We start from the raw sequence: 144179 nt of genomic DNA on the forward strand, positions 1-144179 counted from the left end.
TTATGGATTTACCACCAGGATCTCACCATTCTACAAAGAAGTGATCAACAACATAAAGAGAGGGGTTCGGCAGGGTGATACCACTTCACCAAAACTCTTCAATGCCACCCTGGAGAACGTCATGTGACGACTGTAATGGGAAGGAATGGAATTGAAGATAGATGGTCAGTAACTACATCACCTCCACTTTGCTGATGACATCATTCCAATAACATCAAACATTAGCCAAGTGGCACAAATGCTGGCCAACTTTGACAGAGAGTGTGGAAAGTTCGGACTGCAGCTGAATATCATGTTCATGAGAAACGGACTAGTTCCTGACGTTCCATTTGCTCTTAACAGAACGAACATATCCGGATGCAGCAGTTATGTTTACCTCAGTCAAGAACTCAACATGACAAACAACCTGATACCTGAGCTGTGCAGGAGGAAGAGAGTGGCATGGAACCCCTTCAAGAGCATCGAGGAATTTGTTAAGAGGACAAAGCACCTCTGGCTCTGGGCACTCTTTTCGACTCCACCATTCTTCCCACATTAATATACACCTCAGAGACCTGGGTCCTATGAAAACAGAATAAGAATGCTATTCGGGTCTCCCAAAGAGGAGTTGAAAGAGCTATGCTTGAAATATCACGTTTCACCCAAGTGAGAGAAGGACTCCTGTGTTCTGACTTCCATCGATGATTGAGAATCAGGGATGCTGTCTCATTTGCCAAGGTGTGGAAAATGAGAAGTGCCGGACACATAATGCAATTCGGAGATGACCGCTGGACTAGAGCTGTTACCACTGGATTCCGTGGGACGTCAAAAGAACACCTGGCCGCTCACCTACAAGATTGTCAGACTTCTTCGTCAAGACACTGAATGAATGGTTGGAGACTCTTTGTGTTCCTGGAGCGAACAGATGCCATTGGGCTACCCTAGCATGTGACAGGGACAAATGGAGAGGTTACTGGTGCCTGCTCGAACGAATCGATGAGCAGTGGGATGACAATTGATACAAGTGACATTGAGCAAAATATGAGTGGGAGATATCAAGGAAGATAGGATCCTGAAGATTATCATGAATCAGCATGGAAATTTTTATGTGAAATATTCCCAGGTTAAGAGTCCATTTAAACATACACTGCAAAATAAGCTGGGGAATGATATCTAAATATGTGACAAAAAGAAAATGAAAGTTGGATTGATGAACTTGTGTGTGTGTGCATTTGCATGTATACAACATGCATTTCTCAAACGCTTAAGTTATTGAAAGTCTGACAAGATGAGGCATTTTGTTAAGTTTTGACCAGATGGTGCTGATTCTAATAATTTTTTGTATGGATGGATCATAGTCATTATCCAAGTAAAGAATGAACTAGTAAATGATTTTAAGTCATACAATTTCAGTTCTAAATTCTAACCTGCCAAAGGAGTTTTACTCTGAAATAGTTATTAGTATTACACTAGGAATTAAACTCATGCCTGTGCATAATAGCAAAGCAGAAAGAAAGCATCTGTGTCCATGCTCTTGACTCTATTATTGGTGGGCCAAGTGTGCTGCAGGGTATCAGGACTGCTGAAGAAGAAATCATCCAGGTTCTGACTCTTGTCTTATGTCCCCAAATAATTTCTGGAGAAGACAGAGAGTGAAGTAGAACAGTGTTATTTAGAAAAATAAGAAAGGAGAAATGAGAGAGAATGCTAGGGTATAGAAAAAAGAAAACCCAGGAAGGAGTATTCTGAGCTGCTATGGAAAGATAATTTTGGTCTGTGTATGTGTTTGTGTTTGTATGTTTTGGGCCAAAGGTTGGTTCTAGGGAGTTGTCAAAGATAAAGACTTTAGATGGGGGATTTTGTTGGTCCCCTCTCTCTTATTAGAACATCATTCTTGGACATCAGTGATTAATGTAGTGGGTTCAGTTTTCATCACAACCTGGCAGGATAACTCCTCTTCAAAGTATGTTTTTGGCTCCCCAAACATTTTTTTAGTCATTTCATGGCTTTCTGTCTCTCCTGAAACTTACTGCCAAGATTTCCCCTACTTGATTCCTATCACAGCCTTATCTGTATTAATTTGATCTAAAATTTCTTTAAAAAACATCTGAGAGTACTAGCTAATTAAATTTTAAATATCAATAGAAAATGCATTTTCCAATGTTTATTTAAGCTTCAATGTCACTATGTAGTTATCCAGTTCCAATTTAGCCTGAAATCTCTTTCATAACACTTTTATTGAAAGATTTTTATTTTGGGGTCTCAGAGATTTATTTTTAGGGTATACTGGCTCGGAAAGACGTTTCTTTTATTATGAAGGGTATATACTTTGGTAAAATCACTGTCACAGGTAGCTTGCCAGGCTTTGCTGTGTGGATGAGATACTCTCAGTAGCTTGCTGAGCTCTCTGAGATGGGTGGAGGAATCAAACTTGGGTCGGCGGGGTCGGCCGCGTTCAAGACAAATGCCTTACCCACTGTGCTATCAAATCTTAAAAAAAAAATTTAACCCTAGGTATAGATTGTACTCTGTAAGGTTAAAGCAACTGATTACATATACATGTTCATATAGTTTAAAAGATAGTCCTGGGGCAGTGGATAGGGAGAGTTCCTTGCATACACTGACGAGGTATCCCCAGCATCACTATTGATCCACTGAACACCACCAGAAGTGTACCCTGAGTGCACAACCTGGAGTAAGCCTTGAGCACTGCTGGGTCTAGTACCAAAATAATAATAATTTGGAGGTTTTGAAGGGAAGGATGGAGAGAAAGTGGGAGAGGGAGTGGAGAGTACCATGCTCAAGAGAGAACCTGGGCTTCTCCAAAGGCAGAGAAAGCATTAGACATGAAAGCATGAAAGCACACATCTCAAAAGGGAAGTTGCGGGCAAAACATGTGCTCAGGCACTGTGTGTGCTAGACCACATAAGCAGAAGCAGTACTTGGGCTCAGGCAGCATATGCGAGCCCTTCCTTTGTTCAAGGTGGCCTTTATCCAGTGTCTCCAACCTAAGCCCATGTGGGGCTTCTACCTAGGTCAAAGTTAGGGAGGTTACCAAGGGGGTTGGGAGTGGTGATGGTCTTCTTTGAAATTCTTTACCGGCCTTTTGTTTCTGCAGGAGCTTCTGTTGGAGGGGTTTGGTCCAGGCTCCTCAGGGTCTGTTACAGACTGGTACCAGAGGGCAGGGGTATTATTTCTCAGGAAATTTACTGCCATTAACTTGGGAGTGGGGCTTCGATAAGTGCCTGCCTGCCTACATCAGGTAAATAGTGGGTTGAAAATAGGCTTCTGTAACTAAAATAGTTGGACTTGAAAAACCTTCAACATGGGTGAATATAAGGGGATAGGATCTGGGTTAGGCATGAGTTTGATATTGCACAATTATAAATGTAAGTCTGATTAGAAAACATATTTTTATTAATTTCCTCTGATAAAAGGTCTAAACTTTTTAGTCATGTGAAAAAATCATCTTAATAAAACAATGTAAGTTTTCTCTACTATCATTTTTTAAATTATTAATATCTTAATGATGAATGTTTTAAAATAAATTTCAGTTGATGATTTTTCCATTACTAAAAATAAGTACTGCATTTTTCATTACTAAAAATTAGTACTGTAAATAGATGAACATATTTACTTAGTTATCTGTTGCAGACAGATAGATAGGGACCTAATAATAAGCTTTTCTAGAAACAATATACAAAGAAGGGACTGCCTGCCTCTGAAGTTGCCAGAAGGCACGAGGACCACACCATTTTGAGATGTAAATTGCTGAACTTTGGGGGGTTAAAGAAACTGTGGCAATGCCTAGAAAAAAGATAAAGAAAAAAAGAAGGTTGAATCAAAAGGTTGCATAATAATATAAAAAGACAACCAAAACCCTAAGGCTATTTCACTGTGATAACACACAGATTAACTTTTATGTGTGCAGAATATTCCAGGACCAGATAATTTAGAATAATTGTATATAATTTTCTCCCCAAAGTCATTCTTTGCTTTTTCCACTCTGGAATGCTGAGTTCTCTCTTGAATAGATATTTATCTCTCCTTTACTCTCCCCTCCACTTCCTTTAAGTAAATTTCTTTAAGGAAACTTTAACTGCACTATTTCATCACTTAATGAATGAGACCAGTTGTAGTTACTGGTTTTGGCATATCGAATACACAGCGGATAGCTTGCCAGGCTCTTCCGTGCGGGCGGAATACTCTCGGTAGCTTGCCAGTCTTTCCGAGAGGGATAGAGGCTTTTGGGGTGACTTCTAATCACCCTTGTAGGTGTTACCATATTTGAACCCTATCAAATATGGTACGACAATTCCAGAAGATGGGTATTTAGTGTCTTATGATGTGTCAAGCGGCCGCTTGCGGCCGCGCGGGTCCGGAAAGCGTCCTGGAGTGTGGCAACGGCTGGGTAGTGGAAGCACTATTTCATCTCCTCCTGAAATAATTTCTTTGAGGAATGGCAGAATACCTGGATTGCCTATGCAGAAGTTAGGACTGACTTCTTTTGTGGAGATAAATTTACATGTAACAAAGACCAAGTGAACTTTGGGCGCAGTTTGGAACAGTATACCAACATCAGGCTGGTGGGATACTAATGTCCTCTTTGCTAGTGCTTGTTGCCACTTTACCAGTCCTATTCCAGTCAGCTTTACCAGCCACCAGGACCCTTGCATCCCTTTGATGTCAGTGGGCCCCACTGGTGACTTATGTGAGGCAGGGAAGAGAGAGAGAATCACTTTCTTCCCTTCCACCTCTGCCACCCTAGGACCCGCTGGGAAGACTAGGACTGATAAAGTCTGTGATGAGCCCCTGCGCAGCATGGACCAGCTCTGCCAAAATGGCCGTTAAAGTCACACCTGACATACAATTGGTCTTCTAGGTACATGAGTTGATCCCCACCACCCAGTTTCTAGGGGAGCCATGGACTTAGGTTGGAAGAAGGATTTGCTCTTTGCAGGAAAGGAGAAGCTAGTCCCAGGACTTACCCAAGGTCTTGGGGTCCTTGTCTCACTTCACAGAAAAGAAATTCAGGAGTAGACAACCAGTGAAGTAAAACAGATTTTATTTTGAGGTTTTGAAGGAGAGACGTGAGAGAAAGTGGCAGAGGGAGAGAGAGAGTAAGGGACTCAAGAGAGATCTTGGGCTTCTCCAAAGACAGAGAAACTTTGAATGGCCTCAAAGGTGGTTTTTTATATGCATATTTTTTGGGTTGCTGTGGTTTGGAGTTTTCTGCTGGAGGTGGGGTTTTGATCAGATATCTTCACTAAGGGACACTTTGAAGTTTCTGGTAAATCTCATTCAAGTTCTTATCTTTGCTGAAGTCTGTCACCTCTGTTTGTCCAGCCTTCTCTGGGTCTGTTACTGGCACCAGGTGAGCCAGGTGAAGCCTCCATTCCTGTTTTCAGAAATGTTGGCATTTGTAACTTCAGGGCTATCAGATATTGTTACTTCTCAGGAATTTATTGCCATTGTCTTGTGAGGGGGCCTTTCCTCTCTGCCTGCCTGCCTACATCACTTTGGTCCCCACTTCACCCAAGTCACCCACAAAAATGCTACTAATTTATCTTCTAAGTTGATGGGTACATCTTAGCAAATAATACTTAGGAATGAATTTATTTGTTATTAGTTTCTTAGTATTAACATTTCTAGCACTAATATGAAGAGTTCACTGTGTGGAGAGGGAGATGGTACAGTCTTGAGCTCTTGCCTTACACAAGACTGACCCAGGTTCAATCCTTGTTTCTCCAGGGACTTCCCCAAGCCCTTGCAGGATGAGTAATCCCTGAGGACAGAGCCAGGAATAAGCCCTGACCACCACACATGTGGCCGAAACACACACACACACACATTCACACACGGGTCCTCCAAAAAATACACTATATTTTGCTGTATTTTCTTATATAGATTTAAATTTTTGATTATTTATAAATGACTTTAGCTAGTTTAATATAGCTAATAAGTTTACTTTTATGAATACAAAGTAGGAATGATTGTTCTCAAATATTCATTGCTTCTGAAATAGCTCTCTATATCTATCTTCCTCTCTCTATCTATTGTATTAGGATTAGTGGCCATATTTAGGTGTATTTTTAGCTCATGATTAATTTAATATATGATATTTCAAAGAACTGGATCAGAGGCCTGGGAGACAGTACCATGGGTAGGGCACTTGCCTGGCATTGAACTGACTCAGGTTCAATTGCTGGCATTCCATATGGTTCCCTGAGCCTGCCAGGAGTGATCCCTAAGCTACAGAGCCAGGAGTAAGTTGTGATCACTGCCAGGTGTGACCGAAAACAAACAAGGAAGACTCTAACCCCAAAAGTGCATTACCTGAAAAGTTATATTGAGAATTTTATACAAAGTTTGCAAACACCAGAAGGTCACAGACCATTGAAATACTGATAAATTTCCACACGGTAAAGGTAATTCAAATACACATGCACTCCCCTAGATGTTAGGAAATATACTAGAATCATCTCTTGCTTTAAAATTGGATTTCATATTATTTCAAGTATCACTTATCATTCTCCAAATGAAGTCAGGTAATTTTAAGCAGTATATAATGACAGTTGCTTGAACTCATATATACTTTTCTTGAAGGGGCCATTTTCAAAAGCTTCATTAACATATTTTTCTTAATGTTTTCAAGTATGATAGGTCAAAATCTAGTTTAAAAAATAACACTCCACTCCACTCCAAATTTCTAGGTGGAATATTTTTAAGCCTGAATAATAGTATACTTTCCAAGCAACATAATAATCAGAACAAAAGAACTTGAAAGTTTTTTGGCAGTAAGATTTTGTTTTCACCATTTGTTATTGATTACAAGACTATTTTCAGTTTCTAAGACTGCTTCCAGTTCTACAGAAGTACAAAAATATCACCAAACGTGATCTTGGAAAGACTATTTTATTGTTATTGCTTCCCATTTTTTACTTTTATTCTTACTATTCATTCATTGGATGGAGCGATAGCACAGTGGGTAGGACGTTTGCCTTGCCCGAGACTGACCTGGCTTCATTCCTCTGTCCCTCTTGGAGAGCCCAGCAAGCTACCGAGAGTGTCCCGCCCACACGGCAGATCCTGGCAAGCTACCCGTCGTGTATTCGACATGCCAAAACCATAACAAGTCTCACAAATATAGACATTACTGGTACCCACTTGAGCAAATCAATGAACAATGGGAGGACAGTGCTACAGTGCTATTTGTTCATTAGTTATACAAATAATAGTTTTTATTGTCTTTACACCTTTGAAAATACTTTATTAATACATAATATCACAGAAACCTATTATCCAATGGAAGGTAAGTAATGAACTATGTAGAAAAAAACATAATGGCAATGTAAATAAAAGTGCTAAAAAAATAAAACAGGCCTAGGGTTATAATTCAGAGATACCATACGCTTGATTTTTGGCACAACACACACATAAATAAATTAAAAAATTAGGCCAAATAAGGTGGTGAAGGTAATATTGTAGAATAAATATCTACACGAGGCATGTTAAAGCTTTATATAATAAAAAATATAAAGAAAATGACTAATAATTATGGGATCCTTCATTTTGGAATTTTGTGATATTGTGCATTTATTTTGTTCAACATCTTACCGTTTTACATATGTAAAATGTGAAATCAATTTAGCTAGGAAAAATAGCAATGTAATTTATTTGCTTAGCTTCAGAACTGAAATACCAATGAAATTAAATGTTTCGTGAGAGTTCTGGATTGATTCTTAGGAAAAGTAATGCCAATTTACTTATTTATTTTCTTAAACATTTACTCATTTGAAAATATAATTTTAGCTTTATCTATAACTAATTTAGATAATAGAAAGTTTTATAGAAAAATGCTATGCAAAGAGTTTTACTCATTATCCAGTTGAATTACTGTAACAGTTTCACAGCCTGCATAATTTTTATGTAAAAATTATTTTGGTTGACTTAAAAAAACAAATTGCATGAAAATCTAAATTTCAAAGACTACAATTAATAAAAGCATGCAAATAGAAGCACTGTTCTTGAAATGCCCACTGAAACTTTTTACAGTATGTTTGCAGAAAGCAGTTTATTTTTCTAATAACCAATGTTTTCCCAAATACCAATTTAAGTCCCAATAATTATAGCATTGAGCCCGTGCATTTTAACTATACATTGCTAAAATGATTCACAAAAGGAAAATAAATATTTGTGTAATAATCTTTGCATGGGCTGGAGCGATAGCATTGCAGGTAGGGCGTTTGTCTTGCACGTGGCCGGCCCTGCTGAGCGTTCGATTCCTTCGTCCCTCTCAGAGAGCCCGGCAAGCTACTGAGAGTATCTTGCCCGCACGGCAAAGCCTGGCAAGCTCCCCGTGATGTATTTGATATGCCAAACACAGTAACAAGTGTCACAATGGAGATGTTACTGTACCGGCTCGAGCAAATCGATGAACAATGGGAGTGACAGTGACAGTGACAGTGAACAAAAACAAGTGATTGCTTTCTTAACAAAAAAGAATTCTCAGCTAATAGTAAAATGAACAGGACAGTGGAGAAATAAATAAAATTGTACTTCTTATTAATGTAATGTAGAATGAAAAAGATAAAAGATAATGTTAATGTCATTATTTGAAAGCATCAGATTGGAAAGCATCTTCTCATTATTTTGGATTCACAATTACCATTTCTTGGAAAGTTAATATGCAAGTACTACAAGAGTTTTATACAAGCAACAGCTTAAAATTAAGGTGAAAATCTAAAATCTAAAAATTATTTCAATTTTCTTAAAGAATTTTGTTCCATAACATGGTATGTACATGAGACAGGGACTTTTCTGTGCAGAAATATTTCTAGAATGTTTTTAAAGACTGCCTATGTGTACAGTAGAATTGCTTATTCAAAAATGGAAATGATAAAGCCTGGCTGTGATATTCATTACAATCAGAAAAAAAGAGCAAATTTTCCACATATTAATTTAGTTCCTTATATTTTAATACCTTCTAAGAAAACAAAAATGGTAAAAAGGACAAGGCAACCAATAATATATTAAGTTGACAACCATATTCTCTTTATTTGTATTTTTAATGTATTTTTTTAGGCACTTTCATTTCCCCTTGTTGTTATGTTGCTGTACTGAGTAGTGGTCTCAAAGTGCCTGGTTGTGGTGCTCACCAGGATGTACTCTTCAGCTTGTAGAGCTTGAAAATTCCACTGTCTTTTAATTGTTATGCTTGATGAGTGGTTGGTGGGAAATGGACTCCTCTAGCTGAGGTGTTCACAAACATTTTGTGATTGTTATGTGTGCCAGGGATTGTGTGCTTTCTGAATGTAGTGCTCAAACATGTATTAATGGTGTTCCCTGAGATTTCACTTTGGTTGTGGTATTCACACATAATAGGCTGCAGTGCTATCAGGAATTGTTTGTGGTACCTGGGATCACAGACAACAAAGCAGTAAGAATAGATTCAGCAATCCTGGGGTTGAAGTTGTGACCTTCCACTTGCAAGGCTGTTACCCTGCTGCATAACTCACATTTTTGTTCAATGAAAAATTGAATTATATGTTTTATACCACCTTTAAGACAATGCAATAGATCAAAAGGTATCCTCCACTTTAAGAAGTGGTGGTCGTATTTGTTATCTCTTTGAAATCCACTTTTTTATATGACTGAATTAATTAATAAAAATAAGTGAGAATAATTTTTTAAAGGAGGAGATTTAAAAAAAAAGTTCATGGAGGGATCATGTTAATTTAGGTCTTAAGATGTGACACTGATTTGGACTAACAGAAATGAGGGAGGGCTTGATCCAGGTTATGACATCATAGTGAACAAAATACATTGAAAAGATTTAAGGGGTTATCAGAGAATAAATAGAGTAACTTGTAAATGCTCTAAAGAGGCCTGAGATAAAACTTTTAGAATTTAGGACTAGATCTTGCTCTTGAATAAGAGAACTGTATATTTTGTTCAATCTTGTTTGCCTGGTGCTTTACACACTGTTGTTTAGTGTCTCTTATCTGCCTTCTCAGCATTTATTTTTCTGTAGATCTTCAAATTTTTCATCAAGCAGGAACTGTCTACAATAGCATAAGCCTGATCCTATCTTTCTTCTGTATCAAACTGTTTTATTTTTTGTTTAAATTTTATATCAAATTGAAACCAATCACACTTAAATTATTATTCGATGTGTAGTTTCTAACTTAGAGTTTTCCAAACTACCTGTTTTAGTTACATCATTTTTTTAAGTCTCCTCCCTCATCTATCATGGAAATCATAAATTTAAGCCTTTTATGTTCCCATCTCTACGGGTTTAATAGAGTACAAATACTTCTACTATGAATACTTTAGAATTTATCTATTTTTTTATCAAGTGAAAACATATTGGTTTGTACTATATTTTTGATATTTCAGCACATATCAGATAACAAAATTTGAATACAATATTAAAAGTTTGTAAACATTTTTTAAGTCAAAAAATTTACATGATAAACTGAGCTTGAAGATTTTCCTAGCAGGAAAAAATTAAAAGTTGTTAGCTTCATTATAGTAGAACATTTAGAATTTTGGTCGACCACATAGATTAGAGTATTCTTATGATTAAAAGAAAATGAACCTTAAATGAGATCAGGGATGTGTTTGCTAATGCTACCATATTAGTAATTTACAACATGTAAAAGTGCCAAATAAGATTTCTACGAACCGAAAGATATATAATCATAATATTAATATCAATTAAAAACAAAACACTTGAATGAAATATTGCTTTCATTTAACATTTGTATTTTTATAGGTAATTAAAAATAACAAAAAAACACTTAATAAACTGTATAAAATGTAACATCTTTATTGGCATTATAAATTAAAATAAGCAAATTCCTTTGAGGTTTATCATTCAAAAAATTCCCAAAAATTATAGCTCAAGCAATCTTTCTTAAACTGAATAAGAAACTTGAAGCACATTTACTGTTAGGGTATTTGGGTATATATCCACAGGGATTATATGCCAAATACCTTCTAGCTACATGGAAGAAAACTGCTCATTTATAAAGGATGAATATTGAATTATTTTTTCTATTTCTGATAGCTTATTTTCAAATAATACTCCATCAGTATAATCTAAAAATACCCCTCTTTTTCTGTTATATTATAGTTTTATGTTGAAATGAAATAGGAGCTTGTTACAAGTCAAAATTCTGACTTTCAAATTGAATATAACCAAGGTAGCAATTGACAATATTACCATTGCCTATTCACTCAGTCAATACTGAATATTTGAAAGCACTACTTTGCTATTTTCCCAGACATTAGAGGATTTTCTTAGTGTGAAGTAAAAGAATATTAGATGGTGTGCTATTTGCTTTCACTAAAACGATGTTAAATTGGCCAAACATATCCCAATTGGGATTTTGGAATAGCTATTTCCAAAATGGTACATAATTGGATTTTAATAGTTCACCTTAATTCATTAAACTATTTGGTATCTATTAAAACGATGGGGATAAAATAGTAAATAAAACTTATTTTCTATTATAATAGCTTAAATTTGAAAGAGCATAATGGTATAAAGCAGTAAACCCAAATTAGAGTCAATTTCCTGATTTAATCAACTAAAGCATAAAATAGATTTATAATCAAACTATTAAAATTAGGACTTTTATTATGCTTTCAGTTAAAATAATGGGGTGTTGAAAGATAAGTAAAGATATAGCTTTAGAAATATCAAGAGAAAAATCAAAGTAAGCATCTTGAGAGTAAGCATGCATAGAGTTTTGTTAGATTGTAATAATGATCATTAAGATAATAGTAAAAGGAGAAAAAAATGTTTGACTCACTTTTAAGCCCCGCAATTTAAAAAGTTCTCATTCTGATTGGACAGAACACAAAACTTTCTCTTCTATTGACATAGAACCATTTTGAGTCTCCAGAAAAATGCACAGAAGAAAAGCAATATACCTTATTATTTAGGCAGGAGTGGGTTTCTCAACTGTTGTTCAGGAGGCCTGTAGACCCCTTCTAGCACTTCTAAGTAAAATTGATCAAGATCTGCTGCAAAGACCTACAGTTGTAATGCTGGTCAGGAACTGGCTCTGAGGATTTCCAGCCCCCACCCCCCCACCCCCAGAGGTACTAGAGTCCTCTATTTGATAAAATGGTGCTAGAGTGCTCTATTTGATAAAATCCTCACATTTGATAATTGAAGCAAGACCTGTGTCTTCACCCCTGTAGTCTATCTCCCTTAATACAATTTTTGTTCTTATCATAGCACTCTGATTCGGCAACTTCAGGATTCCTTTCCCATTGAAGCTGACCACTTGTCTCTACCCATATAAGTACCCCTCTTCACTTTTAGAAAATGAGTCTTGATGACTCACAAGCAATTTTGGTTCCTTCACCCCCATCATCAAATAATTGGTTTAGCCATGTTACATCATATAATTCTTGCCCATGAGATACTAAGGTAAGTTTGTTGGGAGTATGGATGCTAGGAAGTTTTCCTCAAATTTAAAGGGTTTTCATATTAAGCAATTCCTTTCTAACTCTAAACTCTGGTAAGGTAGTATTTATAATTATGAAGCTATCTATGAGGGGGACAGTTGAAAAAGAGCAATAAATTTATTCCACTATGTGGCAAGAAGTATAAAAACATGGAAATCACTAGATTTTTTTTTCTTTAAAAATTTTCTTTTATGCATTGTGTTTTACAACCCTGTTAACAGTAGGGTTTTGTGTATAAAATGTGCCTCCACCATGCTTTCCATCAGTTTCTGTTTCTCTCACAATATTCCCAACCTTCATTCTAGCCTACCCACCATGGTAAACTGGAGAACATTTCTGTTTCTGCTGCATTACATAGAATTATATCCTTACTATGTTTCTTTATGTCCCATGTATAGAGGGATCATTGTTTTTATTTCTTGACAGAATTGGTGAACTATACTGATTGCTTTATATGTCCTTCCAAATTTCTTGCTATGAAAAATAATAAGTTCCATGTGTCTTATACAAGTATAGTCTATCATGTTTGCAGTTGAAAGCATCCTAAATTATATGAAAGCAGAATGATTATAAGCATAATAATTTCTGTCAATGTCTAGGTCTCTTGTGTCTATAGTTTTTTAATTATTAGTCTTTTCTTACATTAATATTTTTGAGTGACTATGAGTTTTATATACTTGTGAAAAGCATAATTTATACAAAATATAATAAAGGTATTTGTTTTTAGAAATTATTTCATGTTATCTGTTTTACTGTTAAGTTATAACATCTGCCCTACTATAAAATTACTCAATTTTAGGGGAGATCTATTTAAATAATCCACCTCTATTCTTTATAGCTTTTTGTAATAATTTCACTTTATAAATGTCACTCAGAATTTAATAATCTACTTCTACACTTAATAAAATTTTCTGGGGAAAAAGTTTACATGTAAGAGATCTTTAGGATTTATCATATGCTTATTGTTCTTACTATAAATTAAGAGAATGAATCTAACCATATTACTGTATATTGTTAAAGTTTATTATTTAATGCATGAATTAAAAATTATAATTGCATTACTTTTATATTATAATTCCTTAATCATAAGCTGCTGCAAAATAAGTTATTTTTAAGTTCCCCTATGTATATTTAGCACTTTAAAATGAACTATATTTTAAGCATGTAACAAACACAGCAAAATCTTTGTGGAACAAGATAGGAAATCATGATGCCTCTGCAAACTTATAGATCTTCAATCTAAGCTACACAGAGACATCATCCCAAAATAAATTGAAAAAAAAAGACTACAAAGGAATAGACAGAATTGAACAATGACAAATCCTGGGCCCTAGGTTACAAAACCAAGCCTACCAAACAGTGAAGGAGAGAGGAGGGAGAGAAGAGAATAGAAATAACAAAGAACTTTGGAGGAGGATATTGGGTATTTTGATGATGTTGAGTTATAGTGAATTGTATAACAAGACCATAAATATTAACACTACTGTAAACAGTTACCCAAATTATAACAACAACAACAATAATAATTTGATCATTTTGGCTATGATATTTCTGGGGCTGGAGTTATAGCACAGCAGGTAGGGCGTTTGCCTTGCAAGCGGCCAACATGGCCGACCCGAGTCCAATTCCTCTCCCCTCTCGGAGAGCCCGGCAAGCTACCGAGAGTATCTCACCCACACAGCAAAACCTGGCAAGCTACCCGTGACATATTCTATATGCCAATCATGGTAACAATTGTCACAACAGAGTCGTTACTGGGCCCCCTCGAGCAAATCGATGAACAACTGGAGGACAGTGACAGTGACTGTGATGATATTTCTGAGAAATTAATAGTAAGCTTATACTATAAATTGCATTGCTTTGGGACTCAAAAAGATAATACAGCTGATGCCGCTCTTACCTTGTATACAGTGAACCCAAGTTCAATCCCCAGCATCCACTTGTTTACCCAAACTCACCATGAATGATCCCTGAGTGCAGAGGCAGGAGTAAGCCCTGAGCACAGCTGTGTGTACTTCCCCAAACCAAATGTAACCAGATTAATTAATTAATTGCTTAACAGCTGGTTCATGTATTTAAAAAAATTCACTACCAAAAATTCTTTAACAATTAAAAAACATCTGTAGCAGGGCCAGAAAGTTAATACAGTGCCAGGGACCAGGCCAGGGTGAATAGTCCTAACACAGGCGTACTATGAGGATTAAGAAAAATGACAGAAATATAAAAAAAAAAAAAGCAAGGGGCCAGGGAGCTAACAGACTCATGGAACTGAGAGCCCTGACTGTCCTCCAAGGACAGTATTTATTTCTTAGAACTAGTAGTCACAAAATGGTGAATGATATTCATTGGTCAGATGACTATCTCAGACTTTTATACATCCCAAAACCTTAAGTTCTAGTTATCAACATCTTTGTAAGGAGTTTTCACAGCAGGATGTTCTTCTAGGAAGGAGGCAGAGAACATAAATAAGACCCCTGCCAAGGACAGCATTTCAGAATAGCATTCCATCTTCTTACCCAGCAACTGGATTGAAAGCATCCTTCCTGTCTGTCTAGTACCAACACAGAGGGACTAAGGTTCTTGTCATTAGGGTAGCCTGACCTGTTCAATCCGTAGCATCACATATGATACCCTGAGCACCATTAGGTGTCCATCCTGAGCACAGAGAGTATAACACGTAAGGCACTTGCTTTGCTCTCATGCTTAACCCAGGCTCAATCTCTGGCACCACATAAGTTTCCTTGGGCCAGGAGTGGTCCTTGAGCATAGTCAGGAGTGAGTCCTGAACACTGCCAAGTGTGGCCCTAAATCCAAAAAAATGGAAAAAATTATTTTTCTGGTAAGTTTGGCATATTTTTCTACTGTTAATTTGTATTAAATTTTGGAGAATTTGGGTCTTAAGGTATTCAATATTTTATTTTAATTTTTTTTTACGTTTCTTCCCAACTTATAGTTTGGTGGATAATTATGATTTTATTATTTATATTCTTTTTGTAAAATATTGCATACTTCAATCTTGCCAAATGTTTTTGAAATGAGTGTTTCTACATTTTAAATAGCAAATTATTTTCAAAGACCAGCAATAAAATTTTCATAAAAGTTTTGCTATTACTGAAGAAACCACAAGAATTCCAAATCAACATTTTACTCTATTTCCTTAAAGTCAATATATTTCAGATATGTTGTAATATGGGATTTGCTCTTAGTTTGTTGAATAAACACGTAGAGAAAATGTGCTAAGCAGTGAAAAGCTGAAATAGAAAGTTTAGATCCCAACAGTGCTATCTACTCTATTAAATTAAGAGTCTTCATTTATGATTAAAGTCAACTGCACATAATTAAAATATATTTTTATTAAGGGGAGTCCATATTACAGCACCAGCATACAATGAAATTAGCAGTAAGGCGTGGAGGTAAGCCACTAATAGAGGCAGACAACTCAGACCCTGGGTTCCCAGCAAGTAACCCTTGCAAAAAAGAAAAGTGCATTTCTGCTAAGCAAGTGTCTAGAAAGCTGTCAGCTACTAAAATCTCAGTTGCTTTGCTTAATTTTGATACCTAAACTTATACCATAATTTAAAGGTGTGTTATCAGACCACCAGTGGATTTAATGTAGGCAGGGCATTTTACACAGGTAGGATTTTTTACTTCTCCTTATGTCTCATCTCTTCATAAATAAGTAATTATGTTCTTATGATATCACTCTCTCGGTAATAGTTTTTTATCTGTTCAAGATAGATCTTTCTAATTTTGGGGAATATGTAGCATAACACTGTTTTGTCCTTCCTGCATAGCCTCAGGTAGTTTAGGTTTATTGGGTTGCTCCCATCACAGTGCTCCCATTCCTCTGTGTTTATTTGTAACTTCTTACTTTGTGCTCTGTTCACTTGTAAATATTGTTTTTCTCTTCTCCCTAAGTCCTTTTCATAGTTTATTAAGAGCAATATCCTTTTTGTATGGACACAAGAAGACATGCTTTTGTAATGTGACTCTCAGTGATATTTCCCTCCTGGGCATCTGTTCTCTCACCTAAGCTTCAGCTGCCCTTTCTTCCTACCGCCCCTAAAATCAGGGTCCTGACAAGGGCCTGGATGGAACCAGGGAAAGTGGTAAGCTATGTGCTACCCCGGCATCGAGATGGGCCTGGCCATAGTGCCACAATGCTTAACTATAAGTTAAGAGTTTGATCATGGACAAAAGCGGCCATGATCCAAAAGCAATAACAAGATTTAGATCCTGCTAGGGTTAGCAAAGATTAAGCTGGCCAGAGCTCTGTAGTCAGAGTCTGTGGCAAGAAGTTCCCTACAAGTCTCAATGTTGTCTCTTACTGTGTCCATACAAAAATAGCTAGTATTGATGTGTTGATAGTTATTGGACTTCAGAAAAGAGAAAAATACCTTAAGGGGTATTTTGCCCTTGGGCAATCAGAAAGGGCTTTGGAATATCCTACCTGGTGTTACTTTTGAACTTGGTACGCCCTCAGGAAAGAGGCTCTTATCAAGAGAGAGTGATATCATTGTTATGGTGATTTAGTTACCTGACTGGGGGCAGTGTCAGCCCAGAGTGCAGGGGAGTTGGAGGTAGGAGAGCTAGAGAAAGGAGAGAGCAGGGAGGCAAGATAGACTGCGGAGAGGCTAGCAAGGGAGACAGAGAGAGAAGAAAATAGAAGAATACAAGAGCAAGCACATGAAGGAGAGCTCCCAGGCTGTGAGCTTTAGCGTGGAGAGATGAGCGGGAGAGATAGGAAGAGACGACAGGAATGAGGAGCAGGGTGAGACTAGAATGGGAGGCTCAGAGAGACTGGGGCAGGTATGTGGGGAGAATGGAATAAACTGCATCTGATCAATCAACCGGTTTGGCCCTCGTCTCCCCCACTGTCTGCCCATGGCCCGGGCAGCCCTGGCTGCGGGAGCGGCTCTGGGCCCACCATGAATGCGGATGGCCAGGGGGAGAGCCATTGGGGCCCCCCCGGCTGCCCTCAAAGAATTTTTACAGCTATACCCAGGGGTTGTCTGGGTCTGATCCCAGAACTTGGAAAGCTTCAGGAGAACTCTTTGCTTTCACAAACAAGATGTTCAGCTAAACAATTTGATATTTTTAATATTTTAAAGATTACATCTCTGAAATATTCTTGGGTTTTTGCCCTATCTTCCACTTCCTCTGTTGCCTTATAAAATGTATTCTATTGCTGTATTACAGCTCTCAGTTTACAGTAAACTGTTATTGGAGTTTGGCTGCTTCTCCCTATGCTATAATACTTAGCTCTATCTCAAAGTATCTAATTTGGTACTAAATACCTAACTTGGGACCTGAGTTACAGTAGAAAGTCATCTGATATGGTAAATTGATGAATAAATGATGTTAAACCCTAGAGAAAGAAGAATAAAAGGGGTCGATCAACTCCACAGATAAAACGTAAACCTAGGTTAGTTTCAAAACAACCATGAAGAGTTCAGTAGCTATTTCATTTGATATTTGTTTGTTTGTTTTGGGTCCATACCCATCAATATTTAGGGCTTATTCCTGACTCTGCACTCAGGGATCATTCCTGGTGGGAACTTAAGGGACCATATGTGATGCCAGGGATAGAACCCAGGTTGACTGCGTGCAAAGTAAGTGCCTTGTCAGTTGTACTATTGCTCTGGCACAGTAGCCATTGATTTTAAATAAGAAAGAACATAGTATTAAGAGTTCCTACAGGGGCCAGAGCAATAGTACAGTAGGTAGGGTGTTTGCCTTACACATGGTCGATCCGAGTTCAATCCCCGGCATCCCATATGGTCCCCCAAGCGCCACCAGGAGTAATTCCTGAGAACAGAGCCAGGAGTAACCCCTGAAAATAGTTAGGTGTGACCTAAAAAGAAAAAAATTCTTACAAAATTCTGTTTTTTTTAAAAAATTCTTAATTAGAAGCACATTTATAACTTTAAAGTAAAGAAGGCAGGGGTTGAGACAATTGAATAATGATGGCAAAGATCTGCTAAGTAGAAACATGAATTTAACTGATGTTAGAAACATCAGTCAGTTATGGTACCATTCTTCATGACTGTACATTTCATTCCATTAATACTTGACAATCAATTCATTCAACTATGTTAATGAGAGTTTAGCATGTTAACAAAATATTTTAAAATATATTCCTTGTATAATTATGTAAATACCTTTAAAAAGACTTACTCTTTTAAAATAACACAGTTTTGGTGAGTGTTAGGATATGAGATTGGTCAAAATGAGTGAAATGAGCCACATGAGCTTTTCAGTGACCTTAGATTCTCACCACAAAAAGCACAGAAATAAAAGTTCAGAAATAAAAGTACTGAAATTAAAGCTCCACATTTAAAAGTAGGATTACAAATTCTATGGATTTATTTCCAGTCACCACATGGAGGCATAATATGAGCAAGGTAGAGACAAAACTGAGCCTTCAAGGTTATCATAAGCAAGACAAAAATTAAGAAATAAAATCTATAAATAAGATAATTTTTTATTGCTTTAAGTCTTATGAAAGCAATAAACAGGTGCATGCGTTACTAAGGTACAAGAAAAGTTCATGTTGTTTCAGACTTAAGAAAGCAAAAAATAGGTGTCTATATTACTGAAGCACCAAGGAGCTACACTTGCACTAAACATATTATTCAATGGAAAATATTTTGTGGATGTTAGTGCTGCAAAGGCCTAAAGACTGGAGAGAGAATGAGCCTTGTGGAAACTGGTGAAAGAATTCTTTAGGGAGAGGTTGAGGATGCTACCCAAGGAAATAGCAAGTCCCTAAAGATATTAGCAAAATAATCTATGGAAGAAAAAAAATGGCATTCTGGATATAATCATCCCAGTTGGGTACTTGAGGTAGGAAAAAACAAAATAATACCACATATTGTTTGGCATCTCAAAGGTAATATTTTGATTTGATTATGTAATAAGAAGACATTAAAGATTTTATATGAGACTAAAATTATTGACCAACATTAAAAAAAATCTAAATTGAAGTAATATTATGTAACCACATAGAATCTCAGTTAAAATAAACTGAAAATATTTCTATGGAATAATATACAAAGTGCAATATATATATATATATATATATAGTCTAAATGTAGCAACCAGGTGATATTTAATCTTCTGTCATATACTACAAGTATTTTAGTTGGGGGCTGAAGATTAGCAGTTATTTTTCATGCCTGCACTGTCTTAATGTGTCAAAGATTTTATCAAATTTGTTCAATTAAACCCAATATTCTTCTTGACTACCAAACATCCAAGCTTTCTAATATAATACATTTGTATCTAATTTTATATACATTCTGTTTGATACATTAATAAGAATATGAACAATGTTAGCAGTCCTACTAATTTGCCCTTTCTTAAGTGTACAAAATAATGCAAAACATGTTAGGAAACAACTTTTCCTCAAACTCACTTACCTGTTTTTTGAAAATTCTCAGAAAGTACTTCCAAAGACAAATTTGAGATTTTTAAACATGTCAAGTATATGTGTTAACTCTAGAATTCATAGCACATGATAAAACCAAAAGCAAAATGTATTCAAATATGCAAAAAAGTATATGAAGTGCAAGAGCACAACATCCATATAAGAATTTTTAAAAATAGTTTTAAAATAAACTTTTTGACTTATCATTGAATTAAAAAAATTGTCTTATTCTTCCTTTCTTCTGCTTTCGCAGCCGCCCTTCTTTTCTTCTTTCTTTCCTTTTTATCTCTTCTGATATTGCTTATTCTATTACTCTTTTCTTCTTCCTCCTCCTCCTCCTCCTCTCCTTCTTTTTCTTCGTTTTAGGACCACACCCAGCTATGCTCAGGAATTATTCATGGTTCTGCACTCAGGGATCGCTCCAACTATGTGTGGTGCCAGGAATCAAACCCAGATCAAGCGAGTGCAAGGCAAATGCCCTACCCACTATGCTATCTCTCTGTCTCTGTTATTATTTCTCTTCTTTAGAAATTTCCTGCTTCCTATTTGAAACATGCATTTAGGGTGACTTTCAGAAATTTACTTAAATATGAATGCATGTCATGTAAACCAACATCGATTTATATACTTAAGAAATATTTATTTTGTGCTTATTTTATTTCAGACACTTTACTAGTCATTGGTGCTTTTACTGTGATCAAAACCAGGCAGAATATTTATGGCCACTTAAGTCAAAGAGACAAAAAAGGAGCTATTTAGTCATTGTAGTTAATCTTAAATATCATATTCATAAAATGTTTCCTAAAGCAATAGATCATGTGTGTGATTTTATAATAAAGAAAAATAGGTGCAATCATGGGATTTAAGTGGGAGAAATAGAGTAAGATGTTTAGGGTGGGATTTGATTAAATGAAGCACAATGGAGAAAGTACAACAATTATTGTACAATAACTTAGGTCTCTGCTACTGAAGGAAATAAGTGGGCAGTTAGGAGGAGAGATTGCAAAGAAGAAAGAAGCTACATTTTAGAATAAAAGTATTCTACCTGTAGATTAGAGATACTGATAGTAGTATACTTTCTGTGTTTTAATTCTGGAGTAGATAAATCAATTGCTTGGGCTCCTTTAAGTTTCTTACTGATGCTCTGATTATACTCCATCATTCAGAAATCACCAAATATCCACATATCTTCTTATATGAGATTGGAATTTTCTCTCTTATTGTCTCTGCTAGAACTGAAGAAAGGGCAAAAGCAGTTTCCATTTGGCATTATAATCCCCTAATATTTGATAGTTCTACCTAAGGCAACTAGAAGAATTCAAAGATTATTTTATGTGATTTGTTTTGTTTTTGCAGAAGTTAAGGTGGAGAACCACATAATTAAATTTTCATCTTGAAAAGATTATTGCCTGAAGTGAAGCAGAATGCAGGACTCCAGAGAAATAGTGACAGCTTTCTTCCTTTAAAAGAGAGATGCTAGGCACCTCTCTTAAGATGATTTTATTGGAAAATGAAATAGCCTAAGAAATTTTTATATGCAAAATTATTCACAATTTAATGTTGGATTAAAATGAGAATTGGAAGGGTCTCTGGGAAATGGTAATTCAGTATTAACAAAATTTCAGCAAAGAAAAACAAGAGTGATAAAAATAAATGACAAAATTAGGGCCAAAGAGAGTATATCAGAGCAATTGCCTTACACACAGTCAACTAGGGTTTATTCTCCTGCACCACATATGGTCCCCCAAACACTTCCAGCGATGATCTCTGAATACAGAGCTAGGAGTAAGTCCCTGAGCATAGGGAGAGGTGTGGCCTCTGCCAAAAGACAAAATCAAAACAACATTTGGATACAAGGGATGAGCATAATAACAAAGAGATATTGTGGACTAGGACTTCTACAAAGTGTGTCATGTTAATACTGATGAGATTTCTAGAATAATGCAGAAAGAATAAATCATATAGATTCTAATATGAAGCATATAGATCAAAAGTGTATAATTTAGTGCCAGAAAATTAGTTTAATAGAGCACATGCTTTGTACGGTAAGTCCCTGAGTTCATTTAGCTCTGTTGGATCCTAGTATGGCTAGTAAAGTAAGTAAAGTAAAGGCCCTCCCGTTGATCATCGATTTGCTCGAGCGGGCCCAGTAATGTCTCCATTGGAGACTTTGTTGTTACTGTGTCTGGCATATCGAATACGTCATGGGGAGCTTGCCAGGCTCTGCTGTGCGGGCGAGATACTCTCGGTAGCTTGCCGGCTCTCGAGAGAGTTTGCCTTGCACGCAGCCAACATGGCTGACCTGAGAATGCTTGATACCAAGACTCAAATGACATTTCCTTTTTGGTTCTCTATAGAAAGAATATTTTATAATTCTTCTAATAAAATACTTTCCAAACCTCTGCAATTACCACCTCAGCAAGAAACACACTCAATTCAATTCAAGGGTAGAATTTTGAATTCTCTGAAAGTATAAATTATTTGTAATGTTTCCTGAATAAGCATATATTCTCCCAGTAAAATATTAAGGTAGAGTGGGTGGGGGTGATAGCCCTGACAACATAATGGGGCATAATTCATCTATGCAATTACAGGGTTCCCCAGACAGTTGAGTGGGCTGTAACACCAGTTGTTTATAGAAGTGGAGATGTATGCACTGAGAAAGAGAACAAGAGCTGAATCTAGGCAGAAGTATGTCCTACCACTGCTTGGAAAGTTAGTGAGATAATATTCTGGGCTGGAGAAAATATTATTTGGTGAGAAGCTCCCAAAGTAGTGCTCAGAAGGCTCAGAGGCCCCTCCTAGCAATTCTTGCTCAACTGGGACTGCTGTTCATTTAGAGGGCCTACAGATGTAGTGCTGCTCAGGCCCTGCAGTGCTGGTGTTAGGGAATTACCCAAGTCATACTGCGGTGCTGCGGTAGTAGAGTGTGAGCCTCCTAGGCTGCACTTAACAGTGTTCAGGAGGTCATGTGGTAACCAGAATAAAAAAAACAGTCGCCTACATTCTAGGGCTGGAGCGATAGCACAGCGGGTAGGGCGTCCGCCTTACAAGCGGCCAACATGGCCGACCCGAGTTCGATTCCTCCGCCCCTCTCGGAGAGCCCGGCAAGCTACCGAGAGTATTCGATATGCCAGACACAGTAACAACAAAGTCTCCAATGGAGACGTTACTGGGCCCGCTCGAGCAAATCGACGATCAACGGGAGGGCCTTTACTTTACTTTACTTTACTTACATTCTAGGATGTGTCTTAACTCCTGTACACTCCAGCCCTGTAGAAAAAAAAAGATACATATATATATTCACATATATATATCATATATATATATATATATACATATCACTTGTATCACTTGTCATCCCATTGCTCATTGATTTGCTCAAGCGGGCACCAGTAACGTCTCCATTCTTCCTGCCATGTGCTAGTGTAGCCCAACGGCATCTGCTCGCTCCAGGAACACAAAGAGCCTCAACCCATTTTGACAAAGAAGTCTTACCATCTTGTAGGTGGGCAGCCAGGTGTTCTTTTGATGTCCCGTGGGATCCAGTTGGTAACAGATCTAGTCCAGCTGTTGTCTACAAATCACATTATGTGTCCAGCCCATCTGATTTTTGACACCTTGGCAAACAAGAGAGCATCCCTGATTCTCAATCATAGACTGAGGTCAGAACTCCGGATTCCTTCTCTCACTTGACAGTAGCAAAAAGGAGCCTCATATGTGTGTGTGTGTGTGTGTATTTATATGCGTATATATAGGAAGGAAGGAAGGAAGGAAGGAGGGAGGGAGGGAGGGAGGGAGGGAGGGAGGGAGGGAGGGAGGAAGGAAGGAAGGAAGGAAGGAAGGAAGGAAGGAAGGAAGGAAGGAAGGAAGGAAGGAAGGAAGGAAGAAAAAGGAGTCCCCGAGGTTTTGTATATGGTAAAAATATCACTGCACTGTAGCACTCTCCTCCTGTTGTTCATCCATTTGTTCGAGCAGGCCCTCTCTTCAGATTGTATGGTGAAAATAAAGTTAAATAAGTAAGCCAAGGTTTAGGGATAAAAGTAAAAAAAGGCACTCTTCATGGACAGCAGGTGAAGAATGGCCAGAACCTCCTTAAAAAAGGAAACGGCTCTTGGGGTAATAAGCAAAATTTAGTGGAACTTTGTACCCCCTTTCTTTCCTTTTTTTTCCTGAAACTTAGTTGGACTCCCTAAGATAATAAAATCACAAACTGTTTGGTGCTTGAAGGCCATATTCCAATGATATATTCCTGGGAGCAAGCACATTATTCCTATACTCTTTCAACTTTGATTGGCCTAATACAAAATTTTACAAATGCTTCTGTGTTGGTAAGACTCCTGATAAACCTAGTGTGTTCAAGGCCACCTTGACCTATAGCCGACTTTCTCCTCATCAACATATGAAAGGTCACACCCCTGGTGAGGCTTCTTGGCTATTTCCTATACATACAACATAAGTTTATGTATGTTCTTCAAGTGCATGTACTCACTGTTGTCCCTGGAAGATACATATACATTTCCCTAATGAAATAGACATAGACTGCAGTGTCAGTCTAACTAGTCGGCATTAAGTCTGATTCCCTCTTCCTCTTCTAAGCTGACTCTAAGAATTATGTGGGCAAACTTCCCATTTTACAAACTGTTTTCTTGCCAATAAATCCCTTCTCAATCCATCTGTTCTTGTAATTTGGGGATGTCCAAAGCAATATTTTGAAAGTTTGAATTCATAGATAAAGGTGAGTCTTGAAGTATTTGAAAAATAAAATCTGAAATTTTTGTAAGAAAAATGAGAAATCACACAATTTGACACACCAGATACTTCTACTAACAACTTCATCAGTGAAATAGGCTTGTTTGGGCATCAAAATTAAGCAAAGCGCCTGGGATTTTAGCAGCTGACAACTTTCTAGATTCTCGCTCAGCAGAAATGCACTTTTCTTCTCTGCAAGTGTTGGGAAACCCTGGGTCTGAGTTGTCTGCCTCTATTAGTTTAAACATGACAAATATCCATTGTGCTGTGAGTTAATGTATTAACTTGTATCAATTCAAATTTCATATTCTATGGAAAAGAGGACAGAACATAATACAGTTTTTCTCATCCTGGAGGAGAAAATTTGGGTGAATGCATAATCTCTTTCTATAATATATATTACTTCTCTTTGGACTAAGTTAGAGTACTATCAGTGCCCCTCAGTCCATCCTTCATTCAGCAACTTTTAAAATAGGTTGTCCTCAGTTATTTTCATTATTTATCTCTTTTTACTTCATCAAACTTCTAAGAAGGAATTTCCAGTCTGATAGAATCTATCATCTTTAGGAACTATTGTCTGTCAAAGTGTGAATGAAGTGTTTTTTAGAAGACACAAGGAAAGCTGCATGTATTTTTAAAACCTGGTGACAAAAGTAAGAAAAGAAATTGACTAAAAATAAATTTAATTATTTGGAAAGAAAACAGACCCCATCATACATTTATCATGACAATAAGATGTTTAACTAGGAAAATGTTTCTTCCTAGCAATACAACCCTGACAGGAGTAGATGTGATCCAGAGAGATCTCAAAACATATTTTAAAACAACTGTTTTCTTTACAAATATGATAAAATCAGGAAGAAAGGATTTGGAGGAGAACTACTTTTAGTGGATGATGATTGTAATGTGCTCTAGCAAAGGAAGTTTGATCAAAATGGGAATTTAGAAACTTAGTTCTGTTAAGTTGGTAAAGATGAAAAACTTGGATTGATAAGAGATTGGTGGTTTTCATGGGAAGGGGGGCGTTCCTGTCCGTCCTTCACGCCCTACCGAGGTCACCAGTTGCCCCCGAGCTGCTCTCCAGCACGGCCACAGCCCCAGAAGCACAAGGACTTAATGCAGAACCCGGCAGCTTGGAGCAGAAAAGTGAAAGGACTATGCGTTAATCCAGGCCATCATGTCTGCCCGGAGGGGAAAGGGTGTTGCTCCCTTCCGCCCTCCTCCCTCTGGAAAGAAAGATGGCGGCCACACAGGAGCCTTGTAGACAGCAGGTATGAGCCGGGGGTGTGGGGGCGACTAAAACCTCATGGGAAGGGGGGCGTTCTGGTCCGTCCTTCATGCCCTACCGAGGTCACCATTTGTCCCCCATGAGCGGCTCTCCAGCACAGCCATGGCCCCAGAAGCACAAGGACTTAATGCAGAACCCGGCAGCTTGGAGCAGAAAAGTGAAAGGACTATGCGTTAATCCAGGCCATCATGTCTGTCCGGAGGGGAAAGGGTGTTGCCCAATTCGCCCTTTCCTCCCTGGAAAGAAAGATGGCAGTCGCATGGGAGCCTTGTGGACAGCAGGTATGAGCCGGGGGTGTCGGGGTGACTAAAACCTCATGGGAAGGGGGGCGTTTTGGTCCGCCCTTCACGCCCTACCGAGGCCACCATTTGCCCCCCACAAGCGGCTCTCCAGCACAGCCACGACTCCAGAGCACAGAAACCAATTTCTTAACTATCTGACTTTCAGTAGAAATACTTCCAGGGTCAATAAGTAAAATAGCAGAAATCCAAAACCAACATTTAATTCTTGAACCCAGCTGTAGAAAGCAAATCACTTCACAATGCTTTTTCAGCATGTCTGATTTGGGGGGGGGGTAAACTCTAAATAATAATGGTGAATCTTTTAATGAAACAATGAATCTAATCAAAGCAGATAGAGTGTTAACTAGAATTCATCTGCCCCACAGGGACTGGGAGGGGTTGGGGGTGGGGTCTTATTGGGGTTCTTCATGGTAAAAAATAAGTATTGGTAAAGGGAAATGTGTTTGATATTTGCATGACTGAGACCTAAACCTGAAAGCTTTGTAACTTTTCCCACAGTGATTCAATAAATAAATAAATTTAAAAAAATTTTAAAAAATAAAAAAAAAGAGATTGGTGGTTAAATAGAGACATGGAAAAAAAAGTAAAATAACAGTAGTTTCTGGTGAACGGATGGGTGTTGGAAAATTTTGGAAAATTTTAAGATGCTGGAAAATATCTTATTAAAATGGATATGGGTCAAGGAATTTCTTAGATATCTTATTTAACCGAATTACTCAAAATGTTGATTATGAGTAAATTAGTTGTTTACAATAGACAAGAAAGAAGTTAGAAGTTTCAACGAATATATCCCTTTAATTGGATTCTGAGAACAATTTGTTTTTCTGTTTGTTTGGGGGGCCAAAACAGGCAATGCTCCGGGGTTACTTCAGGCTTTGGGGGCCATGAGGTGCTAAAGATAAATCGTGGAATCTTCTGTATTGTAAAGTATGTGCTCCAGCCCTTTGAGCCATCTCCCTGGTCTCAGATTCTGAGAACTTTTAAAAACCTTTTTCTTTTTTCAGCTTTAAAACTCAGTTTTATGGTTTACTAATTCACCTGAATAATAGATGACTATGGAACCTGGAGGAACATAGAGTTACTTGAAAATACTCAAGAGACTTTTTTATTGTCTATCTTTGTGGAAGAAGAAATTTGGGTTTTATAAGCTGTTTTATAATGAGAAGGAAATGATTCTCATAAAAGAAAAAGAAGTGATCATTTGTAAGCTTGAAATGAAACATGTAGAAAGCTTACCTTTTATAATGAAAATGTAATCCTAAAATTGACAGTTGATAGATTTTACAAATACCTCAGTGTATAGAAATCCATCAGGAAAATGACAAAATGATAAAAGAGAGTGTTGCACAGGAATATTAGTGAAGATTGAAACGTGTGCTAAAAAAGTCATCCTACTGCTGAGAACATCATTAGAGCTATTAACCAACCAGTATGCAATGCCAAACCCACATACTTATAGTGATTGATTAGAAAGTAACTGAATTTATACTTTGAGCACTGGGCCAAAAGAACAGAAAAAATATAAACTTTCTACAAAGTAACAAGTTCCTTTTTTATGAAGAAACTTTGTGCACATTTAATGCAAGAGAAAAGTGAAATAATCTTCTCCCCCCAAAGCCACTGAGATTTATGATAAATATGAAACAAAGTAAGAAATAGAAATAGGGACCACTGGTAGTAGGGGAGGGATGTGAGCACTTATTACATCTCATTAGTTTCATTATAATATCTAAAATTAATTGAGCACTTTCCACTTGTCATCATGCAAATCTCTGTATATACATTCATCATCACAATTCCACAAAGTGTAATTGGCTTGCTCATTTTACAAATAAGGAATCAAAGGCAAAGAGCAGATAATTAACTTTCCCAGTGGCAGATGGTCAGTAAATGGCAGAACATGAACGTGACACCAGTCTAATTGCAAGGACAGATGTTTTTCACCACTCTATAACAATGGGCTTGATCATTACCCATACATAATAAAACCTTATACATGAGTATAAAACATACATTATTGGTATTTTTTCATATTGAGGTTCTTGTATCACATCCTCCCAAAGGATACAGAAAAAACAGTGCATTTTAGATAGAACAAATTCATTGGAAATTGTTAAATTCTTTAAAGAGTTAAGGAATGAAGAATAAGGTAAATAAAGGGGAAGTTGGAGAAATCTTTAGTTAAGCTAAATAGCTCAAGTTCAAGTTTTGTTTTAAATCTACTTGAATACCAACCTTGTCACCAAAAAGTTGTGATCTAATTTGTCATGTAAGTAAAATATGCTTAGAACAATATCTGACAAAGAGTAAAATGACTAGAAAAAGCACTTTTATAAAAAAGCACTTAAGATAAAGTGCTTAGAAAAATACCTGACAAATAGTAAACAAGTAAGACAACCATCATAATTAAAAACAATAAAAGAGTGGCTATTTTATTTTTCCATGTTAATCACTCAGATGTGAAAAAGGAGTTTCATTGATAAAACAAAGGCAATATTTAAAAATTATATAAAATATATAATTTTAAATTTATATATTTTAATTCATACATTCATTAAATTTTTTGTTTAATTTGGGAGCCACATCTAGTGGTGGTCTGGGGCTACTCCAGATTCCATGTTTATTGGCTCTTCCTTGCAGTGTTCAGGCATATATGATACTTGGAATTGGACACAGGACTTCTACCTACAAAGCAGTGCTCAGTCAGTACTTTGAGCTTTCTCTAGCCCTCACTGAACCTTTATAACTATGCTTCTCTTAACATAAAAATTAAACATAGTGTAGGGAAGAGCTGTAGACTATTAGTATGTTACTATTCTGTATAAAACCCAGTATCAATTTATTAGGCTTTACTTTTTTCCTATCAGGAAATAAGATTTTTATACCAGATAATAAGGTAAAGGTAAAGGTAAAGGCCCTCCCGTTGATCGTCGATTTGCTCAAGCGGGCCCAGTAACGTCTCCATTGGAGACTTTATTGTTACTGTGTCTGGCATATCGAATACTCTCGGTAGCTTGCCAGGCTCTCCGAGAGGGGCGGAGGAATCGAACTTGGGTCGGCCATGTTGGCCGCTTGTAAGGCGAACGCCCTACCGCTGTGCTATCGCTCCAGCTAATAATGACAATTAATATTTTCAATCCCAATATTCCAGTACTGTTTAGTTCCCTGAGAACCACTGGGAATGAGCACAAGTTAGGAGTGCTCCTGAGAACTGCCTAGTATTGTTCCTCAAAGATATATTTAACACTTAGTGAATGCATATTCACAACAGAAGCAATTAGAACTTACCCAATTATTCTGCAAATTTTCTACAATACATATTTTAATAAACAGACTTGATTGCTACTTAACAATCCTAAGCCTTATCTTAATGCTGCATATTTTATTTTAAAAATATTTAAATTGCAGGGGCTAGAGTGATAGCACAGTGGGTAGGGCGTTTGCCTTGCATGCACGGCTGACCTGGGTTCGATTCCCAGCATCCCATATGGTCCCCTGAGCACTGCCAGGAGTAATTCCTGAAAGCATGAACCAGGAGTAACCCCTGTGCATCATCGCTGAGTGTGACCCCCCAAAAGCAAAATATACATATAATATATATACATATATATATTGCAGAGTTGACAAAAACCAATATTTAGTACACCAATTACAAGAGCATAAATTTTACCTTGCTTAAATACTTTTGTTTTATGTTTGCTAAAATAAGTATTTAAAATTTTATAAAGAATTAACTTGAAAATTGTATATAAAAATGCCTTATTTAAGAACTAGCCTCTAGCAAATATTTCAATGTTTTCCTTCAGGACTTTATCATTTAGTTCTATTAGTGTAATAAACAGATTAAAGTTCACATATAAACCATTATATAAAATCCTAGGCTTCTGCTGTATTAAATTATTCTTAATAACCGCTGTTGCTCTCTCTTGTGCCTGTAATTTGTGGACTGTATTTTATATTTTCACATCCTTGAAACATGAAGTGCTTCAATTAAGTTCATGCATAATGTGAGTTTATGTCTGATGCTAATGCTGACCTAAATGTTTGTGAGTGATTATGACTTGAAGTTTCTGCAAATAATGGGAATGTACAAACAGCATAGATTTCAAAGCATTAAGACTCATCGCATCAACATTGAACTATTCAGTTCATAATCATAAATATACAACTTTAATTTTTCCTTGCCTAAGCAGAATAGTAAAATATCAGTGACAAAGGTTATAATATTTTATTTGGCAGTTTTTTCTGTTCTATCACAAAAATACCAAAGGCCATAATGTTATGTATTTCTATGAAATGTCCCAATATTGTTTGGTCAAAAAATGTATTTAGGGGATTAAGAATTAATGAATTCTGAAGTGCCGCTCACCATTAACCAAAGTTTTCCTACAATTTCTTAGTTCTTGACTTAGGTAAGCATAAAGGCTATACACTATTTCAGTGAATTTCAAATATGTTTGTTCAATTTAGAATTAAATGGAATAAACAATATATTTATGCTTATTAAGTTATAATAACCAATTCTTGACATTAATCAATGACCAAATAGAGTGTTTTAATTCCTCTTTTATTATATTAATTTAATGAGTAAGAGTCAAATTTTGGTCAAGAGAGAGCATTCAAAGAGCTGGAGCACATATTTTGTATGAAAAGATATAGATTTGATTCCAGGCATCACAGCTTCTCCCAGAACAGCCAGGACCAACACCTGAGGAACGAAATGGGAGTAATCCCACATTCCATCAGGAATGGCACCCAAACTATACACATACACAAATCAAATTTTGAATAAGTTTACTGATTTTAGAACAAATAGGCCCCTGATTCATAAAACAGAGAACTATGTATATTTATTATAACAAATACCTTCTTTCAAAATAAAAAATAACTGAGCCTATATAAATAACCTGTAGTTCTATTTATTACAATTGTATTCTTCTCATGACACACAATCAATGTGGACAATCTATTCTGTGAAATTACATTTAAATAATACGAATGTCCTAACCATGGTATGAAGACATTAATTCGCATCTTCTCTTATACTCTTCTTGTGATTTGGTTATTGTATAGATCTTAGTTCCCTTGAAAATAAGTTACAAATAAGAGCAGTTAATTTTATAGGGTTTGACTTCTATCCAGAAGAGGGCAAATTATATATATTTGGGGGAGTGTGGAGAATAGGGCCATACTCAGGGATGCTCATGGCTATCTACTGACTCTGTGCTCAGAAGTTATTCTTAGTGGAGCTCAAGGACCCATATGTGGTGCCAGGGACTGAACCCAGGTTAACTGCATGCCAGGTAAGTGCCTCACCTATTGTACTATTATTCTGGCCCTAAATTATATAAACTTTTAAAAACAAAATAGGTTTATCACTGGTTTTCAACACTGTGGAAATTTAACAATTTCACATCTTGATATAGGATGTGTTATCTCAGGGTGTGAAACTATATAAACCACACTGATCTCACCACAAAAAATTCTACTGCCATTTACCACTATCAAATATACCTATTCTATCTAATTTTTACAGAAGAACCTTTCCCCCTTCTCTTCCCATCTAGTGACAACCATTGTATTCGGAGTTTAAAGTTTACTTATAATCCACATATACATGGGCCTATTCAGTATTTATTAAACTGCATGCTTAGATTTTAATATGAGGAAGAATAAAACACTGTGAGAGATACTCACCTCTGTATGTTCACTGTAGCATTGCTCACAATAACCAAGACTTGGATATAATCTAAATGAACAATCACGATCACGATCACGACCATCCTATTGTTCGTCGATTGCCTCAAGCAGGGCCCAGTAACGTCTCCTTCGTCCTAGCCCTGAGATTTTTTAAAAAGTGCCATATTCAAGGCTCTTTCAGGGTTAGGAGAATAAGACCCATCATTGTTACTGGTATTTGGCATATTGGGTACGCCACAGGGAGTTTGCCAGACTCTGCCGTGTGGGCAGGTTACATTTGGTAGCCTGCCATTTTGTCCAGAGTAAGAATGAGATAATAAGGTGTCGCGGCCACACGCTTCCAGGAGCTGGGTTTTATAATCTCTGGGTCTTGGCCATTGATGTGATTATACGGCGCCAGGGGGCCGGTTGATGGGTGTGACCCCTGCCTACTGGAATTTGGAGGATCTGGGTGGAGGATGCTCAGATGTTCACCTAAATGAACACTGACAAAAATCTTGATAGAGAAACTGGGGTATGTGTGCTCAGTGGGATGCTCAGTTATTTAAAAAGGCAAGTTTATTTATTTTGCAATGACCAAAGTAGAACTTGAGATATGATGCTAAGTAAAATAATCCAGAAAGCACAAATATTTGTTATTCTAGGCTAAATGGATTTGATGTGGAAAAACCACAAGACTTGGCTTTTTTGCCATATCCACCTAATTTCCTATACATTTACTTATTCCAATTCCTCTTTGCAGACCCATTAAGGGATGGAAATACAATTTGTATTCTGCAAAGTTCCATAACAGGATAGACAACTCTAATAGGAGCAATTTGGCAAATAAACTTCAAATACCCTAAATTCTGTGCCTCAAGTGTGGCTTTATTTTCTTTTTCTTTGGCTTTTTGGGTCACACCCAACAACGCAAAGGAGTTACTCCTTGCTCTGCACTCAGGAATAACTCCTGGTGGTGCTCAGGGAACCCATATGGGATTCTGGGAATCGAACCCGGGTTGGACGCATGCAAGGCAAACACCCTACCCACTGTACTATTGCTCCAGCCCCAGAATGTATCCTTCTTTAATCTAGAACTCAGTGCACATAAAAGGTCCCAAGAATTACCTTTTAATCCTATAAACTTTCCTTCCACAAATAGCCCATTCTCCTCAAAAATAAATCACACAAATTAGGAAAGAATAGATTTCACTTCTAAAAATTAACATAAGATGGATTTTCTTCAAATTTTTCAAATACTGGGTGTGGCACCAAAGCCAAAAGATAATAATAAAATAAAACAATCAATATACAAACTCCTAAAGGGAAGGAAAGAGATTATGTAACAGGTAAGATAATAGCTTTGCACACATCCCAGTGAGGTTCAAATCCTGGCAACTCATATGGCCCACCAAACTCCTCCAGGAGAAAACTTTGAACACAGAGCCAAGAGAAAGTACTGAGCATACTCAGGATAGCCTGAAAATAATGAAAAAATAATGATGGAAGAACGTTTTAAATTTGTATATGAAGATGTCAAGTGTCAAAGACATGGCAATTAAATTCTTCAGATTTTCATATGATTCAATAAAAGACTTAGTCCGTACAAAACCAGAGTTTGGGAGCTTTCGAAAGTCAAATCTAACATACTTCCAGATACTGTACTAACAGAATAAATGAACAATTGTCTCTTCATCACTCGAATAGCATAGCTTTACAAAAGAAAAGTAGGAAAAGCTTGGAAAGGTTAACAAAACACAGCAATAGAAATATCTGAAGAAGCAGGCATTTAATACTCTGTTTTGAGGAGAGACTTCTCTATGCAAACCCAGATTCCTCTGTCTCACCTTTACTTTTCTATTACTTAAGAGAAATAATTTCCCACATCTATTATATTTTTCCCACACATCTGACAGAGTAAAATTGAACATTTGGCACTCAGTGGCACTCTGTTATGGGCCAGAGAGGTAGTATAGGAGGTAAGGCACATGCCTATGGTCCTCTGAGCCAGGAAGAGACCTTGAGTATCTGTTGTGAGGACAAATTTACAGTCAATGTTAGGATAACCTTGGTTTTCTGTCCTCTCAAAGCAGTCAAAAGCTGTTTTGCCTGGGAGGTATGTAAATAAGGTAAAATTCATGCAAATCACAACATACGTCTTACTATGGTTTATATCTTAATTAAAACTGGGCATTTTGTCAAGGAAAGAGAGAAAAAAATACCACTAAGAACACTAAGATTTAACATGCTTCGGGCTGGGACTGATGGATTCATGCAGCTGTATTCAAGAGATAATGCCTGATTCACTATGCAACTGATTGGATAAGGAACTGCTGCTGTTATAATTAGTAGAGAATCTTGATGTGGCAGAGAGCAAAACCTTTATAATAAGCCATTTTTCCTCACATAGTAAAGCAAGTTGCAACTGCAATTCAGTATCAACAATGACAATTAAAAGTTTATATGCCATGTTTATTCCTTAATAGATTTTTGACTTTAAATATTTATGCTGAACATCTGAGGGAGCAAACTGTTTTATAACTCTGTCCATTGATTATATCAGCGATAGGAATGATTTATGCACTATTTATATAATATATATTCAGCACATCCAGATTTATATCTTCTAATAAAGATGTTTCATGGTCTTTAAAAATGTCCTGAGGCTGGAGAGATAGCAAAGAAAGGCTGTGTGCAAAGTACAAAGTTTTTAAAACTTTGCATGTGTAGGTCAGTTTCATGAGCTATAGGGGCAGTGACTCCCAAATACAGCCGTGCATGGGCAACCTCCCTCTAATTAAAAAAAAAAAAGTTCTGAAACTCTTAGTTGTATTTTTTCTTAAAATCAACAAGAAACTCATTAGAAATTCAGTGAGTTGCTTGAGCATATTACAGCACACTAATCTAAATTGGTCATTAGTAACTAGAGTCTGAATGTCTTATACGCCTCTAAAAGATTATCCTTAGATATAATTTTATCCACAAATTATTATTTTAAATTTACTCAATAATAATAACAAATAGTAATACATTATTATTTCAAATTTACTCTAAAAATTGACATTAATTCTTGGAAGTGTTCTTCAAAATTCTATTATTTCATTAAATATATTTTTATTTGCATGATATATATGTAGGTAGAAAAGTGAGCCAAATAATGTAATCAAATCTCCTACTGTGCTAGGCTATTAATGAAGACTAGACATCTTTTAATGTTCCAATCTGCATAAAAGACATTACAATGATTTTAATGTGCATTTTGACACAAAACACTGATAACATTTGGTTTAAGTCATTCAAAATATTTTTGAGGGAACACTACAGTTAAATATTTAAGTTAAATGATCAAGATTATGCTGACCTTTGTGTATTTAGTCTATAGATTGTCTTTTCGCTTTCTTAAATGTGTCCCTGAAGCAAATTTCTTTAATTTAATAAGGTACAATTTATAATGTGATTTTTTTTATCTCATTTAAAAAATAACACAAGTTTTATTCCTGTTTCCTTGTAAGGGTGTCCCTAAAATATAGGAAAAAGGACACAGAGAGAAAGAAATGAAGGGTATGGCAAGAAGGGAAAGGGAAATTGCAGGGGCAAGGAGGCCAGGCCATTGGGTAGAAGAATGGTGCAGTTCCAAATCCAAATTTCAGAGTCAACAACAATGAAAGCAGGAGATCCAACCACTAACAAACAAAATTTAAAATGTGCCTGTCAAGGATTATGGAGTGGGGAGGGTATCTGGGGACACTGGTGGAAAGAAGTTTACACTGGTGTTAGAACTGGTATTGGAATATGAGTACAACTCAACTATGAAAAACTTTGTAAATTACAGTCTTAATAAAACAATTTTAGAGTATTATACATTTTTAATTCTTACATATATATGTCTGTGGTTCATTTGAGCTATTTTATGTGGTTTGAGGTTGGAGTCAAACTTTATTATTTTGCTTTTTTTTTTATAGTGGATGATCCAGAACCACTTGAAAAGACATTTTCTCCCATAAAATTTCCTTGGCCTTTACCAAAAATTAGTTGTTCATAAATATAAGGGTATGCTTTGGAGTTCTCTGTATATATTTATATAATATATATTATATTCCAGTGTTCTCTGTATATATATCTCCTTCTGCTACTAATACAGTGTTTTGATTACTATAACTATAAAAGTTAGACCATCATGTCTAACTTTTGAGACTGTAATGGATTTTGATTCCCTTGCATCTTTTTGAATCTCTATGGTAATTTAAATATTTCAACCAAAAGTTAGACAAAAGTTTGGTATCAACATCACTGAATTTTTAGATCAATTTAGACAATATTCTGTCCATAATATTGAATTTTCCAATGTATTCACATGGGAGCCCTTTTTTTAGGTATTTAATATCTTTCAACAATATTTTGTAATTTTCAGTGCAGACATTTTTCAACTTTCAAACTTATTTCTGCATTTTATATTATTTTGTGTTTGGGCTACACACATCTTGGCCCTGCATTAAGAGGTCACTCCTGATAGAGCTCAAGGACTATATGTGGTGCTAGGGATTGAAATATCTTATTTTTAATGGCATAAAAGTTTAACGCTTCCTCAATTAATATAAAAAATATTTTATATTGATCTTGCAACCTTACTGAACAATAAATTTATTAGCACAGCGAGTAGGGTGTTTGCCTTGCAAGCAGCCGACCCAGGTTCAATTCCTCTGCCCCTCCCAGAGAGCCCGGCAAGCTACTGAGAGTATCCCTCCCTTACAGCAGAGACTGGCAAGCTCCCTGTGGTGTACTGGATATGCCAAAAACAGTAACAACCTGTTTCACAATGGAGATGTTACTTGTGCCCACTCGAGTAAATCAAAGAACAGTGCTACAGTGCTACTCTTATTAGATTATTCATGATTTTTCAACATAGAAGACATCTACATATAGAAATTATTTTATTTTTGTCATGTAATATGGGTGTGTTTTTGTTGTTGTTTTTGCCTATATTCCAAGTTAGAATCTGTGCTACAGTTTTGACAAAAAAAAATACAACAGAAAAAACCTTCTTCTAATTTCTGATCTTATAGAGATCATCTATTCTTTCACAAGTAAACGTGATATTATGTTAGGAATAGGTTTTCACATATCTTTATCAAAATGAGAAAATGCTTTAATTATGAGGTCTTTAATGAAAGCATTCTGTTTTTTTCAATTATTTTCTGTTTATTGGGATGAGTAAATATTTTAATTTTATTAATATCATGTTATACTGAATATAACCAATTTAATATTCTTGAAAAAATAGTTGCTTGGTTATACTAACTGTTATTTGTCCTTGGGTTTTATGTTGTTGTTAAGGTTTTGTTGAGAACTTTACATCTATATTGTATTGGGTATTTGTAGCTTTTATTGCTTGTTATATCTGTGTCTGACTTACGTATCAAGGCCTCATAGAACAAGCTGATGAGTGCACATTTAGGTTTTTTTGGTATAGTTTGTGAGGGATCAGTATTAGATCTTTCTTGAATACTTACAAGAATTCAGTATAGTCTTGGATTTTTGAGAATTTAGAGACAAATAAGTCAAATTAAATCAATTTTATTTGCTAATGGATTCCGCAACAGGCTGTAAGGCAGGTGAGAGCCCTCCCCACCCCAAGGGACCCAGCCCAGCAGCCGACCTCCACTACCCAACCACCACCAAGCTCCAGGCCGCTTTCCAGATAAGACACTTCTTACCCAGTTTCCACAATTACTACACCATATAGGATGGGGTTCAGACAGTAGGCAACAAATCATAGAGAAAAATATATAAATATACGCCTCTCAGAGAGCCTGGCAAGCTACCAAGAGTATCCCGCCTGCATGAGCGGAGTCTGGCAAGCTCCCTGTGGCATAATTGATATGCCAAAGGCAGTTACGACAACAGGTATAATTCCCCTGACCCTGAAAGAGCCTCAAATCATTGGGAAAAGACAAGTAAGAAGAGGCTGCTAAAATCTCAGGGCTGGGAGGAATAGAGACATTACTGTCGCCCACTCGAGTTATTTGACGATTGATGGGATGACAGTGATACACCGATATTTGCTAATTATGTAACTTTACTTCTTATAGGTCCTTTTATAATTTCTACTATCTTGTTAATTTTCATAGGTGATATCTCATCCCTTACCAGCCTTCCACTTATGAGATTTCATATTTATATGTTGTATAATTATATGTTGTGCCACGGGTTTCTTAGGGACTGCTCTTTTAACGTTATACTTAAAAAATTTCTTTTTCTTCTACCTACCCACTGGGAATTCAGGTGGCTGCCATCTTCTAGAACCCAATGAGAAACCCTGGTATGCAGGAGCAGTAATGGCAAACACCAGACCTCACGGGATAGGGGAGGAGCTGGTCCCTCTCATCTCCTGACCCCGATAGGACCCTGATATAATGTCCACAAATTTCCTCCAGATACTATTTAAGCTCCATAATGGCCATGATCCAGATACTCACAAAAGAATCTCAGAACTGAGCAGCTCGCTGCAGAGACCTCTCTGACCCTAATTGCCTAAAATTTTAGAATTCCAGGAGTTTTATGCTATTCATAACAAGCAATACAAACTAAATTGTCTAGCATTGCCTTTTCAGCAGGTTTGAGTTGTGGCGGGAAAATTCCAAATAATAATGGTGAGACTGGTGTCGAAATATTGAATTTAATCAAAGTAGAGAGAGAATACTGTGGAAATTGTCTGTCACACACAGCAGGGTAAGGGTTGGGATGGGGCGGGGGAGGATAATACGGGGACTTTGGTGGTGGAAAATGTGCACTGGTGAAGGGCTGGGTGTTTGATCATTGTATGACTGAAACTTGAACATGAAAGCTTTGTAATTGTATTTCACAATGATTAAAAAAAAATCCTGTTTCAGGCATCATACTCTAATTGAGTTACTTTATTTATGTATTTGCGGGTGGGTTTCCCAAGCATAGCTCAGGGGTCTGGGTGAGAACTCTTAGGGAATTCCTAGCAACTCTTAGCAACCAGGTCTGACAATTCAAATCAGCTCTGTGATACCGGTTCTCTAAACATTGCTTAGAGTGTCTGTGGCCACACCCACATTTGAACTTCCTCAAGGAGAGTGGCATTGTTTTCTCTTCTTAATGGATATTACTTATCATCTTCTTTGCCAATTCATAAGTTTTTGAAAACTGGACATTTTCTGAATATCGCAGATCAACTCTCAGTATTAGCTATCTACCTTTGCAAATTTTGTTACTTTTTTGCCATTGATGCTACTGTTGTTGTTATTCACTTGATTAATAGTATTTCCAGAATAACTCTAAGTCTTTATTTTTTATTGTGTGTACCCATAAAACCTATTAAACTAGCTCAGTGGTCTGCTAACAATTGAACAAAATATTTCTTACTTACTTTAAACCACTTGGTTTTCTACTTCTGATTGCTTTGTTTTCTACTTCTGATTTCTACTTCTGAGTGCATACTTAGTCATTCCCTTAATGCTCTATAAATTCAAAGCCTTGTATTTGACTTTTCTTCCTCTTTAAGCAGAATCTCAAGGGAAGACAAACATTAGAATTTTAAAAAGTCTTTTGTATTTTCTGATCATATGCATAGTTCTTTACGTGTGTTGTCTAAGCTCCATATTAAGTTAGAGCTTTTTCAAAACTCCATATGAAAAATTCACTCCCAAGACCTATGAGATTTTCCCCCCAGATTCTTGTAACTCACAATGAGTACTTCCACAAAGGGCAGCCGAAATGTTAAACAATTGCTATTGGCTGCTTATAACAATTTAGTGCTAAAGCTTTATCTACCAAGTGGGCACTCAGATCTGATTATAATTGCCCTGTGAATGAGGTTTTATCATGGAGTTTAACTAATTAGAGGCTTTTTTGCCCCAGAGGAGCTTCTGTAGGAGCTCTTGATCAGGTCTGTTACCTTCAGCCATTGCATGACTGCTGGCTTTCCAAGCTAAAAGAGATCTGGAGAGAAGGAAATAGAAAAAGAAAATGCTGTCACCAAAAAGTTCACAGACCTTAAGGATACGTAATTATTTTTCTAGTATACATATTATTCAAACTGTTGTAATACTAAGGTTAATTTTTTTATTTTTATTTTATTTTTTATGTAGGATTATTGCTATTTATTCAGCCACTGATTAAGCTGATTGAATTGTGCATGAACTTCACCTTACTTTTTTTTTTCCATTTTTTATAATTTTATTGAATCACCATGAGAACAGTTACAAAGCTTTCGGGTTTAAGTCTTGGTCATACAACGAAACACCCATCCTTTCACCAGTGCCCATTCTCCACCACCAAAAACCCCAGTATACCCCCATCCTACACCCTCCCCCTAACTGTGGGGCAGACGCTTTCCAAATTACTTTCTCTCTCTACTTTGATTACATTCAATACTTTGACACCAGACCCACCATTATTAGTTGGGATTTTAACCCAACGCTCAGATCTGCCTAAAAGGCAACAGTAGATAATTTATTTTCTATTGCTGGTTATGAATAACATGTGATGTTGCGTGGCTTCTGTAGTGGCCGTGCAATTTTGAAATTCTGAAATTTTAACAATTAAACCTGGAAGGATTTCTTGCCAAAACCTGCTGTGTTCTGAGATTTGCCCCAGAGTCTCTGGGATCATGGCTGTTAAGCAGCTTGATCAGGAACCAGGGAGGCTGTTCATGGGCAGTGACTCGGGATCTTGTTGGGACGGGGAGGAAAGGGTCAGCTCCACCCCATCCCATGAGGCCCCATGTGTCTTGTCACTGAGGGCCCAAACCTGACTGTCCAGTGGCCTCTGGAGTATAGCAGCCACTGGGCCGCCAGGAGGAACAGGCCGAGACATGAAACCTATTCCCACCTGAGGTGGCCCGGCACGAGTAACCTACTGCAGGAACCAGACGCATTTATGCCAAAAGCCACTGGGTTCCGAGATTTGTTTCCGAGTCTCTGAGATCATGGCCATTAAGCAGCTTGATCAGGAGCCTGAGAGGCTGTTTGTGGCCGGCGACTCGGGGTCTCACTGGGCCAGCTCCACCCCCATCCCATGAGGCCCCGCATGTCTCGTCACTGCAGGCCCAAACCTGACTGTCCAATGGCCTCTGGAGGATGGTGGCCACCAGGCTGCCAGGGGTGAGAGGACGCAGATCAGGATCTCCCTTTAACGACAAAGAGACTCCAGAGACTGCAAATAGCAAGCAAGGTTTATTGTAAGACTGGCTAGCCAGGGTTGAGCCGCCTACACAGACATGCAGGTCAGACAGGTGAGGCAAGACCTCCAACTTCTTCAAAGGGGATATAGGCCTTCACTGGCCATTAAAGCAAAGCTCGCACATTTCATAGCAAATAGATTTGTAACAATATATACTTTCTTAACCAATCCATTTAAAAGTACATCACTCCTTAGCCTATAGATTCAAAGATCAGCATTTATGTACATAAGCATTGTGGCTAGTGGGCATCTGGTACAGACATTTGGTTATCTTCTTTGTTCCCTTTGATTCTCAGCTCATGACTCCTGCAATCGGTGGAGGTGGATAAGGGAAAAGTTCCTAACAGAGATAGTAGATAAGGAAGGCCCAACAAATGGTTTCCGAATTTACATGCCAGCAGGGAAGAGTCAACAAATGGTTTCAGAATTTACATCCCAATAAGGAAGGGCTATCGCTGGAGCAATAGCACAGCGGGTAGGGCGTTCGCCTTACACACAGCCAACATGGCCGACCCGAGTTTGATTCCTCCACCCCTCTCGAAGAGCCCGGCAAGCTACCAAGAGTATTCGATATGCCAGACACAGTAACAACAAAGTCTCCAATGGAGACGTTACTGGGCCCACTCGAGCAAATCGACGATCAACGGGATCTTTTTATCTTTTAAGGAAGGGCTTCACAGCTAAGGCTCTACTAGGGAGGGGGCAGGAAAGGAAGAGTTACTAATTAGTAGAGTTTAACTCTGAAATCTCCCTCAGGGTCCCTATGGACCTTACAAGGAGGAATAGGCCAAGGCATGAAACCTATTCCCACCTGGGGTGGCCAGGCACCAGTGACCTACTGCAGGGACCAGACACATTTCTGACAAAAGACATTGGATTTCAAGATTTCGTTCTGAGTCTCTGGAATGATGGCCATTAAGCAGTTCAATCAGGAACCAGAGAGGCCATGCCTCCAATTATATAGCTGAGCTGGAAGTGGTTTGTGGGTGTCTCTGACATACCTAACTTTTGGCCATTTTCTTTCTTGGCAAACTTTGCCCGAAGTTTTTGAAGTCTGGCCAAAGGCACAGCAGCAATTTTGGGGTATATGTAAGTCTGAAGGTACCATCAGGCACTTGCCTCACAGGTACAGACTGACCTGCTGAGGGCACCATACCCCCTATGGTTAATTTTTAGTATTCTGAAAAGACTTATTTATTTTGGCCAGTGTACCTATTGCTTTCATGGAAAAGTGAATTATAGGATGCCTTTACAATACAATTTCAGAAATCTACTTGGTGGTTAACTTCTACCTAATCAGGTATATTGGCTGTAATGCCATATGCCTTTTGAGGCAAGGTCACAAAACGATCTGCCAAACTTCCTTTTATTCCTATCACAGTAATGTGAGGAAGTACCTGCAGCTATGAAATACAGAATTATTATCAGTATCACTATTATTTTGGTTTTGGGGCTACAGCCCGTTGTACTCTGGGGCTACTCCCAGTCCTTCATGGAAGTGTTCAGGGAAATCTGTGGTGCTGGGGACTGGACCCAGGACTCCAGCATGTGAGCAAGTGAGCATGTGAGCACATCCTTCAGCCCAAGTGGAGAGATCTTTAGCAAAATCTCAAATGAGGCCTCAGCCACCATCTGCAACAGCTGAAAATATGCATGGGAGAAGTTTTCAAGTGGTTTTCAGCCACATTTTAACTACAGCTGAATGAAAAAAAAGAAGACCTCCTTACTGAACCTAGCCAATTCTCAGTAACAATTCTCACACTGAAACAAAAGATAATAACTGTAATAAAGAATTATTGTATGGTGCTATTGAGTTTGGGATTACATAGTTAAAGATAATTGGGACAAATTTGGATACTAGTGATACAAAATTTTAAATGTTTCAATGACTTTTAGACTTGGCTATGAAAACAAGATAGAGCAGTTTGAAGAACTTGACAAATTTTATGATTAAGTGCCCAAATCAAAAACAGGAAAATATGCTTTTCCTCTTCATCCCCCAAGTTGTGCTGGTCTTCTCCCAAACCCAGGTTAGTTTATCCGCCAGTATTCAAACCTGGGACTTGGATTTCTCCCTGAAAGACCCCCAGACGTCCTCTCAGACCTTGGGAAAAAAGCAGCCCTGTGCCTCTGCCTCTTCGTCCCCCAAGCTGTGATGGTCTTCTCCCCCACCCAGTCTTTACTGCCCCCACACAAACTAAATACCTGTGGGGGCGTGGCCTTTTCAGACTTGAGCGTGGCTTCCGTAGAAGTGGGCTTGGCCTATTTCAGGGGGCCAATGCTCACACGGCCAAGGTAGTTTAGCCCTACCAAAGAACCTAGTCCTCATACCTACACACCAATATGAAGAAACAACACAATTCCCCACATGTTGAGGATGGCAAAAAGAATCCAGAAGCCTCTCTAGGTGCTGCGCCCCTAAGGGAACTCTCTGAGAAAGAATTCAGATAAGAAGTCATGAAGATGTTCAATGAACTCAATGAGACAGACAGATATCCAGTAACATGACAGAAACTATCGACAAATTATGGGAAGAAATGAGAGCAAAAACGTCATGAATAAAAGATTTCGTAGAAGAAATAAAAAACTCAGTCTGAGCCCTAAACAGTAGACTGAATGCAGCTGAAGAGAGAATCAGTGACCTGGAAGATCAGCTGCACCAAGCCAACAGGCAACAACAAACAATGGCAAGGGACCTCAAAATAGTTCTGGAGAGACTCAGAGTCCTAGGAGATGATTCCAAGAGGAACAGCATTAGAATAATTGGATTGCCAGAAGCTCAGGGAAACAATCCCAATGTTTGGTCAAACAAATCATTGCTGAAAAATTCCCAGAGCTCGACAATCCAGTCATTCAGGTTCAAGAAACCAAAGGGTAACAGCTAAAAGACCCTAACAAAAACACTCCAAGACATATCATAGTTAGAATGATGGATGCCGCTGATAGAGACACAATACTGCAAGCAGCAAGGTCAAAGAAGGAAATCACATACAAAGGAGCACCCCTTAGATTCACAGCAGACCTATCAGAGGAAACCCTCCAAGCCCAAAGGTAATGGCGGAATATAGTGAAAAAACTCACTGAAATGAACGCTTCACCAAGAATACTCTATCCAGCTAAACTATCACTCAAAATCAAAGAACGGTACACTACTTTCTAGATAAACAGCAGCTCAGGTACTTCATAGACTCAAAATCAAACCTAAAAGATGGACTAAAGGGGCTACTATAAGACAAGACAAATACTACAAGCACAACAGAACTTACAGAAAGATGACACAAAACCCCAAAACAATAACCTCCCTCAAAATTAATAGTCTAAATTCACCAATTAAGAGACACAGAGTGGCAAAATGGATTCAGAGACAGAACCCAATATCCTGCTGCCTACAAGAAACTCATCTCAACAGTCAGAGCAAACACAGACTCAAAGTTAAAGGATGGAAAATAATCCTGCAAGCAAACAGCTCCCTCAAAAAAGCTGGGGTGGCCATACTAGTATCCAACAACATTAATTTCAGGTTGAAAAAGATTAGAAGGGACAGAGAAGGCTATTTTCTCTTCATCAAGGGATATGAAAAACAGGAAGAAATCACACTCTAAAATGTATACACACCTAATGAGGCAACAGCTAAATATTTAAAACTACTACTAACAGATCTTAAGGAGGACATTGCTAGCAACACAATAGTAACTGGAGACTTCAATATTGCCTTATCACCTCTGGATAGATCAACAAGAATAAAACTGAGCAAGGAATCATTGGCTTTGAAAGAAGAAATAGAAGAGAGAAGGCTAATAAACCTATACAGGGCTTTACACCACAAAATGAAAGGATACACATACTTCTCCAGTGCGCACAGAACATTTTCCAAAATAGACCATGTGCTAGGCCACAAAACATACCTCAATAGAATCCGGAAGATAGAAAAAATATCAACAATCTTTTTAGACCATGATGCACTGAGAATAGAAGTGAATCACACACAGACACGGAGAACCAAATCAAACACCTGGAAATTAAACAACTCAGTGGTGAACCACGAGTGAATCACAAAGGAAGTCAAGGACAAAATCAAAAGGTACTTGGAAACAAATGAGGATGAAGACACAAGCTACCAGAACTTATAGGATGCAGCTAAAGCCGTATTAAGGGGAAAATTTATAGCTCTGCAAGCATATACCAGGATGGAAGAAAGGATGCACATAAACAACTTGACTTCACAGCTCAAGATCTTAGAAAAGGATCAACAGAAGGAGCCCAAATCTGGCAGAAGGAAAGACATCATAAAACTTAGAGCAGAATTCAACAACATGGAAACCAAAGAAACAATCCAAAAGATCAATGAAACCAAGAGCTGGTTCTTCGAGAAAAAATGTAAGATAGATTAACCACTAGCAACACTCACAAATAAATGGAGGGAGAGAACTCTAATAAATCGAATCACAAATAAGAATGGGGATATCACAACAGAAACCAAAGAAATTCAAAAGATCATCAGCGACTACTTTGAAAGTTTGTATGCCATGAAACAAGAGGTAAAGGTAAAAGGTAAAGGTAAAGGCCCTCCCGTTGATCGTCGATTTGCTCGAGCGGGCCCAGTAACGTCTCCATTGGAGACTTTGTTGTTACTGTGTCTGGCATATCGAATACTCTCGGTAGCTTGCCGGGCTCTTCGAGAGGGGCGGAGGAATTGAACTCGGGTCAGCCATGTTGGCCGCGTGTAAGGCGAACGCCCTACCCGCTGTGCTATCGCTCCAGCCCCTTCGATAGCTCAGCTGGTAGAGCGGAGGACTGTGATGAAACAAGAGAAACTAGAAAAAACAGATAAATCCCTGGATTCCTATAATCTCCCAAAGCTGAATCAAGAAGATATAGAGTACCTGAATAGACCTATTAACATCAAGGAAATTGAAACTGTAATCAAAAGTCTTCCCAAAAACAAAAGCCCAGGTTGAGATGGATTCACTCGCGAATTTTTCCAAACATTTAAAGAGGACCTATTGCCAGTTTTTCTCAAGCTTTTCCAGGAAATTTATAAAAAAGAAACTCTCCGAAACAGTTTCTATGAAGCCCATATCTCTCTAATACCAAAAGGAAACCAAGATACCAAAAGAAAAGAAAACTACAGACTGATATCCCTGATGAACACAGATGTGAAGATTCTCAACAAAATACTACCAAAGAGAATTAAACAACTCATCAAAAAGATCATACACCGTGACCATGTGGGATTCACCCCAGGGACTCAATGATGGTTTAACATTCAAAATCAATCAACATAATCCATCATATTAACAAAAGAAAAGATAAAAGTCATATGATCATATCAATAGATGCAAGGAAAGCATTCAACAAGATTCAGCACCCATTTATGATGAAAACCCTCACCAAAATGGGGATAGAGGGGACTTTCCTCAATATAATTAAAGCCATCTACCACGAGCCTACAGCAAGCATCATCCTCAATGGGGAAAAACTGAGAGCCTTCCCCCTAACATCAGGGACAGGAAAAGGATGCCCACTCTCTCCACTATTGCTCAATATAGTAATGGAAGTATTTGCAATAGCAATTAGGCAAGAAAAAAAAATTAAGGGAAACCAGGTAGGAAAGGAAAAACTCAAATTATCACTATTTGCAGATGATATGATACTATAATCAGAGTATGCTAAAAGCTCTACCAAGAAACTCCTACAAACAATAGACTTGTACAGTAAAGTTGCAGGCTCAAAAATCAATACCCAAAAGTCCATGGCTTTCCTATATGCAAATAGGGAAAGAGAAGAAAGTGACGTGAAGAAAACAGTCCCATTCACAATTCTGCCCCAGAAAATCAAGTACCTAGGAATCAGCTTAACTAAGGAAGTAAAGGACATGTACAAAGAAAACTACAAAATGCTACTTCAGAAAATAAAAGAGGACATGAGGAAATGGAAAAATATCACATGTTTATGGATTGGGAGAATTAACATTATCAAAATGGCAATACTTCCCAAAGCACTGTACAAATCCAATGTGATCCCTATAATGACACCCATGACATTCTTCAAAGAAATGGAGCAAACATTCCTGAAATTTATATGGAACAATAAGCCCCCAAGAATAGCTAAAGCAATTCTTGGGGGCAAAATGGGAGAAATCAACCTCCCTAACTTCAAACTCTACTACAAAGCAGTAATAATTAAAACAGCATGGTACTGGAACAAAAACAGAACTGTAGACTAATGTAACAGGGTTGAATATACTGACATCTCCCCCCAAGCATATGATCACCTAATCTTCAATAAGAGGGCAAGAAAATTGAAGTGGAGCAAGGAAAGCCTCTTTAACAAATTGTGCTGGGAAAAATGGATGGCTACATGCAAAAAAGTGGGCTCAGATCTCTGCCTAACGGCATGTACAAAAGTAAGATTGAAATGGATTAAAGACCTCAACATCAGACCTGAATCCATAAGGTACATTGAAGAAAAAGTTGGCAAAACCCTCCATGACATTGAAGCTAATGGTATCTTCAAAGATGTCACAACACTGGCAAAGCAAGTGAAAACAGAGATAGACAAATGGGACTATCTTAAACTAAGAAGCTTCTGCACCTCAAAAGAAACAGTGACCAAAATACAAAGACAGTCTACAGAATGGGAAAGGATATTTGCCCAATACCCATATGACAAGGAGTTGATATCAAGCATATACAAATACTGGTTGAACTCCAGAAGAAGAAAACATCCAACCACATCAAAAAATGGGGCAATGAAATGAACAAAAACTTTCTCAAGGAAGAAATCCTAATGTCTAAAAGGCACATGACAAAATGCTCTACATCATTAATCATCAGGGAGATGCAGATCAAAACAACAATGAGATATCATCTCACACCACAGAGACTGGCCCACATGCAAAAGAACAAAAGCAACTAGTGCTGGTGTGGATATGGTGAGAAAGGTACCATCCTTCACTGCTGGTGGGAATGTGCCTGGTTCAGCCCTTTTGGAAAACAGTATGGACAATTCTCAAAAAATTAGAAATTGAGCTCCTACTTGACCCAGCAATGCCACTCCTGGGAATATATCCCAGAGAGGCAAAAAAGTATAGCCAAAGTGACATCTGCACTTGTTTGTTCATTGCAGCACTGTTTACAATAGTCAGAATCTGGAAAAAACCTGAGTGCCTAAGAATATATGACTGGTTAAAGAAACTTTGGTACATTTACACAATGGAGTACTATGTAGCTATTAGAGAAGATGAAGTCATGAAATTTACATACAATTGTTTCTACATGAAAAGTACCATGTTAAGTGAAATGAGTCATAAAGAGAGGGATAGACATAGAAAGACTGCATTCATCTTGGGAACATAAAGTATCAAAATAGGATACCCAAGAGTGGCCAAGATTCGTACCAGGAGATTTGCTCCATGGTGTGGAGGCCAGCCACAAATGCTAGAGGAAAGGGGAGCTCAGATACAGAAGGGAGCATCAAGTAAAGGGTGTTGGGAGGATCCTCCCAGGATGGGAGAAGCATGCTGAAAGTAGACTATAGTCAAAACATGATTGCCACTCAATGCCTCTTTTGAAAACCACAACACCCAAAAGGAGAGAGAGAACAAAAGGGAATGCCCTGTCACAGAAGCAGGGTGGGACAGGGGGGATGGGAGGTGGGAGGGATACTGGGACTCGTGGTGGTGGAAAATGGGCACTGGTGGAGGGATGGGTATTTGATCATTGTATAATTGAAGCCCAAGCACAAAAATTTGTATGTCTACAACTGTACCTGATGATGTTTCACTAATAAAAATTTAAAAAAACACAGGAAAATATGTTATTGGAATATAGAAGTAGTTCATTATCATTGCCTGTCAAGAAGTTTAGCAACAATGTGTGTAGTAAAATGCACAATAATTATTAAAAATATGCTTAGTGAACTATATATTTGGCTAAAGAGATTTATATTAAATTTTTAAAGTGACACCTGGCTTCCATTAGCCTCTAGTAAAATGAAAAGAAAAAAATTTTTATGGAGAAAGAAAGGTTAGATATAATGGAAACAAAATATCTTAGTTTTGAAACAAAACTGTTTCTCATCTCCAAATGATCCATATGATCCTCAAACACCATTGAAACTCAGAAATAACTTCCAGGCGAAGATTAAATCCATGGATTTCTTTATTTCTAGAACTGTTACCACTTTAGTCTAAAGGGAAAATAAGAGCTGGTATAAAATCAAAAAAGTCCTTTGTACTTCTGCTCTTCATTGGCCATAGATATATTTAGGATGTCACTCATGACTGGACAGATAGTACAGAGGGTAAGGCATCTGTCTTGCAGAGTGACTGAACCTTGTTGAAACCCCAGAGCTTCAAGGCCTCCTGAGCATCACCTGGAATAACACCTAAGGTCAGAGACTACAATAGCCCTGCCTGAGCACCACTGGGTATGACCTAAATCCTCCCACACCCTGCAAATAGACTACCAATATCATTTTGCTATAAGCATATGCATTCTTATGGAAAATAAAATAATTTACAAATGGCAATAATTAGTATCCCAGATGTGCTTGGGTTTCACTCAGAGCTAGGTGCTCACGGATCAATGCTGAAAGTCCTTGGAGGTTGTATGTGATGCTAGGGATCAAAATCAGGTCAACTGTGTACAAGGTAAGAGCCTTACCTGCTGTACTATCTCTTTATTCCTAGAATACCTCATTTTATGTATGAAATAAGTTAGGGGAAAATTCTGAAAGTAACTGTATTGTAAGATAATTCAATAAAAATAAATAATCTTAATAAAAATATTTTATAATAATATGTTGCCAAATCACATTTCAAACCACATTAATAATTTTAATTAGCTAAGCAATAGTTTTAATTGAAGTTATAAATAGGCGTTTGGTTTGTTTTGTGTTTTATTATTCAATTAATGGAGAAAAATGAGTTGTTCAGCTCATTAGGAAAAGATTTAAAATCTTGGCTGATCTAACATGAAGTCCCAGCACTAGTGAAAGAAATATATAGCTTGAGAGAAAGTATTAATAGTGATATACTGGAACATGATTAATAACTGACTTTCTAGAAACAGTATTACAAAGAACAGCATTAGATTCCCAGCATTGCCAATGGTGTATCCATTCCTACCACTCCTTCCAATTGAGTACACCAATGTGACACTACCTATGTCAAATTTAGGGAGTGATGTAGACAGTCAACTATCATGAGAATGAGCAAAATGGGTGGTTCTAGTCCCTTCTCCTGTGTATCACAAGGATATTAATTATAAAACAGTTCACAAATACTGTACAATACTATGTTACAGTAGTTGTTTTATAAATAGTGTTCTGCTGCAGACACCAGGCATGTGACTTAACTCTCTTGTGCTCACTCTGGCTCTAATTATTTTTCCTCCCAAATATTTCTCAGGGAATCTGGGGGAAACAACCAGCAATATTCAGTCAACAGTCCAGGTCTGGTGATGTAATGCTGCTTGAGCCTGGCAGTGCTGGGTGCCACCAGAGCCACATCCAGTGTTGCTTTAGTAACCATGCAGTGCCAGAGTTGAAGCTCAGTTCCCTGTACATGTTGACTACTAGATTATCTACCCAGTTCCTTTCTCTTTTTCTCTTTTTCATGTATAACCTCCATTCTTTTACTTAATGAAGACTTTCAAAAATGTGTTTATTTGGATCTCATAGACCCTGAACGTTTCTACAACTTGATTTTTAATTTGTACTAGAGCCAATTAACTGGTACAGTTTTTCTAGTTCCCAAGAGTAAATATAGAAATAGACAATTTTTGTAAAAGAATATTCATAAGTGAACTTATTCTTGATTTTTCTCCAAGATCCAACATTTTCTAACTTTTATTTCTAACAATGTTTGTTATTTATGAATTTATCAAAGTCAGGAAAAAGTGATTTTCGATATCTTCCAAGACAAATATTTTGGTGAATCAAGTTCAATAATGTATGAAAAATAATAATTTATGTCATATATTTATTTCTGAGTGTACCACTTCTTTTTGGTGAGGGAAGGTCTATCAACGTTTGTTTCTGAGTCTATCTATATTTTATATACAGTAAGTTGTCATGCTATAGTGAAATACAACAAAGTGATCTTCAAAATTTAACCCAATTTCCAGTAACAGATAAAATCACATTTCTAATATTTATATTTAGAACATAATATGGTTTTCAGGCAAGAGGTCCATAGTAAAACAGGTGTACAAGAAAAAAGCAGTATGACCAACCATTCCTTATGACAGTAGCTGACTCTGTTCTGTTCTTTTATTAAATCACCATGAGGTAGTTACAAAGATGTCCATGATTTGATTTCATTCATACAATGTTCCAACATCTGTTCCTTCACCAGTGTACATTTCCCATCATCACTGTCTCTAGTTTCCCCCTTTCACCACCTAACCCCCAGTCTGCCTCTATGCAGACACTTTTCTTCTCTTGCTCTCTTTCTCTTTCTCTCTCCTTTTGGGCATTATAACTTGTCACACATGTACTGTAAGGTTATCATGTATATGTTTTTACCTACTTTCAGGACTTATGAAAGAAATGCTTTGCATCACTAAACATCAGGGAGATGCAAATCAAAACAACAATGAGATATCATTTGACACCAAAAAGATTGACACACCTAAAAAGAACAAGACCACCCAGGGCTGGCATGGATGCGGGGAGAGAGACTTTTATTCATTGTTGGTGGGAATGCCAATTGGTCTAGCCTATTTGGAAAACAATATGGATATTCCTCCAAAAACTAGAAACTGAGCTTCCATAGGACCCAGCAATACCACTTCTAGGAATTTACCCTGAGGTCCCAAAAACATAGAGCAGAAATGCCATCTGCATTGCATTGTTCATTGCAGCACTGTTCACAATAGCTATAGTCTGGAAACAACCCTAGTGCCCGAGAACAGACTACTGGATAAAGAAACCATGATATATCTACACAGTGGAATACTACACAGCCACTAGAAGAATGAAGTCATGAAATTTACCTTTAAATGGATGGACACGAAGAGTATAATATTGAGTGAAATGACTCAGAAGGAGTGGGACAGACATATGGAATGATTGCACTCATTTGTGAGATACATATATAAAGCACAGTATGAGACTAATACCCAAGGACAATAGAAACGAGAGCCAGGAGACTGGTTCATGATTTGAAGCTTGTCACAAGTGGGGGGTAAATGGAGAAGTCAGTTAGGATAGAGAGGGGACCACTATGACGATAACAATTAAAAACGATCACTCTGGACAATATCTGACTTTGAAGATTCAGCTAAAACTATGACTCTTATATTCACTACTTAACTCTAGGAAAATGAAGCCAAGTTGCTCATGTTACCTTTCAAATATACTGAGATTGTAGCTCCAAGTGTGAAGTCACTATGAAACACAGAAGAAAGTGATTATTCATCATCAGTGGAGACTTTACACTTCATTGCAATTCCAAGTGGGAATATGATCTCTAAATCACATAAGTGTATTGTCAAACACCATGTGATAGAATACTACCAAACGGCTGAGTGAACAACAATTCCGATAGTTCAAGCAGCAGGAGAAGGCATCCAGAGTGCTTTTCAGTTAATGTGCTAAATCGCAAGGCAGATTTTTCTTTAAGAAGCTGGGTTTTTCAATTTACAAAATGTGATAGAGAAGAAAGAAGAAATGTTCTGAATTGAACTGAAACTCAGAGCTATTCCTTTCCAGTTTTTGCATGAAAGCAGAAGATGCTAGGAATTTGGACTTCCAACATTGCTCAAAGCTAATTCTAAACATTTCAAGTTGCGTTGATGTTTGCTTAATCAATATGCAACAAATATCACAAATATCTTGCATAAGGGTTGTAGAACAGGGAAGGAAAATCATGAAAATAAATACTTCACAAAAGTGAATGACGTAAAAAAATAATCAGTAGTGTTTTTCTGCCTTCTTTTTAAAAAATCCCTAGAAAATGATCCATGCTTATTCCTACCCTTTCCAAAATAATTACAGGTTATGGATTATTTTCTAAACCTACTTTTACTATTCTCTTTTGGTGTGGTACAAATGATTGTTTCCCACCTACACTATTCTCACCATCCAGTGGTATCAAGCAGTCCTGATGAAACTGAAATAAAATGCTTCATCGGGGTCTTAGTCATGCTGGGACATAAAAAGGAGTATTAAATTCTTGTTTGTATTATTCTCATTTCTTATCATGCCTGTATCCCTTCTTGGATTCAGTCTAGTTTATTGACTGTACTCTATATAAGTGAGAGTTAAAAGCCCTCTACGGCTCTTCAGTAGTCTCAAATAGAAAAGCAAGATCTCTGTCTTAAATAGACCTGTTTAATATGCAGATTTCCACCCCCCTAATACACCCTGGACTCCCAGATGGCACTCACTTCCTGATTCAGTCATACTGGCTTTCCTTTAATTTCTTAAAGGGTCAATAGTCAGGGCCTTGGCAAATACCAGACTCCTCCTGCCACAATTACTGAGTCCTTTTCCTGGTGTAGTCTTCCTGTCTATTCAATATCAATATAGATCAGGGCTCATTGCCAGCTATGTTTTTTTTTTTATGGAGGCACTTTATTGTCCTGTGTTTTGTGTGTTTGTTTTGGAACCACACCTTACAGTGCTCAGTTTACTCCTGGCCCTGTATACAATCATAACTCCTGGAGGTGGCCATAGGTGTTGCCAGGGTTTAGGGTCAGTGACAGGCAGACAAACGCCTCACCTGTTAAATCTACAGCCCCTGGAACACTTGTACTTTCCAAATCAGAGAACTTACTTTTTAAGTAGCAGCTTAAATCACTCCAGACTTATAAGTTTAGAGCAACTACATTTACTTGTTGCTTGCAGGCTTTCTGTAGTTAAGAACTAATTGAGGAAGAGTAATGATCAGGAGAAGAAGAAGCAAACTTCTATGTTATAGGAGTTCTCTACACTAGTTTTCATTTTTCTTTCCTAACAAGGGTGATTGTAAAGCTCATACACTTTAAGGACAGGTTTTTTTTTCTTACAACTGTTCTCCCTGTTGAAGAAACTGCATCAGCAGAATAGTAGCACTGTAGCACTATCCTCCCACCAGTAACCTCTCCATTGTGAGACTTGTTACTGTTTTCAGCATTTGAATTTGCCAAGGGGAGCTTCCCAGGCTCTGCTGTGTGGGCGCGATGCTCTCAGGATACTTGCCGGCTCGCCAACAGGGACTGAGAAATCGAACCCAGGTCAGCCGCATGCAACGCAAAGGTCCTACCCGCTCCAGTCCAGCAGAATAGTATTCACATTTTAAAGATCCCCCCCCCCCCCACACACACACACATCACATTTGTGAAATGGTGGGAAGTAAACAAGGAAACATAATTTTGCAAATTCTTTCTTTCATTTCCCTTTCCTGGATCCCTGGTCCATCTATATAAAAATTAACTTTTACATTCAGCATTTGAAATATTAAAAAAAAGGGTAAATAGCCTTGGGGCCTGAGAGTGCAGTGGGTGTTTTTCTTGCATGAGGCCTAGCCAGGTTGGTACCTTGCCACCGCATATGATCCCCTGAGTCCTGCCAGGAGTGCTCCCCTAAACACAGAGTCAAGAGTAAACCCTGATCACTACTAAATGTATTCCCCCTGCCCCCTCCCCAAGAAATAACCTTAAATTCAAAATTCAGTTGGCCTTTTCATTTTTTGTTGATGTCATTAGGAAGTAGAAATTTTATGATCACTACTCAACACTCCTCTGTTCCTGAGCCCTATCAGAAAGCTTACACCATGAAACCCCTATATCCAGGGAAAGATAGCCACAATCTGAGAAACAGCAATCTAGCTACAAAAATACTGAGCGGAGGTAGAGGGTCTGGAAAGAGGATTCTTTGGTCAAACCAGATGAAAAGTACATAACTATCTGCAAAGATACTTTTAATTCCAACTCTAAGAAAATCCGTTGGCTATGCTTACAGCCTAGGGTCAGAGTTATACTGACTCCCAACAAATTGCAAACTGAAAAGGGAGGAAGCCGGTGCAAAGGTCAAATATGTTACCCAGAAGCCACTCGCACTCCCCCCCCCTCGCACCCCCCCTCCCCACCACCACCACCAGCCCCGGTTCGGTTTTTGCGCAGGTGCCTTAAGACCACGCCTAGCCCCACTACAGTGGGTTTAGGGAGAGTCCGGCGTCTGGCATCTATGGTTGGAACGTTCGGAAAGAGCGTCCTCCCCCGGACTCTATGGTTTCTGCGCGGATGACGGGCCCTGTAGAAAAGGCACGCGCACGCAGGCGCGCAAACGACTCTTTCCGCTCCGTCTCCCAGCTCCGGTTCTGAGCGTCGCCATGGGTCGCCGCCCAGCCCGCTGTTACCGGTACTGTAAGAATAAGCCGTACCCGAAGTCGCGCTTCTGCCGCGGCGTTCCCGACGCCAAGATCCGTATCTTTGACCTGGGTCGGAAGAAGGCGAAGGTGGACGAGTTCCCGCTGTGCGGCCATATGGTGTCGGATGAGTACGAGCAGCTCTCCTCCGAAGCCCTGGAGGCCGCCCGAATCTGCGCCAACAAGTACATGGTGAAAAGTTGCGGCAAAGACGGCTTCCACATCCGCGTGCGGCTCCATCCCTTCCACGTCATCCGCATCAACAAGATGCTGTCGTGTGCCGGCGCCGACCGCCTGCAGACGGGCATGCGGGGCGCCTTCGGGAAGCCGCAGGGCACGGTGGCCCGAGTCCATATTGGTCAAGTCATCATGTCCATCCGTACCAAGCTGCAGAACAAGGAGCATGTGATCGAAGCCTTACGCCGGGCCAAGTTCAAGTTCCCCGGCCGCCAGAAGATTCACATCTCCAAGAAGTGGGGCTTCACCAAGTTCAATGCCAACGAGTTTGAAGAGCAAGTGGCCCAGAAGCGCCTCATCCCGGACGGGTGCGGAGTCAAGTACGTCCCGGACCGAGGGGCCCTGGACAAGTGGCGAGCGCTGCACGCGTGAGATGTCCGGCTGCGGTGCTGGTTCGGGACAGATCTGCTTGTTCGGGGGTGGACAGACTGTGACTTTTCTGTTCGCGGAAGGGGGCTGTGCGAGCCTGACTTTGAAGTTCAGAAATTCGGGTTTTGCAGATCTGAGTTATGTTCAATAAACCGTTTGCTGGCAAAATAAATAAATATATATTTTAATTTTTATATATTTAAAAGTAAATAGTTCTTTAGAATGTAGTTTGCTAAAGAAATGGTACTAGCAAGAGTTTGGTAAGTATTTTTAAGCCATGTATGTGATTTCTAGATGAAGCTTTTGCAGGTCGAAACTCAGCACTTCATTTGAGGTTCCCCCAGTGAAAGGTTTTTTTTTGTTGTTGTTGTTATTGTTGGTTTTTTTGTTTGTTTGTTTTTTTAAATAGGAGGAGGTACCGCTGTGGACAGAGCACTTACTTCGCGCTCAAGAGATAGGTTAGGTCCCAGTTAAGGTTCCCGAGTAAGCAACACGGCTCGAAGTGACCCTCAAGCCTGGAGAACCCTGGAGCAGCCCCCCAAACCCCGCCCCATCTAGCCTCCAAATTCCGGGGAGAGAAGTGGAAGGGAGGAAAGTCTAAAAGTTTAGTTCGTCGTAAAGTTATGTAACTGTTGCTACGTTGAATTTTTTTAAAAAATAGAAAAGTCTAAAATTTTGTAGGGAAAGTTACCTCAAAATTCCTATTATCAGGCGTTAGAAAACCGTGTGTCGCCACAAAACATTTTACCAGACAACCCTTCACACCTCTTGTTCAAGGAGAAAAACTGTCCCATCTTCTCTCTTCATCACCGGAAGGTCATAACTGTCCTATCTTCTCTCTTCATCACGGGAAGGTCTTAGGTTGACAACGGATTTTATAGTGCTTGTATCTGAGTCCCAGTAGAAACAACAGAAAAGAGAAAATGACACCAGATAAGCTCTCAATTGTCAAAAACACTCCAGAGAGAGTTAAGGATCTTGTTATAGCGATCACTCTGGTCCCCCCCCCACCCCACCTTTTTAGAAACTGGTGGTAAGCTGAAACTCCAGGGTCTGAATTTGTTTTAAATTCTATTATTTTATGTTATTACCGCTCAATATGCTCATATTTTCATAATTGTCTCAGTAAAAGTTGAATGAAATAAAGGTGTATAAAATTATTCAGGAGGGACCACAGGATAGTACGATAGTACAGTCGGTAATGCACTTGCCTTGCACAGGACCAACGGACTTCCAGAAGTAATTTCTCAGTGCAGAACCAGGTATAAATACCCTGAGCATAGAAGGGTGTGACCTCAAACAATAGTCAGGAGCTACTAACATCCAAAAACAAATTGGGAATAAAAAGATAGTTTACTTTTTACTATAATTTGAGAACAAAAGTTGAACTTTGAAAAAAAATTACAGTGCAAACAAAATACAACAAAAGAAGCAACTCTATAATGATGCTTTCAATTACTATTTGAAAATATTTTTCGCGTTGTGTGTGCATCTTATTTTTTTTTAACCGGTGCCAGTTAAACATCTTGACCTTTAAACTTGGAAGTTCTCAGTATATACATGAAAACAGCTAAGGGTAGTCACACAAGCATAGATTGTATAGATGAAAAGAAAAGCTCTGAAAGTTCTACATTAAAAAATTGGAAGAGGTAGCTATTAGTATTTGGGTTATTCCTAATTTTCCATTATGAACACATTTCCTTTACTAGGTATTTTGACATACTTTTAATAACTAAAATTATCTTTTGGGGAGAACTCTCAAATGGTGCCTTTGATCCCTACCTATGATTCTTAGTATGACAAGGGTGTGACAATGCAGTGCTGCTCAGGCCCTGTGGTGCTGGGGACCTCTGGGCTGCACCCAGGAGGTACTTAGGATCCCCTTCCCTCAATCAAACCTGTACTGGGTGCATGCTGGTAGGCAATGCAACCCAATTGATGTACTATCTCCAGGCCTGTTTTTTTAAATTATATGAAATGTATGTGCATTGTGTGTTTCATTCTCCTACTTGCTGGTCACTCTAAAATTTTGATGCAAAAATAGAATCACTATACTTTTGTCTACTTTTTCCTTTCTAATTTTCTACTTAAAAATGGAGAAATAATATTTATATATTCATTGATCCTAAATAAAATAGACATTTGCTCATTTAAAATTAAAAATTGGGGCCAGAAAGAATACAGAGTTCAATTACTATTTGAAAATATTTTCAAGAGTTCAAGGATTTTGCCATATAGAACTCCTGCTACATAGCCAAAGATTAGATTCCTGGCACCATATAAGGTCCTCTAAGCAGCACGATGAATGATCCCTGAGTATAGCAGGTTATTGCCCAAAAATTAAAAATGAAATTAGTTAAACTAAATCAGCTTATAAAACTGATGTAGTGGATGTGAAGTCTAGGTTTTTATGATTGACAGAAAATGAAAGTTTCAGCTAAAACGTAAGTTTGGTTTGGAAAGCACATTTTACAAATAAATGTTAGACAATCTACTATTATCCATCCAAATATAAACTGGCTAAATTCTTTGGCTATAGAGAGGCAGGTCCCAAGTAGAACTCAAGTGGTCTGTGGGCCAACAATGCAGTAATGCAGTTTGATTCCTATGGTACCCATGTCACCGAGATAGTTGATGCTGGGGGCTTCCAGGTCTACACGATGAACTGCTTGGGGGACCATGTAGTGCCTGAAATCAACCTGATCAGGCAGGCACCCTAACCGCTGTACTATACCCTGCCCCATGAAATCTTTAATATTTGTTATATATTGTTTGTTTGGAAACTACATGGTGCTCCAGGTCTGCACTCAGGGATCATTCTTAGTCGTGTTTGGGTCAGCAGATGCCTTCCTTTGTACTATCTCTCCAGCCCCAGGACAATATCTTTTGAACTGAGGAAAAAAAAAATTTGGGGGGGGGTGCAGTGCCACACCCAGAGATGCTCAGGGGTTACTCCTGGCATTAGGCTCAGGATTACTCTTGGCGGTGCTTGGGCAATGATATGGGATGCTGGGAATTGAACCTGGGTAGGCCTGGTACAAGGCAAACACCCTAGACTTTTTTAAAATGAGGGAACTATTCCTTCCCCATCCTGGGTGATTAGATGATAAGAAATTTTGATTTTCTTTCAATTAAAAATTATAAATTGAAGGCCTTACTCCCATCTCTCCCCACCCCCCCACACTAACCGACCCCCACTCCACACACAATGCATGCAAAGAAAAGGGGAAAAAAGGAAAAAAATGCCACCTTCTACTGGTATCTTCATTGGTACTTTCATTGGTACCTTCCACTAGCTACCTCCACGGAACCTAAATCATGCCAGACGAAATTTTGTTCAGGTAACAGCCTTTTCTTACACAACCAGCTCACAAAAACTGGAGAGTTTTAGACCTAAGTGTCAGAGAATGTGAACATTGCTGAGCTTGTTACATCCCAGATCAGTTCCAGGGATACTGCTAGCTAACTAGAGAGCTTTCATAATTTTTATTTATTTATATATTTATTTATTTTAATTTTTATTTGTGAAACACCGTGAGCTACAGTTGTAGACTTAAGAATTTTGTGCTTGGGGTTCAGTTATACAATGATCGAGTACCCATACCTGCACCAGTGCACATTCTCCACCACCAATGATCCCAGTATCCATCCCACCCCCCCCATCCCCACATCCCATCCCACCTCTGTGGCAGGGCATTTCCTTTTGTTCTGTCTCTCCTTTTAGGTGCTGAAGTTTGCAAAAGAGGAATTGAGTGGCAATCATGTTCGTCTATAATCTACTTTCAGCATGATCTTCCATCCTGGGAGAATGCTCCCAACACCCTTTACTTGGTGATCATATCTTTGGGGGGGGGAGATGTTTGCTCCATTTCTTTGAAGAATGTCATGGGTATCGTTATAGGGATCACATTGAATTTGTACAATGCTTTGGGGAGTATTGCCTTTTTAACAATGTTAATTCTCCTGATCCATGAGTAGGGGAGATATTTCTATTTTCTCGTGTCCTCTCTTATTTCCTGAAGTAGCATTTTGTAGTTTTCTGTCTACAGTCTTTTATTTTCTTTGTTAAGCTGATTCCTAGGTACTTGATTTTCTAGGGTACAATTGTGATCGGAGTTGTTTTTGTTTTTTTTTTTTCATGTCACTTTATCTCTCACTATTTGCATATAGGTAAGCCATGGACTTTTGGGTATTGATTTTATAGTCTGCAACTTTACTATACAAATTATTGTTTATAGGAGATTCCTGGTAGAGGCTTTAGGGTTCTCTAATATAGTATCATATCATCTGTGAATAGTGAGAGCTTGATTTCTTCCTTTCCTACCTGAATGCTCTTAATATCTTTTTCTTGCCTAACCGCTATTGAAAGTACTTCCCGTACTATATTGAATAGCAGTGGAGAGATGGGTATCCGTATCTCGTCCCTGATCTTAGAGGGAGGGCTCATAGTTTTTCCCCATTTAGGATGATGGTTGCCATAGGCTTGTGGTAGATGGCTTTAACTGTACTGAGGAAAGTCCCCTCTATGCCCATTTTGGTGAGAGTTTTCATCATAAATGGGTGCTAGATCTTGTCAGATGCTTTCTCTCCATCTGTTGATATGATCATATGGTTTTCATCTTTTCTTTCATTGATATGATGGATTATGTTTATTGATTTCCGAATGTTAAACCATCCTTGGATCCCTGGAATGAATCCCACTTGGTCATGGTGTATGTACTTTTTGATGAGTTGTTGAATGCTCTTTGCTAGTATTTTGTTGAGAATCTTCTCATTTGTGTTCATCAGGGATATTGGCCTGTAGTTTTCCTTTCTTGTGGTGGGTGTTTTTGTTTCCTTTTGGGATTAGAGAGATATAGGCTTCATAGAAACTGTTAGGGAGAGTTTCTGTTTCTTCAGTTTCTGAAAAATCTTGACAAGAACTGGCAATAGGTCCTCATTAAATGTTTGGAAAAAGTCACTCGTGAATCCATATGGAACTGGGATTTTGTTTTGGGGAAGACTTCTGATTACAGTTTCAATTTCCTTGATATCAATAGCTCTATTCAGATACATTAGATCTTCTTGATTCAGCCTTGGGAGATTATAGGAATCCAGGAATTTATCCATTTCTTCTAGGTTCTCTTGTTTCATGGCATACAGACTTTCAAAGTAGTCTCTGATGATCTTTTTAATTTCTTTGGTTTCTGTTGTGATATCCCCCTTCTAATTTCTGACACGGTCTATTAGGGTTCTCTCTCTCTTTGTGAATCTTGCTAGTGGTTTATCTATCTTGTTTATTATCTCAAAGAATGAGCTCTTGGTTTCATTGATATTTCAGATTGTTTTCTTTTTTTTGGTTTCCATGTTGTTGATTTCTGCTCTAAATTTTATGATCTCTTTCCTTCTGCCTGGTTTGGGCTCCTTTTGTTGGTCCTTTTCTAAGATCTTGAGCTGTGAAGTCAAGTTGTTTATGTTGGCCCTTTCTTTTTTCCTGAAGAATGCTTGAGGAGCTATAAATTTTCCCCTTAACATGGCTTTAGCTGCATCTCATGGGTTCTGGTAGCTCGTGTCTTCATTCTCATTTGTTTCCAGGTATGTTTTGATTTAGTCCTTGACTTCCTTCCTTACCCACAGACTGTTCAACATTGAGTTGTTTAATTTCCAGGTGTTTGATTTGGTTCTCCTTGTCTCTCTGTGATTCACTTCTACTTCAGTGCATTGTAGTATGAAAAGATTGTTGATACTATTTCTATCTTCCTGATTCTATTGAGGTATATATTGTGGCCTAGCAAATGATCTATTTTGGAAAATGTTCCATGTGCACTGGTGAAGAATGTGTATGCTTTCTTTTGGGGTGTAAAGCCCTGTTTAGGTCTATAAGCCCTCTCTCTTCTATTGGCTTTTCTTCGAAGCCAATATTTCCTTGCTGAGTTTTGTTCTTGTTGATCTATCCAGAGGTGATAAGGGGATGTTCAAGTCTCCAGCTACTATTGTGTTGCTAGCAATGTCTTCCTTAAAATCTGTTAGCAGTTGTTTTAAATATTTAGCTGTTCCCTCATTAGGTGCATATAGATTTAAGAATGTGATTTCTTCCTATTGTATGTATCCCTTGATGAATAGAAAATGGCCTTCACTTTCCCTTTTAATCTTTTTCAACCTGAAATTAATGCTGTCGGATACTAGTATGGCCACCCAAGCTTTTTTTGAGGGAGCTGTTTGCTTGCAGGATTATTTTCCATCCTTTCATTTTGAGTCTGTTTTTGCTCTGAATGTTGAGACGAGTTTCTTGTAGGCAGCAGAATGGTGGGTTCTGTCTCTGAATACACTTTGCCACTCTGTGTCTCGTAATTGGTGAATTTAGACCATTGACGTTGAGAGAGGTTATTGTTATGGGGTTTTGTGTTATCTTTCTGTAAGGGTTTGTTGTGCTTGTAGGGTTTGTCTTATCTTATATTAGGCACTTTAGCCCTTCTTTTAGGTTTTGTTTTGAGTTTATGAAGTTCGTGAGCTGCTATTTATCCACAAAATAGTATACTGTTCCTTCAAGTTTGATTGAGAGTTTAGCTGGAGAGTATTCTTGGTGAAACATTCATTTCAGTGCATTTTTTCACTATATCCCATCATTGCTTTTGGGGTCGGAGGATTTCCTTAGATAGGTCTGCTGTGAATCTAAGGGATGCTTTTTTGTATATGATTTCCTTCTTTGATCTTGCTGCTTGCAGTATTGTGTCTCTATCTGCAGCGTCCATCATTCTAACTACGATATGTCTTGGAGTGTTTTTGTTTATTGCTTTTTTGCTGGCACCCTTTGGGCTCCTTGAGTCTGAATGGCTGCATTATCCAGCTCTGGGAATTTTTCAGCAATGATATGTTTAACAGTGGCTTTTTCATTGGGATTATTTCCCTGAGCTTCTGGTACTCCAATGATTCTAATGTTGTTCCTCTTGGAATCATCTCCTAGGACTCTGATTCACTCTAAAGCTATTTTGATGTCTCTTGCCATTGTTTTTGTTGCCTGTTGGCTCGGTGCAGATAATCTTCCAGCTTACTGATTCTGTCTTCAGCTGTAGTTATTTTACTGTTTAGGGCACAGACTGAGTTTTTTATTTCATCTACGGAATCTTTTATTTGTCACATTTCTGTGTGTAGCTTTCCAATTTCTGCTCTCATTTCTTCCTGTATTTTCTCAATTGTTTCTTTCATGTCCTCCTTTAATTTACTGGATATCTGCCTCACTGTTTCATTGATTTCATTGAACATCTTCGTTACCTCCTATCTGATTTCTTTCTCAGAGAGGTCCCTTAGGTGAGTAGCACCTACTGAGTCTTCTGGACTCTTTTCTTCCTCCTCCCTCGTGGTAGAGATTTGCGTTCTTTCTTCATGTTGGTCAGTAGGTATGAAGACTGAGATGTTACATGAGATTGCTGGGTATGAGTGAATTACCTGCAGCCTTGGGCCCCAAATTAGGCCACACCCACTTCTACATCAGCCGTGCCCACTTCTGAAGAGGCCACCCCCTCTACGAGTACCTGGTGTGTGGAGGAGGTACAACCTGGACATGGAAGAAGACCAGACACAGTGTTGGGGATGAACAGGAAGAGGCTCAGGGATGGTGAGCACTCCAAAGTCCTAGAGGATCCCTGAGGCACTTACGTGTAGAAAGCCAAGTCCCAGGTTCGAGTAAGACAGACCCGGGCAAGAAAGAAAACTGGGCACAGCGTTGTGGACAAACAGGAAGAGACTCAGGGATGGTGAGCATTCCAGGGTCCTAGAAGACACCTGGGGCACGTATGCGGAAAAAAACAAGTCCTGGGTTCGAGTTCTGACTGACCTGAGGGAGGAAGAAAACCAGGCACAGCGTTGGGGATGAACAGGAAGATTGCTTTCATAATTTTTTACTTTGACTTTTTCATATCCTTGTTGCCAGAAAGTCTTTCTGTTTTTAGATAAGTATAGAAAGATCATGCTCTTTAAATTTCATCTTGTATTTCTTCGGGTAATACTGGTCTACATTCTCATTTACTGGAACTCATTAAATATATATTAGATCGTTGAAAGCTTGTAACTATGATTCAATAAAATTTATATATATGTATAATAAAAATAAAGTGTAATATAAATTAAATTTATATATATATAATTTATATATATTAGATCCCACTGTATCCTCCATTTCTGTTTTGAGGGGAGGAATGAACACCTCCCCAACGGTGCTTATGACTCAGTCCTGGCGAAGTTTAGAGAACCATATGAAGTGCTGAGAATGGAACCTGGGACAGCTGCTTGCAAGGCAAGCTCCCTACCTGCTGTAGTTTCTCTCCAGTTAAATCCACCATTTCTTTTAACATATATATAAATATATATGTTTATATATATTTTAGAAATATATATTTATACATATATAAATATATATATATGTTTTAATTTCTTTGTGCCCTTGCATGACATTTGAACAATTTCTGTACATTTGTCCTGTTCATGGTTATTTTAGTTGATTTCAATGTTTCTTAATGGTCATAGAGATTTTAATTTGTGTCACGGTCACGGTCATGGTCACGGTCCTCCCGTTGTTCATTGATTTGCTCAAGCAGGCCCAGTAACGTCTCCATTGTGATACTTGTTGTTACTGTGTTTGGCATATTGACTACGTCCTGGGGAGCTTACCAGGCTTTGCCCTGTGGGCAAGATAGTTTCAGTAGCTTGCCAGGCTCTCCAAGAGGGGCGGAGGAATCAAACCCGGCTTGGCCTTCATTCTTTTCCCAATGGCCTCTCATACAGACTCATAGAAACATTAGGTGTACTATGAGCAGAGACAGCTGGTGAGTAACTTTGGTGACTTATCTGATTACCTATGTACATGATTACTTATCTGATTACACTATCTCCTTTAGAACTATCTTTTCAGCCATTCCTGTTATTCCCATACTATAAATATACTGTATTATAAGTCTTTACGTACTATAATACCTATAGTATGTTTTTTTTTGTTTCAAATTACACTTAGTATTTCTGTTTTCCTAAGAAATTTTAGCAAATCCAAGAATAACCATTTAAGTTAGGAAAATTTTGAAACTTAATTTGGTGGGTCTATTGGAAAAATTCATATAGATTCTTGTTTATATCCTGGTTCTGCTTTCAGCTTTCCCTTTCACCTTAAGCAATTTCTTTAAACTTGCAGAGTTTAGTTTCTTGAATTTCAAAAAACTCCCAACTGTAAAATAAAGATTATTATGATAATTATGAGAACATAGACTTCATACAGTTTATGGGATTAGTGCAATCTAAATGAATGTTGATTATTATTATCATTTATTGTTCAATAATTAGATCTTTAAAGGAGTTCAGTGCTATTAGCTCTGCTTATTAATATAATTACTCTGGCCATCAAGTGAAATCTAAATGTTACCTACTTTTAGTTGTAGGATATCAAAATCTCTATGGCTTATTTAAAATTAATACTGAAAATATTCATTGAAAGGTTTAAAGTGTACTTGTTTTTCCTTTATATAGGTTTTAATGAAGTCCAACTGTGAAACTCCTTACTAACCATCATACTTAGGATTCTCTACAGGTTAATTCTGATTTTATATCAGAGACATAAATTTTGTGTGACTTAATTATTATAATTTAAGCAATACTGCCATATTTTAACTTTGTTAATGTGTTTAAGGGATTTAATATAATTTTAATTAAATGACTATTTTGATTTATTATAAAATGAATAATTGTAGCAGTATTAAAGATACCAAAAATAACTTATTCATAATTCACTAGCATATTGATATAGTTTCAATAGTATATGGGCTGGAGTGCTAGCACAGTGGTAGGGCGTTTGCCTTGCACGCAGCCAACATGGCCGACCCGAGTTCGATTCCTCCGCCCCTCTCTGAGAGCCCGGCAAGCTACTGAGAGTATGTCGCCCGCACGGCAGAGCCTGGCAAGCTACCCATGATGTACTCGATATGCCATACACAGTGACAAGTCTCACGATGGAGACGTTACTGGGCCCGCTCGAGCAAATCGATGAACAACGGGAGGATTGTGACCGTGAGTATATTGATATATATTATTTTTAGATTTAATAAACCAGAAAGGTTATGATTGTTAAAAAAATTATCATACCTTCTAAGAGGTATATTAATATTTAAAAAATCATTGTGTAAAGAATGCTTTCCAGACTGTACAAAATATAAAGAATTGAATCTGTAAAAATGTAGAGTCAAAGATTAAGATTATAAAAAATACATTTCATCTTGGACTTAAACCCATAATTGCTGTCAACAAATAATTATAAAATCTTCATGCAAGATTTTTCTTTATAAGTATCTTCTTTATATATAATACAAAAATATGCACACATTTCAAATATGCACATATTTTGTAATCACACATTTCATTGATTAATTTTTCAGTAGCATTGTCTGTAGCACTCTCCTGTAGCACTGTCCTCCCGTTGTTCATCGATTTGCTCGAGTGGGCACCAGTACCATCTCACAACAAATTGTGAGACTTGTTGTTACTGTTTTTGGCATATCAAATACGTCACGGGGAGCTTGCCAGGCTTTGCCGTGCAGGCGAGATACTCTCAGTAGCTTGCCAGGCTCTCCGAGAGAGATGGAGAAATCGAACCTGGGTCAGCCATGTGCAAGGAAAATGCGCTACCTGCTGTGCTGTGGTCTCCAGTCTAATCACAGCAAAAGAGTAAGAAAGAAAAGAAGAACCACTTTTTCTGGAAGAAAAGCTTGTACACATGAGCTATTTATCTAAATATTTGTAAAATTTAACAAATCAAGTTTCATATTTTGAGCTTTGAGAAGATAACAAGTACTAACTATACCAGTAAAACATTAGTAAGGAATTAGAATGTATCATAAGCATGGTAAAACTTAGTTCTGATTACAGTATTGCACCTAAAGAATCTTATAACAAAATGAACGAAATGTAGTTTGAATAATATTATGAGTCTCATTATTACCTACCAAAACTAATGAATCATTCTTCCTAATATGAAGTAACCGTAGAAGGTAAATAGTAATTTTTCTAATAAATGTCCTAATAGAATTTGTTGTATTTATTAAGCAAACCTTCATATATCTATTGCCCATTAAGGAATATTACAGTTGAAGACAGAAAAAACCTGCAAATAGAATCTTGGACCGAATTGCAATCCCATCTTAAAAGTAAAATACTATAAACAGGGAATCTGATAATACTTGTTAAGTTCTCATAATTGACAACATTAAAAATAAAAGAAAGAAAGAAAACTTTAAACTCTTTATAGATCAGTAGAGAAAGTATGGAAATTCTAAGACCGATGAGATTTAGTAATGCTAAAGCAAAAAAAAAGACCTGTGGACAGATTCTTTGGCTTTACAGATTATTAATAGCATTATGTCTTATATCATTTACTCAATAGTTCATTATTTTTCACAACAACATGGAACTAATTTTGAGTTAGCTCTTCTGTACCACTAGAGCAGGGCTTCTTAAACTTGTTCCACATGTGATCTCATTTTGCCTGAGAAATGCAACACTGGCAAATGCTGCAGAAACACATTTGGATTCATTAAGTGCTTGATTTTGAATAATATTTTTTATGCTCGTGTGTTGAGCAATTTTTAATATTCCCAAATTTTCATGGTCCTCACGTTAAACTTTTAAAAAAGTAAACTGACCCACAATTTTAGAAGTGAGGCACAAGGTGGCCATATTAGCCTAATTTAAAGAAAAATCTTGGCATTAATAATACTCTTTTTTTCTTATTTCTACATTTCTATTTTTATCACTTTTCCTTGCAGTTGCAATATCTCTCCATTTACTTTACTTCTATGACTATCTAATAAAATTTCTGTATAAAGAAAATATGAGTTATTCTAAGTAAATAAAATCTTTTGTTGATTTTATAAGCTACCTTTGAATTTATGCTTTCTAACCTTTTATTACAAGTATGAAAAAAACAACTGAATATTATATATTGTTTTCAGTATAGGTAAACTTCAATTATTCTAATAATTTAACTTTTTTGTTTTTCTCAGTGGGCTGGAGTGATAGGACAGCGGGTAGGGCGTTTGCCTTGCACGCAGCCAACATGGTCGACCCGAGTTCTATTCCTCCACCCCTCTTGGAGAGTCTGGCAAGCTACTGAGAATATCTCGCCCTCACGGCAGAGCCTGGCAAGCTACCCGTGACATATTCAATATGCCAAACACAGTAACAACAAGTCTCACGAAGGAGATGTTACTGGGCCCACTCGAGCAAATCGATGAACAACAGGAGGACCGTAGACCCTGGACTGTTTTTCTCAGTGCTCAGGTTTTACTCCTGGCTCTGCGCTCAGGGATCACTCCTGGAGGGGCATGGGGGACTTTTTAGTGTGCCTACGATCAAAGCCTGACCAGTCATGTGAGGAAAATGTCGTACTCACTGTGTTATCTCTCCTGCTTCTGTAATTTATATTTTATATTGAGGTAGTGATATTTTTTCTGACTTACAATAGATTTTTAAACATTTTGTTTGATTTGTCTTAAGGTAGATCTTATATTCTACTAGGGTCTTGAATAGAATGCCATAAAGATTATAGAAAAGATTTAGGTTAGGATTCTTAAAAAGTAGAGATTAAGATTGCCCTTATTTTGTGAAAAGAATGCCCGCAACATAAGAGTGATTAATAAATGAAAGGAAGGAAAACAAGGTAAGATGCCAAATAGCACAATAAAATAAATACAATCATTACAATTAGTCGGCCATGTTGGCTGCATGCTGGAGTGATAGCACAGCGGTAGGGCATTTGCCTTGCACACAGCCAACATGGCCGACTCAAGTTCAATTCCTTCACCCCTCTCGGAGAGCCCGGCAAGCTACCGAGAGTATCTCGCCCACACGGCAGAGCCTGGCAAGCTCCCCGTGACGTATTCGATATGCCAAACACAGTAACAACAAAGTCTCCAATGGAGACGTTACTGGGCCCGCTGGAGCAAATTGATGAACAATGGGAGGGCCTTTACCTTTTACCTTTACCTTACAATTAGTAACAAAGTGACTTTGTAGATAACTCATTGTGTAGCTTGACATGTGAGACTTTCAGAGAAGGAGGGATTGCATCAGAATATTCTCTGAAGAAAGGAGGGTGAAATTATTTGTATTTACCTATCCTTCACTCTTTCTTATCAAGGACCATGCATGGCTAATCTGTTTTCTGGGGTCTGTTCTGGAAGCCAGATTGCATGTTCCATACTCAATAGTAGTTTCTGTACTTAGAAAATATAGCAGTGCTAAACCAAGAAGAAAGAAGGAGGTCAAGAGCGTCTGTGAGGTCCAAAACAATTGTAATCTAATAGAGCAAGGATTTTCTTGTATTTAACTTAACTTTAGCTTTAAAATATTGTATGATTCAATAGGTATATCAAAGAATTGACTTTCTATTTCAAAGTAGAAAGTAAGTTGAGTTATCAAAAATGAATACTAAAAATGTATTCAGATGACAAGAATATTAAAATGTATTCTCTATCCTATTATTAGTGAAATACAAATTAGAACCACAGTGAATTACCAATGTATCCTAAGGGATGGCCAAAGTCCAGAATGTTGACATCAAATGCTGGCAAGAATATAGTGGTACAACAGGAATGCTCATACTCTGAGGTAAAAAAAGGTAAAGATAAAGGCCCTCCCGTTGTTCATCGATTTGCTCCAGCGGGCCCAGTAACATCTCCATTGGAGATTTTGTTGTTACTGTGTTTGGCATATCGAATACATCACGGGTGGCTTGCCAGGCTCTGCCGTGTGGGCGAGATACTCTCGGTAGCTTGCCGGGCTCTCCGAGAGGGGCGGAGGAATCGAACTCGGGTCGGCCATGTTGGCTGCGTGCGAGGCAAACGCCCTACCGCTGTGCTATCGCTCCAGCCCTATACTCTGAGGTGGGAAAGGCAAAATAATAGTCACTTTGGAAGAGAATTTGATGGTTTCTTACAGAATGAAACCTACTCTTACCGTGAGAACATTGACTGTGCTGCTTGGGTATTCAAAGGAATTAAAATCTACACCCACCCAATACTTTACATGTATGTATACTACAGCACTGTTCCTAAAACTTGGAAGCAACCAACTTGGTTTTCAGTAGGGAAAGGAACAAATAAATATTTAGACACTGGAATATTACTCAATACAGAAAAGAATTAAGTAATCAAATTATAAAAAGTCAAGAAAGAAACTTAAAAATATATTCTAAAGTTCAGTAAGTTAAGATGAGAAGATTATATCCTAAATGATTCTAGGAAATAGCAAAACTATAGAAACAATGAAATGATCATTGTTTACTAAGGATGGAGATTAATGAATAGATTGAGCATGGAGAATTTTTAGGGCAGTGAAAATACACAGTATGATATAATGATTGACAGGTGGCATTATGCATTTATCCAGTCCTATGGAACTATAATTTAGGGAACTATAATTTAGATGATGAGCTTTCAGTGATTATGATGAGGTGATACTGTTTATCGTTTGTTACACATATACTGCTTAAATAGAGGATGTTCATAATTGGGTCACTGTCCTCCCGTTGTTCATCGATTTTCTCGAGTGGGCCCAGTGACGTCTCCATTGTGAGACTTTGTTGTTACTGTGTTTGGCATATTGAATATGTCACGGGGAGCTTGCCAGGCTTTGCAGTGTGGGAGAGAAACTCTTGGTAGCTTGCTAGGCTCTCTGAGAGGGGCGGAGAAATTGAACTCAGGTCGGCCATGTTGGCTGCTTGCAAGGCAAACACCTTACCCGCTGTGCTATCGCTCCATCCCATGTTCATAACTAAGGAAACTAATTTGTTTGAGGTCCAGAAGATATAGAAAATCTCTGTACCTTTCCTTCAACTTTGCAGTGACCCAAAAACTGTTCTAAAATAATGGCCTTTTAAAAGATAAATGTTAGGGCTGGAGCAATAGCACAACGGGTAGGGTGCTTGCCTTGCAGGGGGAGTAAGTCCTGAGCACTGCCTATGTGATCCCAAATACACACACACACACACACACACATACACACACCACAAAGGGGCACACAATATATAAATGTTGAACATTATGGTAGTTAAATCAAATTATTGAATATATATAGGCATTTAATACCTCTAAAATAACTGTTTTGTAACTTTTTTATAAGCTAATTGCTATTTTTTTATTCATTGAATTATAATAGTTCTACATGTTTATCAGATATCATTGTATTATCACTTTTACTATTTTAATTTAGTGTCACTTTTTATTTATATAAATACCTTTTTCAGTGAAAAAGTGGCAAAATAGAATTCTTGATAAATAATAGCCTATTAAGTAATTGTATGGGAAGAACTTATAGCTCATGGTTAAAATTGATAACCTATAGTTCATCTTTAATTGTGACTATTCATAGAGGGTAGTAAATGCATATATGGAATTTAAAGATGAATTACAAAGAGAAGACAAGATCCAGATTAAGAAATAAATAAACTGCTACTGACTTAGAAATGGCCTATTTGTTATCACTGATCCTTTCTTTTGCCTCCTCTTTAAGGGAAACCTTATCCTAGATTTTATAAAAATTCATTTGCTTTTCTTTTTAAGTTTTATATCAGTGATTATATTTGTAATTATTAAGCTACATTCTTATCTAGTTGTACTCTTTTGGTTATTTTGGGGGGGTGGGATGGGGGTGGAGTGCACATCCAGGAGTGCCCAGGACTTACTGTTGGCTCTGCTTTCAAGAATCAGTCCTGACAAGACTCTGGACTATATGGAGTACTGGAGATCAAACCTGGGTCAGCTTTGTGCAAGCTGAGCACCTTACCCATTGTACAGTCCAGTGCCTGTATTTGTACTTTATGCTAATGAAATTCCCACAGTTTTATTATTTTTATTTGCCTTTAAAAATTTAAGGTATTTCCCTTTTCCTTTTCTCATCAATGAATGCTTTATTTCAATAACATGAATAAAAACATCTCTTCGGTGCATTTTGTCTTTCACTATACACATAGAGACACTTTCACACACACTTTAAATTATGAGAAGTGAGAAAATTTTTGAGCAAGAAAAACATAGATTTTGATTATATTTTGAACTTAAGCCCATGTTCTCTCTTGAAAACATATCTTGCTTGCTTACCCTTATGTTCTTTTGATTATTTCCACTTTGTAGAGCTTTCTCTCACTTGAACACATACTTCTCTTTCCCCTCACATCTTTCTAAATAAGTTTCACTAAAAACTATCTTGTTTCAAAAAAAAAATAGATTAGCTATCCAAAGCCATTAGTGGCATATGTAAATCATGATAGCTTTTTATAGCAAATTACCGGTGTCAAGAGACAATATTCAAAAAGGTAAAATTATAATTTCTAGATAGGTAAAATACCATGCATGCTGGATACATTATTTCTTAATTATGAAACCAGGAAAATGTGATACTTTCAAAATAGAATATAAAGTAAAAATGATACAGAGACTAAGGCTATGAAAATAAATGTACAAATGGAGGCAAAACTAATTTCTTCTACAGTGGGAAAGGTAAGCCACTTGAAGTGTACTGCCTTTCACGGTAGAGATTTCTTATCAAAGACGGTATATTTTGCTCTGCTCTTGATTATCTACAAAATATAGGCTTACAGTAAGCTCAAATAAAGAAAATCTCATGAAAATCAATGTTTTGCCATAGATAATGCATAGCTTTTCACTGAAAATATTTTTTGTTCTGTAATGACATCAGTCTTTGCATTATTGTCACTTAATATTGTCACATTCATAGAGTAGCTGACACTACATGATGAACATTATACTGTTATTTTTTATCTTTTTGTTATTATGCCTCCTTTCAAATCATTAAGTTATTCATATTTGTCTTTTCCTATTACATTTCATGTTCTACTCTCTGGGCAGCATGTCCATCCTCATTTTAGTTACCCTTCTCATAGCCTCTTCTGATTTCAAGTTTTCCTCACACAAGTGAAGACTTCATGGTGCTTTAGTAATTTGGAGACAAAGAAGCAGACAGTGTCTCTTGAAAAATTATGTATTTCAAGAACAGACTTAAGATCCATTATTGTGTGATAGATATGTGAATCTATAGCTCCTGTACTTTAAGGATTTAAAAAAAATTACATGCACCCTGCTGAATTGCCAGACTTCTTTTTTCAAGTACGTTATTTTTATCATTTGAAAACCCTCTTTATGAATGAAGACATTTTAATCTAAGTTCAGGAAAAGGCTATTATTTTTCAGGGAAAGGCTATTGTTTAAGCAATTATAGGCCACTTCTGAGTTTTATTGTGAATGATCATTTGCTAAGTAGAACAATTTTACCGATTTGTTTTTCAAATTTCTGGCAGGATCCTAAAAGTGCTGAGTAATGTGCAGAACACTGTTTTATCTAATATTTCCAATACATCTACTGCCATTTCTGAGAACTTTCCCCCCCATTTTAGTAGTTTTGGTTTATTTCCTGTTTTAATCATTCAAACTCTTTTTCCCCCCTTTTTCTTTGTGGCAACTGAACTCATACAAGATGCAGGGAACTCATGAGTTTCTGGAAAGATAGATATAAGAATTAAGACATGGATTACAGGGTCTGTAGAGATAGTACAGCTAGTAAGGCCCTCCTGTTACTGTTTTTGGCATATCGAATATGTCACAGGGAGCTTCCCAGGCTCTGCTATGCGGGCACGATGCTATCAGTAGCTTGCAGGGCTCTCCGAGAGGGACGGAGAAATCAAACCTGGGTTGCACATGTGCAGGGCAAATGCCCTAACCACTGTGCTATCGCTCCAGCCCAATGGAGATGATACTGCCCGCTTGAGAAAACTGATGAATAACAAGAAGAGGACAAAGCTACAGTGCTACAGTAAGGCCCTTGTCTTGCATACAGCTGACTGTCAGGAGCGATCCTTGATCATGAAGTCAAGAGTAAGCTCTGAGTACCACTGAGCATGGCCTCCAAACAAATAAAAAAAATACAACTCAATATTTTCCTTCCCATTTTCACCACTTAAAAGCTTTGTATATTCCTGGAGTAGTCATTTCTTTACATGTAAAACTGGAAATGAAGATAAATGAGATAATCTCTAGAAAGTGCTTCATATAGTTATAAAAAATAAAAAAAAACCAAGCACTTATTACTTATTATTATGTTACCATTCTCTGCTTGCTCCTTTTTTTTTACTTTTTAGCCTTCTATATCTTTCCATATAAAACTAGTTCTCCTGGATAAAATAGTATTCATGTTAATTATGGCTGACATTTATTGTGAATTCACTATGTATAATTTATTATTATTTTTAATGTTGTAAGTAGAAAAAGTTATTTACTCAAAGACCAAAAAAAACCTAACTTTTATTTGTTATGTAATCTACATTAATAAAGTGATACATAATTCACACATTTAAAATATAATTACGTGGCCAGTAGATAAGATGCTTGCTTTGCATTCTCTGGAGCTGAGCTTCATCCCTGGCATTCCGTACGGTCCATGGACCACTGCCAAGACTAATTCCTGTGTGCAGAGCAAAGAGGAATCCCTGAACATCACCAGATGTGATCCCCAAACTAAAATACCTATACACATATATGAGCTGGAGCGATAGCACTGCGGGTAGGGAGTTTGCCTTGCAAGTGGCCAACATGGCCGACCCGAGTTTCATTCCTCCGCTCCTCTTCAAGAGCCTGGCAAGCTACTGAGAGTATCTCGCCTGCACTGCAAAACCTGGCAAGCTACCCATGGCGTATTCGATATGCCAAACACAGTAACAATTGTCAAAATGGAGATGTTACTGGGCCTGCTCGAGCAAATCGATGAACAACGGGAGGACAGTGACAGTAACAGTGATATATGTATAATTGATATATACTTGACACTTGATCACTTGACATCCCATTACTCGTCGATTTGCTGGAGCAAGTGCCAGTAACATCTCCATTCATCCCTGTTGCATGCTAGTGTAGCCCAGTGGCATCTGCTCGCTTTAGAAACATGAAGAGCCTCAAGCCAATTGTTTAGGGTCTTGATGAAGAAGTCTGACTATCTCCTAGGTGGGCGGCCACGTGATCTTTTGACATCTTGTGGAATCCAGTCAGTAACGGCTCTAGTCCAGCAGTCATCTCCAAATCGCATTACGTGTCCAGCCCATCTGATTTTTGACACCTTGGCAAACTAGACAGCATCCCTGATTCTCAATCATCAATGGTGGTTGGAACTTCGGATTCTTTCTCTCACTTGAGAGCTACTTCAAGCATAGCTCTTTCATATAAACTTTTTAGAAAATGTATATTTTTATTATATTTCATTGCAAAGGTACAAAACCAAAATCTTCGCAACTGGAAAAATTGTCGGGAACCAACTGGTGGTGTCCGGGCCATTGTGGGTGCCCACAGGCTATGTCCACAGCAATATACACTTTGGAGGTTAGAGAGTATTTGAGCATAATAGGCATGAAGACAGAACAATATTAACCAGAAAAAACCTGGGACTTTAGTGGTTTCACCCCATTACTGAAAAACTCTGTAGACAGAGGAAAAAGTAGAGATTGAAGGACACTTCCTTCAGGGGAAATCATGTTGAGCAATAACAAAGTCACATAAACATCATACAATGTGCTGCATAGCAAGGTCACCTTATCTCCCATTCTTGATCTGGAACTTCCCCGTGCTTGCACTTACACACAAAGCCTAGGAAAGACCAAGAAAATAGCCTGTGTTGGTTAAGAAAACTGTATGCTCTCACCTCTTACTGAGCTTGGATTGATTTTAGTATCCTGTACCTTAGTTGGGACTGTCTGACTGACTGCCCAGAAAAAAAAATTTATACTAGATGTGACAATACACTAACCCATGAAAGGAAAAAGTCTTATTGAATCAGACAACATAGATTGTCAACATTATTTTTTTCACAAAGCTCTACTTTTTAATACCAATGTTTTTGCTCCTCGCAGAGAGCCAGTCTGGTGGAACAAATCACACTGCTTCCCATACGCTCAGATATAAGACCTAATGAAATCTTGTCTTGGCTACTTGTCAATATTTGTTGAAGGAAAAAAATGTAAGAACCTGGGGTTTATAACATGACTAGTGGACATAGGATTTCAAAGCTCTCTATCTCCCAGACTGGCAGTAAAGGCAATGGCTGAAGTTCTGCTACAGCAGGTCAGAAGGGATGGACTATACCATGCTGGGCACAAGTAGTCCACAAATTGAGAATCCTGTAATACAAGGCTAATCCCTGCTTCCTGCAGGTTCCCACATGTCTCACACCTTTGGAACTGGGTACCAGGCAGGAAGTCATAAGCAGAGGGAACTGTCTACAGCCAGCACCACCTAGTAATCATACTTCTGTTATCCAGCCTTCCTAAGAGGAGTCCTTCTCCAAAAGGACCCATGAGTTTGAGGCATTGACTAAAAGACACTAAGCTTTGTTTCAGGGTTTTTATTTTGCAGCCTCCTTTCCTAAGACTTTAGGAGCAGCTGACTCTCTGGGCCAGGGCTTGCAGGTCATTGCGTCCTCTCTCCTGGACAGCAGCAGTTGGTGGGAAGGGAGAGTAGAGAACTAGTGCCACAATGAACTCTGTTTTCATCATTTCAAAAAGAAGTGACTCATGTGCAGTAGCTCCTATTTCTCCAGAACTTTATCCCTCTGCTCTAGGCAATCATTATTTTCAGTAATTTGATATGCTGATAGACATATTTTGGAACTTTCATATATACAAAATCATACCCTATGTGAACTTTGTGTCTGACTCTTTTCAACTAACTTAATGTTTTAAAGGTCCACGTATGTTTTTAACGTATCTCTCTTTCAATTCTTTTTCTATTTTTGAATATGATCCATGTTAGGATCTGTCATGATCTGTTTATTCATCTATTATTTGATGGATATTTCTTATTTTAATTTCTGCCTTAATAACAATGGTTCAATGAGCATGAAGGTAATTTTGCTTCTGTTGCATATACAGCTAGGACTAGAATTACTGGGGTATATCATAACTACATATTTCATTAAAGTGGTTTTTATATAATAAATTATAAGTAATCAATATGTAAAAACAGTTAATTTGGATATAAATATTCATCCATAAAACTATCATCACAATATATGTCAAAAACTATCAGCTCTAAAATATTTCCTTTCTTTTTATTTAATTGCATTATTTTTAATTAAGAAACAGGCATGAGAGATAGTATGAGAGGTAAGGCATTTGCCAGCCAGATTTGATACCCAGCACATTTGGTTCCCCCAAAACTGCAAGGAGTAATCCCTAATCATAGATAGAGCCAGGAGTGAGCCCCGAGCACCACCAAGTGTGAGTCTCCAAAATTTGCATAATAGATGAATAGATTAAAAAGTTGAAAACAATATATTATCTACCATGATAGAATTTGTTAAATACTCAATACAGTATTTCCTATAGATACTACACTGTGCCATAGACCTCTAGAACCTGTGTGACATTATATCTTTGGTTAATATTTCCAACGCACCAACATCTAGTTATGGTGAAAAAGAAACTGAGAAATTCTACATGGAGCTGGAGAAATTCTATAAAGAAGATCACACCTTCTACAAGATCATTGTCGGTGATTTTAATGCCAAGATAGGACCAAGAAGATCAGTCGATGAACTCCACATCGGAACCCATGGCCTGGAATGGAATGAACAAGGTGACAGACTGTCTGAGTTCATCATGTCAACCAAAACCTTCCATGGTAACTCACAATTCCAAAAGGCTGAATCTAAACGTTGGACATGGGAGTCTCCCGATGGACGGTTCCACAATGAAATAGACCACATCATATTCAATCGGCGGTTTTGCCTAACCGATGTTGCTGTTGTCCCAAAATTCCAAACGGGATCAGACCACCGTCCTCTTCGTGCAAAATTCTACCTCACAGAACGAGGAGAAAAGAATGCAAGGTTTAAGAAGAAGACTCCCAGAACAACCACCAACTGGGAACTCTTTGGCTCTGTTGCAGCAACATGGGAAGATGCCGTCATTGACAACATTGATGAGGAATACGATCGAATGATTCAGCACCTCCATGATTGTGCAAGGAATGCCAAGAGAGAGATAACCACAAAAAACCGTCTTTCTTCGAACACTCTTGAACTTATTCGCCAACGTGGCATGGCACGTGCCTCAGGCAACCACAAGCAAACGTCCGAACTGGCAAAACAGTGCAGAAAAGCCATCAAGGATGACCTCAAAAACAGGAGAGCAGCAGTACTGGTAGATGCAGCAGAAGCTGGGAAAAACATTCGTAATGCCCGCCTGTCCTTCACCAACTACAAAACCAAGATGACTGCCCTCCGACATCATGATGGATCTATCACATCTTCCAGAAGGGCAATGAAGAAGATTATTCATGAATTCTACTCAGATCTCTTTAATAGCCACATCCACTTGCCCACATACCACATACCACATGATGGATATGTCGTTCCCAATGTTCTCCCTTCCGAAATCCAACATGCCATCTCGTCGGTAAAGAAACAAAAAGCACCTGGCCCAGACAAGATCAGACCTGAATACCTGAAGAACTTACCATCAGTACTCATCAATACATTAGCTCGACTCTTCACACGCTACCTGTCTGAATGCAAGGTTCCATCCCAATGGAAAACCAGCAAGACTGTACTACTATACAAGAAAGGAGACATCCACGACATTGGCAACTATCGCCCAATCTGCCTATTGTCTGTCATCTACAAACTATTCACTCGAGTCATCCTGAATAGGATTAGCAGAACACTAGATGAAGGACAACCATGTGAACAAGCTGGATTCCGAAAAGGATTCAGTACCATCGACCATATCCACACAATAACCAAGCTCATTGAGGTATCTCGGGAGTTCAAGATGCCGCTCTGTCTAACGTTCATTGATTTAAAGAAGGCCTTTGATTCTGTTGAGACGGAAGCGGTCATGGAAGCCCTAGCCAATCAGGGCGTACAAACTCAATACATCAGGATCCTTCGTGAGCTCTATTGCGGATTCACTACCAAGATCTCACCATTCTACAAAGAAGTAATCATCCATATCAAGAGAGGGGTTCGGCAGGGTGATACCATTTCACCAAAACTCTTCAGTGCCACCCTCGAGAACATCCTGCGACGACTAGAATGGGAAAACATGGGAGTGAAGATAGATGGTCGGCAACTACACCACCTCCGCTTTGCTGATGACATCGTTCTAATAACACCAAACATCAGCCAAGCGGCACAAATGCTTGCGGACTTTGACCGTGAGTGTGGAAAGGTTGGACTACAGCGGAATCTTACGAAGACAATGTTTATGAGAAACAGCCTTGTTCCTGACGCTCCATTCGCTCTCAACGGAACCACCATCTCCGAATGCAACAGTTATATATACTTAGGTCGAGAAATCAACATGATGAATGACCTGGCACCTGAGTTACGCAGGAGGAAGAGAGCGGCTTGGAATGCCTTCAAGAGCATTGAAGAAATAACTAAAAAGACAAAGAACCTCCAACTACGAGCACATCTCTTTGATTCCACTATTCTTCCTGCATTAACATATGCCTCAGAGACCTGGACCCTACGAAAACAGGATGAGAACACTATTCGGGTCTCTCAAAGAGGAATCGAAAGAACTATGCTTGGAATATCACGATTCACTCAAATGAGAGATAGAATCCGGAGTTCTGATCTTCGTCAACGCTCAAGAATCAGAGACGCTGTCTCATTTGCCAAGACATCAAAAATCAGATGGGCTGGACATGTAATGAGGTTTACAGACAACCGCTGGACTAGAGCCATTACTGATTGGATTCCACGAGACATCAAAAGATCACGTGGACGCCCACCTATAAGATGGTCAGACTTCTTCGTCAAGACCCTAAATGATCGGTTTGAGGCTCTACATGTTCCTAAAACGAACAGATACCATTGGGCTACGCTAGCACGCAACCGGGATGAATGGAGACGTTACTGGCACCCGCTCGAATAAATCGATGAATAACGGGGATTAAGTGATTAAGTGATTAAGTGATTAATATTTCCCTATTTCTTCCTCCCCTTAACTCCTGACTATTCAATTTTCTTCTTAGATTTTGTTAATTTAATTGATTAGTATACTTCTTTACCAATAGGATAGATTTACATCTTTTTTTAAATTTTTTTAAAATGAATCTGTGAGATAGACCCTTACAAAGTTGTTCATGATTAGGTTTCAGTCATACAGTGTTCCAGCACCTGTGTACATTTCCCAGCACCAGTGCGCCCAGTTTCCCTCCCATCACCTCCCACCCCCACCCCCCAGCCTGCCTCTATGGCAAGAACTTTTCTCTCTCTCTGTATCTCTCTCTCTTTCTCAACTTAATCTTCAGGAATACATTAGCAACAATCAACTTGTTCATACAGCATCACCAATTTGACCACTGAAAAACCTAAATCTATCCTGCATCATATAGTTGTTTCTTTTGTCCCAGTCTACTCCTTTCCTCTTCCCTTCTGGTAACTACCAATTGGGGCTTATAGTTTAAAAGTCTATTCATACTCTATTTAAACCTTCTGTTTGTTTGTTGGTATCCCACAAAGAGTAAGAGTGAAATCACACTGGACTTGCTTTAGCCTGATATTTCACAAAGCACCCAGAGGTGCTTCGGGGAACATTGGGTGCCTAAGATTGAACCCAGGCACCTGCATTGCAAAGAATGTGATCCCTCTGCTCTGAATTAGGCCCTACACCCTAGATGTGATGTGTTCATTTTATTTATGAAACTCATATTAATAGTAACTATGATAATAAAGTTAGTGATAATGATAATCAACCTTTGCTAGACACTTAGTGTACCAAGATTTTTTTGTGTAGTGCTTTACATAAACATTTCAAAACTCAGTAAGATACTTTTATAATTCCTAAGTTTGGAAAAATCTTTGATGCTTTTGGTTTGTTTGGTTTGGGGCCGCACCCAACAGTGCTCAGGATTTACTCATGACTCTCTGCTGAGAGATCACTCCTGGTGGGCTTGGCGGACCATATGGAGTAGTCATGTGCAAGGCAAATACCTGACCCACTGTACTATCACCCCAGTCCCTGATACAGATAAATTTTAAAACAGACCTTACTATCTATCCTTGTTTCTTATTTTAAGCACAATTTCTAAGCGAAATATACTTTCACATAAATTTTATATTAAAAAAATATCTTGAAGAACATCTAAAGTTCAGCTTATTGTAATTAATAATGTCATAAAAACTACCGTGGCATATCATAACTATATATTTCATTAAAGTGATTTTATATAATAAACTGTATATAACTAGTATGTACAAAGCAGCTAATTTGGAGATAAATGTACTTTCATAAAACTTCATAAACCTTCATAAATCACAATATGTGTCATAAACTATCCATCAATTCCAAAATATTTCCTCTCTTTTATTTAATTGCATTATTTTAATAAAAGCTCTTTAAAATGTTTTCTATTTGAAAACTCTTAAAGCAAAGCATACTGAACAGAGGAAATCACACATCTGCCTCTTTTAGAAGAATAAATTTCATTCCATTTGATAAAAATACATGTGAAAAATGTTTGTGTACAAAGTTAATGCTACTATTCTTACCAAAATTCTTAGCAAGTTTTTAAGATCTCTTGTATTCTAGCAGTAAGAGCTACTGGTAAAATAAAATTTTCTATTAAACCAGTATTACTGTTTTAAAGAAAACAATTATCTTGAATACAAGTATGACTGCTATCTATGTTTTAACTAAAAAATCCCCCAAATCATTTTTTTTCTTTCTAAGAATAAGGAAAGTTGTACATGTAGTATATCAAACATGGGGTTAAGGTTGAAAAAAATCCAAAGTGGTACAGGTGAGAGAGTTCTTCATTTTTTAAGTTTAGCTGAGGGATAAAACAAAAAACAGCCTGTATTCTGCCAACTCTAAGACTGGAAGGTCAATAAGGATGAAATATGATAAAAACGGCATAGAGTAGAGTGGGTTTGCGTGTAAGACTTTAGTGTTAAAAAATGTCTAGGTCAGGGTTACTGTGAAGCAACTAAGTGAGAAATATCAATCAGACAAAAATATTTTCCTGGAGATAGCTAATATGGAAAGAGCAAAAGCGCTAGATAAGCAAAGGAGGGAAAAAACATTGTTCTTGCTCACAGTAATGGCTCAGCAGCTTTCTAGCACACTAAAAGTAGCTGTAATCACACATTTTCATTTGCTACTCTCTATCACCCTGATGGCCAATTTATCCACAGTCGCATATTTACAGGCCTGTTTACAAAATTGAAATTCTTCACCAGAGCTGATGCTACATTGCCTCAGAGCACTATCGGATTTAATTGAACCAGCATGAAAGAACTGATGAATGGTTTTGCTTGCAATGAAGAAAGTGGTGCAGGGCAGAATATCAATGGAAGATTTTAGCCAGTACTTAGTGGCTGGGACACAAAATTGCTAGTTATTGCTATATCCTTTCTCTCTCTCTCTCTCTCTCTCTCTCTCTCTCTCTCTCTCTCTCTCTCTCTCTCTCTTCCTCTCTCTCTCCCCCCTCTCTCCCACACTCTCTCTTTTTCTCCCTCAACTTACATGTGCCTAATTATTATTTTCTTTGCCACATTCTCTTATTTTTCTTTCCATTGTGTTTTCTGTGTCATCCACTCTCAGCTCAAGTCCAAGTGATAGACACAAATCAGTTTGATTTGATTGCAAACTTTAGTCTTTTTACTTTAATATGCATCATTAAAATATTCTAAAGGAAAAGGAAAAGTATTTTCAGATGGCTGTTATTCATGGAATTATTGTGATGAAGCATTGCAAATCAAATATAATCAAATCGTTACACCTTGCTTTGGACTGCACAGACAGTACACAATGTATTTAACCTACTACATTCTTTGTTAATGCCTATTTTCTACAGCATAAGTCTTTTATTCTCTCTTTAAAACCTAGTTTTCTAAATCAATATTTACTGTTTTACTGGAATTTCCCCTCTTTATTCATGCTTTTGGTCACAATTACTCATTTCTATCCTAATTTTATTTCTTTGTTTTCTTCTCTATAATTAAATTTATTCCAGGTTTCATAAAAGATACATTTATAAAAAAATTTCCTGAAAATCAACCATTTTTTCAGGGATTGAGATTTCACAGTTTTATCATCTTATTCTTCCATTATACTTTACATTTCCCTTTAATTGATAAAATTATTTTCATTATATTTTTCTTATTACTATGTAATATGACAATCAGGAATGAGATTGATCATATTTTTTAATGTTCTAATTTTGACTTATCAGATTTTACTGAATATCAAACAGAGATAAAAATTATATTTCTCAATTTGGTTAGAGATAGCACAGCAGTAGGGCATTTGCCTCGCACGCAGCCAACATGTCTGACCCGAGTTCGATTCCTCTGCCCCTCTTGGAGAGCCTGGCAAGCTACCGAGAGTATCTCGCCCGCACGCAGAGCCTGGCAAGCTACCCATGATGTATTCGATATGCCAAACACAGTAACAACAAAGTCTCCAATGGAGACGTCACTGGGCCCACTCGAGCAAATCGATGAACAACAGGAGGACTGACATGTAAGTAAAGTAAAGTAAAGGCCCTCCCGTTGATTGTCGATTTGCTCGAGCGGGCCCAGTAACGTCTCCATTGGAGACTTTGTTGTTACTGTGTCTGGCATATCCAATACCCTTGGTAGCTTGCCGGGCTCTCCGAGAGGGGAGGAGGAATCGAACTTGGGTCGGCCATGTTGGCTGTGTGCAAGGCAAGCACCCTACCCGCTTGTTTTATTTATCATTGTATTGGGCTGGAGTGGTAGCACAGTGGGTACCCTTGCATGCCATCGACATGGCCAACCTAACTTCGATTCCTCTGCCCCTCTTGGGGAGCCCAGCAAGCTACCGAGACTATCTCGCCCACATAGCAAAGCCTCGCAAGCTACTCGTGGCGTATTTGATATGTCAAACACAGTAACAAGTCTCACAATGTTACTGGACCCGCTCGAGCAAATCGATGAACAATGGAAGGACAGTGACAGTGACAGTGATCATGTTATTACAAGTAAAAATAACTTGGCACTCATATATCTTTTTCCTTTTCATGGGATAGCGCCTAGTCAAATGATCTTTTTATCTTGGTAGTATTTTCCTTTCTAAACCTTCTAAAATCAATTATAAAATTTTGATTTTTCATTTATTTAGTACTTCCTAGATTTGCTTTAAGTTTGCCTTTAATTTTCCTTTTATCCTACCTTGCTTACATTTTATTTTGGACATCTTCAAATTTGTCCTAATTAAGCACTGATAAAGTTTTTGCATATCTATATTTCTATTTTTCCTCATGCTTGAATGTTTCTTGGTCAATTATGGTTTATCTCAACCCTTTGGAAATTTTACTTGTTTCATTTATTTTGCTATACATTAGATTTCTTTGTTGTTTCATTTACCTATGTATATCAGAGTCTACAAATATACCTATGTATATCAGATTCTACAAATACTACCTTCAATTTAATCTTTTGTTCATATAGTTGTGTATTTAATCACAAAAAAATATTCAACCAAAGCATAATTACTACTGAAATGTCCTCAAGTCATTTATATGACTCAATGGAGTTCTATGACCATATCTTCTCTCACAATTAAAAAAATACCCATCTATTAATCTACTCAGCACTTAGTGGATTTGAAAATGATGAAGGTGATAAGTGAAACAAATTCTTATTGCTTTGCTGAGAGATTATTAAATCTGCTATATAGTATTATTTTATCCAATATTCAGAAATTCATGAACACATAATCTTGGAAATTTGTTAATCTTTTGTAAAATTTTGTAAAATTTGTAAATCTTGTGTCTTCTCAACACTTGATTTAAAAATCCTTACGTATTCCTCAACTTTATCTTAATTTTTCTAGTAATGATAAAAAATTTGAATGATATTGAGAAAGCATTAGGGTAGGCAAAGTGGATATTCTTAAAGACTCTTGAAAAGGGTTTGTTATGCAAATTTCAGATCAATTAAAGTGTATTTTCAATCAAGCAGGGCATATTAAAGCTCACAAAGGCAAAATGTGAAAAAAATGGATGACAATATTTTAAAAGAAAAAAATGAGGGGGATGAGCAATGTGCAGTGATAAATATGGATCAGCTCTCTCAGTGGGGGTGTGTGTTTGTGTGAGTGTGTGTCTGTGCATCTGTGTGTGCTTGGGGAAGGAGCTTTAATGGGAACTTGCTGGCAAGTTGGAGTATTGTGAACTCATACCCTCAAAACAACCATATCATGATATCTTGATCACAATAATCTTCATTATTTCTTATATACTCAAGCTTTCTTGATTACCTTGAAGTGATTTTTGCTTTATTTATTTATTTACGTATTTTTGTAATTTAGTTCGGAGGACATATCTGGCAATGCTCAGGTGTTACTCTTTGCTCTGCACTCAGGAGTCATTCCTGAGATGCTCAGTAAGACGAAATGGGATGCTAGGGATTGAACCTAGGGCAATGTGCAAGACAAACCCATTGTACTATCACTCCAGGCTCTATTTTTACTTTTTACTTTAATTCTCTGGCTGGAGCTATATCGCAGCAGGTAAGGCGTTTGCCTTGCAAGTGGCCAACATGGCTGACCCCAGTTTGATTCCTCCGTCCCTCTTGGTGAGCCCAGCAAGCTACCGAGAGTATCTAGCCCGCAGGGCAAAGATTGGCAAGCTAGCTGTTACATATACGATATGCCAAACACAGTAACAAGTGTCACAATGAAGACATCACTGAGCCCAATCGAGCAAATCGATGAATAATGGGAGGATAGTGACAGTGACTTTACTTCTCAGTACAATTAGTAGTAGTATACATTACTCAAAAATTGCATTATATCTAAAATATCTAGTTCATTCATTCATTCATTCATCATCCTGTTATTCATTGATTGCCTCGAGCAGGCCCCAGTAACGTCTCTTTCATCCTAGCCCTGAGATTATATTCAAGGCTCTTTAGGAGAATGAGACCCATCATTGTTACTGGTATTTGGCATATTTGGTACGCCACGGGGAGTTTGCCAGACTCTGCCCTGTGGTCAGGCTACATTTGATATCCTGCAAGTTTGTCCAAAGTAGGAATGAGGTAATAAGATGTCATAAAAAGATGTCCTGATAAGATGTCGCGCGGCCGCAAATGCGGCCGCGCGGTTCCGGGAGCTGGATTGGTCTATCTTTGTCTTCCAAATTTTATACAAGTATGTATTATGTGAGTGCATGCATGTGATTGAAAAGATGACAAGGGAGTAGAAGATAAACCAAATTTTAGGAGCAAAAGCAGAAAAAAAACCCAAGCATCAAGTTAAAAGAGATTTTGAAGCATGGGTGGAAATGACTTCTGGGGAAACAGCCTTTAGAGTCAAGAAAGCTTTCATTAGAATGGTGATAGAGAGCTAAATCACCTTTAATTAAGTGGGCTAATGTGGATGAGAAGAAATTATTGCATGTCTTAGCTAGTTTGAAAATTTCACATGTATTTAAATAATTAAATTTAATAATATTTCCATGAGTACCTGTGAGAAATGTGTGGGAAAGTATGCAAGAATAAATTGGTTTTTTTATGTTTAAGGAGTTCTATTGAAAGATAGCCCCGTGGCAATTGGGCCCTAGCAAAGCAAGTCCCAGCCCATATCCTGTCCTGCAGCTGAGGCAGGCTAGCAACACCAAGTACCCCATCTCCTCCTTGTACCTGGAATTCGCCAGATAAGGCCACAAGGTCTGAGAAGGCCTAATGAAAAGGCCTAATTGACTGCCCATTGGGAGGGCCTGGTGACAGGTACAGAAGAGAGTGGCTGGTGCTGATGGCTTGTTGCAAAATGATTGCCTGCCTGCGTGCAGCATCTAATGTGATAATTCAAATGTATTGGGTGATTTGTGCGCGGGCTTTCTGAAATGCGCGGGAAGATGCCCTATAAAAAGTCCCCTTTGAAGAGGCTAGGGGCTCTCAGTCACTGACATTTTGCGGTCATGCTGTGAGCCCGAGCATGCTCGAATAAGCCTCTTGCTTTTGCATGGACTTGGTCTCTCAGAGTTTTCCTTGACAGGTGAGGCTGTCCTGAGCTCGGACCCTAACACTATGATGATCTAAGACACACATATTGGTCATACATATATGTTATATTTAGACAAATTTTATATTTCAGATTAAGTTAATAGAAATTTGTTTTCTTTCTCCTGCGATGAAGACAGAAAAATTAAGGAATTAAGTTGAGGTCTCTGGAGAAAAAGTACAGCTGGTTGAGTGCTTGTCTAATATATGACTGACACTGGTCCATACCCAGCACCCTGCATACTCCCTGGAGCCCGTTGGTGTGTTCCCTGACTGCAGAGCAAGAAGTAAGCTTTGAGTAATGCCAGGTGTGTCCCTGTAGGATAATGCTGTTCTGTCCTTCCTGCATAACCTCAGGAATAGTTGATAGTTTATGGACTGAGGAAAAGAGAAAAACACCTTAAGAGGTATTTTGCCCTTGGGCAGTCAGGAAGGGCTTTCTTATGTTGATTTGGCTACCTGATTGAGTGGAGTGTCAGCCCAGACTAAAAAGTAGCTGGAGAATGAGAAAGCAGGGCTGAAAGATGTACCACGGGGAGTTTAGCAAGGAGAACTTGTGCTTGAGAGAACCTAGGCCCTCCTTAACATAAATTTCTTCTATGGGATAAACTTCCTTGTAATAAACTGCTACAAAGATAACCGACATGGCCCTCATCTCTTCCTCCTCCTGCCCTTGGCCAACAGCCATCCAAATCCAGGCCACACACAGTGGCTCTAGGGCACCGAGCGCAGGCAGTGAGATAGAGCTGTCCAGAGAGCCCGTGAACACACAACCTTCTGTGAGTATAGTTTTTTACATGTCCCCTAAACAAACAAACAAACAAACAAACAAACAAACAAAAATTAAGAGAAGTGTTATTTGGACCTTCAAGGATGAATTACATTTTTGTATTATAGATAAAAGAGACTATTGCGAATTAAAAGTAGATAGCAAAGATTTTTCTGGTAGGGCATTTGCCTTGTGCGCAGCCAGTCTGGCCGAGCCAGGTTTGATTCCTCTGCCCCTCTTGGAAAGCCTGGCAAGCTACCGAGAGTATTCAATATCCCAAACACATAAACAAGAAGTTTCACAATGGAGATGCTACTGGGCCCGCACCAGCCAATCGATGAACAATGGGAGGACAGCCAAAGATTTGAAAGACCAGAATCTATGTGAATACAGTACAATGCCTACCTGTGTTGATGTTAATGAAGAATTTGTTGGAATTATACAGGTATGAGCAAAGGAGGTGACTAGACTAGATAACTCTATTTACTAATTTTATTCTGTTAATCATAACAATTTAAGAAAACTTTTTACTCAGAATGTGATTGTCATAATTATGCCTTAGAAAACTACTAACTATTGAGAGTATAATAAAACAGCCATGGAAAGATACTAATAATAAATTGCTAATATAGTTCAAGCTGCTGGAGCGATAGCACAGCGGGTAGGGCGTTCGCCTTACAAGCGGCCAACATGGCCGACCCGAGTTCGATTCCTCCGCCCCTCTCGGAGAGCCCGGCAAGCTACCGAGAGTATTCGATATGCCAGACACAGTAACAACAAAGTCTCCAATGGAGATGTTACTGGGCCCGCTCGAGCAAATCGACGATCAACGGGAGGGCCTTTACCTTTACCTTTACCTATAGTTCAAGCAAAAGAACAATAATTTATTTATTTTATTTAATTTTTATTAGTGACAAACCATGAGGTACAGTTGTAGACTTACAAATCTTTGTGCTTGGGTTTCAATTATGCAATGATTAAGTACCCATCCCTCCACCAGTGCCCATTTTCCACCACCAGGGATCCCAGTATCCCTCCCACCCCTTATCCCCCCTCACTCTGCCTCTGTGGCAGGGCATTCCCTTTTGTTTTCTCTCTCCTGCAAAAGAACAATAATTAAAAGATAAAAAAATTGATTTTTAGAGAATGCATGATTAACTGAGAATTATATACACAGAAAGGGAGTGAGATAGAGATAAATGACTCAGTATTCCTATGCTTGAATGGCCAAAATATATAGTTATTATTCTTGGAAATTGATTGCTCTATTTAATATTTTATTTGTATAAATATAATATGGTTGATATCGCTCCAGCCCTATTCCTAGTAATATTATTTTTATAATTCTTATGAGATATGTACTGCATGGACTCGATATACATTTATGCTTAACATAGCCTTTATTGGAAATATAAGTAGAAAGAATTTTCTTGTATTGAAAGAAGTTGAATATTTTATAAACTTTAATAGAGGTTTACTTCAAAAATTATAGATGTATTGGTATTCCTTCAAATTATGAAGTGATGCGTCATAAAACAATTTTCTCTTAAAGATGAAAAGGAAATCTAAAGAAACTTTGAACATCTCTCAACCCATCTGTATATACTAATTTATGTGACAAATTAAAGCAGTTAGTTAAAGATTTTATGCCTATTTGCTTGGAATGTATGTTACTGGAAAAGAAACATTTGCAACCAACAGCTTTGGGATTGAATTTTCTCACATTTTGATTTCCTATCTTTTATGCAGGCCTCCACATGAAGCAAAACACTTTCTTGTGATTAAGCTATATAGTACTGTTTGGAAAATATGCATCTCACCAAGATCCAGCCTTGAAAGGGAGAACAAAAGGGGCAATGCTTTGAATAGAGTAACTCCCAACAGATAGATATTGATTACTACAGAGCCAATGAACAGCATGCCAAGCAGCAAAAGCAGCCCTCTGACAGCTGTGTCATATGCATTGCTGAAATACAAAATTAGAACAAAGGCTATGTCAAACCAGTGGGACTACACTCTATTGAAGCACTATCATTGGTCCTATTGGGACATAGAAGTAGAAAGTCAGGTATTAATAGATGGATTAAAATATGAGGACATAGATAAAAGTCTGGTGTGTGTGTAGAGCAGTTGTAGCAGAGTTGTGCGTATGCATGTGTGTGTGTGTGCGTGTGCGTGTGTAAAACTAGAAAGAAAATTGTATTGCCTCTAAGAACAGTGGGGCTGAAGCGATAGCACAGCGGGTAAGGCATTTGCCTTGCAAGCAGCCAATATGGCCGAGCCAAGTTCGATTCCTCCACCCCTCTCAGAGAACCCGGCAAGATACTGAGAGTATCTCGCTGCATGGCAAAGCCTGGCAAGATCCCCGTGACGTATGGAATATGCCAAACACAGTAAAAACAAGTCTCACAATGGAGATGTTACTGGGCCCGCTCAAGAAAATCGATGAATAACGGGAGGACTGTGACTCCTAAGAACAGTGATTTTGGTCTATCTTAGCCTGTATTCTAAATACATTAAAATAATTTCTGAGGACACAAAAATTACTCTTGGTGGTACTAGCACAAAAAAACAAGGTGTAAAACTCTACTACACTCTTTCCTCTCTCAATAACAGAATCTCCAGCTAATATATTTTATATGATTCATCAAAAAAAATTTAAAGGAAGGCTTTAGAAGGATTTTGTTTGCTTTTCAAGTGCTGGTTTAGACTATGTAATGCTCTGAACTTAACCAAACTATTAAAATGTTACGATATACTACTTTCTATCCATTTAATATTTTACATAACCATGGCAGAGGATTTTTTTGGAGAGACTAATTAAGGAAAATTAGGAGAGTTTTTATGATATATTTGCACTGTTGCATATTTACAGATTGTTTTAAATTAAAAAATCAAGAAAACTTTATATTAATGTGCATTGTCTTCTCCTTAGAAGTAGAAAATTATATTTATCTTTAAAACAGTAAAATTAAGACAATTGTTTTTTGTCTCTTTTCTTAGAAATATGTCAATTTCTCCCCAGAAGACTTTATGATGTCTTTTTCCAAGTCTTTCATTTGTTTACTTCTTTTTCTTTCTTCCCAAAAGAGCATTTATAGCAGAGTCTTGTAGAAAGATATGGTCAGTAAAAACACTTAGTCCCAGGGCTGGAGCAATAGCACAGTGGGTAGGGCATTTGCCTTGGACGTGGCCAACCTGGGTTCTATTCCCAGCATCCCATTTGGTCCCCTGACCACTGTCAGGGGTAATTCCTGAATATAGAACCAGGGTAACCCCTGTGCATCACCAGATGTGACCCAAAAAGCAATAACAACAACAACAAAAAAAATCACTTAGTCCCAGAACAGCTAGTGATAATTTCAGGTAGAATTTTAAATGTGAATCATCAAGTTTTAAACATAAAAGTCCATAACATATTCCTCATTATCTATTGTTTTATTAGAAAAAGTCAGATTCATATTTTGATATTAATATAAGGGAGAAAGTGAAACCAGAAAGAATCTATTTGGACAATGTTCTTGTTCTAAGTGAATGTACAAAAAGGGGTTTTAGACGGAACATTTTAAAAAGCTCTTCCAAGCAATGCCATGTGTAAAAAGTCTGTTGTGCTCACATCTGTTATTTAAGCTTCAATAGCTGTTTCCCCAGGTTCAACAAACTGCAAAAGGGTTTCTTGGTTTGTTAAAACCATGTGAACTCTCCAGGGGCTGGAGCGATAGTATAGCAGGTAGGGCGTTTGCCTTGCACACGGCCAACCTAGGTTCGATTCCCAGCATCCCATATGGTCCCCTGAGTACCGCAGAAGTAATTCCTGAGTGGAAAGCCAGGAGTAACCCCTGTGCATCACCAGGTGTGACCCAAAAAGCAAAAAAAAAATATGTACTCTTAAGATACAAATAAAGAAAACTATGGGCTATTATCCCCACTGCAAAGCATCTGTTAAATGCATATTCCAACGCAAGAAAAGAAAAACAGAAAGAAAAGCTATTTTGCAATTACTCTATACCAGCTACTTCTCAACTCAGTTATCACATCTAATCTTCACATAGTTCTGTGAAACATGCTACTGGAACCATTTTACAATAGACATGGGATCTCAGAAGAGCCTCTTAGCCAGTGGTCAAAGAAATAGATCATAGATTTGGGCCCAGAATAAAAACCCTGGAAAGAAGAGTCAGTTTTATAAGCACTCCCAGTGTCAGTCAAATATAAAATCCAACAAAAAGCAAGAATACGTCTAATAACTGGTAAGTTAAACCTTTCTAGTATGTCTTTCTAATCATCGTGTGTTCATTTCCATCTCCTCACCCAACATAACTTATCACTCTGAAGAGAATATGGATTTACAAAAGAACTAGAAGTGGGACACACTTTCTAAAATTTATAACATCGCATCTCAGAGAAAGATTCACAAGGCGTGGTGTATCTGTATTGTTTTATTCTGAAATAAAGTTTGTTCACTGGTGGTAAAGTCAAAAATAGGAAGAAAAGTGAACAAAGGTTTGAGGCCTCTAATAGGACATGAGTGACTAAAGCTTAGTTGTTCTTTCTCTAGTGAAAAATTTAGCTGACATACTTTCATTAAATATAATAATTTCCTTAAATTAAAAAAAAAGTCTTGTGCTGTTCCAAATTGCTTTCCCGGGTGTTTTCATCTTGAGAACAGCAGGTGAATATGAACAAGTTCAAACCTATTTTTATTTTCCAGTAAATCCCAAATGCCTGAGCTTTGCAAGTTAACAGCATCCAAAAAACATGCTGATCTTGGCAGGAAGGTGAAACCTGAGAGAGACCAAGCAGAGTAAAGGAACAGTTTTGTATTTTTATGAGAAAATATAAAAGCACTTGATGTAAATATGGAGACTTTAACTTTTATCTCTTCCCAATTCCAAAATCTAAAAGAATATGCAGTAAACAAATTAACTTTAAGTTCTTTTTTTAATATGTATCAAAATGTGTTTCATAATAAATCATTGAAATGAACAAATTTCAGCTGTACACAGTATCTTGGAAGAAACAATAAAACATCAATCAAACATATATTAATTTGGGGTAGGTTTTTCAGCCACATACAGTAGTTTTCAAGGCTAATTCTGGCTTTCTGCTCAGGAGTGAATGGTGGCAGTACTCAGGGGGCCATATGAGGTATCTGGGATACACACCTGAGTCAGCTGCATGAAAGGCAAGCACCTTACCTGCTGTCCTATCTCTCTAGGCCTATATGTATTTTTGAAAATCAAAATAGCCCTTACTAAATATGAAACTCTGGAACTATTCCAAAGTCATCACTCGTTGTGGTGTAGGCAGTCTGATTTCTAGATTCACATCACCATGTTAAGAATTTGTGCTTAGGTTTTGTTACTCTAAGGAAAGAAAAATTGAAAGAAAAACAAATGAAGATTTTATTTATTTGACTCTTTAGGCTTTATGTTCTTGGCTTTATGTTCCTTAAAATAACTGTCATTGTGATTGAACACTGTTCAATCATACTGATGTTTGCTTGTTCAATTATTTGGATGCAAGAAAATTACTTGTAATTACAATATAAATAATAGATTTTTAGAATAAACCTGATTTCCCTTTGGGCTATTGAGTGAGTGATTGATATTGCTGATTTTTGCCTCATTTGTAGCTTGGAGCATTGAAATTCTGGCCTTGTTAGACTAAGAATAAAACTATTAAAATGACAAATTGCTTATACATTTTTATGCATAGTGGAACCATTCAAAGTAAATATCTCTACCAATTAAAGATGACAGATATGATAATAAAAATAATATTTTTCTTTGAGAATCATATGGACTCTTTTTTAAAAATTTTTATTAGTGAAACACCATGAGGTACAGTTGTAGACTTACAAATTTTTGTGCTTGGGTTTCAGTTATACAATGATCGAGTACCCATCCCTCTACCAGTGCTTATTTTCTACCACCACTGATCCCAATATCCCTTCCACCCTGTATCTCCCCATCCCACTCTGCCTCTGTGGCAGGGCATTCCCTTTTGTTTTCTCTCTCCTTTTGGGTGCTGTGGTTTGCAAAAGAGGCATTGAGTTGCAATCATGTTCGGTCTATAGTCTACTTTCAGCATACATCTCCCATCTTGGGAGGATCCTCCAACACCATTTATTTGGTGCTCCCTTCTCTATCTGAGCTGCCTTTTCCCCTAGCATGTGCAGCTGGCTTCCAGGCCCTGGAATAAACCTTCTGGTACTTATCTCAGCTATTTTTGGGTGTTAGTTTCCTATTTTGTTACTTTATGTTCCCCAGATGAATGCAATCTTTCTATGTCTGTCCCTCTCTTTCAGACTCATTTCGCTTAGCATGATGTTTTCCATGTAGTACCACTTGGATGTAAATTTCATGACTTCATCTTTTCTAACATCTACATAGTACTCCATTGTGTAGATGTACCAAAGTTTCTTTAACCAGTCATCTGTCCTCAGGCATTCAGGTTTGTCTCAGATTCTAGCTATTGTAAAGAGTGCTGCAATGAACAAACAAATGCAGATGTCACTTCGACTATACTTTTTTGCCTCTCTGGGATATATTCCCAGGAGTGGTATTGCTAGGTCACATATGGACTCTTATGGATATGTTTTAAACAATATATCAATGGTTAGCACAAATAAACTATAAAACTCATAAGAACATTCTATGTATATGCACCAAAAGACAGACACGGAATTGAGTTTTTGTTTATTATTTTCTTTTTCAAAAAAACTCGGGAGTCACACCTGGAAGTGTGCAGGGTTTACCCCTGACAATCAAATGGTCAGTCACGTTCAAGGCAAGTACCTTACCCACTGTGCTACCTCACTAATGGAGATGTTTAAAATATGACAATTGAATCTCCTTTTTTATACCTCTATTCTGGGTGTATTTCAAGGTTGTAAAGAAAAGTGACCAAATTCAACTCAGAGCTGATGTTTTAGAAGGATCAGGTCTGTTGATGGATGGCATGGAGCTGATCCTGAACTGTGAGACAGATGACAGGTGAGAGTCATCACCAAGCACAGAGTTCTCAAAAGTCAGGCATGTGTTGGAACACAGTGCTGTTCTTAACAGAAGATATATTTTATATACTTTAATATGTCTGCAAGAAAATGAACTACATTTTGTGTAGTTATTTGCACACATTTAATAAATACACTATATGTTGTCCTTGCCATTTATGAGTGATATATTAATGTTTTTGAAGGGATTTTTTCACAGCAAGATGAAACAATTCAATTCAACAAGCCATACATGAAGGAAAATCTCACAGTAGTAATCATTCAAGCATCCAATGAGAAATTAGACTGACTTATTGGGGACAAAGGGTTGAAATAGAATGATGGGAAAAGCAGAATGAACAGAAAACAAGACCCTGGAATTTGTAAAGCTGGTGCTGATGTGGAAAGGGCACTGAGGCAGGGGTTCAGTGACTTCTTATCTGTTTTTGTCCACAACCCCCAAGATAAAATCTTCTTAGATGTATTCTGTGATATGTAAAATGTTTATCCCTGTTAAATTAATATAGTTAGACACATGATCAAGCAATGTTGTTCTCCTCAAACTAATGATTCTTGAATAAAAGTGTTAGTTATTATTGAATATGAAGGAGAGTTTGTACACTCAACCCTCCAGGCTATTAGACCCCTAGCCCCACACTTGTTCTCTTATTTCTACCTAAATTCTTAATCCTCTCCAGTGCCCCTACTTTGAGTGGGGCTGGTCCATCACAAGAATCATCCTAAAATTATTATTTACTAGTATTAAAATTTAAACTTCACTACCAAGAAAATTTCTTGAGTAACTTACAGCACAAATTACTACATTCAAATAATGCAGAGGCATTGAGCCATGGGAGCATCTAGAAGACAAAAAATGGTATGGTATTTGATTTCTGAACTGGTGTTTCTTAGACTTTTGGTATGTGCTCTCTCTCTCTCTCTCTCTCTCTCTCTCTCTCACACACACACACACATACTACCATATAATGTATATATTTTTTCAGCTTAATGTTTACTATTTAACTTTTCTAGGATATGGATTACTTATATTTAACTATACTTTTTTTGCAAAAGTAATTTATTATTATTTGAAGAGACTTTTGGATCCTTTATACCATTATATGTTAATCACTTCTGAAAACTGCAAAAACACTAAAAAATGTGTAATGATTATAGTATTAGCAAAAATGCAAATATACTCCACATAAATTATGCAACAGGCATAGTAAGTAAATTATAATACATTTTTTATACTAGTTGGCTGGAGCGATAGCACAGCAGGTAAAACATTTGCCTTGCATGCAGCTCACCAGGGTTCAATTCCTCTGTCCCTCTCAGAGAGCACGGCAAGCTACCAAGAGCATCCTGCCTGCGTGGCAGAACCTTGCAAGCTCCCCGTGGAATATTCGATATACCAAAAACAGTAACAAGTCTCACAATGGAGACATTACTGGTGACCGCTTGAGCAAATGGATGAACAATAGGAGGAAGGTATCACAGTGCTACAGTGCTTTTATACAAGTACCATGAGGTAGTCACTAGTGCAGTATTCTAAATTGGGTATTAAAATCACAAGAAATTCTCCATCTTGTAAATTTGAAGTTATACATAATACATAATAAGTATAAAGAACTAACGGTAGGTTTTCAGATGGAATTTACTTTGTTCTTTGAAATGATCAGTAATAAAACTGACAACAAATTATTTATATGTAGTGAAGTTTTATTTTAATCATGATCCCGCTACTTGTTGGGAGAAAAATCTGGTGAAAAATTGATCAAAACACTAAATTCAATGTTAGCATCTAAATAATTTGTTTTGACATAAAACTTCTAGTCAACTTTTAGAATAGACTAGATAATAAATCTTTCCATGGTTCTTTGTTTTATATATTCTCTAAGTACATGTATATGCCGTGTGATACTCATGATCCAGAAATGAATAAAATGTTATATTCTTGGTTTATTAAAAAATAGACAAGAGAGATAGTACAGTGTAAATATGCTTGGTGGTAGCAACATTGATTTTTCAGATGTCAATTTAATAATTCATTGATTTCGTGTCAATTAATGTGACATTTTTTATAAGGAATTTTGACAAGTGCTTAAATTAATAAACTATATTACTGAGAAAAATTTATATATTTGTCCTGATATTTTGCTTTTCTATACTTACAGGATAACAAGAATCTACAAATGCATGCTTCAAGCATTACTGAGATCCAAGATTTGGTAAGCAGTTATTTATTTTTGGTTCACTCCACCTATTAATCTTCAAGTCAAATATAAAATATAATGTAATCACAAGGAACATAGTGAATATTGCTTCATCATTGTTTTTCAGCAGTTGAGTGATATGCCTGATGATGTTGTACTGCTCAGGTTCTGCTATTCTGGGGACACCAGGGCCACCCTGGGAAAGCTTGGTTTTCAGGGCTATACTCAGAAATTCTCTGGGACCTTGTGTGGTGCCAAGGATCAAACACAGTTTGTGTGCATGTAGAGCAAGCACTCTAAGCAAGCACCCTTACCTATATCAATATCTACAGTTACTTAAATAACTTTCAGGCCATTTAGTATTATGGGTCAATTTTTAAATAATAACTTTTTATTTTGAAATAGTTCAGTCCTTATAAAAAAAACTGCAGAAATAACTCAGAGTTCCTATATTCCCTTTGGAGTATAAAACACTCTAAAATTTACCCAAAACCTTTCCCTAATGTTTTTCATAACCACAACACTCATTTTGCTAAATCTAAGAACTAAAATTGCTACAATATTACTAGCTTATGCAGAGAACTTAGATTTTGTTTTCATTTTTGTTTTTTTGCACCATACAACCAGTGTTCAGGGCTTATTCTGGCTTTGTACTCAGGTATCACTCCTAACAGGCTTAAGGGACTGCAGGAGATAGTGGGGATCGAACCCAGAACTCTTGCATGCAAGGCAAATGCCTACCCATTGTAGTAACTCTCCAGTCCTGGACCAAAATATGATTCATGATATCAGATATCAATTACATACCAACCAGCTATGAAAACTTATTTTAGCCACCTTAAATTATCTTTTCTTTATCTATAGAAAGGAAATCATAGCAGCATATTATCATCTTGTGTTTTCCCTATTGTCTTTCATCTCCAGGATAACTATTTATCCTCTGTGGCTAATAGACAAGAATTCTGAAAAGTACAGTTTTGAAATTTTGTTGCAAAGAAAGTCAAAATATATCCAAGCCTATTAGGGCTGATCAGTGAAAGACATGTGAAAGAAACTGAAAATTAGGAGTGTGGCACTTCTTCTAACTGCCCCCTTGGTTTTTAAATCTCACCTGGCAAAGCTTCATCAGCCAGTTTATGGCATTCTTATTTTTTATTATAATCCTTTGTAATCATGGTGAAAATTTTCCCTAGTCTCTCATTCTAGAGGATATGGAGCCCTACACTTAGCAGCAGCTGGGTTAAGATGTTGAACTTCACATCTCTTTTGCCAATGTCTGAGTTTCAGCTATTCAGATTCCCCTGGAGGACCATGTCTTATCTCTACATGGCCTACTGGGTTTGGGTACCAGGTTCTGTCAATGGCACATCTTCCTTTGTGTTCTCTCAGAGTTAATAGTGATATATGTTTTATTCATTATTCTATAAATCTGCATCCATTTTGCTCTTTCAGTCTGTAGCCAATACTTCTGTAGCTAATTCTATATAAAATTCCCTAGTTTTGAAAAAAAATACCAGGCTTTTTTTTCTTAATTGGATTTTAACTACCACAGTACACAGGACCAAAGTGAATTCAGAGAGATAGACATTGCACTATGTCTCAGTTCTAGGTTTGGTTTTCTTATGTCTTTGCTTTTGAAACAACGATTAGTTTTGGTTGAGCTGCATTTCAATAGAAACTAGGCTTCTAGTGATCTATATGTGCAGTGGCACCACGGAAATTAAATTATCATGTCTTTTGAGGTAGAATACTTCCAAAAGTCAAGTGTTTGGAGAAACAAGTGGTTCTTTGAACTTAACAATTATAACAGAAATTTTGATGGTAAGAATTGGGGGTGATGACACCAGAGAGTTAAAAACAAAACTAAACAAAAAAGAAACTGGGGCCAAAATGATAGCACAGAGAGTAGGGCTCTTCTTTTGTACATAGCTGACCCTTTTTTTTGATTGCTGGCATCCCATATGGTCCCCTGAGCCCCACCAGAGAGTGATCCCTGAGTGCAGAGCCAGAAGTAAACCCTGAGCACAGACAGCTGTGGTCCAACCGAAAACTAACACAGAAAACAAAACAAAAACAAAGATTTTTTTTCTTATTTTGCTTTTTGGGTCACACCCGGCATTGCACAGGGGTTACTCCTGGCTCATTCACTCAGAAATTACTCCTGGTGGTACTCAGGGGACCATATGGGATTTTGGGAATCGAACACGGGTTGGCCAAGTGCAAGACCAACGCCCCTACCCCTGTGCTATAGCTCCAGCCCCGAAATATTTTTTTCCTTTAGCCATGGCAAATATATAATGGTCAGAACTATATTTTAAATATGCAAGTTGAAGAAATTAAATGCTGTCTCTATTGTGAATATTGGAGTGTTGATTAGAAAATAATGGGATCTTGAGACTTAGAGCTCTTTAGCTACTTATTCTCCCTAGCTCTTCCTCCCCTTCTTACTTGCACGTGGTTACCAATATTCCTTTGATTAAAGATATAATAGTAGTTAGACCCAAAGTAGTAGCAAAGACCTGTGTTCATCATCCCTCACTGTCTAGCATGTATAATCAGTATTGAATCTAAGAATGCTTCAGAAAGGTCAAGAGAAAATTCCTATTTAGAAAAAAATATCTTATGCTTCAGAAGAATTGTACAGTAATATATTTTGTATGCAATATCCTAAAAAATGAATATGAGCTTATAGTCCAAGTAGGAGTGTGCATAGCTTTGATTTGTCTAAGTCATGGACATAAGGGCACATAAATAGAGACTTCGGACTATTTGCATTACTCTGAGAAGTTTGCTTGAAGGTTTGACAAAAACCCCAGGTCAAAGAGATTAAATATTGATAACGTTAAATGTAAAAATTTTCCTAAAACAATATAGAGGATATAATGCAAAGTCATAAAAAATGAGACTGTGAAAATGTATTTCATCAGAGGAACTCTACATACACACTCCCTTCCATACACCCTGAAGTAAAATAGAAACTCTCCATTAGAATAAGAAGGTAAGAGGGGACAGTAGCTCTCTGAAAAGCTCTAGTGTGGTTATTGCTTGTAGGGTTCAGATACTGGTTATGATGCCGGTGGGCCCCATGGGTGTGAGGCAGGAAGGAGAAAGATGGTCACTTTCTCCACATCAACCTCTGCCACCCTGGGATCCAGGGTTACTGGGTTCCTATCTTGCTGACAGAAAATAATTTCAAGAGTATATGAGAAGTAATTTATTTGGAAGTTTTTGAAGAGGAAGAGAAAGAGAGAGTGGGAGAGAGTGTAGAGTAACACATTCAAGAGAGAGTTCGGGTTTCCCCAACGATGGAAAAGACCCTATAGACACCTCAGCATGAGATAGGAAAGTACACATCTCAAGAGGAGAGATGCAGGCACCAAGGAGACGTGGGCACTGTATGTGCTTGGCCACGTGAGCACAAGCAGCAGCTAGACTCGGACAGTGTATGCACATCCTCCCTTTCTTCACGGTGGTTTTTATAGAGTTTTTCAAATCTGCCTGACCCCACGTGGGCTTCTACCTAAGTAAATGTACATTGCTAAAGAAGTTGCCAAGGGGGGTAAGGTAGGTAGTGCTGATCGTCTTTGAAATTCCTTCACTGGCCTTTTGTTTCTGCTGGATCTTCTTTGGGAGAGAGGTCCAGCCTTCTCTGGGTCTATGCTGGTTGACTAGTGAAAGTTTTATCAGGCGTTAGCTGATATTATTATTTCCCAGGAAATTTATTTCCATTTCCTTGAGGGAGGTGGTCTTCCCTACCTGTCTGCCTGCATCAGTTAGAGTTGTTACCATTAAGATGAGTTTTATATTTTAACCAGGATGATGGGATGCTCAACTGACAAAATATAAAAGTGTCTATTAAAATATATTTTATGCAGCAAACAATCTGATTATTGACTAATATTCATTTAATATTTTGCATTTATTTCTAGATGCTTGCATGAATGCATTTGTGATTCATTAATAATAGCAATAACAGTCATTTCACTCTATATGTAATGTACTTTATACAAATTAAACCATAGATCTACATATTCTTAGCATTCTCAACTGAAAATGCTTTAATAATTATAGGTGAAATAGCTGAATATTAGGATCTTTGTTATTCTATGTTTTCTTTTTTTTTTTTTTTTTTTTCCCCTTTATTTTATTTTATTTTTTTTAAAGTTGTAGATTTACAATTTTTTGTGCTTTGGTTTCAATTATACAATGATCAGATACCCATCCCTCCACCAGTGCCCATTTTCCACCACCATGGATAATATCCCTCCCACCCCCATCCCCCCATCCCCCCGTCTCTGTGGCAGGGCAATCCCCTGTGTTCTCTCTCTCCTTTTGGGTGTTGAGGTCTGCAAAAGAGGCATTGAGTGGCAAACATGTTCAGTCCATAGTCTACTTTCGACATGCATCTCCCCTCCTGGGAGGATCCTCCAAACATCCTTTATTTGGTGCTCCCTTCTCTATCTGAATAGCCCTTTCCTCTAGGATACCCGGCTGGCCTCTAAGTTATGGAGTAATCCTCCTGGTGCTGATCTCAGCTATTCTTGGGTATTAATCTCATACTTTGTTACTTTATATCCCCCAGATGAATGCAATCTTTCTATGTCTATACCTCTCTTTCTGACTCATTTCGCTTAGCATGATACTTTCCATATTGTACCACTTGTATGTAAATTTCATGACTTCATCTTTTCTAAGAGCTACATAGTACTCCATTGTGTAGATGTACCAAAGTTTCTTTAACCAGTCATCTGTTCTTGGGCATTCAGGTTTCTTCCAGTTTCTGGCTATTGTAAAGAGGGCTGCAATGAACAAACAAGTGCAGATGTCACTTCGACTATACATTTTTGCCTCTCTGGGATATATTCCCAGTAGTGGTATTGCTGGGTCAAATGGGAGCTCAATTTCTAATTTTTTGAGAATCGTCCATACTGTTTTCCAGAAGGGCTGAACCAGTCGGCATTCCCACCAACAGTGAAGGAGTGTCCCTTTCTCGCCACAACCACGCCAGCATCGGTTGCTTTTGTTCTTTTGAATGTGGGCCAGTCTCTGAGGTGTGAGATGGTATCTCATTGTGGTTTTGATCTGCATCTCCCTGATGATTAATGATGTAGAGCATTTTCTCATGTGCTTTTTTGCCATTCGGATTTCTTCTTTGAGAAAGTTTCTGTTCATTTCATTGCCCCATTTTTGGATGGGGTTGGATGTTTTCTTCTTGTGGAGTTTAACCAGTATTTTGTATATCCTGGATATCAACCCCTTGTCAGATGTGTATTCGGTGAATATCCTTTCCCATTCTGTAGACTGTCTTTGTATTTTGGTCACTGTTTCTTTGGAGGTGCAGAAGCTTCTTAGTTTAAGATAGTCCCATTTGTCTATCTCTGTTTTCACTTGCTTGGCCAGTGGCGTGGCATCTTTGAAGATACCATTAGCTTCAATGTCATGGAGGGTTTTGCCAACTTTATCTTCAATGTACCTTATGGTTTCTGGTCTGATGTTGAGGTCTTTAATCCATTTTGATCTTACTTTTGTACATGGTGTTAGGCAGAGTTCTGAGCCTATTTTTTTGCATGTAGCCGTCCAGTGATGCCAACACAATTTATTAAAGAGGCTTTCCTTACTCCACTTCACATTACTTGCACCTTTATCAAAGATTAGATGAGCATATGATTGAGGAGAGATGTCAGTGTATTCAACCCTGTTCCATTGGTCTGCAGTTCTGCCTTTGTTCCAGTACCATGCTGTTTTAATTATTACTGCTTTGTAGTACAGTTTGAAGTTCGGAAGGTTGATTCCTCCCATTTTCTTTTTCCCAAGAATTGCTTTAGCTATTCGTGGGGGCTTATTGTTCCATATAAATTTCAAGAGTGTTTGCTCCATTTCTTTGAAGAATGTCATGGGTATCCTTATAGGGATTGCATTGAATTTATACAATGCTTTCGGTAGTATTGCCATTTTGGCAATGTTAAGTCTCCCGACCCATGAGCAGGGGATATCTTTCCATTTCCTCATGTCCTCTTTTATTTCCTGAAGTAGCGTTTTGTAGTTTTCTTTGTACAGGTCCTTTACTTCCTTAGTTAAGCTGATTCCTAGGTACTTGATTTTCTGGGGCACAATTGTGAATGGGATTGTTTTTTTCATGTTGCTTTCTTCTCTCTCACTGTTTGCGTATAGGAAAGCCATGGACTTTTGGGTATTGATTTTATAACCTGCAACTTTACTATACGAGTCTATTGTTTCTAAGAGTTTTTTGGTGGAAGTTATTGGGTTCTCTAAGTAGAGTATCATATCATCTGCGAATAGTGAGAGCTTGATTTCTTCCTTTCCTACCTGAATGCCCTTAATATCTTTTTCCTGCCTAATCGCTATTGCAAGTACTTCCAGTACTATATTGAACAGCAGTGGAGAGAGTGGGCATCCCTGTCTCGTCCCTGATCTTAGAGGGAAGGCTCTCAGTTTTTCCCCATTGAGGATGATGCTTGCTGTAGGCTTGTGGTAGATGGCTTTAATTATGTTGAGGAAGGTCCCCTCTATACCCATTTTGGCTAGGGTTTTCATCATAAAGGGGTGCTGGATCTTATCAAATGCTTTCTCTGCATCTATTGATATGATCATATGCTTTTTATCTTTTCTTTTGTTGATATGGTGGATTATGTTGATTGATTTCCGAATGTTGAACCATCCTTGCATCCCTGGGATGAATCCTACTTGGTCATGGTGTATGATCTTTTTGATGAGTAGTTGGATTCTATTTGCTAGTAGTTTGTTGAGGATCTTTGCATCCGTGTTCATCAGGGATATCGGCCTGTAATTCTCTTTCTTTGTGGTATCTCTGTCTGCTTTTGGTATCAGTGTGATATTTGCTTCGTAGAAACTGTTTGGAAGTGTTTTTGATATTTCAATTTCGTGGAAAAGCTTAAAGAGTATTGGGAGTAAGTCCTCTTTAAAGATTTGGAAGAATTCACTAGTGAATCCATCCGGGCCAGGACTTTTGTGCTTGGGGAGACTTTTTATTACCATTTCAATTTCCTTGATGGTGATAGGTCTGTTCAGGTATTCCAGGTCTTCTTGGTTCAGCCTTGGGAGTCTGTAGGAGTCTAGGAATTTATCCATTTCCTCGAGGTTTTGATGTTCCGTGGCATAAAGCTTCTCAAAGTACTCCCTGAGGATCCTCTGAATTTCTGTGGTTTCTGTTGTAATGACCCCCTTTTCATTTCTGATTCGGTTTATTAGGGTTTTCTCTCTCCCTTTCTTTGTGAGTTTTGCTAGAGGCTTATCGATCTTGTTAATTTTCTCAAAGAACCAGCTCTTGGTTTCATTGATCTTTCGGATTGTTTTTTGGGTTTCCATCTCGTTAATCTCTGCTCTGAGTTTTATTATTTCCTTTCTCCTGTTCGGGTTGTGCTCCTTTTTTTGGTCCTTCTCCAAGCTCTTAAGCTGTGAGGTTAGGTTACTTATGTGTGCTCGCTCCTCCTTCCTGAGGAATGCTTGTAGAGCTATAAACTTTCCTCTTAACACAGCCTTTGCTGTGTCCCATAAGTTTTGGTAACTCGTGTTCTCATTTTCATTCGTTTCTAGGAATCTTTTGATTTCCTCTTTGATTTCCTGTCTAATCCACTCGTTGTTCAATAGTGCACTGTTTAATTTCCAGGTGTTTGATTTCGTTTTCTGTTTTTGTGTGTGATTTACTTCTAATTTCAGCGCATTATGATCTGAGAAGATTGTTGATACAATCTCTACCTTCTTAATTTTATGGAGGCATGTTTTGTGGCTCAGCATGTGGTCTATCTTGGAGAATGTTCCATGTACGCTTGAGAAGAATGTGTATTCAGCTTTTTGTGGATGAAGTGTCCTGTATATATCTACTAAGTCCCTTTCTTCCATTGTTTCCCTCAAATGAAGTATGTCCTTGCTAAGCTTGAGTCTGGTTGATCTATCAAGAGGTGACAAAGCAGTGTTGAAGTCTCCCACTAGTATTGTGTTGCTATTGATGTCTTTTTCCAAATCTATGAGTAGTTGTTTTAAGTACTTTGCTGGTCTCTCATTAGGTGCATATACATTTATTATTGTAAGTTCTTCCTGTTGTACAGATCCTCTGATCAATAAGTAATGGCCTTCACTGTCTCTTATGACCTTCCTCACTCTGAAATCAATGTGGTCTGATATAAGGATGGCTACCCCAGCTTTTTTATGGGAGCTGTTTGCCTGTAGGATTGTTTTCCAGCCTTTGACTCTGAGTCTGTGTTTGCTTTGACTATTGAGATGCGTTTCTTGCAGGCAGCAGAATGTTGGGTTCAATTTTCTAATCCATCCTGCCACTCTATGTCTTTTAATTGGTGCGTTTAGCCCATTGACATTGAGAGAGATTATTGTTATGGGATTTTGTCCCATTGTTCTGTTAAAATTGGGTGTATTTGAGGAGCCTTTCTTGCCTTAAAGTAGCCCATTTAGTTGTTCTTGTAACCATGGTTTTGAGTCTATGAAGTTCCTGAGCTGTTGTTTGTCTGTGAAACTGTGTGTTGTTCCTTCTATTATGAATGAGAGTCTTGCTGGGAAAAGTATTTTGGGGGAGGCATTTATTTCATTGAGTTTTTTTACTATGTCCCACCACTGTTTTCGGGCCATGAGGGTTTCATCAGAAAAATCAGCTGTGAATTTTAAGGATGCTCCTTTGTAAGAGATTTCTTTCTTCGATCTTGCTGCTTTCAGAATTTTGTCTCTGTCTAAGGTTTTGGTCATTTTGATCAGAATGTGTCTTGGGGTATTTTTATTCGGATTTCTTCTAGCTGGTACCCTTCGGGCCTCCTGAATGTGGTCACAAGTTTTCTTCAGCTCTGGAAATGTTGTAGCAATGATGTCTTTGACAGTTTCTTCTTCATCGAGGTTTTCTTCCTGTCCCTCTGGGACTCCAATAATTCTTATGTTACCCCTCTTGGCTTCATCACGATCTTCTCTTGCCATCTGTTCCCGAATTGTGAGTCTCTTTTCCATTTTCTGCTCTTTTCGGGAGAGTCTCTGAACTTCATCTTCGAGCTCACTGATTCTGTTCTCAGCCGCTGTTACTCTGCTGCTGAGGCCTTCCACTGAGCTTTTCAATTCGCCTACGAGATTTTTCAGGTCTGACATTTCTGATTGCATTTTCCTCATTTCTGCCTTCAGATCCTCTTGTCTTCTATTGGCATTGCTTTCCATTGTTTCTTTTAATTCCCTAAGCATCCTAAGTAGCTCCCTTCTGAATTCCTTGTCAGAGAGGTTGTCTAACACTACAGTACTGTTGGTGTCATCTGGGCTAGACTCTTCAATATGAATGTTTGGTGGGCTTTTGCGTTGCTTTACCATTGTGAGAGGTGTGGTTTAGTCCTTCACGTTCAGTGTTACTATTCTGCTTGATATGCAGTGTGAGTTAAGATAGGCTTATGAGTTATTGGCAACTGTATTTCTAGTGGCTGAGCTAAAATAGAGAAGTTTCCATCTAAGAAGTTAGCATATGGTTCCTATGGCATATGTAGTGGGAAAATATTTCGCGGCCGCGTTAGCGGCCGCGGCTCCGGAAAGAGTCCCTGGCACTGGGCGAGGAGTTGGGAATGTCTCCTGTTTGGAATTGGAGCCGTTCAGCTTTGTTGCCCAGAGCTGGGCCTCTGTGCCCGTCCCACGCGGCTCAGGGGTTGAAAACCGGCTGTCTCGGGGCTGTTTCTAGCTGCGCGTGCCCAGAGAGGAACCCAGGCCCTTGGGGGCGGGCTGTACCTGTTGGAATTGGAGCCGTTCAGCTTTGTTGCCCAGAGCTGGGCCTCTGTGCCCGTCCCACGTGGCTCAGGGGTTGAAAACCGGCTGTCTCGGGGCTGTTTCTAGCTGCGCGTGCCCAGAGAGGGGGGAGCGGCGCGGGCGGGCGCGCAGCCCGGCGGCGGGCAGGGGCCGGGGCCGCGGCCGAGCGAGCGGCGGGAAGGGGCGCGCGCCGCCCGCCGCAGCGCGCTCGTCCAACGTGGAAAACCCCTATTCTATGTTTTCTTAAAGCAAGAAATATTCAGTAACTAGCAACCATTTCTATGACTAGCTGAATTCCCTCCTTATGGACAAAAGATCTCTATAGTGTTTGTCTAAATAAATGGTCACAATGGGAACATACAGAGAATTGTGAGACTCTCTTAGGTGATAATTAATTAAGGTGAAAAACAATTAAGAAAGGCACTATCGGGGGTATGGTACTGCCAGCAGGTCAATCTGTAATTGTGAGGAGAGTGCATCAGCAGTCTGATGGCACCATCAGACTTTCAGATACCCCGGAATTGCTGCTATGCCTTTGGCCAGACCCCAAAATCTTGGGGCAAAGTTTACCAAGAAAGTAAACAGCCAAAAGTTAGTTATGTGGAAGACACACCCACAAACCACCTCCAGCTCAGCTATATAATTGGAAGCACAGCCTCTCTGGTTCCTGATGGAACTGCTTAACGGCCATGATTCCAGAGACTCAGAAATGAATCTTGGAACCCAAAGGCTTTTGGCAGAAATGCGTCCTGTTCCTGCAGTAGGTTACTGGCTCTGGGCCACTACAGGTAGGAATAGGTTTGGTGCTTTGGCCTGTTCCCCCTGGAGGCCTGGTGACCACTATCCTCCAAAGGCCACTGGACAATCAGGTTTGGGCCTGCAGTGACTAGACACACAGGGCCTCATCAGATGGGGGTGGAACCGGCCCTTTTCTCCCTATTCCAACAAGACCCCGAGTCACCACCTAGAAACGGCCTCTCTGGCTCCTGATCAAGCTGATTAACGGCCATGATCCCAAAGACTCAGAAACAAATCTCTAAACCCAGCGGCTTTTGGCAGAAATGCATATGGACTGAATACAAGGTGGCCACCACCTTAGAGCTTATAGGAAAGCCAGGTATGAGCCGGCGGTGACAGGGCAACTGCAGTCTCATGGGAAGGGGGGTGATACCGGCTCGTCCTTCATGCCCTACCAAGGTCACGAGTTGCACCCCATGAGCGACTCTCCGGCATGGCTATGGCTTCAGAGGCAAAGGGACTTAATCCAGAGCCTGGCAGCTTGCAGCAGAAAAGTGAATGAACCATGCATTAAACTATGGCGCCATGCTTCCCCAGGAGGGGAAAAGGGTGTTGCTCTCTTCCTCCATTTCGCCCCCTGGCAGCAAGGTGGCTGCCGCCTCAGAGCTTATAGGAAAGCCAGGTATGAGTGGGTAGTAACAGGGCAACTGCAGTCTCACGGGAAGGGGGGTGGTACTGGCTCGTCCTTCACATCCTACCGAGGTCACGAGTTGCACCCCACGAGTGGCTCTCTGGCAAGGTCATGGCTCTAGAGGCAAAAGGACTTAATCCAGAGCCCGGCAGCTTATGGCAGAAAAGTGAATGGACCATGCATTAAACTATGGCACCATGCCTCCCCAGGAGGGAAAGGGTGTTGCTCCCTTCCACCTCGCCTCCCCCATCCCCCGCCCCAGCAGCAAGGTGGCCACTGCCTCAGAGCTTATAGGAAAGCCAGGTATGAGCCAGTGGTGACGGGGCTACTGCAGTCTCATGGGAAGGGGCGTAGTACATGCTCGTCTTTCATGCCCTACCGAGGTCACTAGTCACCCCCACAAGTGGCTCTCTGGCAGGGCCATAACTCCAGAGGCAAAAGGACTTAATCCAGAGCGTAGCAGCTTGTGGCAGAAAAGTAAACGGACCATGCGTTAAACTAGGTGCCATGCCTCCCTCGGAGGGAAAGAGGTTGTTTCTCCCTTCTGCCTTCCCCTCCACCCCCTGGCAGCAAGGCTGCCGCCACCTCAGAGCTTATAGGAAAGCTAGGTATGAGCCGGCGGTGACAAGGCAACTGCATTCTCATGGGAAGGGGGGGTGGTACTCATCCTTCAAGCCCTACCGAGGTAATGAGTTGCCCTCCATGAGTGGCTCTCCCGCATGGCCATAACACCAGACACACAGAAACCAATCTCATAATTTTCTGGCTCCTTGTAGAAATCCAAAATAGCGTGGCTGCTATCACGATGATTCTCATGACCAGCTATAGAAAACAAAGTATTTCACAATGCCTTTTCAGCAATTCTGATTGTTAGGGGGGGAATTCTAAATAATAATGGTGCGTCTTTTGTCAAAATAATGAATATAATCAATGTAGAGAAGAGTTAAGTGGAAATCATCTGCCTCACAGGCATTGGGGGGGTGGGAGGGGGTATATTGGGGTTCTTGGTAGTGAAAAATGAGTACTGGTGAAGGGAAAGGTGTTTGATCATTGTATAACCGAGACTTAAACCTGAAAGCTTTGTAACTTTTCCCACAGTGATTCAATAAATAAATATAAGAAGAAAATAAATAAATAAAATTAAGGTGGAGTTCATGCCCAATTAAATCAGCTAATAAGTGGCTGAATAAATAGTAGTACTCCTACATTTTAAAAAAAAGGCACTATTGCCATTTAGTGAGCAGGAGCTGAGTGTGATATACTTCTTATAATTCATTATTTTTCCAATATCTTGCCATAACCAATCCACTCCAAATATAAATTAGTAACATCTAATTTTAAGAAGTTTTGTGAAAGACTCAGGGCTAAAAATAAAATTTCCCTACTAAAACATGTAAATGAAATAAAAGTTTAAATACAGTGAAGAAAATTTCTTAAAATTACTGAAGAGGGGGCTGGAACAATAGCACAGTGGGTAGGGTTTTTGCCTTGCAAGCGGCCGACCCAGGTTTGAGTCCCAGCATCCCATATGGTCCCCTGATCACCACCAGGAGTAATTCCTGAGTGCAGAGCCAGGAGTAACCCCTGTGCATAGCCAGGTGTGACCCAAAAAGAAAAAAAATACTGAAGAATTTTCTTTGAACAACTTGCCTCCTCCCTGGCCCTTAGGAGCCCTTAGATAGTAGCCCCTTAACACTCTGATGACCCTTATTTATGACCCACCTTTACTTATGACCCTTCCTGCCAATTTTTCAGAAGGTCTACAAGCCCCTATTTCATTATGTTACGGCATGACTCTGTTTCTCCAACCGCAAGCAAGGACCATGCAGGAATGCAATCAACAAGCAGGTATTTTATTGAGCTGGCTTCTTCAAAGGGGATCTTATATAGGCCTTCACTGGCCGTTACAGCAAAGTCCACGCATTTCATAGCCAATAGATTTGTAACAACATATACTTTCTTAACCAATCCATTTTTTAGTACATCACTCCTTAGCCTATAGATTCAAAGATCAGCATTTATGTACATAGGCATTGTGGCTAGTGGGCATCAGGTAACTTGAACATTTGGTTATCTTCTTTGTTCCCTTTGATTCTCAGCTCATGGCTCCTGCATTCTGGTTGAGGTGGATAAGGGAAAAGTTCCTAACAGAGGTAACAGATAAGGAAGGCCCAAAAATGGTTTCAGAATTTACATCCCAGCAAGGAAACATCAACAAATGGTTTCAGAATTTACATCCCAATAAGGAAGGGCTTCACAGTTAAGGCTCTACTAGGGAGGGGGCAGAAAAGGGAGAGTTACTAATTAGCAGAGTTTAGCTCTGGAATTTTTCTCAGGGTCCCTAGGTACCTTACAATTAACCATGTGCCAGCTGTGATTCAAAATTGAGTTCTTCTGCCCTAGTCACTTTGTTGCTATATCTAAACAGGCCACAGTTCTTCATCTACATCACAGGGACTTTGAATTAAACAAGTGCCTGTAAGGCTCCTAACATAATGACTGTTCCCCACCTTCAAGGGTGTCAAGTATTTGCTCAACTGCCATTCTTTACTTGAAGCTTGTATATTGACCACCCCTTACAAAATTGCAAAGGAGAATCCTTCCCCACAGCAATACTCACAGTGCTAGTACTTTGGTACATCATGTTGATCTCCTCCCCCTAATAGTATTAAGATTTGTTGAAACAAAAATTACACTGGGCAAAGTTAAATAAGTAAGACTTTATTCAAGGCTATGGCAACAGAGAAAACCAGTCAAAGTACAGTCTAAACTGTACTTTGCCTAAACAATTCTGCCTAAGCAAGGAACTGGAGAGTCTTTGAAGAGGATCATAGGTCATTTGTGTTTGTGAATACAATTTAACCAAAAGAAAAACAAACTTTCTTACATCTTCATAACAAGAAGTAATTTCACAATTTGGAGCTTGACTAAATATAGGCTTACATTCTCTTCCTAAAGCTGGAAGAGAAGAGCTACTTCTATTATGATGATTGCACTTAGAAGAGATATTATCAGGTCTTTTACAAACCAGTCCTTCACTGTAAATTGAAGGTTTTGTTAGTACAAAGAGATTTATATCTTAAGGGGGGGTGGATTTACATGAATAAGTTTCTTCAAGTAAACACTTAAAAAGAGGGAGGAAAGAGTCTCTGTAGTTAGGGCATCCAAATTATTGGTTGAATGAATACAAGGGAAGTTGGAGATCCAGAAGCAGAGTCTTCCTTTCGTCAAGCTGAAGGAAATGTTAAGGATTAGGTATTCTTAGGTTTATGGTTTGTTTTCCCCATATAGGTGTATGTCCTGTAGAGCAGGATTGTTTTTTATCCACTGCTGCTTAAAAAATAATTCCTGGTGAAAATTCCTTTGTTGATAAAGTTTTTTTTCCCATTTAATGTGATACAACATAGAAAGAAATGATAATTTTTCAAATGATTAAGTTTGGCTAATGTATGATGATTGAAGTTTATATATGTGTGAGAACTCTTATATATTATAGAAGGCATGTTTTACTTAAACAATTCTTTCAAGTTATTTGCTCTGACTTCATTTGTCCTCCATTATACTAGGGAATAAACATGAAGATGAAAGGTGTGTAATTTTCTTTTGCTGTAACTATTTTTTCTTATGCTTTTTCTTTTCATAAATATTGATCATCTGAGCCCAGTGATATAGTGTTGGAAATGTTTTTTTATATATGCTAGAAAACTTTATTAATGATACTGATATAGACAAATCTAAACATTATAGTTCTACCCACAATTGGGTCCTATTTATGGGCAATAGAGAGTGTGGTAATAAAAGAAAGGGATGGCTATATTTATAGATATACTCTGGCTTAAATTTTTCTTTAAAAAAACAGATATAAATATCAAGGAAATTATACCCCTCAAAAGATTCTTTTACTAGTGTGCACAAACAAAAAGATATATATCTAAGTCAAAAAGTTGCTTTAATTCTAAGAAAACACAGTTACTATAGGAACAAGATATCACGTAACCCAAGTACTTTAGATTTACATGCAGTTTTGCTATTTACATGCCTTTTCATCATATATATATATATATATATATATATATATATACAGGCGGGAGATGTGCCTCCCACCAGAGAAAAATTGTGTTCTCTGGTGGCTGTGTGCATGGGGAGAAGAGAGGCAACAGCCTGAAGAGGGGTGTCTATCTCTATCCTTCATACCCACCTTGATCACCCAGGGAAGTTCCTGGGAGAAATCTAGGACTGATGAGAGTCTGTGACAAGTAAGGCACAGCCCCATGAGGTGGTTCTCAATTTATGTCTCTCACTCCACTTGTTCTTCCTGTCCTAGGACATGACCCTTGCCATTAGATTTCTCAGGGAGCAGTGAAACCCAGGCAGGTATGAGGAATTGCTCTTACTAAGAAAAGAAGGTCAGTCCTAAATCTTCTCCAACCTTTCCAGGTCCTTCATCTTTCCGTCACAGAAAAATAAAATTGAGGAGGAAATAAATAGTGAAGTAGGATAAGTTTATTCGGGAAATAAATGGAGAATCCCATCAATGGCCAAGACTCAGAGACTATAAAAACCAGCTCCCAGAAGAGAACAGTGCAGTCTCCTGCCCCCGCGCCTGGCTGTCCTCGCTGGGGCCCCCGAGGAGGGGAGCGGGTTGAGCTTTCCTCCCCACCCCGAACAGGGCTCTGGCAGCTGAAGACCTCCAGGACCAGTCACCACCATGCTGAGACCACTCTCCGCACATGAAGGTACTGGCAGAGGGACAAAGCCATGCGGGTTCCGGGACCGAGATCTCCAAGCCTACTCAGATTGGGGCCGAGCATCCTCCACCCAGATCCTCCAAATTCCAGTAGGCGGGGGTCACACCCACCAACTGGCCCCCTGGCGCTGTGTAATCCCATCAACGGCCAAGACTCAGAGACTATAAAATCCAGCTCCCGGAACCTCAGCAAATGCGGTAGCGCGACATCTTATTATGACATCTTATTATCTCATTCCTACTTTTGACAAACTGGCAGGCTACCGAATGTAGTCTGCCCACACGGCAGAGTCTGGCAAACTCCCTGTGGCGTACCCAATATACCAAATACCAGTGACAATGATGGGTCTCATTCTCCTAAAGAGCCTTGAATATAACTTCAGGGCTAGGATGAAGGAGACATTACTGTGGCCTGCTCGAGGCAATCGACGAATAACAGGATGATTTGTGATTTGTGAAATGGAGAAAAAGAGGTAAGTGCTCAGGCAAGTACACCCCTTCTCCAGAGTGGAGAAAAGCAAGCAGGGATATGTGGGCCACCTCACTTGAATTGGGAAATGAGCCTTAAAATAAAAAAGTATACATCCCAGAGATGTAAACAAATGTGTAACTTTACCTCTGTCAGCTTAATTTGTATATCATTTCCCAAAATGCTCTTCAAAGTCAGCTGTTAGGGTGGGTTGTCAGGGGCGGGCTTGGAGCAGTTTATTAGTCTTCTTTTGATATTTTTATCATTACTTTCGGTTGCAGAAATGGAGTCTTCCTCTCAGAGAGTCCAGCTATGCTCTGAGCCTGGAATTCTGCATCTTAAAGTTTTTCTAGGTTGGGCTCCCGAGGTGGGCTAAGTGTTTAAAATGCTTTTGGGCTGGTTTAAGTTCTATACAATGTTTTTACTCCAGTATACATTATTAGAACCTCTGTATCTCACTGTCTGCAATAATAATAATAAATAATAAATATATAGATATTAAAAATAGGATGAGAGTATTCATTTTTATTTAATATATATTATGTCCTAATAGTTTCATTTTTGATACAAAGTCTTATTACAAGTGTCAATATTTTGCCAAACACCAAGTATCCTACAACAATTTAAATTTAGAATATGTGTAAAGCTTTTATAATAATAATACTGTGCATTTAATTTGATGTATGAGAGGGCTTGAGAGATAGCACAGAGCGTAGGGTGTTTGCCTTGCACATGGCAGACCCGGGTTCAATTCGTCTATCCCTCTCGGAAAGCCTGGCAAGCTACCAAGAGTATCATGCCCTCAAGGCAGAGCCTGGCAAGCTCTGGTGTATTCAATATACCAAAAACAGTAACAACAAGTCTCACAGTGGAGAAGTTATTGGCTTGAGCAAATTGATGAACAATGGGAGGACAGTGACAGACAGTGAGGCTCCCCCGCCCCCAATAGACATGTAGTGAATTCTGGTAATGAGTTTTTCTGAAAACAATAAAGCTAAGAGGAAATTGCCTAGCCCTGAGTAGGCTCAAAGGTATGCAGACCACATCCTTTTAAGATGTAAATTATGAGCACTTTGAAGCTATAGAGATACTGAGGCATCACGCAGATGCAGAAACTGAGGTACCACCCAATGAAGGGTGAAACTCCTCAGAATAGAAACTATAGAAAAATCTAAAGATTATCATTAGAATACTAAAGGACCACCAAGAGTCTATTGCTGTCCCTTAGACAATGTTCAGATAAGCTTTCATGTCTGCAGAGAACTCTAGGGCAAAACAATTTGGAAATACTGTATAGAATTTTTTCCCAAAAGTTGGTCTCTCCATTTTCCTTTCTGAAGGAGCCCATATTTCTCTTGAACATATCTCTCTTCTTCTTTCCTGATATCTTTCTAATTTTTTTAAAACTATTTTGCTTCACTATTTTGTTTCCTTACAAAACTTTTTTCCTGGAACACGTCCTTCTAAGTTAGGATTGGCTTTTATTTTTCTGCAAAGAGCATTTCTCACTCCAGCCTGAATTGTTCACTTCTCATGCTCTCACTGGAGGGAACTTGTTCCTGTACCATGCAGACTAAGGGGGCTTCAGGAGGATCTTGAAAGCTACCTCCTGGGGCTGGTGGGATGTGAGTGTCTCTACTATGAAGGTGCTTGTATAGGCTTTACTGTTCCTAACTCTCACCAAGCATTTTCCCCAGTGGCTGAGGTCAGTCCAGCCAGAGGTGGGAACTTTTTTTTTTTTTTTTTAGATTATGTCCCTTGCTCCCAAGTCACCTGCAACAGTAGGTATCACATATGCCGCTTATATATATGGCATATGTGATACCTACATTGTATATGTTTTACAAATGACAATATTAATCCTGAACGAAGATTTTTGTAAAGATCCTCAGTATATTACAAGAATAAAAAAGAATTATGATTTTTCTAAAGGTCATATAACTAGTTTAATAGGACAGAGATTAGAATAAACATTTTCTGCTCTGAGATAGGTAGTTATTGCACAAATGCTGGAATAAAAGACTCATGTGTCTTCCAGATGTTTGGTTAGTGCTGACTTCTATGTATTTTATGCTTACATCATTTTCAGAACCTCTCAGGATTCTTGAAGTCACAAGATATTACTATTACCACAGTCATCTAATAGTATCTTTAAGAAACAAAGCCAAATCCATTATTCAAATCCTCACATAATTATCTTCAGAGTTGGCATATTCCAATTACCAGTAAATAGTTAACCTTACAGATTCTTTTTTAATTGCCATAATTTTTAATTGATGAGCTACAAATACTCAAAAGAGCTTTTAAATGAGATTTATACTTATTTTTCTGCAAGGATAGGATTATAGCTAATTTGACATGCTATAAAATATTCAATGGTAAGTAGTCTCTTTGCTACTAAAAGAAAAAAAAAGGTAAGGCTTGTATTTAGTTAGAGAAACTAGTTTCAAATACTTTTTGGAAATGCATAGAGAATTATACTTTGAACGAAAAACTTTTCAAGTTATAAAAAAATCAAAATTAGTTTGAAATTCAGAGATCAAAACCTTCTCTTGATGTACTGTGATTGTGTAAACTACTTTCAAATCTACATTTTAAAGGACAAACATATGGACAATTTGAGAAACCTATATGTTTTTCTATAAAAATTATTTTAGAAGTGATTTCTATCCTTTACATTTTGAGTAACAAACATATCTAATAGGTGATAAAAAGACATATGGAAGAAAATTAAATAAAACCATTGGAACTGAGTAAATTTTTTATTAGAAATATAAATCTTCTGTTCTTTTATTAAGTCCTGTAAAGATTTATTAAATTTTGCTTGATTTGAGAAACACTGTAGAATTGCAATAAAAAAGATGGATGGATTTTAATCCAGTCTTCATTATGATCCAATGGCTTGGCTGCCAAATTTTGATGTAGGAAATGTAGAAATATTCTAAAAGAAGATTTATTTTTAAAATTACAATTTGTTACACTATAATAGTTTTTCAGGATATTCAGTTGTCATTTACCACTTGGTTTCTTTCTTAATAACTTTCTATCAATCATCAATCTTTAATTCAGAAAAGTTATAAGCATACATTTGTTTAAAAATAGTAAAAAAAACTTTCAGAAATAAAATTACTTGAAAACATTGCATTTTTTCTATATATTTGATCTAGTGCACAATAAATTACATCAAATATGCTGTACTAATTATGTTTCTTATGTTGTTCTTCAACATACTAGATAATACACTATTTATTTCAGTCCAGAAAAAATTTTTTTTACCATTTTAAGTTTAAATTGTATTCCATATGATCCTCACTTCTTTTCCTTTATTGACACTGTGTTTGTGTTGTGTGTGTGTGTGTGTGTGTGTGTGTGTGTGTGTGTGTAAGCACGCACATACACACATGAACTCTCGTGCGCTGGCACATTTCATGTCTGCACAAGTACATGCCAGAAACGGAAGTCAAATTTGTAAGTTGATTCTAGAAAAAAGTAAAAGGCTATAATGTATACCATAGCAGGATGGTGCTTTTTTCCATTGATTGCCCAAGTCACTTATGTTTCACATTCCATTTAGAAGAATCGCTTCTCTCTAGTATATTTCAAACACAATGATGTGGACTGAATTGAAACTGTCATCTTCATACATCAGCTTATATTTGTCATCGTCACAAATATAAGCTGGGAGCCTTCTACATGTTGAGCCTTCTATAGGCCTTGCAATTACTGAAATAAACAAGTCAGACTATTTCATCCCCCCACAATACTTGCATTTTGTAGAGAGAAGGACAAGAGAAGGACAAATCAATATTTATGTCAAGCAAAAAGTACAATAACATTTACTAAAGAGGTTAAGGAAAAATGGGAGATGGTTGTATATAATATTCAAGAAAACTTTCTCTGCTAAAAGTGCCTTGAGTGATCAGATATATAAAATGAATTTTTGGGCTTGCTCTTCAAGACTGTGTTCTCCCTTGAATACATATCTTACTTGTTTCTGTTTCTTCAATTGCTTCCTTGCTCTTTCACTCTTGTTTTCTTTTGAACACACATTTCTTCTTTTTCTACTTGCATTGATCTAAGTAAGTTTTGTTCAATTAAAACTACCTTACTTGTAAAACAGGTGAAATATTTATTTTCTTGAATATCTGGGGCAATGAGCTTGGTTTATTCAAACAGATCAGTAAGACTAAAATAAGGGAAGTAAGTAACAGAAATAGAAGGAAATATTTCTATTAGATTTGTATTTCATAATAAGAAGCTGGGTTTTAGTGGCTGAGATTAGTACCAGGAGTTCTGCTCCATGGCTTGGAGGCCAGCCACACATTCTAGGGAAAAAGCGAGCTCAGATAGAGAAAGGGGCACCAAATAAAGGGTGTTGGGAGGATCCTCCCAGGATGGGAGAAGCATGCTAAAAGTAGACTATAGATCAAACATGATTACCACTCAATGCCTCTTTTGCAAACCACGACACCCAAAAGGAGAGAGAGAACAAAAGGGTATGCCCTGCTACAGAGGCAGGGTGGGATGGAAGGGGTAGGATGGAAGGATAGGGGTTGAGAGGGATACTGGGACCCGTGGTGGTGGAAAATGGGCACTGGTGGAGGGATGGGTGTTTGATTATTGTAAAATTGAAACCCAAGGACAAAAATTTGTAAATCTACAACTGTACCTCATGGTGTTTCAGTAATAAAAATTAAAAAAAAAAGTTGGGTTTTCCTATGAATAACACAGTGTAAGGTGTTTACGTGTTGAGTGGTAGAGAGTTATGTTTGACTCATCCTCATTGTTGCTATGGCTGCAGTGGTAGAAAACAGAGAGGTTAACTACAGTGTCACTAGAATAATCCACATTGTTGGAACTGAAGACAGTAAGATATGATTGAACCTTGAGTGTATTTTGAAATTTTATTGATTTGATATGCATGTGAAACATGCATCAACTAATTTCCTGTATAAAATAATTTATCAAGTGATAGTAATATTATTTATTGATTCCTTGAAAGTATAGCACTGTAGCACTGTCCTCCCGTTCTTCATCGATTTGCTTGAGCGGGCCCAGTAATGTCTCCATTGTGAGACTTGTTGTTACTGTGTTTGGCGTATTGAATACATCACGGGTAGCTTTCCAGGTTTTTTCCATGCAGGTGAGATACTCTCAGTAGCTTGCTCGGCTCTCCGAGAGGGGCAGAGGAATCAAACTGGCTCAGCTGGCCAGCTGCTCGCAAGGCAAATGCCCTACCGCTGTGGTACTGCTCCAGCCCCTCTTGAAAGCATAAAGTTACATAAAGGATAGGTTAGGAGAATTTTTGTAGGAAGGTACCTATAAAGTAAGAATGGGGGAATGAATCCAGAAAGGGTATGTAGTAATACAGTAGCACCAAAGCCTATAGACCTTTAGACTCTTAATAGAGCAATGGAAAAAGGAAAATCAAAATAACACTGGTTATTCTCATTAACATGGTGGAAAATTGGAGCTTCTAATTAACTGATTGATTGATTTAAAGAAGGCCTTTGATTCTGTTGAGACGGAAGTGGTCATTGAAGCCCTAGCCAATCAGGGCATTCAAGCTCAGTACAGCAAGATCCTCCGTGAGCTGTATTACGGATTCACTACCAGGATTTCACCATTCTACAAAGAAGTAATCATTGATGTCAAGAAAGGGGTTCAGCAGGGTGATACCATTTCACTGAAACTCTTCAGTGCCACCCTTGAGAACATCATGCGACGACTGGAATGGGAAGGAATGGGAGTGAAGATAGATGGTTGGCAACTACACCACCTCCGCTTTGCTGATGACATTGTTTTAATAACACCAAACATCAGCCAAGCGGCACAAATGCTGGCTGACTTCGATCGTGAGTGTGGAAAGGTGGGACTACAGCTGAATCTTACGAAGACAATGTTTATGAGAAACAGGCTCGTTCCTGATGCCCCATTCGCTCTCAACAGAATGACCATCTCCGAATGCAACAGCTATGTGTACCTAGGTTGAGAAGTCAACATGACAAATGACCTGGCACCCGAGCTGCACAGGAGGAAGAGAGCGGCTTGGAACGCCTTCAGGAACGTCAAAGAACTTAGCTAAGAGGATGAAGAACCTTCGGCTTCGGGTACATCTCTTTGATTCCACTGTTCTTCCTGCATTAACATATGCCTCAGAGACCTGGGCCCTACGAAAACAGGATGAGAACGCTATTCGGGTCTCCCAAAGATAACTGCTGGACTAGAGCTGTTACCAACTGGATTCCACGGGACATCAAAAGACCACGTGGCTGCCCACCTACCAGATGGTCAGACTTCTTCCTCAAGATCATAAACGATCGGTTTGAGGCTCTTCATGTTCCTAGAGTGAACAGACGCCATTGGGCTACACTAGCATGTGACAGGGACAAATGGAGACGTTACTGGTGCCCACTCGAGCAAATCGACGATTAATGGGAAGTCAAGTGATCAAGTGATAAATTAACTGATAATGCTTAGAACATTTATTCACGGGATTAAATTCTATATTGGTGGAAGAACTCTACCTCTCCAGAACTTTGAATATGGACTCCTATAGTTTTATGGAAGGTCCTCAGAATAAAGGTAGAAAAGAAAAAAAATTAAAATTAGTTTGAGATGGGATAGTTCCAGATTAAGACTAAATTTAATTTACTGTGGCTGCAAGTGGAATTATACAACAAAAATAAACTGTCAATACACTTGAGTCAAAATAGTCAATATTAATTCGTTAGACCACAGTCACAGTAATGGGTTAATGTATAGGTATGTGGGCCAATCTAAAACTTTCCTTAGTTTTAAGTTAGCTTATAATTACTTATAATTTCTCATAAGGAAATTATGTTTGCTTCTTGTTATGTGTTTGTGAGGGTATACACTCTTCGCCACCTCAAGTCATTCTTTTAATATTTGGGAAGAAAATCTATTGCTGTTAAAGGAATATCAATAAAAAACAAGTATTTATTCAAAATGTTCCTTAACTTGTCCCTGTACCACAATCAGTACTTGGGAATTTCAGAGATGTCTTCTCCATAGTACTTCTAATTCTGATTTTATGTAGTCTCTGGGATACTCTAGTTCTGATGATGACATATTTATAATTATGATAGTTTGAGCTGTGTTATGGGACCAAGAATTAAAAGCCCTGACATAAAAAGGTTTTGTTACACATCATACTTATTAAAAATTTTTCTATTTTAATTTTAATTCTTGTCACAATTTTTAGCTACTCATTCTTAATTATTTACCATCAATACTCTACTAGAAGGATTTGCATATGTCCCTTAATTTTATTTGCAAACTAAATTAGGTTATGAATAAATTTTACAAAATCAAACTTTCTCATAAGGATAACTTTCAAATTAAGATCAAGTATAGCAAAGTAAAAAAAGATTCACACTATTTAGCTATAGCTTTTTATCAAATTAATTTAAAAATTGTTTCATGGCTGGAAAGATTGTGCAGAGGTTAAGGTACTTGCTTTGCATGCAACTCACCCTGATTCGATCCCCAGAACTGAACCTAGTCCCCAAGCACCACTAAGAGTGATCCCCTGAGCAGAGCATAAGAAGTATGCCCTGAGCACTGTGGGTATTGTCTCCAAATCAAAATAATTAAAAATAAACACTCAGTAATTCTTTCATTATAGGTTGTGTTTTTATTCATATACTACAAGAATTTATTAGCTCTTCCCTTGAATGCACACAAATGAGTTCATTTACTGGTTAGGTAATAAAAAAAATTCATTTTGCAGTCCCACAGATTAGACTTGAAAGCTGTTCAATGTTAAAACTTCAAGCACTGAAGCAAAGATTCTGCCTGATCTGCAATGAAAAGTATTTTTGATCTTGGGGATGGCTCAGTGACTGAAGTGCTTAGCCTTATAAAAATGAGGTTTTGAACTGAATTTCCAGGGTCACTGGAGGTGCCAAGCAGAGTATGGATGGCTCTGCTGTCTAGACTCCATTGCTACAATAGAATGTACAACTTCAGGCCACTGTAACCAATTGTGTGTGAGTACTGTGGCCAGAAGTGTGTCCTCTTACCAATTTTTGTGTGAGCACTTCAGGGACTCATAGGGAGTACAATCAGAATGTGTGACTACAACTAAAAACGTTTGCCCTCCCCCAGTGAACACCAAAACTCCATGCATGAAATCTGTAGCTACAGGTACAATCTCTGGTCATTGCAACAGCAGCAACAAAGGGAAAGGGAGTGGGGAGAACTGAAGCAAAGTGAAGCAAAGTGAAGCAAACTGAAGAAAAGAAAAAGAAAACTTTTCCGCAGATAACTTTTTCCACAGAAAGCAATTAGGCAGGCAAATTATTTTGAAATGATGATTTCCTTTGGTACCCTAAGCAGAGTTATACAATATGCACTTAATGCTAGATTCAGATAACTATTTTTATTCCTTATCTTGGGGTAATTATTTACTCCAGGTGACTTCCAAGGAATTTAAATAATTTGTCACCTGCTGGATTGAACAAATGACTAATGTAGCAACATTGAACCATAACAGATAAAACTGTTGTTTTAGAAGTCAGATTGTCTGGACTGGTAGGCACACTAGTACTCACTAATTGTTTTCTTGAACAAGCATCTTACCCTCAAGACTACTTACTTTTGAGCCTGGAGTGGTAGCACAGAGGTAGGGCGTTTGCCTTCTACACTGCCAACTGGGGTTCAATTCCCAGCATCCCATATGGTCCCCTAAGCACTACCAGGAGTGCATGAGCCAGGAGTAACCCCTGTGCATCGCCGGGTGTGACCCACAAAGCGAAATAAATAAATAAATAACCTAATAAAAAAAGACTACTTACTTTCTGTCATTGTGTCTGTATGTAATGGGTACTCTATATGAACTAATGATAATAGTAATCAAGAAAATTTCATTATTCCTATCAGTGAGTTACAACTGCTGGTCCAGAAATCAGTGACAGTCCATAGAAATTGCTTCCATCTACAAAGTTTTATCACTAAACACGTGGCACACCAAGCTATATAGCAGTACTAACATAAATTTTTGTGTACACTCATTCTTACTATAAAATCATTTAAAAATTTCTCCTATAGTTATTCACAAAACATTTATTTTACTGTTACCAGTGCACAGATCAAAAACTACTCTCCTATATAATACTATGCTCTGAAACTTTTATTCACTAGACTTTAGGCAAGGATACACTGCTTCCTAAATCCTTCCCTTTTTCTCCTCTTGATTTACTCTCTTATTATGCTGTATAACTTGCAGTAATTTACTCAAAAAGATGTCTGTGTGGTAAATCTTCTTGAGAGCTGGTAGGTATAAAATGAGTTTAATCTGCCTCACTTCGGTTGTTGTTTGCAGTTTTAAGTTCATCCATCTGCAAGTTTTTCTGATGTATTAAAATTCCTATACCAGAGTCCATCTTTGTTCCATGAGATTACTTAGCTGGGATCTAATTTATCTTCCAGATCTTTATTACCAACTTTTCCAGTAAAAATAAAGTTGACTTATGTACAAACTACACTCGTCACACTTTAGAACCTCGACTGGAAAAAAGAAAATCATGGATGCATATTCAATGAACTGTCTTCTAACTCCTGTGCCACAATTGACATGTGGCATACAAATGTGGTATTTATGAAGTGGTCATGAGTTTGTCATAATCTGCACACACTCCAGACTGTGTACCCAGGATTTTCTTATGGATGCTTTAAAATTCTCTCTTTCTATTTCTTGTAAGCACCCAAGCAAGGTAATTCTGACACATTGTCTACCATTTTGGGTGAATTATATTTCTGTGCAATTCATGGACTGAAGATTAAATGTTTTCCATGTATAGCAGAGAGAGCATAACAATCTCCATTTCTGATTGGCATACTCTTCTTTATAATATACTTTTTATTTTTAAAGAGAATCTCTGGGCTCTTCTTATATGCAGCATAGGGCTAATGAAATGCTGCTGTAAGCTAGATTTATTACACGAAAAGTGCTTCAGTTTCCTACCCAGGGAGGAAACATTTCCATTGTAATTGTGTATTTCATATATCAAATAATTCCATGACATTGTTCTCAATATAAGAAGAATTTAGAGATGGTGGTGTGACTTTTAGGAATGATGTAAAAGAGGAGCAGTTTTTTAGTCTCTCGAAGTGTATTTGACATTTATTGATCACCTATTGTAGTGGTCTAGAAAAAAAAAACACAAAAATGGAGAACTAAGCAAGAGAGCTGGTACAGTGGGTAGGGCACTTGCCTTGCATTTGGCTGGCCTGGGTTTGACATTTGGCACCACATAACGTCCCCAATGCTCCTATCAGGAGTGATTCCTGAGCACAGAACCAGGAATCATCCCTGAGTACAGTACCAGGCGTAAACCCTGAGTATTGCTCTGTATACCTTCCCTGCCAAAAAAAGTAGAAATGTCTGTATGTACCAGTAATGTCCCCTGAAAAGAAAAACAATTTACATATAACACTAAATTTAGGTGCATAATATATTGATTTGATACACTTATTGCAATATGGTGCCATTTTAGGTTTAGCTATCGAAGATTTAGCTTTTATCTTCTTGATGATAGACATTTTAAATAATATACACTAACATCTCATTGATTTTACTTGCTTTTCTTTCCCTAATGATTAATGGCATTGAATATCTATTCATATACATGCTGGCCATTTTAATATCTTCTTTGAACAAAAGTTTATACTTCTATAAACTACAGTTTATAGTTCTTTTGTAGTTTTGGGGGACCATACCCAGTGATGCTTGGGAACCTCTGCTATGAGTGCTTGGGGAACCACACAGTGCTCTGCTAGAAACAGAATATAGAATGCCCCTTCATGCAAAATATGAGCTTCAGTCCTTTTGGGGGGACATGAGTGAGGAGGATTTGAGTCACACCTGATGATGCTTGGGACTTTCTGCTTTGTATTTTGGGGTGACTCCTTGAGGGTCCAGGGGACCATTTGGTGTGGTAGAGATTAAACACTGATTTGCTACTTGTAAGACAAATGCTGTACTATCACTCTGGCCCCTAAACTCTTCTATTTGAGCTATCTTTTAAACTTCTATCTTACCTATATAAGTCAGATTTTCTCATTTTTCAGTTTTATGAGTTTTGAAGTATATTTTAATAGTAAACCATTATTGACAAATGTTTTGAAAATATTTTCTTCTGTTCAATAGCTTGACCTTTAGTTGCATCAAAATTTTCTTTTGCTATGTGAAGGTTTTTAATTGTATATAGTTTCATTTATTTTGTCTTTCTTCATTGATGCTAAATGTATAAACATTGAGTGATCCTAGGCAGAGGAGTTTAAACAAAATTAAAAATTAGTAAAACACTTTTAAGCATAGGTAGTAAAAAATAAACATAAAATCCGTCATATAACTAGAATGTACTAAAGATTAGAGGGACATGGAACTTCTGTAGTAATCTCTAAATGAGGAGACCGATAGTAAGTAAAATGAAAAGTTTAGAGTGCATAGAGAGGAATACACAAAAGACAACTCTCTATGTTCCAACAGTTGGCACATAATTGGATCTGTAGAATGTGGACTAAGAATGAAACAAATGTTTCCAAGGACTTCATCCAAGTTGACAAAGAAAATGGTGAGGAGGTGCTTAAAAGATTTCAAGTATTTTACTTTAGAACATGTTGCATTTAAGATGTTCACTATCTTAAATGTAACATGTTTACACCTGAATTTAACAAAATTTTTTATCATTTTGTTAGAAATGCAAACTGCAAATACATAAAATATTTCTAATTACTTAATCCATAACTATCTTGAAGAGCTGGGCTTGAGCACAAGTCTTGCAGAGGACAAACTGGAGCTCAATCCCTGGCATCTCATAGGTTTCCCCAAGCACCACTAGGAATAAGTCCTAAGTTCAGAGCCAGGAATTTGATCCCTGGCACTACAGTAGCACATCCTACCAACCCACACTGTACTACTGCAGTCAGCAGTACACCATCATCCCCACGCTGCTTAAGCAGTGGGAGTGTCCCAGAGAGACTCTCTCCCACCCCACTACCCAGCTTCACTGGGGTGGTCCCTATTAAAAATAGTGAAATGAAAATAACTAAAACTAAATTAATTAAGCAATTCTAAATATCTGTCTAATGATTAATTATCTGATTAATAATCTCTCTAATTAATATTTTTAGGAATATAAAATCAGACAGTAGTTGCCTTAATGTGCCTTTCTTAAAAGTCTACTTCCTGTATTTTTTTAAAAATTTTTAATCTTTAATTTTTTTAATCTTTAATTTTTTAATTGAATCACTGTGAGATAGAGCATTCCAAAGCTGTTTATGATTGGGTTTCAGTCACACAATGTTCCAAGACCCATCCCTCCACCAGTGCCATTTCCCAGCACCAATGTTCCCAATTTCCCTCTATCCTTCCAAACCACCCGCCAGTCCCTCCTGCCTCTATGACAAGCACCTCTCTTCACTCTCTTCCTCTCTTTCATTTTAGGCATTTTGGTTTGTAATACAATGCTGAAAGGTTATCATGCATATCCCTTTAATTACTTTCCACACTCAAATCTTGTCCAGAGTGATCATTTCCAACTAATGTTGTCATAGAGTACCTTACTCTATCTTGACAACCCTACACCCCCCATACCCTTGTGGTAATTTCCAACCATTGACTGGTCTCCTGACCCGTGTTCTCTGGCCCTGTATATTAGTTTTACACTGTTTGGTTTTTCTACTTTTTTCTTTTTCTATTTTATATCCCACAGATAAATGCAGTCATTCTATCTGTCCATCTCCCTCGGACTCATTTCACTCAGCATGATACTCTCCATGTCCATCCATTTATAGTCAAATTTCATGACCTCATTTTTCCTAACAACTGTGTAGTATTTCATTGAGTAGATGATCCACACTACATATACATCTTTATCCATTCATCTGTTCTTAGGCATTCAGGTTGTTTCCAGATTCTGGCTATGGTGAATAGTGCTGCAATGAACACAGAAGTGCAGATGGTGCTTCTGCTGTATGATTTTAGACTCCCAGGGTATATTCCCAGAAGTTATATTGCTGGGCCAAATGGGAGCTCAATTTCTAGTTTTTTGAGGAATGACCATACTGTTTTCCAAAATGTCTGGATCAGTTGGCATTCCCTCCAGCAATGAATCTTTAGAAGTAATACCTATCATCATCTAATCAAGTGAATTCAACAAGCAAGCAAAAATAAGGAAACAAAATAAAAACTTTGAGCTTGATTTAACATGGTTATTAAATTAGTCTAGAACTAATTTAAATATGAAAGAAAAATTTAGAAAAAATAAAAAAAATTTTAAAAGGCAGACATATGAATATATGTGGAAACTTCAATCCTTGATGGGGAAATAAAAGATGATATCACTATTAATTTATACACAGTCAAGTATGTTCTAATTAACAGCCCTGAATGATACTTTAAAAAGGTTTCATTAAGGAAAATAAAATCTTTCTGGAAAATTTAGTAGAATTATATTGAGGTATCAATAGCTTAAATGAAGGTTTTCCTTTCAACGACTTTAAAGAATATTATAAATTTAACTTGTCTAACTTATGTGATATTATATTAAAATAGAAATAATAATCCATATCTTATAGAAGTTAATGTTTTGAAAAATTAATTCAAGCTTTTATAATAAGTTTAAATGAATAAGTGAAAATAAATCAACTGTGGGTGTTTCATTAAGCCAATATTAGTATAATAAAATGTAAGACTAAAGACAATGTGAAACAGATCTAATACCAAACTGTATAAAAAATTGTTGAATGAATATTTATATATATATGTATTTTGTGTGTGTGTGTGTGCATGTGTGTGTGTGTTTGGGCCACACCCGGCAATGCACAGGGATTTCTCCTGGCTCTGCACTCAGGAATTTCTCCTGGTGGTGCTCCGGGGACCATATGGATGCTGGAAATCGAACCTGGGTCAGACGCGTGCAAGACAAACTCCCTTCCTGCTGTGCTATTGCTCCAGCCCCCTGAATTATTTATATTTTAAAGAAAATTTATAAAAATATTTTATAGTAACAGAATGAGGTGATATATTTTAATAATAGTCAAATATTATGGTTAAAATATACATAACAAACAACCATAAATGGTGTCCACAAATATATTTTGATATGAAAAGTCAACTGCTTGAAGAATATAGAGACAAAACAAAAACAGATAACTAATTAGAATTTGTTAATGGATAATGGGAATAACAAGGTTTGAAATGGCCTATTTTTATAACTTTTGTTTGAGCAACAGGTCTTTGTGTTATTCAAAATATATATTGTGTCAATGAAAAATCTTATCTAAGTGACTTATGAATAAAACGGGACTGGAGTTGGGGAAAAATAACCTGTGGAGAGCAAGGAGAAGACACAAGGTAATACCAGAGAGGAAAAGAAGGGAGCCTCAAATTTAATAACAAATTTTCACCTGACTGATAGCTGGCTAATAGTTGACCATTTAACTATCAGCCTATAAATCACCACAATTAGTGCCTTAAAAGAACATGAAATTATAACCATTTTAGATATCCTGTTTTAAAAGTCTTTCCCAAAGTTAAAATCAAATAGTTGGGAGGATCCTGGGGCAAATTTTCATATATGCCTTTTCTAGGTTCTAGAGGTATTCATATTCCTTAACTTTTGACTTCTTTTCTTTTTCCAAAGACAGAAATAATACATCCTCTGACTATTCTTCCATAGACAATACTTCCTCTGACTGTCTTCAGCATGGAAGGTTCTTTGTACTTATTTATTTGAAGTAAAAACGATTTTATTTAGAGATTGTTTAGAAGGAAGAGAGAGAGAGAGAGAGAGAGAGAGAGAGAGAGAGAGAGAGAGAGAGAGAGAGAGAGAGAGAGAGAGAGAAAGAGAGACAGAGACAGAGACAGAGACAGAGGGACAGAGAGAGCTTCTCCAGAGGCAGGGAAACTCAAGTGCACGTCTTAGTGGAGATGCAGGCCACCCCCAGAATGGGGAGGCATGCTGCTTGCCTTTGTAGAATTGATTTTATAGCTTATCTCCAAATCTGCCCCCTCCAACTTGGGCTTTCTAACTAGAGAAGAGCACAATACTATGGCATTGTCAAGGGGAAGAGCCTGAAACTGGTGTTCCACCTTCATGTCCTTATTACAACCCTTTGATGCTTCTGAGTTTCCCTCATGATGGGAGCCAGCTTACTCTGGGCCTATGCTGACACTAGTTAGAATCTCATTAGATCCCAGTTCCAGAGTGGGTTCAGACATGTAGTGTTGATGTCGGTGGACCCCACAGGTGACTTATGTGAAGCGGGGAGAAGAAAGACGGTCACTTTCTCCCCAACTGCCTTTGCCACCCGGGACCCAGGGTTACTGGGTTCTTGTCTCGTCTCACAGAAAGGAATTTCAGGAGTAGACAAGCAGTGAAATAGTTTTTATTTGGAGGAATTTTAAGGTGTGGAGGAGGAGAGACAGTGGGAGAGAGTATCGTACTCAAGAGAGAAGACGGGCAGAGAGAGCGCTTACACACATCTTAGCATTAGGCATGAAAGCATGAAGTACACATCTCAAGAGGGGAGATGCGGGCGACACATGTGCTCAGCCCACATGTGCTCAAGCACGTGGGCACAAGCAGCACATGAGCTCAGACAGCATATGTGCCAGAAGTTTCTTTGTATTTAAAGCAATCTGTGATTAATTGTGTACCTGTGATTAAGTATATTACAATCCCAAGAGCCTCAATTTTATCTTGTTGGTTTATTATCTTCTAGTATCTGAAATATTACATCCACAGATTTTGGAGATTAGGACAGAGATAGCTTGGTCATTATTCTCGCTGCCATACATACCAAGCATTAAACTATATCTCCAAGTACCAAACACCCAGTTTAAATCTAAAATAAATCACTGTCACTGTCTTCCTTGTTCATTGATTTGCTGGAGCAGGCCCAGTGACACTGTGAGACTTGTTACTGTGTTTGGCATATCGAATATGTCATGGGTAGTTTGCCAGGCTTTGTCGTGCGGTGAGATACTCTCAGTAGCTTGCTGGGCTCTCCGAGATGGGTGGAGGAATACAGCAGAATATTTTTTAGCTTTTTTGTCCTGCCCAACAATGCTCAGGGGTTACTCTTGTTTCTGCACTCAGGAATTACTCTTGGCGGTGCTCAGTGGACCATATTGGATGGAAGGGATTGAACCCTGGTCAGCTATGTGCAAGACAAATGCCCTGCCCTCTGTATTATTGCTCCATTTCCACTCCAGAATTTAATTTTCACTCGCCACATGGGAGAATGAGTTTTGTAAACTGAGTAACTTCCTATAAGAGAACTCTCTGTCTAAAAGGGAAAAGTACTGAACATAGTACTCATCAAGGTTCAAGATAAAGACAGTATTAAATTATAAAGAAGCTAGAAATTACGACTAACTGAAAAGAAACACAATGAATACCATCAAATGTGATATAGCTCAAGTGTTGGCATTGACAGACAATTTAAAAGTAGCACTGTAGCACTGTCCTCCCATTGTTCATCTATTTGATCAAGCAGGCACCAGTCTCGTCTCCATTGTGAGACTTGTTGTTACTATTTTTGGCATATCGAATATGTCACGGGGAGCTTGCCAGTCTCTGCCATGTGGGTGGGATACTCTCAGTAGCTTGCCAGGCTCTCCGAGAGGAATGGAGAAATCAAACCCGGGTCAGCTATGGGCAAGGTAAACGCCCTACCTACTGTGCTATTGCTCCAGCCCAGTTTAAAAGTAGTTCACATACATTTTTAAAAGAGGAGGAAGGGGCCAAGTGAAGGTATAAGGGAGTAAGGCATTTGCCTTGATTGGCTGAACCAGGTTCAATACTTGGCACCACCTATGGTTCCCTGAGCATCACCAGGTATAATCCCTGAGTACAGAGCCATATAAGCTCTGAGCACGTCCAGCTGTGGTCCCCAAACCAAAATTAATTCGATATGCCAGACACAGTAACAACAAAGTCTCCAATGGAGACGTTACTGGGCCCGCTCGAGCAAAATTAAATAAATAAATAAAAATAAAAGGGAGTAGATATGTTCACAAAGAAGGATATAGAGAAAGACAGATATTGAGAAATTATGCAATATAACCAAACTGAAATACATAAATAACACAAATTCTCAATTAACGTATGTAAAAACAAAACTTTTATACTCTTCCCTGGTCACAACTGACTCACTAAAATAAAAATTCTAAAATATTCTATTTATATCAGGAAATAAAGATTAACATATGTACCCCCGCCACACACACACACACACAAACACACCTCTTTTTAAATCAGACCCAAGAATGTTCAATTTCTTGCAGAACTTTTTGGTAATATATAGAAGAAGAACCAAATTGAAAGAAAAGACCACTAATCAAAGCAAAAAAGCTATAACATACAAGAAAAATGAAAAAATTTCAAAGAAATATGGAAATGATTTCCCCAGATGTATTCTGAACTGAGGACAGAAGTTGCAGAGAGTATGGGCTTTTAGTTCAGAGCTGAGTGAAAATTGGGAGGGATGTTATGTGGCTTCAGAAAATGCAGTTCAAGGTAACTTCCTGAAACCAAAGCACTCAAAAGGTAATGGGAAGAATTAGAAATTACAGGCTCACAGTATTGCCTATATGAGAGGAAGTGGAGATCTCTGATTTAATTTTATGAAAAATACTCAGGAGTGAAAGTCACTGAAGTGATCTGCTTTTATTATCCCCCTTTTAGTTATCACTCACCAGTAACTCCAGCTCTTGTAAATACAATCACTGACACACAGCAGGGGCTGTCCGTCTGAGCAGGTACTGAGTGTCGATAGCAGAGAAAAACAAAAAAAATCAGAGTGGCACCAGATGGCTGACCTCATCTTTTCCCCAAATCTTTACCTGTTAAGAAAGCACATTGAATGAATTTATATTTAGTACAAAGCATACCTCCCTGCCATTCCCTGAAGATAAAGGAGATAGTTTTGAAGCCCACAAAGGAAATTCAATGAAACAGTGAAATATACTATCAATTAGGTCAATAGGACCCAATTTTCCTTAGAGTTGCATAATTAGTCCTCTGAGAAATTTTATCAAAATGCAGTGAATCATAGACCTTCTGGGTTTGGGGATTCTAATTCAGGAACTACCAGGCATCTGTACTTTCAGATATTTATTCTTTGTTTGGTTTTGTATTTTTTGGATATAATGGCTGTGCTCTGGGCTTATATGACCTTGCATTGAAGGATTATTCCTGGTGAGACTTGGGAGACCTTATAGGTGCTGTGGATTTAACCTGGCTCCAGAGTGTAAAAGGTAAGCCCCTTACATGCTGGTGCTATTTTTCTGGCCCCATATGTGTATTTACAAAATGACAAAACAGAGCAAAAAACTCAGGTCTTGATATAGATGGTCATTTGCAAATGTTGCTGGTAGGTAAGGAAACATGGGATTTGGGTGAGTAGCAACCTATGTTAGCCATCTGCCCTTGGGGAAAATGGCTGGCTCAGGTTAGTACTGGTGAAGTCTGCTCTGAGCACCTACACAGCATGGATACTCACACCCTACCAGTCTCAGAAGGTAGCCATCAAGCTTTGCCTGACACACACTTTTTTCTGCAAGTGTGGGAGATAATTCCTGCAGCGCTGAGCTCATGATGGGGTGAGGAATTGCTTGTCTTGTTGCTGTCAAGAAACCCAGTCCTAAACCCAGTAGAGGCATTCCAGGTCCATCGCCTTTCCTTCAGAAAAGAATTTCAGGAGTAGACAAAATAATGAAGTAAGATAATTTTTATTGAACAAAATTTACTTAGAAAGGATAAAGAAAAATAGGAAAAATATTTGTTCAAGAGAAAACATGGGTCTTTCCAAAGTAGAAAAACGAAGCGAAGATACCTAGAGATGAGCAAGTCAGATACATGTTTAAGGGAGAACATAGACTGTAAGAAGCTTTCGGAAAGAGCTTTTATACAATTCTTCCAAATGGGTTTTCCCCTAGAGTTTTGAATAAAGAAAAGTTAATCAGGTTGTCATATGAAAGCCTTGTACTGTTGATGGTTCTTTGATGCTCTCATCCCTTGCACTGTTGAAGGTCTTTTCATCATTTCAGAATCTCATGTAGTTTCTCCTTTTCTGAAGTGCCCACCTTTCTCTGATTGGGGACATTGAATTTTGCATCTGACGCTGCTGGAGCGATAGCACAGTGGCAGGGCGTTTGCCTTGCTCACAGCCAGCCTGGCCAAGCCGGGCTCGATTCCTCTGCTTCTCTTGGAGAGCCCGGCAAACTACCGAGAGTATCTTGCCTGCACGGCAAAGCCTGGCAAACTACCCGTGATGTATTCAATATGACAAACACAGTTAACAAGTCTAAAAATGGAGACGTTACTGGGCCTGCTGGAGCAAATAGATGAACAACGGAAGGACAGTGTTTGTTTTGTTTGCTGCTCAGCTTCTTCTCTCCAAAGAGCTCAGAATTTGTATGTCACAGGAATGTGATCTTCATGCTTTTGGGCTACATCAGGGCTAGACAATTTCTTCTCAAATATATATGTATATATATATACACATATATATATATATACATATATATATTTAATTTCCCAAAAGTTCATTAACAGCGGGGAAATTAAAAAATACATATAACCATGTGCCATTCTGTCACTTTCACCACAAATTCATAAAAATCTGTATTTCTCCACAGCTTCCATATTGTCCAGAACATCCTTCTTGGACCTTTGTAGAAATGAAGCCCTGTACAGTAAAGAGGTCTCCTAAACAGGATCGTCCATATATATTCATTATCAATCAAACACATTTCAGTCTTCAAATCCAAAATTCATAATTGGATTTGAAGGCACAAAATCTAAATGATTTTACTTTTGCTTGATAATGAATATATGGAGGATCCTGTTTAGGAGATTCCTCTACTGTGCAGGGCTTCAAAAATGGAGAAAAAAGTGGTTAAAACATTTCTACAAATGTCCAAGAAAGATGTTCTGGATATTATGGAAGCTGTGAGGAAATACATATTTTTATGAATTTGTGGTGAAAGTGACAGAATGGCATGGTTATCTTTTGGTCATAGAAAATGAAGGAAGGTAGGAAAAGAGCGTATTAATTGAAACATAAATGCTGGAAAGAAGAAAATGCTCTGGCCATTAAAATCAGTTTATTTAGGCAATATTGAGTTTACTATCCCAACTAGTATTCAAATACAAATGTCAAATCGACTCTCAATCTGTGGTAATATGTGACCTCTATTTATAAATTCGGCACCCATTAGCATTGAGAGCAATGGGAATTAGATGCAGTGTTGTGCTTAACATATTCTTTTGAAATTTTTGATGTTCCTACAGTTAAGAAAGTCTCCTTAGTTGATGTGCCTTTAAATATGTACATTTTTGTAAAGTTAACATGCTATATTTGAGAGTTTTACTATTACTGTTTTGCATATATCACTTTGCACACACCAACTTGCTAAATGGAAAAATGAATTAATTTTATTTTTGTAGAGAAGATACTTTAACCTCACAACACTTTTTTTTCTTCTTTTTTTTTTCCCTTTATTTTATTTTATTTTTTTTAAAGTTGTAGATTTACAATTTTTTGTGCTTTGGTTTCAATTATACAATGATCAGATACCCATCCCTCCACCAGTGCCAATTTTCCACCACCATGGATAATATCCCTCCCACCCCCCATCCCCCCATCCCCCCTGTCTCTGTGGCAGGGCAATCCCCTGTGTTCTCTCTCTCCTTTTGGGTGTTGTGGTCTGCAAAAGAGGCATTGAGTGGCAAACATGTTCAGTCCATAGTCTACTTTCGAAATGCATCTCCCCTCCTGGGAGGATCCTCCAAACATCCTTTATTTGGTGCTCCCTTCTCTATCTGAACTGCCCTTTCCTCTAGGATACCCGGCTGGCCTCCAAGTTATGGAGTAATCCTCCTGGTGCTGATCTCAGCTATTCTTGGGTATTAATCTCATACTTTGTTACTTTATATCCCCCAGATGAATGCAATCTTTCTATGTCTATCCCTCTCTTTCTGACTCATTTCGCTTAGCATGATACTTTCCATATTGTACCACTTGTATGTAAATTTCATGACTTCATCTTTTCTAAGAGCTACATAGTACTCCATTGTGTAGATGTACCAAAGTTTCTTTAACCAGTCATCTGTTCTGGGGCATTCCGGTTTCTTCCAGTTTCTGGCTATTGTAAAGAGTGCTGCAATGAACAAACAAGTGCAGATGTCACTTCGACTATACATTTTTGCCTCTCTGGGATATATTCCCAGGAGTGGTATTGCTGGGTCAAATGGGAGCTCAATTTCTAATTTTTTTGAGAATCGTCCATACTGTTTTCCAGAAGGGCTGAACCAGTGGACATTCCCACCAACAGTGAAGGAGTGTCCCTTTCTCGCCACATCCATGCCAGCATCAGTTGCTTTTGTTCTTTTGAATGTGGGCCAGTCTCTGAGGTGTGAGATGGTATCTCATTGTGGTTTTGATCTGCATCTCCCTGATGATTAATGATGTAGAGCATTTTCTCATGTGCTTTTTTGCCATTCGGATTTCTTCTTTGAGAAAGTTTCTGTTCATTTCATTGCCCCATTTTTGGATGGGGTTGGATGTTTTCTTCTTGTGGAGTTTAACCAGTATTTTGTATATCCTGGATATCAACCCCTTGTCAGATGTGTATTCGGTGAATATCCTTTCCCATTCTGTAGGCTGTCTTTGTATTTTGGTCACTGTTTCTTTGGATTTAACCTCACAACACTTTTAAAATTCAAACACTATTTGAATATTCAAGTATACATTATTTTAACAAAATAAACAGGAAGTTCTGAGTAAGGCACAGCCAGGTAATTACAATAAAAACATGACAGCTTACTGCTTTGTTCTCTATAAAATTCCATCTCTGAATGTCTTCAATTGTCTTTTCAGTTGAACAGCAAGCAAACATCAACACAAACACTTCCAATTACCTTTCTTTGGCATTAATCAGCAGCCTAATACCGTATATTAAGTATTTTGTTGTATTACCAAAAATTATGAACTTCAGATTACTTCTTTAGTCTAGTTTAACCACATTCTTATGTGGTTCACACACTTATTCCCAAATATATTTATATATTAATTCAGTTCCCCAGTAAACAATAATATATTTAGGTATTTTATTTTATTTTATTATTATTTTTTTTTTCTTTTTGGGTCACACCTGGCGATGCTCAGGGGTTACTCCTGGCTCATGCACTCAGGAATCACTCCTGGCGGTGCTCGGGGGACCATATGGGATGCTGGGAATCGAACCTGTGTTGGTCACATTGGCTGCGTGCAAGGCAAACGCCCTACCCGTTGTGCTATCGCTCCAGGTATTTTAATTTTATCTTCATAAAGACATTTTCTTTTCATAAATAAAAATGTCAATAGGTGAGTAAGGAAAAGCCCAAATGATCTTTAGTGCATAAACATTTATTTTTAAGCAAAATGCTATACCACTTTGACACATATTTGCTTGAAGTTTACAAAATATTTCATGATTTATGAAGAATTTTAGATTTATCTTCATGAATAAATGTAAAGTCATCATTTTTCAGATATCATTTTCATTTCAGATCTGCAAATAAAAACACATACTTTAAATGTACTGAGTCTTCCAATATGCCTTTATTCCATTTTTAGGCATTTCAGAGCTTAGTGGCAAAAGGAATGCTTTTCTTTCTAATTTTATTTAATGTGAGAGAAGGGAATATTGTTATTGACAGATTGTTACTTTAGAAAATCTGTCAAATATATCTTTAATTTTAAAATTTGTGAATTCGACTATAAAGTTACAGGCCTTGATTCCTTGTTGATTCAGAAAACGATACCGATGCAAACATAAATCAGAGTATGGAAAAACTTTCTGATCTATCCATAAGAATTTTATATTATATTAAAATATTTTTGCAGCTACATTTCAGTTGATAGATACATTGTACAAATTATATTAAATTTAACTATTTCATTTTCATTTCATTTCATCATCCTGTTATTCGTCGATTGCCTCGAGCAGGCCCCAGTAACGTCTCTTTCATCCTAGCCCTGAGATTATATTCAAGGCTATTTAGGAGAATGAGACCCATCATTGTTACTGGTATTTGGCATATTTGGTAGGCCACGGGGAGTTTGCCAGACTCTGCCCTGTGGGCAGGCTACATTCGATAGCCTGCAAGTTTGTCCAAAGTAGGAATGATACAATAAGGTGTCATAAAAAAAGTTCTGATAAGATGTCGCGCGGCCGCGCGGTTCCGGGATCTGGATTTTATAGTCTCTGAGTCTTGGCCGCTGATGGGATTACACGGCGCCAGGGGGCCAGGTGGTGGGTGTGACCCCCGCCTACTGGAATTTGGAGGATCTGGGTGGAAGATGCTCGACTCCAATTCGAGTAGGCTTGGAGGTCTCGGCCCCGGAACCCGCGTGGCTTTGTCCCTCTGCCAGTACCTTCATGTGTGCGGAGAGTGGTCTCAGCATGGTGGTGGCTGGTCCTGGAGGTCTTGGGCTGCCGGAGCCCTGGTCGGGGCAGGGAGGAAAGCTCAACCCGCTCCCCTCCAAGGGGCTCCGGGAAGGAACACCCAGGCGCGGGGGCAGAAGACTATTAAATTTAACTATTAATGGGTACAAAATGCATTATTTAATGATGAATACAATGTTAAACTATTATTAGTATAGAGGTTTTATACTTTTAAGTTTTTATGAAAACTTAAACCATTAGCTGTTACAACACTGAATAACTCTTTGACCTTCTCCAGATTCAATGTACCTGTGCACGCAGTAATTATGTGGTTATCCTGTGGAGTTCCATACTGAAGACATTTCAAGTGCCTGTGGCTCTATTAAATTCCTTCCCTTTGCTGGCATAGTCATCAATAACTACAATCCATTGATTTTATCACCTTTTTACTTCTCTCTTAAGCCAGCTTAAATTCCATGCTCAATTATTATAATAGCATCTTTCTAAAGGCTCCCAACTCTTGTCTACTCTCACCTTGTCAAATCTGCTTGGCATATTTCAAGTCCTGGTTGCACCTATAACTCCTAAGCAGAAAATATTCTCACACATGATATACTGAGTTATTTTTTTTTTAAGAGAATCACGATCACGATCACGACCATCCTGTTGTTCGTCGATTGCCTCGAGCAGGCCCCAGTAACATCTCCTTTGTCTAGTCCTGAGATTTTTTTTAGAAAGTGCCATATTCAAGGCTCTTTCAGGGTTAGGAGAATGAGACCCATCATTGTTACTGGTATTTGGCATATTGGGTATGCCACGGGGAGTTTGCCAGACTCTGCCGTGTGGGTGGTTACATTCCGTAGCCTGCCAGTTTGTCCAAAGTAGAAATGAGATAATAAGATGTCGGCTTCCGGGAGCTGGTTTTATAGTCTCTGGGTCTTGGCCATTGATGGGATTACACTGCGCCAGGGGACCAGTTGGTGGGTGTGACCTCTGCCTACTGGAATTTGGAGGATCTGGGTGGAGGATGCTCAGCCCCGATCAGAGCAGGCTTGGAGATCTCAGCCCCAGGACCCGCATGCCTTTGTTCCTCTGCTGGTACCTTCATGCATGCAGAGTCTCCTGACCCCGCGCCTGGCTGTCCTTGCCGGGACCCCTTGGAGGGGAGCCGGGTTGAGTTTCCTTCCCCGCCCTGACCAGGGCTCCAGCAGCCGAAGACCTCCAGAACCAGCCACCACCATACTGAGGCAACTCTTTTAAGAGAGTAACCTTAAAAAAGTCTTGTGTGGTTCCCCAGTAAGCATATTCCAAAGAACATTGGCCCCATACTCTCCAACTTTCATAGACAAATAAATATCTCTGGTCTTTTCTCAACAGCTGATATTTCCTATCCCCCTTTCTGATAGTCTCCCAACTTTTCTGAGATTACACAGTAATTAGGAACAAAAACTGTTAACAGTCACCATCATTTTTATCAACTAGTCAGAATCTGCACCTTTTCTTTTCTTTATTTTTTTTAACGGTCCTAAAACCAGTTATTCCACTTTGTCTTCTCAGTTATTTAAGGAAGGTTTCTAGCAATTCCTTTCTATCATGTATTATTGACTACTTCTTTCCTACACTTCACAAATGATTAACAGAACTATTTCTATCAGTGTGTCTAAATTTTGTAACTCCTTCCTAATATTTCTTTCTTGAAACAGTACCAAAATAGGTACTGTTTCAAGTACATTTTAAGTACTGCCTTTTCCCAATTAACTAAAGTTCTACATCTCTGCTTTTATTTACAATAATTTGGTTGGAATTTGACTTATATTCACTTTCTTAATTTTTATACCCTTTTCCTCTGAAACTTATGCCAACTCAGAAGTGTACCCTTAGATGTCACCAATGTCTTTCACAATGATAACTCCAATGGTGATTCTGTCTGCATCTAGCTTGACCTTAGTATCATTCTGTATCTTGGGATATTTTCTTAAGCTCCTATACTGAACACAGACCTTCAAGTTTTTTGTTTGATTTGTTTTTTATTTCACAGGCCACTTCATAAACCCTTATTTATTCTTTCTTATCTCACAAATAATTTTCTTTGCCAAGCCTCAGGGTTCAGACTTAATCTTTTCTTTTGGATGTATTATGATAAAAAATGAATACCGTAGGTTCCATGGCATTCTATGGCATCTGTACAGAAAATACTTTAAAAAGATATAGCTTTATCACAAACTTCTCTTTTAAACTGTAAATTTATATATCTATATGCTTACTTAATATAACAAGCAAGGGAGAAGTACAAAAGCATCCCCCCCCTTTATTTTTATAGCCCTGAGCTTCCAAACTTAATTGCCCTTCCTCTTGTGTTTGTCCTTTAGAAACTTAAATAAACCTACTGCCACTTTCATCACAAAGGTATTTCTTTCTAAGGAGCAGGGGATACTTCTGAAATGTAACTTTATGGGGAGGTAGTTACCTTAATTCAGTGGATGTGTTACACAAATTGCACACTATGTCCTCCATAAAAATGTGAAATTATTTCTAGATAAAATTAGCTAACACAGATGGCCATTGAAGGTACCATGTTAATTTAGAATGAATTATGTATGATAAATAGTGATATGATGGTCTCTTAATTTAAGATGTTATTATTTTGAGATCATGTATGAAATAGATGTGTCTGCATTGCTACAAAGGAGGATTTTTGTCTTCTATATCTTAAAAATTTGCTATAACGTAATGAAAACTATGTTCTAATTAAATATTTTTCTATACGATTTTCTGAACAAATTTGAGCATTAGAATTTTTTTAATTATACTTACTTAATAATTTATTTTCCCTATAGATTCAGAATCTACAATTTTTCACCATCTACTATTTCTACCACTTGATTCAAACTGCTAACTCACCTATTTGGAATTATTTAAATAGTCAACTAATTAGCTCGCTTCCTTTGTTACTTTCCCCTTACATTTTTTTGTTTCTTTGTTTTGTTTTGCTTTGTTTTGAGCCAAATCTAGCAGTGTTCAGGGCTTATTCCTGGCTCTGTGCTCAGAGAGCACTCCTGGAGGCTCTCAGGGGCGCATATGTGGCATAAGGGATGGAACCCAGTCAGCCATGTGCAAAGCAACTGCCTTGTCTGATATACTAGTACTCTGGCCTAGATTTATTGTTATATGTTTGTATTTATTGTTGAGTTATGTGTTTTATGTTTTCCAAATAAACCTTATTTCTTTGACAAATATGTAATATTTGTCCTGTTAAGTGGCTTGCATTTATATTTTCCTAATGATTAATACAAAATGTAAATTTTTATTTTTAATGATATCCAACTTAATATTATATTCATTTATTTTGTTTCATTCTTTTTTTGATCTAAAAAATGTGTGTATCCTGACTACAATGAATTTCTATCATATCTCCTTCCATAATTTTTGGAATATTAATTGAGTCCTAAATTTATGTTTATTATCAAGTAAGATAATTTTATGATAAGAGTATTATTTAAATTAAGCTAGTGCTTGAAGTTAATGCTTGAGACAGATTAATCCCTTATAATTTACATAATCTGATAAACTTTTTAAAACATCTATAGTCTCTATAATTTTGCTTCTAAACTTAATACCCTTTATGTAATCATCTATTAATTTCATCTTTTTCAAAATTATATAATTAGGTTAAAATTTATAATAATATATAATTAGCATAACTAATATATGGTAGGTATTGCTTATTGAGCACAATGTCAGTAGCAGCAATTAAAATGTGGTTAAGTTACTATTTCCTACTTATTATAACTATTATTCATATTTTATAGATGATAATGGGCTAGAGTGATAGCACAGAGGGCAAGGTATTTGCCTTGCATGTGGTGACTGGGTTCGATTCCTCCGGCCCTCTCAGAGAGCCCTGCAAGCTATCGAGAGTATCTTGCCCGCACGGAAAAGCCTGGTAAGCTCCTCGTGATAAAACTGTGACTTATAAAATTTAAGCAACTTCTTTAAGGTCACATTTTTATAAATTGACCAATGTAGAAATAGATTACTATTCTGTATACTGCAATGTCAACTTGTCAAATTAAAACCTTATTCCCTTACTCCAACTGAAGCATCAATTTTTAAATTCTTTTGCTTTCAGTTACTCCTTTTAACATAATTGTCTGAACCCAAACACATCTAATCCTTCTGAAATATATGTCTTTCCCCATAGCCTTCTGAAGTGGAGATTGCTAATTTTTCCCACTACATTGTCAGTCTTCATTGGACTTGGGCCACATCTGCAGTCACAAAATAAAAGAAAAAAGAAAAAACAAGATAATCTCAAGCACCTTCAGCAGATGGGGTGAGGGGTACTGACTTCGTTAATGTTGGTTTTACTGACTGCTTGTGAGTCTTCTGGCATTTCCCTGACCCCAGCCTTGTCTCCAACTGTATGGTACTTCCTGGACCTGTATTTTTAACAAAAGATCTTGAACAATATCTGTTGCTTGTTTGAAGATTATTCTGGGCACCTAAATTATAACAAGGCCTTAACCCCTAACTGTGCTATCGCTCCAGCCGCGATAGCACAGCGGGTAGGGCGTTCGCCTTACAAGCGGCCAACATGGCCGACCCGAGTTCGATTCCTCTGCCCGAGTTCGATTCCTCCGCCCCTCTCGGAGAGCCCGGCAAGCTACCGAGAGTATTCGATATGCCAGACACAGTAACAACAAAGTCTCCAATGGAGACGTTACTGGGCCCGCTCGAGCAAATCGACGATCAACGGGAGGGCCTTTACCTTACCTTTTTAACCCCTAACAGTAACCAGTTTCAAGGACAAAAATTATCAAATCTATTGCCAAATAATAGATTGTCTTAAATTTTTATTTGTTCTCACATTTTATTTTCCCTATAAGATGAATGTCTCTAAAGTCTTCTGAATTCTAAGTCAGCTTTTTGCATTTCTTCTGCTTCAACTCTAATGTTATTATGATTCAAGATGATTTCCTCATTACATGCATAAACTTATATAAAATTAAATATTAATTTTCAGTTTCTGCCCTTACAGCCCCTAGCAACTGCAGATACTAATTAAAGTAGAACTATATATTTTTTATTTCAGCACAGAGTGTTTGAATGATTTATGTAGAGTTTTGAGCCTGAAAAACGTTCAACATATATCAGTCGGTATTAATAAATAAATAAAACACAATTTAAAAAATATTTCACTTCCAGATTTTAGGCAAGTTGAAGGTAAGTGCTATACTTTATCTTCATTGGCTAACAAAGTTCCTCATCTTGGATAATTATTCCCACAGGTAAACTGAATGAATGAGATAATGATAGGTTAATTCTGCCTCCTTGGAAAAAGTATTCAAAAGACAGAATTATATACACTTTGAACAGGCATATAATTCTATCTGTAGCAGATATTCAGCCATACAAACTAATGTGTTACTTTTTGATTTTGGTTTCTGAGACACACTGAGCAGTGCTCGGTGTTTACTCCTGACTCTGTGCTCAGGAATCACTCCTGGTAGTGCTCAGGGGGCCATGTGTGGTGCCTGGGATCAAACCAGACTCAGTTGTGTATAAGGCAAGTACTTTAACCACTGTGCCACATGACTAGAAAACTTTAGCCTACAACTTCTTAGTTTCTATTGCCATAGGGTGTCTGCTAAACTGCATTGCCATGTCTGAAGGTACAGTGTATAACTCTGGCCCCGAATGTAATCTATAAATTATGTTGACCTTGTCATTTTAGAAATTTTTCCATGTTTCCATTTGTGCATTCCAACAGATCAATATGCCAGGTTAAAAAAATAGATCAGAGACCTATGAAAAATAATAATTTTGCCTATTAATAATATCTTTCTCCATGTTATACTTTTCAAAACAGTTGCTTAATAGTAAAACTAACAAAATCAAAATTCAATATATATTTATTTTATAATTAAATGATGCAGTCAGAGTTTTGTTTTTACAGATATTCCAAGACCTCTATTTCTACATTCTAGTCCAATATGTGCAGTTGTCTGCCAGATTTTTCAGTTTTATTAAAGCTGAGCTTGGCAATGGAAATGTCCTAGGGAGAGTTTTTTTTTTCCCCTATCTCCTACTGTGACATGCTAAAAATAATCTAGACATTTCTCTAGCACTGTATCATTCACAAAGTATTTTCTAGTTCATCATTTGCAACAATGCTGTAATATAAGCTAGCTTAGATGAGAAAAATAGAAGTTTAAGTGATTTATCTGAGCTTATATGGATAATCATATGGTCTGGAGAATAGGCAAAGTCCTCAATGTTCAGATTACTCATAATGTATTTTCCATCATAGACACAAAATGTAATTTTTGTCCAAAAAGATCCAAATTTCTGCATTCGGCAGCCTCAATCTTCAACCAATCCCCAGAAATACCACTTAAAATTTCTTTTCTATATCACCGAGGGTTCTCTATGAATTTAAAGTCGTGGCTTTGAAAGTGCCAAAATGAAATCTATAAAAACTTTGAGTATGCCAGAAAGAGAAACCTGCCCACATACTTTTGTTTGGGGACCATAATAATTTACTGCAACTGCCAGACCAACAGCCCAACTCACTGCTTCATTAGCAATCTCTTCAAAGTCACCAAACTTTAAAAATTCCAGGTACTCCAGTGCTCAGACTGAGGACTCTGGACAGTGTGGAGAGGGAACCTCTTTCAACCCCTTTATTCTGGAAGCTCCAGAAGCCATGTGCACCTATAATTGCTGTAGAAACACACCAAATTAGATGGTAAAGTAATATAGAAGCCAACTAAACTCAACACACAAAAACAATAACTCAGAAAGCTCAACTAGCAACAAAAAATTCAGTAAATCCTCAGACAAGGATTTACCCTGTGGTGAGATATAAACATTTTCAGAATTTTTTTTTATTGAAGTCTTTTTTGCTAATTGCTTTAGCCATTTAATTGTAACAAGCAATATAAAATAAACTACTGTGTTTCTGCTAAGGCCTCAGGTGTGGGAGGTAGTTGGGAAAAGAGAAATAATGGTGAAGAGAAGGTTACTCTGGTGGTAAGATTAGTGTTGGAACATTGAAAATCAACCTCAACTGGACAATGAACAACTTTGTTAAACCATAGTTTTTAAATAAGGTATTGTTCAATACCTGTAGAATTGTAACTTTATTCTAACTCAAGAATCTAAGTGATTTCCTTGAATACAAAGGACTATT

The 144179-nt window shown here is 38.0% G+C and overlaps 1 protein-coding gene across 1 annotated transcript; it reads left to right on the forward strand.

Moving 5' to 3' along the window:
* The first annotated feature begins 55366 nt into the window (after positions 1-55366).
* On the forward strand, positions 55367-56268 carry RPL10L (ribosomal protein L10 like). The gene has a single exon (XM_056133855.1). It carries the CDS (start codon positions 55440-55442, stop codon positions 56082-56084), a length of 645 nt encoding a protein of 214 aa, XP_055989830.1. The 5' UTR covers positions 55367-55439; the 3' UTR covers positions 56085-56268.
* Positions 56269-144179: the final 87911 nt, after the last annotated feature.

This window comes from Sorex fumeus, unplaced genomic scaffold, assembly GCF_029834395.1.
Source record: "Sorex fumeus unplaced genomic scaffold, SorFum_2.1 ptg000098l, whole genome shotgun sequence".
NCBI lineage: Eukaryota > Metazoa > Chordata > Mammalia > Eulipotyphla > Soricidae > Sorex > Sorex fumeus.

Bases quoted from the DNA above. Each gene is read 5' to 3' on its own strand.
- RPL10L (XM_056133855.1), top strand. From the start codon at position 55,440: ATGGGTCGCCGCCCAGCCCGCTGTTACCGGTACTGTAAGAATAAGCCG.